Here is a 137,882-nt window from a genome sequence, read left to right as displayed (position 1 = left end):
TGGTTATTGCGTTTGGTACCAGTACGTCTGATATTCGAATGTACTCGCCAGCCGAGGACAGGATTGTTGGAACGCTTTCGGGCGGACATGAGAAGGGCATTAGAGATTTCAAGTTCACGGTGAACACTCCCGCGGCTGAGGGGTGGAGTATTGGTGGTGATGGGAAGCTTGTACAGTGGGATCTAAAAGCTGGCCGAAGTATACGGTAGGCTTGCTTAATTCCTCCTCCTCTTCTTCTTTTTTTCCCCTCCCTCCCACTCTACTTGATCAAATTTTGTTTCGTTTGTCTGACGACATCTTATTTTCTCCAGGGTTATTTCTCTACCATCAGCTTCTGTCTCCGCTCTCGCGCGGCCCGTTCCGTCGAATCCTCCCATTCTTTGCGCCTCTCAAACGCCCTATCTAATAGGCCTTGAGCAGGAAGGCATTGACGGCGTGGTTTCATTTAGTGCTATGAAAAATTCCATACATACACTAATTCCCTCTTCCACAGACATGGGAAATCTCTCAGAGCAATTTCTTGCTTCTGATTCCGACCGTTATATCAACATTTTTGATTTGCAAAAACGGAAAATCTCAAATACGCTAGTCGCTGGGAGCGAAATTGAATGCTTGGCGTTTTATCCGGCCTCTCAGCAGGGTGGTCACGCGGAAAATAATAAGAATTCTACAAGGTCGAATCAGTTGCAAAAACAGCTTCTTGCCGCAATCACGCATAGTGGTGTTATTGAACTTTTTCCTAAACCCTTTCACCAAGTCGAGTCCCTCGGTTCCGCGCACAGTCTGAAACCGCGGGGGAAAGCAATGACACGCCGTGCGGAAGCTGTGATTAAGATCGTCAGACCGGATAAGTCTCGAACAGCGGTGCCTGCCGTTTCGGCTAGCTTCCAGGGCCCGGATCTAGTCGTTGCGTGGGTCGAAGGCGGTGTCAACTTGGTATTTGAAAGAATACGTTGGCAAGACGAGGATACAGAAGAACTGATGTTTCAGGGGGAAAAGGAAATCGTGCGTGGCAAGTCGATATCTATGCTCGGATCCACAATGATGAACGGAGTCAAGCATGTTGGCAGGACACAAGTAGATGAGTCGCATACAGTTGTGGAACAAGGCGGGGCTGCAGAAAACATTCCCCTGGAGGACGAGAGTGAGAAACAGAAAGACAACAACATATCGAACCCCAGTGATGATGACGAAGAAGACTCCAATGAAGAGGATGTAGAAGACGAAATGGAAGCGGAAAAGGAAGAAGCAGAAACGCCCAAAAAGGCATCAGCGTCAATAACATCCCATACACAACAGGAAGACGTCAACATGATGGATGCCGACGCAGAAGAAGGCGGCGAGCCCTCCTTCGGCGAACTCGTCCGCGCCCATGCTGCTGAACCCATCGACGTCGAAGCGGAGCTGGACGACGCAGACGCAGACGCAGACGCAGACACCCACACCCGCGCCCTATCCTCAACAGCCAATAAGCCCAACACCACCCTCCAGCTCCCCGCCGGCATCTCCCTCACCACCGTCCTCTCCCAAGCCCTCAAAACAAGCGACAACACCCTCCTCGAATCCTGCTTCCACACCACAGACATGAACATCGTGCGCGCCACGATCCAGCGCATGGACTCGTCTCTCGCCGCCACCTTGCTCCAGAAGCTTGCTGAGCGTCTCTCCACCCGCCCTGGACGTTACGGCCACCTTCTCGTCTGGGTGCAGTGGACCTGCATCGCCCATGGCGGCTCGATCGCGGGGAGGCCGGAGGTGCTGCGCAAAATGACTGCGCTGTTCAAGGTTATGGACCAGCGGTCGGCGAGCTTGTCGTCGCTCCTGTTGCTGAAAGGGAAGCTCGATATGCTTGATGCGCAGCTGGGGCTTAGGCGGAACCTGCAGCGGACTGCTGGTGCTGGTAGTCGTGGCCGTGGGAGTCATGGTACGGGCGTGCCGGGTTCTGAGGAAGATGACGATGAGGACGTCATTTATGTTGAAGGTGAGGAAGACTTGGTTGATAGCGGGGACGAAGAAAGCGGTGATGTCCGGCGCGTTAAAGGCTCCGCTGCCGCTATTGGTGTGGCTGCAACTGCCGCGAAACGAGGCGTTCTCGGTGCGGATTTCAGTGATGGAGCAGAGGATGAGGAAGATGAGGACATGCCTCTAGCTCTTACCGGGGTGGCATCTGGCGATGATGAGGAGGAGGACGAGGATAAGGATGGCGAAGAGGAAGGGAGTGAAGATGAGGAGGTGGAGCTGTTTGATGACGAGGCGGATGAATCTGAGGATGGAAAAGGGGCTGATGAGGAAGAGGACGACGAAGAAGAGGATGAGGATGAAGATGAAGGAAGTAGTATGGCGGACTTTATAGCGGGTTCTGAGGAAGATGAATCTGTCGACGACGACGAGCCCGCCCCTGTGCCGTCGCTGTCATCGTCGTCGAAAAGGGTCAAGTCAAAATTGGGAAAATCGCGGAGATAGATGTATAGAGCCATTTTTTCCCTCTTGAAATTTCTACATTTTGTTTTTTTTTGCCTTCCGCGCTTTATTTTTTGCAAATCTTTTTTTTTTTTTGGGGGGGTTTTCTCAGCAGCGGTATATTAAAATTTGGCTTCTTGATGTATGCCAGCAGTGACTCTCTCGCATTTGCATGTATGTATGTATGTCCCGGTCTCTTGGTTCGTTTAGTATTTATTCTCTAATCTCCGGATATGAGATTTCAGCTTAAAGATATTTTCGATATAAATCCTAGTATAAATCTGAATCTACACATCTGTTTTCAATTCTCCTGCCCCGGGAAAATAAGTACAGTATATCAATTGTTCACCCCCGCCGGTTGGCAAATACTAGATAAAATGAGGAAAATAAGGAAACCGTCCTGAAAACCAATAAAGATAACATTGATTCCATATCACTAGCTATAGCTTAGGTTCAAAGAAACGAAACTAATAATGTCGAAAAAAATAGGCCACGAGAGAACGCTGAAGCTTAGAACAGGCTAGGCTTGCCAAACAGAGCCGACCTAAGAAATGTTCAAATCCTAGGTCTGTAAGTAAGAAAAAGTGAGAGAATTGATAGGGCTTAGACACGACCCAAAATGTATTGGGAAATTATCTAATAACCTCGCTCCCTTCCCGTTCAATCCCTTCCAAACTTTCCAAGATAGCACTCCCACCCAACTGGCCAGTGGCTCCAGCCGTACTCTTCCGCGGCCCACTCCACACCTCATGGAATTTGACGCATTCATCGCTAGAGGCGACTATGATGCATCCTTCCTCCGCAGTACGGGACCACCATGTACCCCCTTCCCGATACGCGACCCGGGGTTTTGTAGTACTATTTATGGATGACTCGGGGGAAATAGATCGATTGGAATTAGTTCCCATTGCGGGGTTTGGCGGTGCCGCTACAACTGTAGAGATGGACGATGATGTTGATGGCACACGCTCCTCCCCACCTGTGTGTGCTATATCATTGGGACCTCCGGGGTAGCTGATCGCCCACAAGGCACGGCCGCAATCGAATGAATTGTCAGAGTCGGTACTCCCGGGTCCACTATCAGAAATTGGGTTCCAGGGGATAGCTACAACTTCCTGGCAACTGGGCCATGCAAAAACAGCCACACGGAACGGATGTTCCGGTTGCGCATATCCAAACGTTGCTGCAATCTCACGCCGTGTCTTACTCCAAATGAGACTTGTCACCTGAGCATGGACGTTGATCGTAGCCAGACAAGCGCCTGAGCCTGTATGGAAGAAATGGATGCATCGATCATTTGAGCCACCCCCAGTGGCTAAAAGCGATGGCTGCCAAGGCGCAAAAGCGATTGCCTTCACCGCAGCAGAGTGCTGAAATTTGTGCCTCTGTCGGTTGGCTGGTATAAAAATAGTCTGATGCTGCCTAGATCCTAAATTTCCTGTTTGCCTTGAGGCAGGATCCTGCGCAAATCCAGATGAAGACTCACTGCTCAGTGTTTGAGATATGGCAACCTGATTAATCCGACCCCAGTCGAAAATCCGATTCAAATTAGGATGGTATGGGAAACGAGAAAGGCCACCACGGTCTTGGGGCAATGTTGGTGGATTTGTCGTCTGCTCTGAGGAGTTAAGTTGTCCACTCGTATCATCCTTGCCAAGAATATCCTGGATGTCAAACAAGAGGCACGCGTTATCATTGCCTCCCGTAGCGAGGTATTTACCATCGGGCGACCAAACCAGGCCGCATATTTGCTGGGTATGTGCAGAAATCTTTGCGATCAACGTTGTCGCCCCATTCCACCCATGTCGTTCTCTTGATTTCGGATCCGGCCATTCTACAGAATAATAAAACACGTTTCCCGCATCGTCTCCAACAACCAAATCCTCAGTATCAACAATCGATCCTTGAAATCGGACTGAACGCCTTTTGGTGGTGGCTTGTTTAAAAGAGACGCAGGAAACCGAATTAGGTTGGTACAACTCAAAGCGAACATCGGTCTCGAAAGTACTCCAAAGGGAAACTTGACCGCCATGTCGACCAACAGCTAAAATGCTATTACCCCCTTGGGGTGAAGAAAAGGAAAGAGAAGTCACATAGTTTGAAGCAAGGTGGGGCGCTAAAGGAGGATATTGCACACCGAGGAGCTCTGACCACAGGTACACGCGGCTATTCAGCCCAACGGCCAACATGCGAGCAGTATAAGAATACGCAAGCGTAGAACAGTAGAAATCATCACGCAGAAGAGGTGCATCGAGAACTCGGAAAGGCGTCGATGGAACTGCGGATCGGGCTGGCTTAGTTGCGCTTTTCACTTGTACTATTGGTTTAGTTGAGTCAGCTAGGATACATCTCTTTGGATAGAAGATTTAGGTCTTTCGAATAATGGAGAGTGAAGCGTAGAGGACGAAGAAGAAGACGAAGGGAGAGCGCCAGAAATACCGGCAGGGTACTGTGGAAATGGATACACCTAATACTCACAAGTACTGCTATCGGTTCTCACCCAACTGCTTTGTCTCCAAACATATGGAGAATACTTCCCGCGTTGGGAAACTTCTGTGATATTTCTCGGATCCGCAAACAACGAAGCACGGCCAAAATTCAGTACTTTAGTTGCCTGATCGATATCCAAAGCGGTTGCAAGACGAGATTCATGACATTTGAGATGTTGGGCATGCGTATCCCTGTTCAGAAAGTTGGCAATATACATTGGCGCATTTGTTCCAGTTGAAATGAGTCCCCCGTGGCCATCGTGAACACCTATGGGCGCACTCCCCGTTGCGGCAGAAGCTCCTCCCACGTTCCAAACGGCGCCCGCGCTGATCTGTCGATGGCTTCCGCGACTAGCTGGCCTGTTATTCCTCGCGTAAACTGAGGTATCACTAACATGTCGTGGTAGATGATGAGGAGTGTCTCTACGGTCCGGTGATCGGCCTGACCTAGAGAGACCCAAGCGACTCCTTGCCTGGTATGGTGCAAAGGGGTCTGTCCTAGGGTCTCGTCGCCGGAGCAGTTTTTCCCCGGGAGAAAGCAGGCATGGATTTTTACTTAGGCGGAATGCAGGCACATCTGTAGCATACGGCTCACGAACTGGGATAAATCGATCTGAAGTCAAGAGTCTCTTACAGGAGACTGGTGACGGACTTCTGATCAAGCTCCGCCTTGTATTAGGTGCATTGAGTAGGCTAGAAGGTATCGGGCCGTGATCTACCGCGACAGCAGCCGGTTTCCTCCCTTGAATAAAGAAGTTATCGCTTGAGGGGCTGGTGGTATTGCGGCTGGATCCGGGACTGGTAATTGAGTTTAGAGTGGAGGAAGGAGAAAAGTCCGAATCGAACTGAGAGGAAGCGGGAGTAGCCGAATCCGAAGATCGGGCTTCTGGGGACACTGCGAAGTCAGGTCCAGAGATTGATTGTTCAACAGAAGAGTCATGGAAGTGAATTAAGGAGAGACTATAACCATTCCTGCTCTGTCTTAACTCTTCAAGCGACTGGGACCTTGAGAGCATTGCTGCCGCCCTGGCAGGGGGGAAACGAGGGATCCACCATCAAGTGCTAAAATTGAAAATGCAACGAGAGGTGGTTGAGTACAAAGGTAATAAAAACGACAAAGAGAGGAATCAGGTATAGCATTAAAGATAATGCGATGTATTGCTGTAGCTGGATGCTGTGTCTTATAGAAAGGTGTCACTGAGTGCAGATTGAGGTTGATTGAGCTGCCACCCAGGCAATGCCATTTCAACGGTCTCGTCTCCAGGACTGGCATCTCCCGCCTCGCCCTCCATTGTAGCTGCTTGTTTCCCGCTTGTTAGGTTCCTGGAGTTTTTCGTGTTTTTGTTTGTTTTGAGGTTGAGGTGGAAGCTGGAAGTCGTTACCTATGGAGCCGCTGTCACGTGCTGATAACAGGTTACAATTAGCTGATAAGATTGCCTTTTGCTTTCCCGCAATTCGCTATTACATGGATCCAGACCTTACGCCTTCTCTGTCCTCGACTGCAGGTATAGTTATATATACAATATACCGAATACTAATTAAATATTTCCTATGGCAAGCGTAGGTTTGCCTAATTTCGTCATACCGAATGTGCCAGCTAACGCCCATATGTATTTTGACTAGCACGGAGTTCCACGATATGACGCTTCCATGCAAAGGACGGAGGCGGCATGGCAGAAAGAATCCCAGAAAATACAGACATATAATGAACTTGTCAGCATCGTGAATTCGCAGGTAAATGCTCACTCTTTTGTAGAGACTGCAGACTACATGTACATGTACTTGACAAACTAAACTTGCCGAGAACGGCAACTAGAGAGCAGAACACGATTTCAGCACGGAAGCATTGAACAAAACTTCAGAACTGCTCACTAAGAATCCAGAGTATTATACAATATGGAATACGCGGCGCCTAATATTACAGCACCAATTCTCCAAAGCTACGTCTTCTGGAGAGGGAGGTGGCGATGGTCAAATTAAAAACATCATCAAAGCCGATCTCCAATTTCTGTTCCCCCTTCTCCGGGGATATCCCAAGTGCTATTGGATATGGAATCACCGCCTCTGGGATCTAGAGCAAACTACTCTTCTACTTCCGACTTCTATCTCCCGAAGTTTCTGGCAGGAGGAGCTTGCGCTTGTGGGCAAATTGCTCAGCCTGGATAGCAGGAACTTCCACGGCTGGGGTTACCGTCGACAAGTTGTATCGGCACTCGAAGAGTTAGCTTCCAAGGATGACGAAAAAGAAGCTCATAGCGAGGACGCATGGACACCTGCAAGCATGGCGAAGGCTGAGCTTGACTACACAACCAAGATGATTGGTACCAATCTATCCAACTTCTCTGCTTGGCATAATCGAACGCAACTTATTTTGCGGCTGTTAGACGAACAGTCTGCTAGTGATGAGGAAAGGAAGAAGATGCTCGACAGTGGTAAGTCCGTCTGCTGGTTGATAAACCGAGTTTGTCCACTAGACTGGATCAATTGTTAATTGCTAACGAGAGAACATCCTTCATTCCTGAGGGGTATTTAGAGCTGAAATTGATCCATCGGGCTTTAATCGACCCATATGACCAGTCGTTGTGGTTCTATCACCAGAATTTGATGTGCACTTTTGACCCTGCGCTGGCTTCGGGGACAATGGCGCCGAATCTTACGGATATTGAACGGTTAGAATACCTGGAGAACGAGGTTGAGGCTATTACTGAGATGTTGGACGGAGAGGAAGACTGCAAGTGGATTTATCAGGCTCTAATCAGCTGTGGGGTGGTTATTTGTCGCGTCAAAGGGGTTATGTCAACGGAAATGAAGCAACGGATCTCTGGATGGGTATGTGAGTTGAAAAGGCTTGATCCACTGAGGCAAGGGAGGTGGCTAGATTTGGAGGCCTCACTGAACCTGTAAGGGCGGCGATGTTTCACGATATTCCAAAGCACGTAGACAACTAGATTTCCACAGCATGAAATACACGGCGGCATTGGAATTTGGATTGTTGTAAACCAGCAGTACATGGCTTGGATTAAAAAGACGACCTCTATGTGCGAGGAATTGGTAGATACCAGGTCGCCAAATCGTATGGAAACCAATAAACGGCTCTGGAGCACCTAGATTGTTACACATCCTTGTTTTTCTCTTAAACTGGAGAATTGTTCGACCTTACGGACAAAGAGAACGGCAACAAAGCCAAAAACAAATGCATTTGATGTCCAACTGTTGGCAAGTAATCACACACGCATGAAGAGGCGGTTAGCGATTTGGCCACTGAGGAGGGGGACTTCAGACATGTCAGTGACTTCAAGTTGTTATGATATGACAATAACAAAACCAACATCTAAGAGATCTTCGCGGTTGAGGTTTCGAGGACGAAGCTGATGTATAATCCCCGAATTGGTAAATTGCAGCATGCAGGTCGGATTAATATACAACCACTACAATCCCCCCCGCAAGAGCCATTGGTTATATACTAGGAGAATTTGCCAAACTCAGGGCGCCGTAACTAACGCAGACGCAGAGAATCAGCATATGTATTTCCATAGTTAGGCAGCCTGCAGGTTGCTGTTTCAAACTCCCAGCCTCTAAAGCATGATGGGACTCAAAAACGGTGGCGGATAAGACACTAGACCTCTTAGCTCGTCTTTAATTGCAGATGTTTCAAGATCCCTTCCTGGTCGTCACTCTCCCGCCGTCAGTCATGACAATGGATGGTTTCGCCGGTCTGTAGCAAGTCGAGGCGAGTCAACTCGAGGGTTCTTTTCTTTTTCTCCAAACACACCGCCGTCGTCGTCCACCAACAACCAACATCAACGCCTCGCCACAGAGTCTAACCGTGTCAATCCAAGGCCCTGTCTGTCCCTGGCGATCTTCGTCCTTTTCTTTTCTTCTTCTTCTTTCTGGTTTTCGCTTCAGTCTTGACTGATTGACCGATCGATTTGGTTGTTGAAACGCCATGCCTTGAAAAATAGCCTCCAGTGCAAATTTAGTAAATAAATAGTAGCTGAAGGCTAATATTTTTCGCGGCCAGGCCTGAACGTATATCGTTCGCCTTTTCCACCCTTACTCTATCGTCCATTGGACTTAGTCTAGTCAATCTTACTATCCGAAGTGCTAAGGATTTATCCAATCTGGCCAAATTGTCTATGGACGCTACCTCCTCTCCTCCAAAGCCCACATAGTTACCACGCTCAGCAAGGGATATTGTGAACGACGAACTTTACTACATGCACACGACCAGCCATGGTATCCAGCAGCGCGGAGAATACGGACTATGAAGCTGTGGGTTACAACCCCCCTCAGTTGCTTAGAAATAATGCTGCTAGATAAGAAGCTAAAAGTGAAATGAAATAAAATTAAAATAAAATGGATTGCTTATTGTATTCTTCTCCTAGGATGCCTTCGAAGACGCACAGGATACTGCACCACGTCCTGAATCCCCACTTCCCCAAAGCGCTACCCGTTCTCTAACCGACCGTCGACCTTCGAACGGATCTCTGACCACCCCCCGAGCCACAGTCCATCCTCCCTTGCCCATACCTGAACGGAAGCAGAGTGGCCATGATGATACGTTGTCACCAGTATCTCCCGTGGGAGATGATACCCCGAAGAAAAACAAACCCTCAAAATCGCCCCTATTAGCTGCTCACCGTCTCTCCACAACATCTCTTGATGAAATCAACTTGGCTGCTCCGAAGGAAGGGAATGGGGATGAGAAATCGCAGCAGACATCCCCCGACTCGTCAAGTGGCCCTCCTCCCCTTCCCTCAAGAGAATCCGCCAAACAAACTGGGCGCCTCCAGGGCTTCTCCGCTTCCCTTCCCTCTGTACCGTGGGGACCCCCTCCAGCAACCAAACATCAATCACCAACAACCCAATTAGCGAATCCCCCACAAACCTCGCGGAAACTTACTAGTCCGTTTGCCTGGCTTTCGCGGGCTAGCTCTGGCGGCAAAGATATAAAACCTTCCTCTGGATCGGGGAATAGCCGGAGAAATACCGCGGCCTCGATATCGACAGTGGGCAGCAATCCTGAATTGCTGGCCAGGTTACAAGAAGGTAGTGATGGGGATTCCGCCAGCTTCGATTCAAGGAGACGGAACAGCTTGAGAGACCAGTTCAAATTGCTGAGAATGCGGAACGAAGGTGTTGCCGATGAGGCAGCCAGTATTACCTCTGCCCATGATGAGGGCCGTGCTAGCACCATTGGAAGCCCAAAAAGCGAATCTGAGAAGAGCGAAACTGGACTTGCTGTTCCACCTGCACCATCTCCTGTGGCAACATCACCAGGTCTGCCTCCAACTGTCAATCCAAACCTAGCGCCCGGCACTGTCTCTGGTATATCATCCTCCGCAACTGATGCCTCAGCTCCTGTCGATTGGGAACTGTGGCAACATGTTGTCAACGTTGGACCGGAGGCTCTTAAGGGATCCAATGCGGAGGAGTTGAATGCTGCTATCAAGAGAGGTATTCCACAAACGATCCGTGGGGTTATTTGGCAAGTTCTTGCAGACAGTAGAAATCCGGAATTGGAGGATGTATACCGAGAATTGTTAGCGAGGGGCACGGAGAAGGATCGTGATCGCTACTGGAGCATCAGTTCTGCCATAACTCTCAACGGCCAAAGTAACGGAGTTCCGAAGGATAAAGAGAAGGAATCGTTGTCCTCTTCCCGGTCCTCAGTAGATTCTGATCGCTCGAGTCCCACAGTTAACTCAAGCAATGGTGTTGTCTCTCCCCCTTTGGTACCAGAAAAAGACCCAGATCCCGTAATAAAAGCACAAGCAAGTCTGGAGGCAGCTCGAAAGAAAAAAGCAAAGGAGGACGCCATCGCTCTTCAGAAACTGGAGAAAGCTATCAGGCGGGACCTGGGATCAAGGACCAGTTATTCAAAATATTTTTTGTCGCAGCGCAACCAGGATGGGTTATTTGGACTCTGCAAAGCCTACGCGTTGTATGATGAAGGCGTGGGCTATGCCCAGGGGATGAACTTTATTGTTATGCCTCTGTTATTCAATGTAAGTTTTCACTTCACTGCCTTTCACTTGAACGATGCACAATTTTACTATCGTACAATCAACCTAACTTGGATAAAAATAAAATTAGATGGATGAAGGGGAAGCATTTACCCTTCTGGTTAAGTTAATGAACAAATACCGCCTACGAGACATGTTCATCCAAGATATGCCTGGACTTCACATGCGCCTGTACCAGTTCGAGCGCTTGCTGGAGGATCTTGAGCCTGCCTTGGCTTGTCATCTGCGTCGACGTGGAGTTACACCCCAACTCTATGCAACGCAGTGGTTTCTCACCTTGTTTGCATACCGATTCCCGCTTCAACTTGTCCTCCGCATTTACGATTTGATATTCGAGGAAGGGCTAGAGCCGACAATCCTCAGGTTCGCTGTCGCAATCATGCAGCGCAATACCGAAGCATTGCTAGGGATGAACGATATGGCGTCGTTAACTAATTTCCTCAAAGAAAAGTTATTTGATGTCTATATCGACCAACAGCCATCTGCAAGCTCGATTCTCGAGTCTGGCTTCTTCGGCAGCTCTGGTTCCTCTGACAAAGAAGTCTATCGTGCTGATCTCATGGTCCAAGATGCGTGCCTTGTCAAGCTTTCGGATGACATGATCAAAACGTATACTGCAGAATGGGAAGAGAAAGTCCGCGTGGAACAGGAACAGGCAGCAGAGTTGGAAGGGTTAAGGCACACTGTCGCAACGCAAGCCGCTCGCATCCGCTTGCTTGAGGAGCGCGCGGAGAAGTCAGACACGGAGCATGTGCAGCTTGCGTCAGAACTAGTCCGCCTCAAAGTGGAGAATGAGGAGCTACGAGATGCAAATGAAAGTTACAAGGTTGAAGTCGAGGAGCTGAAGATTGTTATTGACCGACAACCTGCCGAGCTAGAAGACAAGTTGCGGACGGAAATGGAGCGGATCATGAAGCGAAACATCGAGGTGCAGAACGAGAATAGGTCGATGGAGGAGCAAATGGCCGAGATGGAGAAAGATCTTGTTGATACAAAGTTGAAGTGGGCCGAGGTAAGAAATACATCTCTACCACTACCTTCCTAAAATTTATTCTTCCTTGTGTGTTCGTTCCTACTAATCAGCCATCCACTTTGATCATTGTAGATGTCCGAAGAGCATGAGAGCCTTAAGCAGAAATGGGTCGATCTACGAAAGGCCCTTGGTTAATATATGTAGTACGGGAACGAAATTCGATCATCTCATCCTTTCCCGCCCCTTCCATGCATAACGCATACACCACTTGCATTATACTCAGCTTCTCGTTTTACCCTCTTTGCACATCCACAGAACATCATTTTGCATCCATTCACATCAATTTAAATATATACGTTCATAGATACGTGACCAATACCTGACTCCATCGCAACGTCGCCGCCACAAGAATTAGCAACGCATGAAGCCAACTGGCATATACAAAGTACGAATTTTGTTTCAACGTAAAACTCTTTTCTTCGTCATCTCTTTTGAACAACCAATTGTGCTTTTTGCGGTTGTCGTCTTGTCCTCCTCCTTCTATTTTCTTGTAATATTCCTTTTCATCCCTCCCCTCCAACGATTGTGAGTTCTTCTTTGGTTTTATGCAAGACCAAGTTTCTCTTATTCTTTCTTTTCCGCCACATAGAATTGCGGAAGTGGGTATGCCGGATATGTTCCCAAACTGAATATCCCGACCCAATCGTTACTTAGCTGATCAAGTTTCTTTTTCTTTCCTCTCAGTAGTTTGTATGTCATCATATGCTCTCCTCCTTCATTCCCTCCGTCTTACTTCTTCGGTAATGATATAAATTTTTTGCTTTTATTATTTGCTTTTCTTATGTTTTCAAATTCGAACCCTTGGCTGTCGTTAAATGTGACACCATGCTTGTATTTCCCTACTTTCTGTCCTATGATATGAATAATATGCCATTTTCATAAACAAACCTTTCCAAAACTGTATTATTGTATGCTTCTTTTTGCTTTTTTTCTTCTGCTTTTGTATTTCTGCTTCCCTGCGCTCTTCAGCAGTGGCCACGTTTAATTAAGCATTCAAGTACCCTGCATAAGAATGCGGAGAAAGGTGTTGCACTCAACGGCAAAGCTAGAATCCAAGTGGGGAAAACATTATAAATGAGATGCGAAGAGGGGAGTGGTGCTAGGAAGGAGAAAATCCTGTCTCTAGATTAGCCGCTTTTCTATTCTATTCTATTATTCTCTTTCTTCTCATCTCTTCTCTCTACTCCTCTTTTCTTCTTTTCACTTTTCCTTTTTGTCTTTTTCTTTTTCTTGCTTTCTTTCTCTCTTTTGTTTTTGTTTTCGTTTTTATTAGTAGCAATAAACTACTATTGTTCCTTCCTATTCCCTACCTGGTAGTTCCATCTCACACCATAGCCAGATGTCTCCCAACCCAAAAAGGAAACAAAGCGGAGGTGCAAATATAACCATATTGACTCAAAGATTTCCCCGCGCTGCCTGCTCCCTCTCAAACGCCTCAAACAAACTTTTGAAATTCCCCGCGCCAAACCCATCGAAGTTATTCCGCTGAATCACCTCGAAAAACACCGTCGGCCGGTCCAGCACATGTTTCGTGAATATCTGGAGCAGGTACCCTTGCTCGTCGAAATCTATCAAGATGTTCAGCGCCTGCAATGTGTCTATGCTTTCGTTGATGACTAGGTTTCCTTTTTTATCGCCATGGACCCCTGTGTTACCGGCATTCATGGCAGCGAGACGGGCGCGTATAACGTCATAGTACGCCGCGGGCACAGAAAGGAACTCGACGCCCCTTTTGCGGAGATTGGTTATGGCGGTGATGATGTCGTTCGTGCGGAAGGCGATATGTTGCACTCCTGAGCCGTTGTAGTAGTCGACGAATCTGCGTGATGACGTATATTAATATACATACATACATATATATATATATATATATATGGTCCGCGGGAGAACGGATATTGGGTCCTCTTTCTTACTCTTCGATTTGGGACTTCTTCTTGCCCACTGCTGGCTCGTTTAGGGGCATTTTTATGACCTCATTGGGCGACGCGACAACAATGGAGCGCATGGAGGAATATCCGGAGCACAGGGACTTGTCATCGACACTCCAGTAACGGTGGAAATTAAGACAGTCTTCGTAGCTATGTTTATGGCCATGTTAATTGGTGTCTGCCCTTTGCTCATTCTATGGAAATCTCATCGAATAGGGGTAGCATCCATGATCAAAGTTGGGGTTTTCATACAATTTCACTGCCATGTCCAGGCCGTTCCACGGCTGGTTCCCGACACAGTGGTCGATTTCGATGAAGTCAATCGGAGGCAGAAGCTCGTTGATCGAGTCCCCTTGTTCCACTCGCACGTATCCAGGCAAGAAGCATCCCTTATAATGGTCCCTGTTGATGAGGGTATGTGTCGTGTCTCCAAACGACTTGATTGTGGCCATCTCTATTTGCCCGCTCCCAGGCTCGTCGCCGCCGATTATGGTAGGGTTCACCACAGAAACGGCGCCATTAGCCACAGCTCTCTCCCACTTAGCTTTAACGTCTGCATTTACCCGAAAAGCAACATCCTTTACCCCATCCCCGTGTTTTTCCAAATGGTTGTGAATTTCATCCAGCAGGGCTTGCTCCCTGACGGATATCTGAAATTTACTTATTTCATCCGTGGCCAATTTCCCACAAACCGGAGAGGTCATAACGAAAGTGGCACCGCTGTTTGCGATGACATACGAGACCAAGGCGCGAGATCCTGTCTCTGGGCCGCGATATGCCACTGGGTTAAAGCCCAGGCGCGTGATGAGATATGACGCTGCCTGTTTCGCATTCCCCACGTACCAAGTGATATGGTCGAAGCCGTAGTACTCCGGACCCAACACGGAGGGCATAATTTCGCCATTCTCGGACGTCGCGGCTGTGCTATCGAAACACAAGGAGGATCCCATATTTGAAGGGGTGGCCAAGGGGCAAGTTTGATAGCGATATTGCAGCACGGTTGAGATGAAAATGGCAAATGGCAGAGTAAGTATAGAACTTCAGCGGGAAGAAGCCAGCCTTATTTATACGCGGTTTCAAACGGCGGCCGTTTTCGATGGTCTGATGGCGGAATGAAATCAATAGAACCGGAGAGAATACGATATGCGTTGAGAATTCATATGATTCGGGAGGAATAAACGCACATGCCCGATGCAGGCAAGCAACGCGTTCATGGACTGAATAATGGGTTCCTGTGGATATATCGGGAGTCTCAGGCCGGCAAAGCCGCTGCGCGACGGTGTTTTGAAGATTCTGAAAGAGAAATTGTCCTGGGATTGTGCGTGGTCATACATGCTCCGGGTTTGATGGCCGAGTTACCACGAAAAGTCAAACTTTGCGCTTAAGAACAAAAATAGTTAGAAGTGGCGTTTCTTCTGGCCATGCAGCAGACTTGGAGTGCTTTTTGTCGGTGGCTCATTTTTCGGATGTCTTTGCCATTCGATATACGGCCAACAGAGACCTTTTCCTTTGGTAAGAAAGAGCGGTGAGAATGAATGATCAGTTCCCATTCTAGGCTTGCATTAACTTGGTTGTGGAGATTGATTGTTATCCCTAGAGTGGATTAGGAATAGGGAATCTGAAAGGAACAATATATATCATGGAGATAGGGATAGATAGGTGGAATATACATAACATACAAACATTTTGGAAAGGTCGCCATTAAGTAACTTGATCATCGTAGTAGTTAATCGTAATTATCGCCAATCCACGACTAAACCAACCTATTTATTACAATACGCCCCCAACTCACACATCCGAAGAAACTGGCTCGGGCCGTGAGGAGAATATAATCTTGTATCTGATAATATCGACAATCTCCAATTCATCACAGCTGTCACATTCCTCATCCTCCGTCCCCTCGTCCTCCAACATCTCCTCCGCCCGTACTTTTGCTTTCTGTTTCAGCTTCTTCATCCCTCCCGCACCGTTCTCGGGATCCATCTCATCAACGCGTTGAATAGCCGCCAAAGGCCTTGGAAGTTTTTTTACCTCGCCCGTTAGCCGTTGGTGCCGGCCGACGTATAGATAGACACGCTTCATCCAGGAGTGATCGCTTGGATCATTATCTGTAGAGTCATTGTAATCCGGGAATATCAGGCGGCCAATGGGTGTCTGATACTGTGTCCGTGAAGTGGCGAGTCCGCTGGACTCAAGATCCGCGTCAAGGGTATGCGAGTCTTTGACTGTAGGTGGGTCTGGCAGGTTTATCGTACCTTGCAGTTCTAGCATTGCGAGTCCGGAGGGAGTTTGGAGGAGTTGCGGAAGGGGGTTTTCTTCTTCTGACGACGCGCCACGTTCGCATGGCGGATGAAGGCGGACTGTTGGCATGGCGCGCAATTGATTAAGTATGGAGACCTCGGTTTTAGAAAGAGGGAAGTGGGTTAGCTTAATATGCCTGCCGCTGGTATCCCGCGAATTCCTCTGTTGTTCGTCGGCAGTTTTTCGGGGCGTTTTTGCACGCAGCCGTTGGTCTATGACGTCGATTTTTACGGCTCCACTGTTTGAGAACCAACTTAGCTTTTTGTAACACCCCAGCTACAACTTGTAAAGAACACCTATACACACGTTAAAGCACTACAGTTGGAGGTGATACCGGTGAGAACGAAAAAAAGGATTGAAAAATAGCTTTAGTAATTAGATTATCTAAGATTGTGTGGATTTCTATTTGTATTAGCAGATATGGTATGCGTATTTGAATCCCATTTAAGGTTTGTGAGAGTAATGTTTCAGCTACCTTCACAAATATTACCCCAAAAAAATAAAATAATAAAACAACTACAAAATATAGGGGAAGGGACAGGTGCATTACATTGGATATACAATACAATTACATCAATGGTTTGGTGGAGCCCTGACATACCCACCGTATAAAAATAGAAACGTATAAAAAGAACAGATAATGATATTTGCCTACCCTCACATTTCCTTCTGCTCAGAGAGCAGTGCAGTATATTCCAGCTGCCATATGAAATGCACATGCTTCATAGGAAAAGACAACAGGTAAACGTACCTTGGTCTGAACGGGTTTAAATCTGTAAGACTTCATGCTTCAAAATTTGAGTTTACTCTGAGAATCCATATCAACTCTTACTCATTTAATAGAGGGTTTCAAGTCAATAGTTCAACAGCCCTTGTTCAGCGCTTCTTTCTTTCTTTATACTATATTTGTTGGAAATTGGAGTGGATTATTTGCTTTTTCTTACAGGTAGCAGCAGGCCAGAAAAGAGAATGTTAAGACGCAAACTTGCTGTGTGAACTGTAAGAAGTATTCCAAGACAGCAGAAGCTGGCTGACCAGAAGAAGGGCAAACAGATCCTGAAATATATGTTTAACAGCTACCCTGCGAGACTTCTAAGGCTAGACTCATTCAATGAATTCGATTTTTGAAGTGTCTTGAACGTTCTCCTATCACCGGGAGAGATGTGGGCGTTGGGCGTTCATTCATCGAACTGGCAAAGAACATTCAACCAGGAGGCTGAAATCTTCGGATTGGTGATCCAGGGTTTCTATAAAGCTGATAAAATCCCCCTCCTCCACGCTAACTTTCAATCTCTGAGCCACGGCTCTTGTGTGTCCTGGAACAGGCCAGCTTCAAGGTAAAAGGGAGCACGCCACAAAGGCATTATAACTGTGTTGCGGAAGCTAATTAATGAAAATGGAAAGGTAGTTCCCATATCCCAGGAATAAATCTGGGAAGCGTTCAAACCAAAACCCCATTGATACCAGCCCTCCTTCCTATCAATAGAAATCTCCCCCACATTATCGCCGGATCGCAGACGACGGACGACAACGACGACCATGAGCCATACGGCGTCTCACACATGGTTGTCAAACGAAACACGAGAATTTGAAGCTTGGGCGAGGGTCCGAGATATGATGGTGTACGTTGCCCCGAAATCCCCCTTCACGCCAAGAACCTTCGGGGCATGGATCTCCCATAGACTCGCATGGATGGAAGAGGAACGTGGACGTATTTTCCGCCAAGCTATGGCAAGACAAGCGATCGAAAAAGGATGGCGCGAGCAGGTCCAGGTGGGACCAGTACTTGGAGGAAAGAAGCTACCAGATGGGCTGGCTTTAGTTCTCGCCAGGGAGACTATTTGGGCACCTCGAAGAGGCTACCCCAGCGTTCATAGTTTTGCCCCTTGGCCCAGCTACGAGGAGCTCAAGCACGAGGGCGATGACCGGAACAAATCCGGCTACTCTAGATTTCCTCCACTGCCCCGCGGTCGTGGGAATGAGACGGTGAACTGGAAACAACGAGCACCTATAAAGCAGTATCGATTCGACGAAGTCGGCCGCCCAGTGTTGGAGACAACGAGTGTTCGTATTCAGGATCTTGAAGGTGAGATCCTGAGGCTTGTTGGTGGCGCTCTGCTAGCCGAGCTAGGGTGGCTGACTGCCATATCGTTGCATCGAGAAGATTGATGATGGAAGAGTCGAATATCCGTAGATAAAGACGACAAGATGGAGAGCTTCTAGGACGTCAGAATATCTTCGACCTGACAAATGTCTCTCACCACCACACAAATTCTTTGCTATCGGAGTAAAGGGAGCTTCCTCGAACAGAATGGGAAAAGCCGCAAAACATGTATCGGTGAAGTTTTTCGTTTAGATGGGTGTGGCAAGGCTTTGGGCATCCCAGGAGTCTTTGGATGATTAACGAGTAGGACTAAGAAGTTTCGATGATTTCATTTTTCATTTTCTCAGCAGGGAGTTCCAGGCGTTTTGTAATTTTTAGCATTGACCTGTCAGGTTGCTTGCTAGAGTTTAATTGTCGCTTGTAACTATATTCCGTGCTACCCATGGCCTTTTTAGTACGGTGTACTTTCAAATATATTAGAGCCCGACCCAATCCCATCATCTTGAAAGTCGTGAAAAGTGCCATGTTTGGGAGGTGGTTGCACTCGTTAGCCATGGCTGAACATCGGATTGATGCCATCCTAGATTCCCTTAGAGGATGACCGGTAGCATTCCTAATGGGAAACGGGTAGCCCATGTTTTGCAAAGGCCCAGTGAGTAGCTTGTACCAATATATTCGCGGCCGAGAGGGTTTCTTTTGAGGGATCCAAACGAACAAGTTAAACGGGGGTAAAAGTTGATCAAGTCCTACCAGAGGGGCTGCAGGCATTTTCAAGCTCTTTCAAACCCGCGATCGCATCTTCAACAGCGTTGGTGGCAACGCCAGCAGGCTTGTTGAATTTTCCATATCGCAGATCGCTTAATTCCCCTACGGTAGATGCAAGGTCCGCAAAAATACGTGCAGCTTCGGCATCTGCGGCTTCAATTTCCCGTTCCATCGAGGAGCAAGCATTTCCCATCTCTGGTAGAAGGGAAGCCAAGGTGTGCATATCCCCGGGGGAAATGGTAGGCTCTCCTGGGCCGAAAAGCTGGATGTCCATCTCTGTTTCTAGTTTATCGTGTTTGTCCATTCCACTTACCCCAGTGGCTCTTTTTGCATTTCGGAGCGCTTCTCTTTGTCTCTCACCTCTCCATATCTCTTTGTCAATATTCTCCCTGACAAGATCAAGGTCCTGAGAACGAATGTGTTGCAATTCTCGATATAGGACCCTTACTTGTGGGTGGGACCGGAGGCGTTTGGGGAATAACTCCGTGAACTTTTCCAAAGAGATGATAGTAGGCAGCGGAGATGGGGAGAGAAGGAAATTTGCCAATATTGACACTTCGGAAGGGGCCATGATGGATGACTGGCGACAACAATGAAAAAAAGAACTGGGATTCAACCAGCCAGATTTTGCTTCCAACTTGAAGCAGTCACAGCAATACAACTCAGTACAAAAAGTGCCCAGGTGCACTTGAAACCGGCAATAGAACACCACAAACCCGTACAAATTTAAAGCCCAGAAATGCGGAGGTTGCAACAAGTATTCAGATCTCACAGAGGGAATAAGCCGAGAATTGCCTTTGAATTTTCGTGTTTGTTGTCTCCATCTTCGCGCCGAAGTAGAGCTGAGGTTGATTTTGGCTCTGCAGCTGACATAAGCTCAGAGTCATCAACGCGTTTTAAGCGCAAAGTTACAGGATGGTAACGCCTGATACAGGGTAATACCGGCGCGTGATTGTGAAAAGATTCAAGGGGCCAGCAAGGCGCAGGATCTGTCCTCGTCGGTGACTTCCATACATCACAGCACACCTCGTCTGCTGTTCCTTCGATTCCTCTCTGCACGGCAATCGTTATACCACCCATACGAACATTTGGAATTTTCTTTTTAGGAGGACCTAGTGCTGCGTGGTGCTCGTCATCGAGTGCTTGACATCCTGTACGGGATTTCTTCCACCCTGTTTCGATAAAAGCATCAGTTTTGCTAGCTGAGCTTCTTTCGTACGTTGCAGTAATATCTGTTGCTTTTGCTTGTGCTTTGTGGCAGTAGTTTCTCTTGCTTTCGCGAGTGTCTTCGGATCTTCAAACTTGCTGCTTGCACCAGTTCGCTCTCCCCTAGTCGGGCTGAAGGTACCAACAGAGCAGAGAGGTTCTTAACGCTGCAAAACCAGTGAATAAGACTGGACATACTTTCCCCTGCTGTCCTGCTGTCATGCCGCCAGCAAATCACCCCATTTATCATAAGGATGAGAAAGTCTTCTGCTTTCACCATGAGATTCTGTACGAGGCGAAGATCCTTGAGGTCAGATTGACCGATCCAGACGACAGAAAGAGCCCCTACGAGTATCGGGTTCATTACAAAGGCTGGAAAAATACGTATGTACATTTGCCTATCTTAGTTTTCGAGATGACGTGGTCTCTTTGGCTGGATTTTCCTTTCTTTCTGGACGCAAAGCTGACGGATATGTTACAGGTGGGATGACTGGGTTCTACAAGATCGCCTACGCAAAGCGACTGAAGAGAACAGAGAACTTGCCGCTACGCTCCGTCGTGATGTGGAAGCTTCTCTTCGTCAACGATCTAACAAGTCATCGGCGAAAAAACGTCGTAGTTCTGACATGAGCTCCAATCGAAACAGCGAAGAGAGGCATTCATCCGCTCCTGCCAAAGGCACGAAGCGATCAAGAGATGCTGAAATTGAAAAGGTATGTAACCAAGTTTATTTTTGATGCTACCTAGTACATATTGTGTTCCGATTTCTCTGAAAATCACGTATCATAATCATTTTTGTATTGGTTGTTTTTGTTTTTGACTTGAATCGCCATATCGCCTTGTATGACGTGTTGACTTGTGATTTGCCACAGGAGGAGCATTTCAACGCACGCCCATCCGTAAGGATAGTGATGCCTGATAACCTCAAAGCACTCCTCGTAGATGACTGGGAAAACATCACAAAGAACATGCAATTGGTACCACTTCCCGCAAAAGTCTCTGTCAACAAAATCCTCGATACATACTTTGAGGAGGAGAAAACCAAAAGAACTTCCCAGGCTCAAGTGGACGTGCTGGAAGAAGTTTTGTCTGGCATTAGAGAGTATTTTGATAAATGCCTTGGCCGGCTGCTATTATACAGTTTTGAAAGAGAGCAATATCACATCCTACAACGGAAATGGGAATCCGGGGCCGAAGGGTTCGTCGACAAGGGACCATGCGATATATATGGCGCTGAACACCTAGCTAGATTATTTGGTGAGATTTATCCAAAAGGGGCTAAGCTAGCCCTACGTCCCCTACTTGTATTCTGCTCTAGCTATTCTACCTATTATGCAAACCAGCGCTGACAACATCCCCCTTTCGTTCACAGCCTCGTTGCCAGAACTTCTCGCGCAGACGAATCTTGGCCAAGAATCTACCAACCGTCTGCGTGAGGAACTGTCTAAGCTTGCAATCTGGCTGAGTAGGAACTCTGAAAAACTTTTTGCAAGCAAATATAAGATCCCCGGCAACGAATATGTCGACAAGGCAAAGGGAGTTTCAAACCCGGATGCCCCCGGAACCGCAACATCCCGCCTATTTTAGAATCGACAGGTTTCGATGGCCCTCTGACAATGAGGGAATGGACACACAAATATCTTGTGTTGAAACTGGTGATACGGTAGCATCTTTTATACGCGTTTTGCAAAGATGAAATGATATAGGACAACTTAAAGATGTACACTTTGAATATTCTGCAAAATTGTGTCGAGGGAGGAAAGCAAGGGCTACGCAGCCTCCATCGTTGTTCACCCAGGCAGGCCTTTCATACATTTCTGAAATATACTCCTTTCTTTCCTATGAAGTCACGGCATGGATGGGATGATATTGGGTGGTTATCTTTTACATTTGTTTCCCGAGATTTCCGCCACTCTTTTCCACACCTGACGCATACGATCATTTTCGGGCGGTATAAGCACGCTTTTTACACTTTCTCTTGACCCGATTCTTCGTTTGTATTGTCTCTTGCTATGCACCTTAACGGTTTGTAATCTTTTCTCTTTTTTTTAATCTTTTTTTTTTTTTTTTTTTTCCTTTTGCCTCTACTTTTTATCGGCGCTCTTAGGTTTATACGTTATATATATATATATATATAGCTGCTAGATCGAGTTATGGAAAATTTCAGGACGTTCCATTTCTTTGACAACTAATAGAGGAGACATGTATATATTTTCTTCTCCACTCTCGAATTCCTATTTTGTGAGAATGGATAATGTTTTTCCATGGCGATAATCTAAAAGGGCGATGAGTATAGATCTATATAGGTATGACGGGGCCTAGGCCAGTTTAAAACTACCCCCGAAAAGAAAGAAAGAAAGAAAAATAGAAATTTCCTATCCCATCGAACCCAGGCAAAATAAAACCCATGGGATGAGATGGGGAGCGTGCGGGTGGGATGTACAGCGCAACAACTTGACTATGTAGCCGGCTACACAACAACGCTAAATTAATATCATAATGTCAAGAGAAGAGCAAAAATCTTTAAATCCTAAAACGTTAAATACGAAAAGAAAGGACACCGCGCCACACATGTGCGCACGAACGAACCATTAAAACCCTACCGGAATACAACAGGGAACCCCGAGAAGGTCCCCTAGTTCCTCCTTACTCCTTCACTAACTTATCACCACCACCACCTCCTCCCCCTCCTCCTCCTCCTCCGCTCGTATCGACAAGAACCGGCACCCGCTCTGCCTTCGATACAATCACCAACCTAGCATCATCGACTGCGCAGCGCGCGATCCGCTTTAACTTCACCTTCCAATCCGCCTCCCTCCACTTCGCCCAAAGGTTAAGCCCTTCCTGAGACCGGATGCTCAGAGTCTCATACCCTTGCTTGATGATCTGGTGAACTTCGCGCGGGCTGAGGTTTTTCTTCCTGCCAATGGCTAGGATTTCAGCGGCTGGCGTTGGGGTGGTGGAAGCTGCTGTTGGTGTTGTATTCTTGGATTTATCTGCGAGAAAGAGGAGGGAATGGAAATGCGAGGCGACACTGATGAGGGTGTCTATGGAGTGCGTGGCAGAGTCAGTAGCAGCGGTGGCCGGGGCAGCGGTTATGACTTGTGCGTTTGCGGGTTTGTTGGACGTTGACGGTATTGTTGGTGCGGAGGAGAAGGAGCGTTCGTAAATATCCTTAAAGCGGGTGAGTATGGGTCCTGTCTCAACGACTTTGTAGAACAGATCATCGTACGACGCTGGGTCTGGGAGGAACGTGTCGCCAGCGGATATGCAGAAGGCGATTAGGTCGATGAGGGAGGTAGCGAGGCTGTGGATTTGAGGGTTTGAGGTGAGACTCGTGGAGTAGGTTGTTAGGAAACGGGTGAGAGTGAGTAGGGTCCGCCAGAGCTCGGACCAGTGGTATGCAAGGCGTGTTTGGGTTGAGGAGACGTAGGTGAGGAGGCGGAGGAGGATGGAGATTGTATGACTGTTCAATTTAGTCCGTTAGTGTATGTCTGTGTCACCTGTGGCATAATAATCGAGGTACGCACCAATACAAGTCGACGTCAAGTTCCCTGCGGAGGTTGTGGTTGATAGCATCAATCATGATATCGAAGACAACAGTCGCAAGGATTCTGTCTTCCTGTATCAAAGGGAGATACGGTGCTCGCTGGCGACAAAGTCGTACAGGGCGCTTCATCTCCTCGCTACAGATCTGTTTACATAGCAGGGACTCTTCCACGAGTATGCGAAGTGAGAACAGATTGGTCTCTGCATAGAGTGTGACCCTGGTCGATCGATATGCATGTTGTAGTAAATATGATGTAAATGAGAGGAAACTTGAAAAGGGGGATTCTTCAGAGCGCTTCTCTGGCATGTATGAGACAAAACTGAAGCCAAACAGCTTATTCGCGTTGATGAAATCGTAAATGGCAAGTAATATGGTCGCTTCGGGAGAGGGACTTTGGTTTTGTCAGAAACCACTGTTCTCCGCTGCACATATTGAAGGGGGGACAAAGAAGGAATCCACCTACAGAGCTCCAAATCGTGCTTTAGCCTCTTCTGGAGTCAATGGTGTCTTAGCTCTGCGACCAGGAGCTAACGCCCCAAGGCCAAAGAAGGCTAAAGTTGAGCTCAAATTCCAGCCCTCAGGAAGATCATCCTGAACGGCAACATATCCGTTGCGCAATGCAGTGCATGTTACGCCAGTTCCACCGACAATTTTCTGAATCGTAGATTCGTTTACAAAGTCATCAAGTCGTAGCTGGTAAGGGTTCTGGAATTCGAATTTGTTGTAGTTTGATAGAAGCCCCAGGAGTACAAACGGCTCAAAGATTTGAGTGCGGATGTTTGAATCATGGATAAACTATAATTTGATCTGCAATCAGTATAAATTGGTTTTTGGTTTCGTGAATGTAGGAGAAGATATCGTCCAACCTTCATCAGGGCAGGGAAAATATCCCGATGCATGAAATAAGATATAAGACTTGTTTTGTAGCCTCCGCTAGTCATTGATATTGCAGCCTCAACAGCTTTGAGACGTATTTCAACTATTTTGATAAGAGCTAATTAGCTACTATAATAATAAAGAAAGCATATTCCTTTAAAACATTTCGTATAGAGTACCATACAGCTGGTTCCGTTTCGTATGATCCCGTCCAGGGCCGCGACAAAGTTTGCGATAACATGGTCGACTTCGTCAATGCCAGCAAGGACGGTGATGATATCAGAACTCGGGTTGGTGTACTTCTTAGTTAAGACGCCACCTAAGAAAGTTGTCAAGGTCTGTTTTCAAAGCTCTCAGTAAGTCTTTTTGGGCGGGAAATTGAGAATGCAGTCGTGCTAACCTCTAGCGCATAAATATTTGATGGGGATTCCCCAGCAGCAGCCTCTTTTATGGCCTTGGAGAACAGCTGTTGAGTGTGAAACTACAGATCATATTAGTCAGATTCTAGACAACTACCTAACTATGCATGCGAATAGACAAACAGGCACATACATGAATTTGCAAGATGTCATCAGGACTGATAACGTCCAGTATCTGACTCAATCGAACCCTCTGCGGAGGGAGAAGAAAGAATTCTCTCCAGAATCCTTCCGACGGCTCTGCATCCTCAGCGTTCTAAATCATTTATTAGAAGAAGGCCGGTGGATATATATTGGCTATAGCGGTTTGAAATAGTTGCAACATACAAGGAATAGGGTCTCGTAAAGCTTGACGATCTTGGGCTGGAAGGTGTCTGGTCTGGATTGTTGGGTTAGCGGGGAGGATTCCATGATTATGGGGAAGACGACGCCCGACGGTCGCGCAGTTTCAAGGTCTATTAGCAGTGGGTGTGTCAGTAAGACATAGACATTCAAGGGTATTCATTGTCCCGCGACCAGAATACAATAAGCATGATTGATAGGGCATTTTTACACATGGATCGCGTTCAGCCGCTTGTGGCTTTTACCTCCCCAACATACCGCTTAGTCAGTGTTAGCCGCGCGGTTACTAGTGCGCCCAACTGTTTGCCCCGTGGATCAGTATCTTAGACCTCGGCACGCAGAGAAATCAACTGCGTCTGTGCTTTAATCCAAATAAAAGAGATTATTTATATTCAAGCGACCACTGCTGGCTACTGCTGCATAGGGAAACCATAGTATGAAACAGCCACACGAGATCCTGAGAAGTTATCGGCGGTAGCCCTCTATACCGTACTGATAGGATACTCACGAACGCAGGACAATGCGTTGAAACCCGAGGCAGCTGATTGGCGGAAATTGGTGTTACTGTGATTAGTCACCCACCCCCGGACCGCATTCAACCGACTGCTGCCATGGTTTTTGTCATCCCAAAACCCTTCGTCCCTGGATGATTCCTATCATTGACCATCTTCCCTTGCTCTTTCAACGCACCACCCTCCTTGGGTTGTGTATGCCATATATATAGACTATTGTCGATTTATCTTCTCTTGACCATGTCGTTCTGTTCTGCTCTTCACCCAACGGTGACATCATCTGGTCTCCTCCGATCAGTGACCACCAAGCTGCCTCGACGAGCGGCATGTCCTCTTAGCCTCCGATCATTCTCATCATACGGCTCATCCAACCATTCCTCGAAGCGCAAATTACAGACCGCAACCGCCTATCAACCTTACTCTCTTCTAGAGTCTCTCCCGCCCCCCGCTCGTAATTCAGACAGCGTATCCGAAGCCTCAATCGTTGTCGATAAAAATTCAATGCTCGGCAAATGGCAATCGGGATCAACTAATCGCCCACATCCACAACCACAGCAACCTGAGAGCGTTGAATCCATCAACAAGTCAAACGCTACCAGTTACCCAGAAGTTGAGGCTCAGGTTTCTAAGCTGATAGCTCCCTCCTCTCCCTCCCCTTCCGTCTCCGCAACCCCCTCCGCAACCGCAACCACCACCCCCCCAACATCCGCACAATCCCTAACACCCAAAAAAACACGACGGGTTAGCAAACTGAAAGCCCGGAAAGACGGCAATGCACATCACTCCTGAAGCTATTTTACATCTTTCGCCACTAACCGACCAGCCCGATCCTAAGTTGGGTTCGCGTTGGCGGTGAAGAATAGGGGATGCTCAGGGTTATCTTACCATCTAGAATACGTGGATAAACCCGCGCCATTTGATGAGGTGGTGGAGCAAGACGGAGTCAAGATCTTGATTGACAGCAAGGCCTTGTTCAGCATAATTGGCACTGAAATGGACTGGCAAGAGGACAGCCTAGCCAGCCGGTTTGTATTCAAAAATCCAAATATAAGTAAGTGACTTAGGTCTCTTTTCGTCCCAAAATTTCGACACGAATATATATATATAGCTTGCTGACTATGGCTGTGGTGGCAGAGGACCAATGCGGCTGCGGCGAATCGTTCATGGTGTAAAGATTTATCTACAATGAAAGAAATTGGTTGGACTTTGTTTTTATAGGTACATACACAAACGTTATATCTCCGGGGTGGATTGATCATCCGGAGTTTGGGATGAGATTTCTTCTTGGCTGTTTTCAATTTTCTAATAACCTCTGAAATTTTTCTTATATTAAGTATTGTCATTTTTATGGATATACCCGTCTCCACTATCTATGTCACATTTTATTCTAGAGGAGCTCTTCTCCCCCGGCCTCCTCTCTTTTCTTTCTTTGCTAATTGGAAAGATAGCCTAAGCGAAGTGTATACAGCCAACATGTACAATTCTTTATTCTAACACTACCTGAAAACAATATGACGAGAAGACTTCCTTCTGACAATCTATAGATGCGCTACTAGTAAGTGAGACAACTAGGATATCATTCTGGTATCAACATTGTCAACAACATTGACTCGCCACTTGGAGTTGAAGCCCCACGGTACTAAGAATCACGTGCTTCATTTTGCGGGCTCCAACCAACATCCATGGATAGAAAATGCATCACAAAATCCAATCTACACAAGTAAATGAAGAACATCTCCAGCAAAGCAACTATGACAGAACACCTCCCCCCCGACCTCACCCTCCTCCTCACGATCCGTTTTTCTGCCTCAATCCCAGATGTCCTCCTCGAAATCCCTGACCCAACCCTCCTGACAGCCGCGGGCCTCAAACAACTCATCCGCCAACATCTCCCACAGGACCTCTCCACACACCGTCTCCGCCTCATATATGCTGGCAAGGCCCTCAATGATACCTCTCCTCTCGCCTCCAGTCTAAAAATCGCCTCTACCATACCTGGGATCGGACATAATAACCATAAGACCTCATCCCCGTTGCCGGATTACTCCTATTTGGTCGGTGCTGGGAATAGGAATGTGAAAGACAAAGGCAAAGCACCCGTGCGTGATCCGCCCACACCACAGCTACGGACGTACATTCACTGCTCGATCGGAGATATCATCCTCTCCGCAGCAGAGTTAGAGGTGGAGGCGCGGCTTGCACGTGCGGCGGAAGAAGATGATACAGAGGGCTGGGAAGGGACCAAGCGGCCAGTGGTGGATAGCAAGTCCTCCTCTCTGCTTATCCCTTCTTCTTCTTCTTCTCTCAACAACCCACCACAATCCTCCTCCTCGTCATCGTCCTTAGATGCTTTTGCTACCGCACCGCGTGGTACCATTTCCACTTCCACTTCTACACACCATGGCCACGGCCAGCAGCACGCCCAATCAGCATCCACCTCCACCCGTCCATCACCTACCCCCACTGGTCCCAGAGGCTTCGACCGCTTGTTAGAAGCAGGCTTCACATCTGCCGAAGTGTCTGCACTGCGCTCGCAGTTCCTCGCCCTCCAGTCCCTCTCGTATACGCCGGATACAATGCCGTCCGGCGCGGAGCTGCGACGCCTTGAAGATATATGGATGGACGAGGGGGCTTCTGCGGGCTCGATGGAGATGGGCGGCAGCGGCATGGGGACAGGTGGGGCCAGTGGCAGTGGTGATGCGGGGATTGCGAATTATGGGGTCGGGACAACGTCGGGGGCAGCAGGACCGCTGGATGACATGCTGTGGGGTTCGGTGATGGGGTTCTTTTGGCCGGTGGGGTGTGGGCTGTGGTTGCTAAGGGAGCAGGGGGTTTGGAGTTGGAGGAAGGGGTTGGCGGTTTTTGTGGGGATTGTGGTTAATTTTGGGTTTGGGGTCGTGAGGTTTTTGAACTGAGGGGTTGGGAACAGGGGAGAACCGCGGGAGGAACTGACGAATGTATTATATTTGTAAATATTTTTTCATTTTGTTTTATGGGCCTTTTCTTATCCCTTCTTTTTGGCCTGAGGCATGAATTGATCTGTAATGATAGATGATACAGCATAGATACCCAGAGTTCTGGAAGAGTTTTAGTTTATAATGAAATCGCTATATTATTGTATTCGTTCAGCCGATTGTCTCCATCGGACCCGCTCCTTAGACGGTACGTAAACCGGAGATTGTAGTAGCAATAAAGAATAGTCGTATGGTACAAAATCAATATCACAAACAAACACCAATAGAAAAAACGAAAGGTGGGCGGACAATATAAATAAAAAGGAGACGGTTCGCCTAAAACACCAAAACTAAATTAAGACGCAATAATATACCCAAAAAGAGAACGCTCAGTGAAACTTGCTGTATATAACAGCAACGATAAGAAGGACCAATACGGTTATGATGGCGAGAGTAATCATCCGATTCGTAGCCATCCTATTCACATGAATCAGTTACGTCACGCCCGACAGCTATTTAATGGTGTTTAAAATTTAGGATACAATACCTACGAGCCATCCCCCTCAGCGTCTTTACGCTGCGATCCACGTAGCCTTCACTTTCCAGTAAGCCAGCTCGGGTGTGCTCGATGGTCTGGCGTTGGATGTATAGATCAGCTAATGTGTGCCGTCCAATATCCTCGGTCTCCTGCGCTACTCTCTGGCTATCCCTTAGACGGGCGGAACTCCGCTCTAGACGTTCAGTTCCGGATAGCAGCTGCTGTCTCTGCTCCAGATGGTGGTCGTTTACGCCGTTGGGCTCATCTGTGTATCGGTCGCCAAAGAGCGCTCTGCGGTCATCGGAGAGGGCTTTAAGCTGACGCTTGACGTCGTCGATGTCTGTTACGAAATTGCGGAAACGGGCATTCACTTTCGAACGGGCTGCGGAGGGGATGTTCTCTTTCTCTATCCGCATTTGATCTATCTATGTGTTTTTGAGCGGGACATGTGTAAGTCAGCTTGTTCGTCCTATGCGCCAAATAGCCAGATAGCGACCAACGACAGGTCAAGAAGCCACAGGAGAGAGACTGAATAGGTAGGTAGGAAATACACTTACTAGTTCGGTGGCCTCCTCTAATGACTTCTCTGCTTGTTTTATGGCTGACTTCCTTTCCTCTCCCTGGTATTCTGCGATTTGGTCGAGTTTCTGGTTCAGGTCTGCCTGGACTAACTTAAGCTCAGCTTCATAGCTGCTGAACAGCTCTGAGCCGGCACCTGCATCGAGAGGGCTCGCCATTTCTGATATATCTTAGATGCAAAACGGAATATCGTGTCGGAAGCGTGGTCAAGAGGCGGATAAAGCGGGCTTTGTTTGTTCGTTCGATGTGGGGGCTTTATGAGAAGATCCAGGTTATGCAACTTATTGGGATCGATATCCTTCGCAATCACCAAAACAAATAGAGTTTTGGCTGGTTTCTGGTCTTATTGATGGTATGCGACTTGGGAGTTGTGATGATGCCACGACGGGAAACCACCTGGGCAGTGGCAGTCCCAGCCATGCCAAGAAGGGCAATGAAGAGGTTAAATAGGTACATAAAGATACTTCTGTTTACAACTAATCACACATATTATTTTTTGTATTTAAAAGTACTCATTTGGTTTATCTCCACGTGATCTGATCCATTTGAGGATCCATATCTACGGCTGAGGAATGCACGTTCAACTGTGACCTGCAAGTATACACAAACTGACCCCAGTGGGAACGGCTGTTCACTCCCCTGATATTGGAAGAAACGCTAACGTCATATACTCGAAAAAACTAGAGTGAGAAATCAGGGATGCTCCCGTTCATCCGTCCTCCTGACTAGTCTGGCATTCTACTGTCGTCAATAATAATATATCAACATTTCTTCCTATTCGTGCAAAGCTATCTCCATTTAGGTCTGGCGATACCACTACGCGAGTACCTCTGAGGCCATCCGTTTGATATAGATTCTGTTTGCGCGGAGAACATCAGGCTTTGATTTCATTCGGCGGAATCTTATCTATCGGCATCTAGTTAGCCATGTTTTATTTCTAGGGGCTCTGCTAATCGTATTTTTGGGTGTACCCTTCGTTCACTCGCAGTATCCACCCAGATCTCACAATGGCTCCCAAAAGAGTTGCCATTGTTGGCGGAGGTTCTTCCGGCCTAGCTGCATTCTGGGCCCTGAAAGACACTGGGCACGAAGTCCATCTTTTCGAGGCCGCGAGCAGATTGGGAGGTCGTACACATTTATTTCAGTATGAGAAAAGAGGAAAGCAAATTGGGGTTGATACAGGACTTGTATATTTCAAGCCTTCCACTTCACGTCAGTTTGCTTCCGTACCTTGAGCTTTGTCTCAGGAGCTTACTCGGGGAAGCAGCAAATCTACACGCATTTCTGCAGGAGCTTCAGATACCTTGCCGCGACACCAAATTCTCAGTGTCCTCGTTTCAGATCCGGGATTCATTTGAATGGAGAACCACGTCGCTATCCGCTATTCTCTCCCGCAACCTATTCCGGATAGATATGTGGAGGATGTTGATTGATGTTGCGAGATTCAATCATTTTGCTCTCGATCTATTGAGGAGTGGGCAAATCACCAAAAGACAACGATCTAGAAGGCGGAAGAACTCCAAGCAGCCCCAAAATCATGAACAGTCTGAGCAGAGCATCGGCGCATACCTGGCCAACGAGGGCTATTCGAATTCTTTCCGCGACCACTACATAATTCCACTTATTTCCGTTTTGTGGAACGTCAACAACGCAAAGGATGCATTGGAACTTCCCATAGTTCTTCTTCTACGCTTCATGGCGGACTGCGATCTCCTCCGGAGCTCTTTGTTTTGGTCAAAATGGATGTGTCTAACGGGTGGTATTAATGAATTCGAGGCCGCAATTGCAAATATCGCACCCGCTGGAAGAATTCATTGCAATACGACCATCAATTCAATTAAAAACAGTGACAGGCCTGGATGGTTAGCAGTGCAATGGGATGAAGGCCATATAGAATATTTTAATCACGTCATCATCGCGACGTCGGCGTATGACGCTTTAAACTTGATATCAGCCGGGGCGACTGATGTGGAGGTAAGGGCACTGGACGGGTTTAAAACAGCTAGGACTGTCGCTATCCTGCATTCCGATACGACGGTGAGTTCTAAATTTACCCTTTCCCAACTCATGCTCGGACTTGGAATTTGTGGCAATCAACCATTTTCTTTGAAAGACTTTATTTTCTATACATTAATTTAACAACAATATTCGCCATCGATAGCTGATGCCGAAGCGAAAACGCGTCTGGGCGACTTTTAACCACATAACGAAATCCTCGCAACCCAATTATCTGGACACTAGCCAATTCTGCACCTCCTATTCTATGAATAGCCTACAAGGCCTCTCAGAAGAAACATTCGGTCCCGTCATTATAACCCACAATCCAGTATCTCCTCCCCACCCACTCCGGGTGCAGGGAATATGGGAATACCCACGCTTCATGTTCAACAATCGTGCACTGAAATCACACGAAATTCTCCAACAGATCCAAAACACGCGCGGGATTAGTTACTGCGGCCCGTGGACCGGATACGGGCTGTACGAGGATTCGGTTCAGAGTGCGTTTCAGGTAGCAGTGGATCATTTAGGAGCCGAATTGCCGTTCAGGGTCATGGGCAGCAATGCACTTGTTTCTTCATCAGATGCCGTGAAACGATTGCAAGTTGAAATCTTGACCAAAAGAGAGAGACTGGCTAGGTTGCTTGTAAGGATTGTGTTGGTGATCTACTGCTTTCTGGGGATTGTGAGACGGGTTGTGCTCTACTTCCACAGGACATGGGAGAGGAGGATGGGGAGGATGAAGGACAAGAGAGGAAGGGAATAATAAGGCGTGGGGGTGTGTTGTGAAGATATACCGCCGTATATCTCAATCAAGGCAGAGTGCAGAAATGATTTTTAGGGGTAATATTCTCTCGATACGCTTTGATCCCTCACGTGTAAAAATTTATTTTATTTTATTTTAACGAACCAGAGTCCCATTTCCACCGCCATCGCCTAATCATAAAATAACAGATGTCAAAAGGAGAGCCGAACATAAAGCCAGAGCGGACCGCACAACGAGCAAATTAGGATAAATCGAACCTGTTGTTACAACGTTGGGGGAAAGAAAAGACATGGCATGACATCACATTAAGATAAAAAGATAAATTAAAAAGAAAAAAAATTCAAGAAATAAACCCATTCCCATCCCCACTCGACACAACCCCAGCGCTCCTCTTCGCATCGATAAACAAATCCTCACACTCCGCAATATCCGCCTCTTCAATCCCGCCAGCTCGCCCATTTACCCGTGCTAGGATGCTCGCCGGCGTCAGTAGCTGCAACGCATAGCGCAAACTCACTTTACTTCCATGCTCCGCGACTTTCTCCAGCGCCGGCTCGCTAATGGTTAAGCCCTCTATCTTCGCACGCAGCCGCACGATAGTTTTTATCTCTTCGGGGTTATAAGCGTGAGTAGGGATTATTAGAAGGCGTGCTAGGAGGTCGGGGGGAATGCCATGAGCGGCTACTATGTCTCCTGTGCCCCGTACGACGGTGTTGCCACGGTTTGAAGCGAGTATTACGATGGGGGATATTGAAGACTCAAGGGCGCGGTTTAGGTAGGTGAAGCATTCTATATCGAGCATGTGGACCTGGGTTGGGGAATTAGTCTACGGTATCTTGTTTCCTTATTGGGTATTTCGCAGGTGAAAAACGTACTTCATCAATGAACAAAACGCCAGGAACCAACTCGGCTACGCCTTGGTCAATGTATCGGTTTACAACCTTGTTGATCTCCTGACGCAGTTTGTCTGTGATTTCGGTCTTCTTGGGTTTCATAAGCTGGCCCATCATGCTCATGACATCCTGTCCTCCTTGTGGTCTGGCGTTCGCAATATCCAAGTCATGTAGCGTGACGTCTTGTACGATTTCCTTCTTCTTGTGAACGTCGCCCTTGGGGACAGGTACGTATTCTTCCGCTTCCAAATCAAACTCAGTGGCATACGCGTCAGATCGTCCGACGCGCTTGCACGCACCAGTGTTGGCTTCGATATATATTACGTCGCCGACAGTTACTCTTTCCTTCTGAATCGCTTCGTAGATGCTAGGGTCCAGTCGCAGCTTTTTCGTCCCTCTGTAGGATTTGAGCCCGATGATTAGATGGCTTATGGTCCTTCCGTAGCCTCCCAATGGGTTCTCTGCTTCCTCCGGAGTGAGCTCCGTCACTTCACCTTCGTATACTTCCTTCGTCTCGCGCACTCGTAGTCCTAAAGAGCGAAATTAACACCAAAAAGCGAAAAATAAATCTATATAATGGCACTAGATGAAATCTATTACCAATTGCCCTTCGAAAGTTTTCCATGAGCGCCTCCGTTTTCTTGACCTCCGCCGAGAAAACCTCACTACCCACGATGGGACAAAAAGGTACTTTGGTGCCCAATTCTTGCGACACAGCCAGCGCCAAAGCCGTCTTCCCCGTTCCCGGTCCACCCGCAAGTAGGACTGCTCGGCCCGCCATTTTTTTCGCTTTTATCATATCGACCACCACACCGCAGGCCTGAGAGGAAATACCCAGAGTTAGTCCTTGCAGAACAGGGAATAGAGATACAAATGACAAAGGGAGGGATCTGAACAAACCTCTCTCGCTGCTGCCTGTCCAACAAAGCCAGCGCTTGTGGGTTCAGCCGTGCCATCAGGCCGTAATCCCAAGCCCTTGATATGGGTGTGTGCCGCAGTTCTATTCTCTCGCGAATTTCCTTTGACCTCACTGATCTGAACCATAGCGGGAGAGGTCTCTGCGTAGCGCAGATGAGCTAACAGTTAAAACCAATCAAAAATGGAGAAGGACTAATTCTGGAGATGGACAATCAAAAGGGTATGTGTTGTATAGAAGGATGGTGGTTTTTGAAGCTTCCTCATAGTGTGCTTGCGGCTCTACAGCCAGTTCCGTAGGAAGAGTGGTGCTAGTCTAAACTAAGCCTAGTGTAATAAAGTCTCAAGCACTTATTCAAAGCTTTAATCAATCGGGTTTGCGCACAGTAATAACATCTACTAACGACCTTTTACTTCTTAACCCTTATACGGTTCATATGAGAGGAACCAAGTCTCCAGTTAATTCTCCTCCTACCATGCTTGGGCTCTAGCAAAAGATAGTCGCCACAATGTCTCTCCGCTTGACCAACCCGTTCGCACTCTCCCGCCCTTCCTCCTTCCTCCAAGCATTCCGCACCCTCTCCTTGGCCCCAACTCGATCTCTCTATATTTCTGCAGACCCTACCAAAGGGCCGCCAGAATATCCTTATGGGCCCGCCCGATTCTTCAAACAATCAAACACAGGCCTCTACGGCGGGTCTACCATCCAATTCGGAAACAAAATCTCCAAGGGCCGAAATAAGGGAAAGACAAGACGGACATGGAAACCTAATATCCGTCACGAGGAACTGTACAGCGAGGCCCTAGGGAAGACATTACAGCTCAAAGTCCAACATCGGGTATTGAGGACGATTAAGAAAGTGGGCGGCTTGGACCAGTACCTCTTGGGCGATAAGCCGGCCAGGATAAAGGAATTGGGCATTTTCGGATGGAATCTGCGGTGGAAAGTGATGCAGTCAAAGGCGATGCAGAAGAAGTTCAAGGACGAGCAAAAGGAATTGGAATTGAAGGCCGCGGCGGAATTAGAGTCGAATGATCAGGAGAAAGTAACTGCGCCCCAGAACACAGAGTGATCGAGATTTTTTTCGATTTTGCAATTGGGACGGATGCATACATTCGTTTGATTAATACATCGAGGCTAAGAGAGGGTGTCTTGAGCCCAATGTTCACCCAGCTTTGAACTATTTTAAATCCTCAGCCAACCTAGGTAGGATGGATGGCTGACGGATATCTCCAACAAATTGCTCACGCAGGTACTGCTACCAACAATGAAATGTATATTAGACAATGTATTTTTTGGATATTCGGCAATCAATTTCTTTCCTTCCTTTTTTCCAGAATGGGGACATTTAATCTCCATAACCACCACATGTGTCGCCTTGACGGCCACACAAAATTTCATATTATGTGCTACTTGACAAATTTCATTGCATTCAATGAAAAATAACCTAGCCTTTTGTATCTGTGTATAACTGTCCTTATTTTCAAAACTGGATCTGGGAACACTGTTGGAAACATTTGAGTATAAGTCCAGAATACTCTTTCCATTGAGTTGAATGACTCACATATACCTGTCCCTCACACACAAACGCCATGAGACCGCCTGACCTATCAGTTGTCCACAGTCAGGCAAAGTAAATCAAAATACTAGTTAGTTAGTATAAAATAGCCTAGATACGCCAGATCAATCATATCAAATATAATCGCTCTGTTCTGAAGCTGCGGAGAATCTTGTTGTTCCGCGCCGATGTCTTAACTAGCCTGAAATTCGCCAACATGTAACATGGAAGATTGATTGCAAACGCAAAGCTCCTAATATGGAAAAAAAAGACCCCTGGAGGGAAACAAAACAAGGCCACATGTCAAGGTCATCCAAGGGGAGGGTTTGATTTTTGTTGTCTCCCAGCATCCCGCAGCTGGGGGAAAACGTTTGGATTTTCGGAATTTTAATTATACAAAAGATGCAGTTCGCCCTGCCCCCGCGCAAGCCCTCGCATCATGTCCCATATACGCGGCTCTCTCACTCCTCAATAGCCCGTCGCCGCAAGTTGAAAGCAGGTGCCATATTGGCTTTCATTGCATTCTCGTTCCTTTTCTTGTTTTCTCGACTCTTCTCGCCGTCTTCGTTGCCTGTATCTTCAGGAGAGGTCGTACCGGCTGGGGTGACCAATATAGTCATTGTCACCGTCTTGGATGAGGACAGTCTCAGCGACAAATATATTCAGCGCATTAAGCAGAATAGAGAAGATTATGCCAAGCGCCATGGTAAAATAAATGCAAAACACCTTTTGGCAGTCAATGGCAGCCTGCTAATTAGGGATAAAATAAAAAAAAAAACAGGCTACACGAACTTTTTCGCAAGCACCAAAGAATACCTTCCCTACCTAAACGGCGCACCTCGCAGCTGGACTCTAATCCCAGCTCTCCGCCATGCCTACACCCTGTATCCGAAGGCGTCTCACTTCTTCCATCTCTCCCCGCATGCTGTCATCATGAACCCTTCCCTCTCTCTGACCTCCCACATCCTCGATAACAATCGACTTGAATCTCTTATGATCAAGGAGAAATCGGTAGTGCCGCCGGATAGCGTGATCAAGACATTCGCCCACTTAAAAGCAAAAGACGTGGACTTGATAATCAGCCAGGATGCGGAGAATCTATGCCCTGGCAGCTTTATCTTGCGACGAACGGATTGGACTCGGTACTTCCTGGACGTGTGGTTCGACCCCTTATATCGGAGCTATAATTTCGCAAAAGCGGAAATCCATGCTCTGGTAAGGTTCCATATTGCTATATATATATCTATATGATATTTGGCACTCAACTATTTTGAAACCATAGTTACTCTTTACTGATTCCCTTTTTTTTTTGTTTCGCAGGATCATATCATCCTATGGCATCCGACACTCCTTGCAAAATTAGCCCTCATCCCGCAACGTATTTTCAACTCGTATACGACGGAATCCCCTTCATTAGTGCCAGACAGCCTGTTCAATGACGGAGACTTTATTATTCGATTCTTGGGTTGCGATTTGCCCAAAGCCAAAAAAACCTGCGAGGAGCAGATGGAGATTTACTGGACGAAATGGGCCCGGGAAACAAATAACGCGAATCTATGAACGTAATTATTTTTATGATTATTTTCTCTTTGTCTTTCTCCCTCTTTGTTGAGAAGAATTAGTATCGATGGGAATGCGAACTTTACCTGTCCTCTGAACGATGTTCTAAATCGTTGAGCGCCTTTTCTTTTCCTTTCTCCTTTTGTTCGTTTCCTTAACTTCTGAATTTCGGTTTTTGTAATTGGATTATCATTTAAAATAATATGTGAAGATGAAGCAAACAGGTGGGAAGGGAAACTATTATCAACCCTATGGGTGCTAAATGGCTCTATTGTTGTTGTCGTGTATTTCTAAGCTCTTTTTTTTTGGTTCATTTCAACTACCCTGTTTTAAGTACCACCATATACAACGTTGAGATTCTTTTTATCTCCCCTTCTAACGATGCTACCATCAAGTTTTGCCCATCTATTCAAGGCGAGATGACGCTTCAGTTACAGCACTTGACCTTTTTTCTACTCAGCCCTTGGCCTCGACAAAGTATTTGTGTAAATGCTACAGGTCATCTTTTGTAGTAGCAATCATCCCATCCATACATAGATGGCAATTAACGATTTGCAATAATTTCTCCTAATATGCGAAATCGGATACGCCTGTTCTACAAACAAGGACGAAAATAAGAAAAGAATAGAATAAGAACAGAAACAATTTCGGTCCGCCTGCATTACTTCCACCAATTGTTTCTCTGCAATTAATAAAACGAGGTTGTCTACAATGCAAAAATAGCCCTCTAAAAATACAGAAGAACTTTTATAGAATGAGGAAGGAGGAGACAAAAGACATTACCCGAAAACAAAAAAAGAAAAAGAAAAGAAAAAAAAAGGCCTCCTGCTGATCAATGACCCTCGGGCCTGTATTAAAATTAAGTACGGGCAGCTCGTTCTGTCCCACCACACACGTCGTCCAACCCCCTTTGCTGTCCTTAGACCCTGGCCTCCTGATTTGATCCCGCGTCTATGTAGCCAGGCCGCAGCGCAGTGCTACCACCCACAACCGGCGAACACGGGCCTCAGACAATGCCCGGCAGCATAACGAACCGTTTCTTTTTATACTTATCGCCAAACTCTGAACGATACGCGCGTTCCTTCTGCTTTCCCCAGATAACCATCGGCGTGCATGCAACGACGATAAATAGCACCATGCTCCAATTCAGCCCGCTCACTAGATAAACACCGATCCAAGCGATCACCTCGAACAGGTAATTTGGGCACGTCACGAGGCTAAACCCGAAGCCGGACGGGATGCCTCGCTCGCTCGTGCCCGGTCGTCGGAGATTCCGTAGCACCACATGCGAGTTTAGATTTGCAAGTTGACCAAAAATGAATAGCGCGAGGCCTGTGTAGAGCAGTAGTGGGTTTGCAGATTTAATGGTGGTGGATGCGGCTTTGGAGGTAGGCGCATAGACCCAGTAGGCGACGTTGCAGCCTGAGAGAAGCCAGTAGTACCCGCTGTTGCGGATGACGAAGAGAGCGGGCATGGTTGCGCGGCCGAAGCGGTGGAGGAAAGCCGATTCCAGTTCGCGTTTCACAAAGTGGAGGACGACGAGGGTACAGAAGAGGACTTGATAATCGGTGACTGGGGGGGGATTGGGGATGCGATAGATTCTGGCGCGCATGGACGGGAGGAGGAACATTGGGTGGATGAAGATTGGGCCGAAATACTCGATGAGGTAGACGGTTCGCCAGCTGAGTTGGCTTCCTGTATGTATTTCAGGTCAGAGAAATGTTGTCTTAACCGGCAGCTATGTATTATGCGTTAAGCGTTTGAAAACGCAAAGCGACAATGAGGAAGGGAAAAAGGGAAAAAGGAAGTTGTAGGGCTGCGGACCTAAATCTTTTACGTAGATGGTACTTTGGTTTCGGAGGCCTGTGGAGTGTATGGTGGCATTGTTGCTGTTGTGGATTGCGGTGCCATCGCTGGCTTTGGTGATCCTGATGCGGTGTATGCTGAGCCCGCACTTTACAGCAATGGCGTTGTATAGCTCCGGTCCGGTTGCATTGGGATTAATTGATAGTTCCTGGGGAAGCTTGGAGATTGGCTTGCCTGGTGAGTTCGGGATTAATTTGTTAGATTTGAATATACAAACTTCTACCATATCTAGTATCCAGGCACGGGAGCTTTGAGCTCTGGACTTACCTCGAGACTTGACGTTAAGGGTGATGTTGTTCGAAGCCATTGGAACACGGTCGCATGTAGCAAATCCGGGAATTGATGAGAGATTGTGCGCCCTTCGAAGATTGTCCTGACAATGGAGGATTCGCACATGCACATCGAGTGGTTGAGTATCTCCCGAGGTCAGCCAGCTTGGCCTCTCCTGGTGACACGATTTCGGATTAGTGCAGTCTCGAGGGCGTAGACGTTCTGCCAAGTCCTACATGTGAAGGTTACGGAGTAAAAAATATGAATACTGATATCTGAAGGCCCATGTGGGGTAGTTATATTTATCTCTGACGCGTGTTTTTTGATATATTATTAGGATGCTTGGTGGTTCTATCTGAATGTGATGAATTCCTAGCAAATTGTAGCCATTTTCAAAAATGAATGAGCTCTTTTGAGATGATACGGCATATCTGAAATTTAGAGACGTAGAAATTGAAATCAACTCTATCAAGAGATAACACGGTATATCTATCACTACAGAATTGTACAGAATTGTTGAACGGCTGAAGTTGATTGTTGAGATTCATTATTCAAAGGGTTCAAGCTCGAATTGTTGCTTCAACAAACAAAACCCTTTTTAGCTTAGGCGGAGTTCATTCGGCCAACACGTGACTAGGCCCCAACAAGGACGACAGGGACAACAACTTGGAATAGTTATGATATTATTAGGCCCTCAGACGGGCTTTAACACCAAACAAGTGGAAGCAATACTTCCGCGAGAAGATCCAGGTTCTCCAGGATACCCTCAGAGTTGCCGGCTGGCGGCAGCAGATATGGCATCCATAGATTAGAGCGGATACTTAAGATCATTTGACAGGGTTGAGCAGGATATGCATATCTGGGGCGACGCAGTGGCTGCAGGCAAGGGCCAGCTGCCGAACCGCGCACCAGCCTGGTCAGCGGCGTTGGCAACAGGAACGGGGTACTTGACCTGCATCTAACCTTGGCATTTTGCTTTCTCGAAAAAAAGTCCAAGCGGAGCATTATTGATAGAAATGCGGCGGCAGCCTGCAAAGTGACGGCACGGCATAAATGTGTACCCACAAGCACATTCAAGTCCTACTCGATGGCACAACTGACCAGCTTACTCATGATTATCCAATGTAGCTCCCAGGATGTCTCTCGCTGATGCTGACAGAGTACTCTCAAGGTTGAACAGCTCGTCCAGCATATGCGGAGCGCCAGGTATCGCTTAATTTCAAGGACTTCAATACCCGAAGCAGCAGGGAACGGCTGTACCAAGGTAACGGCTGAGGCCAGGAATCACAACGTCGCTTTGCATTAATTGCTTTTTCTTTTTTGTTTTCATTTCGTTTCTTTTCTCATCTCTATTTTATGTTAATATGTTTTCAGCCTCCCTCATCAGCTCGGTGGGCAGGCGAGACGGACTTCACCGACCTGGATACCGGTTACATAGTACTCGAACCGACACCTACCGGCGCAAGCTGATTGGCAACCAGTACATACTTGGACACATCCAAGAATAGTGCAAGTGGGAATGCACATTAAAATTCTGGGCGAAATGTACTGTACCTTTGCCTGCGGCAGCTCCAATCGGCAAAGCGTGATTCGTGCCTATCAGTTCAAGAGGTGTGCATCCCTCAGGCCTGCATGTTCCATACTCTCCTTTCAAGGCTGAATTCCATCCTCCCAATCGTTGTGCAAAGCTGGCAACGACGCTGGGGATCATCCCGGGACTATTTTAGATTCGGCGTCTCGTTCGAGCTGCGAATACTCCTGAGGGAGCAGCGGAACTCTGCTCAGCCTCAGCATCAGGGAATCGGAGCCGACTTGTTCTGGAAAGATGATGCCATTCCTCTATGTATAAAGCGTCAACGAGTTCTGTGTCGTTGATCTGTGTTTTCGATTCCTTTCTTTGAATACAGGTGTACCGACGTTTCCTTGTTGACTGATACCAGTGATCTTCTGTGTTGCTTTCTAACATCGGAACGTGTCTTATTTTGCTTGCCTGATTTGGTGGTTGCCCACATTTCGGTAAGTCAAGTCATGCAATGATGTCTTACCTCTGCTTTTATTTTTTCACGTCCTTAGTTGGACAACATATCCTCTCCTCTTTCTTGTTGTCCCCCATAGACTGTGGTTCATGTTGTCCAAAACACCTCATGGGCCATTTGTGTGGGTGTGTTGGAGAGAGGAGGGGGGGAGGGGTTGCATTTTAAAACCATGTCTCATTGCCCTAATAAAACCTTTATCTCATGCTCCAACCTTGGAAGTGCTCAGGGTGAACATGTGACACATATCGCCCAAGAGGAGAATTTAAATTTTTGAAGCCCTGATACACCTTCTTGGTTTGACATTTCGATAACACTCATCACCACCATCGCCATGACTATAGGATTGAAGAAGTGGGCAGTTAGTCTCTGCGTCAGAGCTCTACTTTTCCCTATCGTCGCAGCTGTGAAGATAACATCGAGAATGACTGGATCCTGTGGGAAAAAGGCTCTCCGCGAAGAGATCGAGGATGGCGTTTTAAAACTGAGCCGACTCATTCACTCGTCGCTGCGACCGCTGCCTACCCAAACTGGGGATGGGACTTATGTCGACGAAACACCGCCTGAACCAAGTTTAATCGATGACCTAAATCAAGTGGACATCAAGGACCTAGAGACGCTGGCTGATGTCATTCGAAATGCTGCCACAGGAGCGCCTGTCAATGATAAAGATTATATCATGGAGAGAGTCATCCGGGTAAGTTACAATCGCCAAACCGATATTTATAGCTCGATGTTGATTCCAAATATTTAGCTCGCTTCTTCGTTACCCTCCAGGTCGCCAAATGCGGATAGGCTGAGCAACGCTCTTCTCTCCCTTCTCTGGAACGATCTAAAACATCCCCCGTTGTCGTGCGTATTTTATTCCAACTCCATTAGGGGATTTTATTGACGGATTAAATGTAGATATCTCGGTGAACAGTATGTTTACCGACAGGCAGATGGTTCCCACAATGTAATTTGGTATCAATTACCCAAATCATTCAGTATTTGAAGCTAAATCAGATATAGAACATCCTTTGGCCACAAATTGGCATTGCAGGTTCTTCATATGCAAGGACTGTACCATCGAAGTCGGTCCAACCAGCAGTGCTCCCAGATCCGGGGACCCTTTTCGATAGTTTGTTGGTCAGAAAACGGTTCAGACCTCATCCTAATAAAATATCTAGCATGTTATTTTATCTGGCCTCCATCATTATTCATGGTAGGCCCATGCCATCTCCAAAAATCATTTTTACAATACTCACATAGCGATAGATTTATTCCGCACTGACCGCGATGATTATACACGCTCCCTTACTTCCTCGTACCTTGATCTTGCCCCGCTTTATGGCAGTAACCAGGAAGAACAGAATACAGTGCGAACCTTCAAAGATGGGAAGTTGAAGCCAGACTGCTTTTCCGAGAAGAGGATCTTAGGGTTCCCACCCGGTGTTGGCGTGCTCCTCATCATGTTCAACCGTTTCCATAATTATGTGGTTGAAAATCTTGCCCTGATCAACCAAGATAATCGTTTTCCGAAGCCAGCTGAGGCTAGTGGGAAAGCATATGCTAAATATGATAACGACCTTTTCCAAACTGGCCGACTTATCACCTGTGGCTTGTACATAAACATCATTTTGAAAGATTATGTGCGGACCATTCTCAATATCAATCGGACGGATAGTGATTGGAGTCTCGACCCTCGTTCTGAATCCATGAGAGGTCTTTTTGGTACGGCGATCGACGAAGCAGGTGGCAATCAAGTTTCCGCGGAATTCAATTTGGTATATCGGTGGCATTCCTGCGTTTCGGAGCGCGATGACAAATGGACTCAAAATGCCTATAGGGAGCTATTCGGTGACGGCATGGACCCAAACAAAATATCCCTATCCGATTTTCTGCGGGTTCTCGGTAAATGGGAAGCTGGACTTTCCAAGGATCCTCTAAAGCGACCATTTGCCAAACTTGCCCGTGGATCAAACGGCTTATTTAACGATGACGACTTAGCCAACATTCTCACAGAAAGCATTGAAGATTGTGCCGGCCCATTTGGAACTTCACAAATCCCTGCTGTCTTCAGAGCCGTGGAAATTCTTGGCATCAACCAAGCACGCTCATGGAGACTTTCGAGCCTCAACGAGTTCCGAAAACATTTCAATCTCAAACCTCATGAAACTTTTGAAGACATCAACCCTGATCCATATATTGCTGACCAACTGAAGCACTTGTACGACCATCCAGACAATGTCGAACTCTATCCTGGGCTCATTGTCGAAGAAGCTAAAGAATCCTTGGTGCCGGGAAGTGGGCTGTGTGCTAATTTTACCATATCTCGGGCAATCCTTTCGGATGCTGTTGCCTTGGTGCGAGGTGACCGCTTCTATACTGTGGATCAAACTCCGAAGAATTTAACAAACTGGGGTTTTAATGAAGCCAGCTACGATAATACAGTTGACAAAGGTCACGTATTCTACAAATTGTTCCTCCGGGCATTTCCCAGCCACTTCAAGCCGAATTCAATCTATGCCCATTTCCCTTTGGTGGTCCCCGACGAAAACCGAGAAATTCTTACACAGTTGAATTTCGCCAGGAAATACTCGTGGGACAAGCCGGCGAGGATTCCCCATCCAACCATGATCGAATCGTATGCTGCATGCGACGCGATTATCAAGAACCAAAAAGATTTTAAAGTTACATGGGGGGAGGCCATTGAATTTTTGATGCATAAGGAATGTAATTCGTTTGGCAGAGATTTCATGCTTTCTGGTGATGAGCCACCCAATGCGGCATCCAGGCAGATGATGGGAAGAGCATTGTATCACGGTGAATGGGAGGCGGAGGTTAAAAAGTTCTATGAGCAGATTACGCTCAAACTGCTACACGAAAAATCATACAAAATTGCCGGAGTCAACCAAGTGGATATTGTGCGAGATGTCGCAAACATTGCCCAGGTACATTTTGCAGTGGCCGTTTTTTCGCTTCCACTTAAGACTGGCGATAACCCACGCGGCATATACACCGAATCTGAGCTCTATATGATCATGGCGCTAGTCTTCACTTGCATCTTTTTTGATGCCGACCCTGCCAAAAGTTTCCCTCTACGCCAGGCAGCTCGGAAGGTGACGCAACAGCTTGGAGATATTGTCCTGCTAAATGTGCAGCTGATCAAGCAAACTGGGTTCCTCAGCAACATGGTTGAACGATTGTATGGAAACAATATGCTGACGGAGTATGGGGTCCATATGATTCGCCGTTTACTGGATTCGGGACTGCCCCCTGAGCAGATTGTCTGGACACACATGCTTCCGACAGCCGGCGGCATGGTAGCGAATCAAGCACAATTATTTTCTCAATGTCTCGATTACTATTTATCAGAGGAAGGATCTATCCATTTACCCGAGATTCATCGATTGTCGAAGTTGGGAACTGCCGAAGCTGATGAGCTCCTTTTGAAATAGTAAGACACTCTCTCATCGAGCCCGTTGAGTTTGACTACGTCCGTCCGGATACTGACCAGACTCTATAGTTTTCTAGAGGGATCCAGGCTTCGAGCAACGGTGGGCGTGTACAGGGAAGTTGTCACCCAGTCAACAATCAAAGACGGTGTAAAAACACTGAAGTTAAAACCAGGAGACCGTGTTGCTTGTAACCTCGTAAGTCACAACCAACGCGAAATTGTCTGGAAACGCGATTCTGACCGTTTTTATTTAGGTCAAAGCGTCTATGGACCCGAAGAAGTTCCCTGAACCCGATAAAGTTGACTTGACGCGGGATCTTGATTCATACATCCATTTCGGACAGGGCCCTCACAAATGTTTGGGCTTTGGGATTTGCAACGCAGCACTATCGACAATGCTCAAAACGGTGGGAAAGCTGGAAAATCTGCGACGAGCACCGGGTCCTCAAGGCGAGCTCAGGAGGATCCCTGGCCCTGGTGGCATTAGCAAGTATTTGGTTGCGGACTATACTAGCTACTTTCCATTCCCAACAACGATGAAGGTGCAGTGGGATGGGGAGCTACCTCCATGTGCAGATTAATCAATGTGTAGTTTGAGAACATCGGCTAGACTATCACGTTTTCATACTTTGTAGTTTAAAACTCTGGTGATGATTTGCTCGGCTGTATTATTTTCTTTCCTCACATTTCCTGGTCTCTTTCTGTATTTTGCATATTGAGATCGAAGCGAATGAATAATTTAGCGAGTAGAAAACATATATTTGTTTATGTTTGTTAATTCGACGACCAGCGAGAAGTGTGCAATCGAATATGTATATATTGAATAGAGTTCAGAGGCAAGGTCGAACGGGCGAGGATTTCGTGATGCTATCCCGCCTGATATCAGATTGGGATGCAAGTCATCCCACCTGATTGAATGGGTGATTGGGTGTTGAGTCGAGCTGAAGTCCGCAATCCCTTGTCAGACAGTGGGCAAAGCGGGCAGAGCTCTCATCAAACCTGGATTCGTAGCCGTGGTGCGCGGCAGTAGCAGTACAGTACATTACCCCGTCTCTGTGTGTATATTTAAATACATCCGTAATTTTACGCGGTGACAAACAAACAAGGCAAAATATTTCACCAACATCCAACTCTCCAACGACGACTGACAAATATCTTTCTCTCCCTCTCTCCATCATCACCATCCCCTCCGCCCTCCGTTATCAAGCTTAGGCTCAAATCCAGAGGCTCATCAATTCGGATCAATTATACAAGCTGCTGGGAATACGACCTGCACTCGTTCTCCCTTTGCTTACAATCTGATAGCGTTTACCAGCCATCCTGAACCTCATCGATCTCTCACCTTGCTCGCTAACCCAGAGTATATCGCTTTGAGCTGTCTGACACACCGGCTTGCTTGCTTCTTAGGTCAGTATTCCATTCGGAGGCTACTAACCGTAGGTCTGGAAATCAAGGAAAAAAGTCCTAAATATCTCACCCCTCCACCAATTTTGTGGCGAAGAAACGTCCTTCAAGCTACACTCGGGGAGCTACCCGATCTTATCGACCAGGTTCCTTCCTGGTAGCCGCACGACCTCCCATGGTGGACTACAAGGCTATATTCTAATATGGGGAGAATAAAGAAGGTGGCGGGCCTCAAACATGGGGCTACAATCGTAAGTTGCGCTCACCTTGCCGTTTTTATATTACTACTTGTGTTTTCCTCAGCTTCCCCGCCAAAATCATGTTGATACCGGCTGGGGTGAGAACGCCGACAACGTTGGGTGATTTTTGCGCTCACATCTTCCTTTTTGTTCCACAGTCTCCTGCCTTAGCTACCTTCGTTCAACAAGCTACCACCGTTGACATCCCAGAACTTCCCTCCCATCTCTCATTGTTCCCGCGCCGATGGCCCTTCCCAAGAGGCGATCTATATCATTGGATTGTGGTGCTGAACCGGTTTGATACGATCCTTCAACAAGTGATAGAGAAGTATGATCTCCATTTAGGGCCGCAGACAAAGCCATTTGGCCGTTTGGTCCTTCATGACACATGTGTCTCCAGCGGTATTGCATCGACGGCCGAGGCATGCGAAGCACATCTCGACAAACTTGGCTTTGGGCCTGAGGGAGATCGAGAGCTGGTCGAAGCGCTCTTATCATTTTCAAGGCTCCTGCTGGAGAAATGTGGCAATCGGAGCCTATACAGTAGCAGCGATCGCTTGAATGACCTTTTGAATACGACGTCACTTCCCCTTCTGCAGAACGTTCTCCGCCTTGGTGTCAGCTTAGCCCAACGGTACTTTTCCAGACAACGCCAATCTAATAGTACCCATTTTCACCAGAGTTTACTGGCAACACACTACAATATTGAATTGGAGCGCGTCCAAAAGCTTGCTGCGCCGTTTCCCAAACCTGCCCCTGCCAAGGTAACTGATACCTCGTCCGCTAGCGTTAAGGGAAAAGAAAAGGCTATTCAGGCCCAGACTGACCGTCGTGGTTCCGTCACCAAATGTAATGCGAACGATCTAATTGCCCTTACTAAAGGCCTCTCTGATACAGAACCCAATGGGTTCGCAGCTCATGATTGGGAGGAATGGGCTAACATTAACATGTCGTATTACTCACCTTCTCCGGATGCTGCCGAGGATGCCGCTCCAGCAGGAGCCGGCGCCATCCCGCATCCTCCAGCGACCCCAACCCCCTTACGTAGATCTTCTACTCACCCCAGCTCAAGATTGAGTAGAAGTTCCGTAACGGATGATTCACCAACGGCGCCGCCCACCAGCTCGCCCACCAGTAAATACGACGAAACAAATAGAGGAGTTAAAATTCTGCATATCCCAAGCTCTACGATTGTATCCATGAGCATAGAGGCGGTTTTGCAAGCGCACTTAGAGGAGCTTCCAAACGATGCTTCGAAGTATGAATTGCTGCAACGACTTCGTGTTGCTTATGCTGTTGCAACATCCCCTGAGAGCAGGCGTCAAATTCTTGGTGTTAGAGTCCTTGCGATCACGAACTTGGCATATATTTATCCAGAAACTCTCTTCCAGCAAAAGGTGCTTAACCATGATTCCGATATACCGAAACACCTGCAGCTTGCCTACCAGCTTGCCGAATTTGTGCATCTTGGTGTCGCCGGTGACATTACAGCCTCAACACTGAACCAGACTTTCGCACTCAACTGTCTTGACGCACTGGCAAAACATAAATCCCGATCTGCGGATGTTTGTGCGGCTCTTAGCGTGAACGTTAACCACGGAATCCTTATGTTCCTCACTCGGAAGGCTGTTGCGGACTTGGCCGTCGAAGAGAAGCCGGATGACCCACCGGAAGGCGATGACTGGAGAGAGGCTCTATTTGCACTTCTTCGAACCCTTCCGAATGCTGGTACGAGAACGCCAGAGACTCTTGTGGCAGCTGGATTGATTCCTTTGTTTGTCGATATCTTGAACCTCAGGACGGAGAAAGCAAGAAAAATTTATCCTCGGGTCATGGAATTCTTGGATACATTTGTTCACTCTGTTCGGGATGCATTGGCAACATTGGCTGGAGCCAAAGGTTTCCATGCCATTTCAGATCTGATCTCTTTCGAGACGAAGACGTCATTTGATGCTGTGACGAAGGACCAGGGAATTCCAGCGCCGTTTAGGACTGCCGCCATCGATTACCAGATTCCGTATTTCCAACAGCAATCCTTGAGGTGGCTGTTCAAGTTCGTCAACCATGTAATGCAACACAACAGCGGCGGATTTGAGCGCCTTCTTCGAAATCTTATCGATTCGCCTCCACTTCTCACTGCCCTTCGCTTGGTCCTGGAAAACTCGCGTGTCTACGGTTCTCATGTGTGGAGTGGTGCAGTAAACATTTTGAGCCATTTCATCCATAATGAACCTACTAGTTATGCCGTTATTGCTGAAGCCGGGTTAAGCAAAAGCCTTCTCGAAGCAGTGATTGGCCGGCCCATGCCAGGTGATACAACAGATGCCATTACTGCCAATACTGATGATGACCATCATGCTCCAACCGAATCGCAACCTTTGTTTATTCCAGCGTGTGCGGAGGCCAGCGACCGCGAGACTCTCAGGTCCAAGATTATTAGGCCATCTGGTCCTAAACTGGCTGAAGGAATCTTACCTTCGACAGAAGCAATTGTGTGTATCCCGCAAGCGTTTGGGGCCATCTGTTTGAACCAAGGAGGCCTAGAGTTATTCCGAAAGTCGGATGCTCTCGAAAGTTTTTTCGAGATATTCGAAAGTCCAGAGCATGTGAAATGCATGAAGAATGATTCGAATCTTGTCCGCGTCCTGGGTAACTCTTTTGACGAGCTCGTTCGACATCACCCTCCTTTAAAGACTGCGGTCATGAGTTCCGTTTTGGTCATGGTGGCCCGTGTAGTCCAATATTGCAAATCAAAAGCATGGGAATGTGGACTTGGAGCTAAGCTTTGGACCGAAGGAGAAGATAAAAAGCTTTCCATTGCCGGAGGCGACTCTTCCTCGCTCGCAGACATTGGCTTTGCGTTCACTTATCCCATCGATAACCAGCAATCCCATTCAAGAGTAGAGTCGACCGATACTGAGATGAAGAGTGCCCCGACAACTTCTCAGGATGGAAACCCTTTGACATCGAAGATGGAGAACTTTGATTTGAAGGACCTTGATAGCCACGGTCTATCTGTTGCCAGCTACATGTTCCCGGCTGTGAGGTTCCTGCATGCCTTTTTCGAGAACCACACTATCTGCGCAAGTTTTATCGAGGCTGGTGGGGTTGAGTATGTACTCGATTTTGCCACCCTCCAAAGCCTGCCATTTGACTTCCATAATACGGAGGCGAGCCAACAGCTGGCACAAGTGATCCATTTAATGGTCGAGGTCAAACCACACCTTGTGCTTCCTTCCCTTATGAAACGAACTCAGGATGCCGTTGATTGTTTAGCTCCCTTTTGGCGACAATCTAGTGCCACTGGGTTTTTCGCTCCTTTGACAAACCCGCCGAAGAAGGCGGAAAATACTGCTGAGACCCCAGAGTCCGAAGATGTGAAGGTCAAGGGAACCTATTTCGTAAAACATCTCGTCGCTGTCCATACTCTTACGGATATCCTCCGCGAAGCGTATACGCCGCCAATCTACCCGACCCGGCCTAGTCAGCAGACATCTCCGTTTGTCCAGGTAAACTTAGCCGATAAATATGTTGCTCTTGTCAAAAAACTTGGGTCCTTGCATTCAGCTTGCGTCTGGGAAGAAATATTGCTACAGAAGGATATGCCAGAATCTTGGAATGAAGCGACTAGAGTCCCTGGATATGGGTTTGGTGCAGAGGAAGGAAGTGAACCACCGAGTACTATGCCTACAGATGATGTATCTGAGCCTGGTGATGTGGCTGCTGAAGTTGCAACCGGGTCAACTGCGTCTGGAGCGGGTCCTTCCCGTGAACTTGCCGATAATGAGACGAGATCGCGAACCGCGGTTACCCAAACCTCTGTTGGTTTAGAGAAGGGCGCGGCATTCAAAAACGTAAAAACTCTCCGTTACTTGCTCAGTTCTCTGCCCTCCTCTATAACCGGCTTCTTCCATCTATTGGGACATGGACTTATCAGCAAACGACGAATGGATACTTATCAACGACAAAAGGCTGGCACCGTTGCAGATGCGATTGCATCGATGATCCTAGAAAAACTGAATCTTGATGCACCTAAGAAAACCTCTTGTGTAAAAGACCGGTTTTCGTATCTCATAGTCATATTGTCCTCGTTTTCTCAGCTGTTATTTGATAGTAAGTTTTGTTCCTTATCCGATAACCTTAAAATCCGACTAACTTTGGTTGTAGCTACCGCTGAGCGCCCTCATTCCCATTGCCTCACAATGATTCTATCGGCTTTCAAGAAGTTGAATGGGATCCAAGCAATGAAAGACTTGTGTGGTTTATTCTTGAATGAGATCAGAACCCTTGATCCCCAAGCGCAGGAGAATAGGACTAAAGACGTTCCTGCACGCCTTGCTTCTGCTTACGGGGGGATTAAAATTATTCTTAATTTCTTTTCTGAAATGACATCCGCCCAATATATTATCGACTCGGCGCAAACACAGGCAATGGCCAGTGCCAGCGGGGACAGAGATCGTCCTGACTATTTCCTTCCAGCCCAGTTCTTGGTCGAACTCCGAATGGAAGTCATACCAATGGCGCAAGAAATGTGGAGTTCAGGGTTCGTCGCAGAGGCGTCTAGTTCTATCCTAAAATCTCTGATTGATATTCTCCGATCTGTCCTTGAAGGGGAATATGAAACGGGAGCCTTCCGTCGCGGTGAAAGCCTTCCTGCTGTTTCTGCACTTACTCCCAAAACCTTTACTTGCCATAGGGAGCGTCTGTCTACGCTCAAAGAGAATGGCCATGACGAAAACCTCGCCCGAGAAGCTCTCTACCGCTGTAATAACTCAGCGTCCGCTTCTGAAGAATACTGTATCAGCCAACGGGCTCTCCGCCCACCACCTAGGAGCCCAGTTCCTTCACATGACCTAGAGCAGGTTACAAGCAGTAGTAGTCCTTCGCTCCGCTCCAGCATCTTTGGAAATCTTGGTAGCTCGCAACCGCAGTCTGACAGCGGCCAGGTTTTGGCTTCTACTCCGGCCGATATCGCGTCATTGCTCGGTCACCTCGCCCAACCAAATCTGGGCGTAGAGGAAAGCGGCACAAACCAAGCAGAGAGTCGGCCGCCTCCCAGTCAAGGTGCGCAGGGCGGCGATCAATCAAGTACTAGCGGCCTTCTCGCAATGAGCATCGATAATATCCTTAATGACCAGGAAGAGTCCCCAACTGAAGAGAGGATCGCACCTGCTCAGCGTACGGAGAGTGGTGCTCGACCTCCATCGACTGCTCAACCAGCTCCTCCAAAGCGGCAAGAAGTGGTTACCGTTGAAGACTTGGACAGTGAGCGTGATAAGGTCCGGAGCAACCTCATTGAACGATGTTTAGATGTGTTAAATGTCCATCATGACGTAACTTTTGAGCTCGCTGATCTTATTGGGTCTGCCACCACCAAGCTCCCTGATCCTGTCAATTTCCGTCGGGAGGTTGGTGAAACGTTGATGCATTTCTTGATTTCTCTCCAGATGGAAGAGAATTTCCAGTCAGCCGGAAAGAAAATAGCGGCATACGCTGGCTTGTTAGCTTTGGTCCTGCAAGATAAGGATGTGTACGAAGCTACTCTTGAAGAGTTAAAGGAAAATTTTTCGAATCTGTTTGGCTTTATTAAAATCCCTCCTGCCTCCTCCGAGAAACCTACCGAGGAATCGTGCCCCTGGATTCCGCAAGTCTTGCTCATTCTTGAAAGAGTCCTTTCGGATGACGTAACACCGCCATTAATTCGGTGGAACCCCCCAAGTTCTGATGGGTCTGTCGGACCAGAGGAGCCGGCAGAACTAGAGGAACCTGTTATCCCATTTTCTGACAAGATGGAGCTGTTTGAGACAATGGTCGATATTCTCCCTCGGATTGGGAAGGACGAAACGCTGGCGCTGTCTGTTTCCCGCATCCTCGTCATTTTGACCCGTGAAAGGGAAATTGCTGTTCGACTAGGAGAAAAGCGCAATCTCCAACGCCTGTTTGTCATGATCAAGCAATTGGCAAGCGGTTCGGACGACAGACTTCAGAATACGTTCATGCTCATTTTGAGACATATCATTGAAGATAATGACACCATTCGACAAATAATGAGAAGCGAAATTGTTGCTGGTTTCGAAAGTCGATCCCCACGGCAGACGGACACCACGGGCTATGTACGCCAATTCGCGCACCTTATTCTGAGAAACCCGACACTGTTTGTGGAAGTTACGAATGAAAAATTAAAGTTGCAGCGATACGACACACACCAACGACCTCAACTCTTGGTTCTCAAGTCGGAAACAAACGATACGGTTTCACGGCAAGATCAAAACTCTTCTAGCCAAGAGGACAATCAGACTGCGGATAAGCCAGAAGCTATCGAACCTCATACCGAACCTCAAGATGGACAGCAAGCTGAGAGCAAGGACGGCAAGGAGGACAGAGATGCCAAGGATAAGTGCAAATCAACAGAGCTCAAGGCTCCTGTTGTTGAAAATCCTGATGGCGTGATTCATTATTTGCTCTCTGAATTACTTTCTTATCGCGATGTGGACGACAAGGAGCCAACCGTGGAGTCCTCGGAGAAGTCAACGAGTCGCATAGAGTCTCAAAGCGATGTTGAAATGGCAAGCGGACCGGCGTCGCCTACTTCATCCATTTCGGGAACTCAGACTACAAAGCCCCCCAAGAAGGCCGAGAAACCTCAATTTAAGGCAGACGAACACCCGATCTACGTTTACCGCTGTTTCCTATTGCAGTGCTTAACAGAGCTATTGTCCTCGTATAACCGCACCAAAGTGGAGTTCATCAACTTTTCGCGCAAAGCCGATCCTTTCGCCACGACGCCTTCGAAGCCGCGTTCTGGCATTTTGAACTATTTGCTGAACTCGCTCGTTCCCATCGGGACGTTGGAGCATGGGGAATCTATCGCTTTCAAAAAGCGGGTCAACACTTCTAACTGGGCGATGCGGGTGATTGTAGCCCTCTGCACCAAGACAGGGGAATTTGGTGTTCCATCCAGGCGCCGCACCATTCCGAATGATGACAACGAACCTGAACTCCTTTTTGTCCGCAAGTTTGTTCTCGAACATGCCTTGAAATCATACAAAGATGCTAATGCGTCGAATGAACCTCTTGATGCAAAATACGCACGACTTCTTAGTTTAGCCGACCTATTTGATAAGATGCTCTCCGGAGGCACAAGTGGAGATGGCACCACACATTTCCCTTCGTCTACTCGCCAGGTTGCGAAAACTATGTTTGAAAAGAATTTTATTTCAGCCTTCACAGCTTCTATATCCGATATAGATTTGAATTTCCCGCCAGCAAAGAGAGCTGTGAAATATATTCTTCGACCGCTGAACAAGCTTACGCAAACTGCAGTCTTGTTGAGTGAAACCTCGAGCATTCAAACCACACCAGGGCAAACTGATGAAGATGATATATCTTCGGCAACCTCCGTATCTGATATGGAAGATGATCGAGAAGAAACCCCCGACCTTTTCCGACATTCTACGCTTGGCATGTTTGAGCCGAATCATGAAGAGGGAACAACTAGCGAAGAAGACTCGGAGGAAGACGAAGAGATGTATGATGATGAATATGATGAAGAAATGGATTATGAAGAGGATATGCCGGAGAATGACGGAGAAGTTGTTAGTGATGAAGATGAGGAAGACATGGATGGGCGAGGGCCCATTGAAGGTTTGCCTGGTGATTCTGGTATGGATATTGAAGTCCTCATCGAAGGGGATGACGATGATGATGATGAAGACGATGACGACGATGATGAGGATGACGATGATGAGGACGATGATGAGGACGATGACGATGACGATGACGATGACGATGATGAAGAAGGCTCCTTGGCCATGGACGACGAATTGATAGCAGGCGAAATCACTGGGGACAATGACAATGATAGCCTCCGAGATGGAGACGAAGGTGAATGGGAAAGCGAAGATATCTCGGACAATGAGGAAGAGGAAGACGGTATGAACCAACTAGAGAACGAATTGGGTGATTTTGCTCAAGGTGACCACGGGTCTAACCTGCAAAATGTATTACGGATTCTAGGGGAGCAAAATAGAAACCGCCTTGATATTCATCAGCTTGAATTGGATATAGGAATGGGAGAAGAACTTCACGACGACCTGATGGATGACGAAATGCAGGATGATCAAGGTAAGATTCTCATGGTTCTACTCCCTGTGAGCGATTTTTCCTCTTACGATTTTTTTAGATGAAGATGAGGAAGTAGATGAGCTGGAAGGTTTGGACGAAATTGATGAGGACGAAGACCTAATTCAGACCTTTGGTACGATTTCATTATTCCAAGTGATTTCCTTTTCTTTTTTTAATTTGAGTTGATGACTGATAGAAATTGAAACAGATTTTGACCACCCACATCGATTCATGCTGCACGACACCGACCCTGCAATGGATCATAACCGCCACCAGCATGGCCGATTCCGTGGAATACCTCCCCCCCCATGGAGCATGTTTTCTGGAGGCCTTAGTAATCGTCACGGTATTATACCCATCCCTGGTTATAGAACTCATCGGACTCAAATCCCCTCGCGTGGAAATGACGATGGGAGTAACCCGCTGCTACGTCGAAACGACCGCACTACAGATGTTACACGTGGATCCAGAGGTCCTCCCGAAGCTTTGAGTGACTGGGTCCACGCAATCGACCCCAGCCATCAGGGTCGACTCCTCTCGATGGATAGCCCGGTTACATTCATGAATGCAATTATGCAAGCTCTGGGTCAAGGTGGCGGTAGCTTTGGTGTCGTTAGTCGTCCAGATGGAGTCCATGTTCGTCTTGACCAAGGCCACGTCTTCACCAATCGTATACAAGATTTGTTTGGCCTTAGTCGACCTCCAGCGACCACCACACGTCCTCGTGACGATCCTTATCAAGCAGTCACGTTTGTTCTATCCACAACTTCCACTCGTTGGCAAGAAGAAGCACGCCTTTTGTTTAACAATACTTACTTGGAGAAAGCCCAACGAGTTGTAAATTCACTTCTCAAAGTACTTGTTCCCCCGGCTATTGAAGAAGAAAAAGTTAGACAGAGGCAATTGGAGGAAGAGCTTAAGCGACGAGAGGAGGAGAGGGTCGAACGTGAGCGTCAAGAGCAAGTCGCGAAGGAAGAAGCCGAGCGCGAGAGAAAACGCAAGGAGGAGGAAGAAGAAGCGCTACGCCGACAACAAGAAGCTGAGAGAGCTGAGAGAGCAGCTGAAGAAAGTGCGCAGCAAGTCACTGGACACCCCGAAGGCGAGCCGATGGACGACGTGCAGCCTACCGAGTCGACACAAGAGCAAGTTGCTGTTCCAGCTGAAACAGATCCTGCGGTGGCCGGCCCTTCAGAACCTGCACCCCGCATCCACACCACAATCCGTGGTCGACAACTTGACATTACCGGGATGGACATTGATCCAGAGTATTTAGAAGCACTTCCCGAAGATATCCGTGAGGAAGTCATCATGCAGCAACTCACCGAACAGAGATCGCAGGCTGCAGCATCCGGCGAAGAACCAAGTGAGATAAACCCAGAGTTTCTGGAAGCGTTACCTCCTGATATCCGTGAAGAACTTCTGCAACAGGAGGTCGCTGATCGTCGACGTCGTGAGCGGGAGGCGGCACGTCGAAATGCCGCTGCAAATGGTGGCCCAGCTGCTCCTGATGACATGGACCCTGCCAGCTTCATTGCCACATTGGATCCTTCTCTAAGACAAACAGTGCTCGCCGATCAGCCCGAAGAAATTCTCGCGTCTCTTGGTCCTGAATTTGTTTCGGAAGCCCGCGCGCTTACAGGCCGAAGGCTTGCTCAGTTTGGGGATGTAAGCAGACTAGATCAGAGCTCGCGACCTGATACCACTCAACGTGATCAAGGAGCCAAAAAAACACAACGCCGGCAAATTGTCCAGATGCTCGACAAGGCTGGTGTAGCTACCCTCCTCCGTCTCATGTTCATGCCCCTTCAGGGAAATGCACGGCATCATATAAATGACATCCTTCATAATGTCTGCCAAAATCGCCAAAATCGGTCGGAAGTGCTTAGTCTTTTACTTTTGATTCTCCAGGATGGAAGTGCGGACGTATCTGCTGTGGAACGCAGTTTTGCTCATCTATCACTGCGAGCTAGGACCCCAACAGCGTCGCAGCGAACCCCGCAGCTGAAGCGGACATTGTCATTGCCGGTTCCTGGTACCAATAACGACGTCACCCCGTTGGTTGTGATCCAGCAATGCTTGGGAGCTTTGTCGTTCCTCACTCAATACAACCCCCATATCGCATGGTTTTTCCTGACCGAACACGACACAGCAGCCGCTCTTAAAATGAAAGCACTGAGGAAAGGAAAGGCCAAGGAAAGTAGAGCCTCTAAGTTTGCTATAAACTCTCTCCTGTCCTTGCTTGATCGCAAGTCAATCATGGATAGCCCAAGTTGCATGGAACAACTCTCTAGTCTCCTCAGCAGCATTACTCAACCATTAACTCTCCTCCTACGAAAAGACAAAGAGAAAGATACGCGAGGCGCTGAGGTCGCTGCTGAAAGCGCGCAACCTGTGCAACCTGTGGAGGCCTCGTCCCAGGAAACAGAGGGTTCTCGTACTGCCGATGAGCCAGCCCCGCGTTCCGATACGATGATGCCTGATGCTGCTTCCGCAGAGCAAGAGCAAGATCGTCAGGAGGCCCAGGTGGTGGGATCGCCTGCCGAAGAAAAGGTAGAATCTTCAAAACCGGCTGAGGAGGAGAAACAAAAAAAGCCTCGTATTCCTGAGCCCCCTGTGGTACCAGAGCACAATCTTCAGTTAGTTGTTCGCATTCTTGCTGCTCGAGAATGCAATGGCAAAACATTCCGAGAAACACTTTCGACCATCAACAACCTCTCTGCTATCCCTGGAGCCAAAGAAGTCTTCGGTCAAGAGTTGATTGCCCAGACACAGAGCCTCAGCAATTCAATCCTGGTTGATCTCGAAGAACTTCTTCCCCACATTAACCAGGCGGAGACGGGCATCGAAGTGCAGGGTATGGCACTTGCCAAATTTTCTCCTGCTAGCTCTGATCAAGCCAAACTACTCAGAGCTCTGACTGCCCTTGATTATCTATTTGACCCAAATAGGCTTGACAAGGAGAGGTACAGCGAGCCCGAGTCGTCTAATAACGATGAAGTTTTGAAGACACTTTATGAAGGTGCCACATTCGGACCACTCTGGGCAAAGCTGAGCGAATGCTTACATGCCATTCGACTGAAAGAGAACATGCTCAATGTTGCCACAATACTTTTACCACTCATAGAATCACTTATGGTTGTATGCAAGAACACCACTTTGAAAGACTCTCTGCTACCAAGACATGGACGGGAATATTCTGTTTCTAGTCCGCCGCCCGACTCTGGGATGGAAGCCCTATTCTTCAACTTCACAGAAGATCACCGCAAGATTCTCAATGAGCTTGTCCGCCAGAATCCTAAGCTCATGAGTGGCACGTTCTCCCTTTTAGTCAAGAACCCGAAGGTATTGGAGTTTGACAATAAACGCAATTACTTCACCCGTCGGATCCATTCACGCGGTAGCGAGATCAGACATCCACATCCCCCATTACAACTCTCCGTTCGCCGAGACCAAGTTTTCTTGGATTCCTTTAAATCGCTCTACTTCAAGACTGCCAACGAAATGAAGTACGGCAAATTGAACATTAGGTTCCATGGCGAGGAAGGTGTTGATGCAGGCGGTGTCACTCGTGAATGGTTTCAAGTCCTGGCACGCGGCATGTTTAACCCCAACTATGCCCTATTTATCCCTGTCGCATCTGATCGTACTACGTTCCACCCAAATCGCCTTAGTGGAGTCAATCAAGAGCATTTGATGTTCTTTAAGTTCATCGGACGAATTATTGGTAAAGCTCTATACGAAGGTCGTGTTCTTGATTGCCATTTCAGCAGAGCCGTCTACAAGCGTATCCTTGGCAAATCTGTGTCTATCAAAGATATGGAGACGCTTGATCTTGATTATTACAAGTCTTTGCTCTGGATGTTGGAGAACGATATTACTGATATTCTCACTGAAAATTTCTCCGTCGAGTCTGACGATTTTGGCGAGAAGCAGACAATTGATTTGGTAGAAAATGGTCGGAATATCCCTGTGACTCAGGAGAACAAGGAAGAATATGTACAACGTGTGGTCGAATATCGCCTAGTTGGTTCCGTCAAAGATCAGTTGGACAATTTCCTGAAAGGTGAGACATTTCCACATCACAGGCACCTTTTTTATATGTGGAACAGATAATAACATTTCTTTTCGTACAGGATTCCATGATATCATCCCAGCCGATCTTATTGCTATATTTAACGAACAAGAGCTAGAGCTCTTGATTTCTGGACTTCCTGAAATTGATGTGGATGACTGGAAGAATAATTCTGAATACCATAATTACTCGGCGTCATCACCACAGATCCAATGGTTCTGGCGCGCGGTACGATCGTTTGACAAGGAAGAACGGGCCAAACTCCTCCAATTCGTTTCTGGTACTAGTAAAGTTCCCCTCAATGGCTTCAAAGAGCTTGAGGGCATGAATGGCTTCAGCAAATTCAACATTCATCGAGACTATGGGAATAAGGACAGACTGCCTAGTTCCCATACGTGTTTTAACCGTAAGTGCAATTCTGTCATTGATCACATGTTTAACACGAAGATCCATTGGCTAACTTTCGATACAATAGAGCTCGACTTGCCTGAATATGACAGCTATGAAACCCTTCGACAGCGCCTTTACACAGCTATGACTGCGGGCAGTGAATATTTCGGTTTCGCGTAAAGGCAATGAAATTGTGTATTTGCTTCTGAACTCCTTTTCTCTTTTTTGTTTCCCCTTCTTGCGCTGTTCTTTTTGTGATTTCCCTCCTGATTCGTTTCTGCACTTGTTTTTTTTTTAAAATCCCCTAAATCACAAATTCCTTCCTCTTTTCCATCTCCATGACCTATACCTTTGTTTAGTCAAAGCATCTGGCGGCGCCCTCACCTTGATATTGCGTTTTATTCGGCTTTTTTCTGTTATTTTGCCTGATTCCAAACTGTACACTCGGAACTGCACGGGTATTCGATTTGTTGTATCGAAGGGAAAGAACGGGATAGGGGAAGCTGTACTTTCAGTTTTTCTTTTCTTTGTACCTCAGATGACGGGGACCGTATCTCAATTTCCTTTCTCTTGATATTTGTGCGCTTGGATTGCAGCAACAGTGGCGAGAGAAGGTGACAAGCTGGAGTGCAGGCCAGCCGTCGTGCCCACCTTTCATTGTTGCTGGTAGCCCCTGAGCTCAATATACACCCTTTGCTACCCATGTATCTAGCTAGCTTAGCACTCCTAGAATTAAAAGTAGAGGTCTCTTCCATGTTTGCCTGTCGTCAGTTTGTCCTGTAGTTACCAAATCAAGCAATCCGGTGGTGCGTGCCAAGACCTGTCAGCAAGGAAATAAAGTTTGGCAAAAATACAACATCAAATGTTCGTTCTCTTTTCCACCGTGTCTCGATCTCTAAGTCGGCGGACAAAACATTGATATCAAGTATATATATATATGCGCCCTGTTTGCCCAGGAGCTTTCCCCTCTACTTCATTGACACCTCTGGTGCTGAGAACGCACAGGGAAGAACGTTGTGCCATCTCCCTCCGGATCTGCGAAGTTGAAGCCCTCTCATTATGGCGACCAACTCCATCAAGCTCCTGACTGGTAATAGTCATCCTGAGCTTGCCCAGCTCGTTGCGGATAGGTATGTTCGTCCCCTTTTGTTATCCATACAACTGTAGTCTTTTGTTTTTTTGTTTAAAAGGCATGTTTTGGTGAGGTTGGGAGAATACTCGCCTTGCCCCGTTTCGTGCTATTTTTGAATATGTGGCGTTTCTCTCTATATCCACTTTGACCTTGGGATGCTCATACTCTTTTGAATGATTGGCCAATTTCAACATCCCCTCACTGAGCCAGGAGAACTCGATGGCATTCTGTTTTATATGAAACGAGATGTTATGTTACTTTGCTCTTTGTTCCCCGCACAGCGCAAATGCCTTGAGGATAGCCGTCACTCAATCTCCCTTTTGCTGTTTGACTCTGTGCAACGGTGTAGATTTGTTTTAGGACCTTGGCTAGATGGAATATCTTTTACTGACTGCTTTCACGATGCGGTTCTGTGAGGGCTGTTACCCTCCAAGCCGCTACTTTCGTGCATACCCGCAGACTTGGTATTGAATTGACCAGGGTTATGGTGCTACAGTATTCGAATCAGGAAACTAGCGTGACGATTGGGGAGAGCGTGAGAGATGAAGATGGTATTTACCCCTTTGCCTGCCTTCAGGGGTTGCATTTACAACTCCGTTGGATTTTTTTTCTGCAGACGATAGTGTCCTTGATGAGCGGGAATACCTCTTCCCTTCCTTGTGAATTACTTGCAATATCGTTGAGAGTGAACTTGCGCCGAAGTTGTGCATACTGACAAAAGTGATAGTATTCATTCTACAGTCCACCCGCCCAAATGATATTAACGACGGACTCATGGAACTCCTCATCATGATTAATGCCTGCAAGACTGCTTCCGCGAGACGCATCACTGCCGTAATACCAAATTTCCCCTATGCCCGTCAAGATAAAAAGGACAAAAGCCGCGCACCAATCACCGCAAAGCTCATGGCAAACATGCTTCAGACAGCAGGCTGTAACCACGTCATTACCATGGACCTTCATGCAAGTCAGATTCAAGGCTTCTTCAATGTGCCCGTAGACAACCTCTACGCCGAGCCAAGTATGCTGCGATGGATTCGACAAAATCTGGACGTTGCCAACTGCGTAATCGTATCCCCTGATGCCGGAGGCGCAAAGCGTGCCACAGCCATGGCCGACCGCCTCGATCTCCAATTCGCGCTCATCCACAAGGAACGTGCAAGGCCCAACGAGGTCTCACGCATGGTCCTAGTCGGCAATGTCAAGGATAAAATTGCCATAATCGTCGATGACATGGCTGATACGTGCGGCACGCTCGTGAAAGCAGCCAGCACGATCATGGATCATGGAGCCAAAGAGGTTGTTGCCATAGTCACACATGGTATCCTAAGTGGAAAAGCCATCGAGACGCTCAATAACAGCATACTTTCGCGTATTGTGGTCACGAACACTGTCCCGCATCAGGAGAAGAAGGAACAGTGTGATCGATTGGAGACCATCGATATCAGCCCGACACTTGCAGAGGCCTGTCGGAGAACGCACAACGGGGAATCGGTTAGCTTTCTGTTTTCGCATGTGTCGTAGCATTTTTTCTTTTACGTAATTTTCGGTTGGATGGTTGGCAGTTATCATTTTTGGGGTCTCTATGTTTTCGTCATCTTGGTGTTCTCTCTCGTTTCTTCTGTTTCCGGCTCGATAATTTCTCCACTTTGTTAGATCTATTTATGCTAAAGATCAGCACTCACAAATCGATATATGAATAGGCGTTTTTAATGTGATTCAAGACGTCTTCCTGTTTCGTCATTTTTCCGCTCCTTTCAGTTCTATCTTCCTCCTAATTCCATGCCTTTTCCATCGTCTCTTCCCACCTAAGAATCGCCATCACTTACACATACATAACCTGAAAGACAGAACGTAGGCTTTCCCTTCGTAACTTGGTGAGTGCTGGCTCGCGCTGGTGAAAGGGATATTGTAAAAAAGAACCTTTTGTGCTGGTTAGATGTGATCAATCGTACCGCAGCATGAGAATTCGGTTCCCCATTCTTTGGAATAAGTGATAATGAAATTCAGAGCCATCATTGCTATTGGGAAAGGTCCTGTCTACAACAATCCGATAGCGAGATAGGGATTCACCCTAGACGTTAATGCGTGGACCGTAGGATCTAGTTGATGGTAGAAAGAACTCGGGAAAAACCTGAAATCAAATTTTGGATTTGAATGTCTCTCTCGCACCGATGGGTAAGAGAGGCAAGGATTTCTGAAAAGGCGAGGGAAAAAAATACTATAACATGCTTTCCTTAGGCGAAAAAGAAAAAGAAAAAAAAAAACAGAATAATTCCCATTTGTGTATTTGATTGATTGCCCAATCCCGCCACGCCATCTCATCGTGAAGCATCATCCCTCGAATACTTGGTATTCGTCTATCGAGTTCAAACACATGGAAAAAAGACTCCCACCCCAACTTCAACCTCAACTCTCTCCCCTCGGAATACCCGTCAAGACACCTTCCTCCTTGGGCCCCGCATTACCACTACTTCCGCATCGACGACGCTCTTCGCTTTCGGAGCTCCACACGCTTGGCCTTCTCCTCGTGCACACGCGCAGCCAACAGCTTGGCATAGTCGTTACTACATTACCAACGAAAAAGAAAACCATCAGTATAATTTCACCCATGAGTTCATTGCCACCACTGTGATCTAGCAGCGGTGGGCTTGAAAGCAATGTCAAAGATTTAAGGGTCCAGCTTACGCTTGTTCCTTGGCAGCCTCGGCGCGGCGGCGCTTGAGGGCGATCCGCTGGCGCTTGCGTTGGAGGCGCTGGGGGGTGACAAGACGTTGAATCTTGGGGGCCTTGGTATATTCCTTTCCATTCTTGCCAGTGACGGTGCGCCGGATAACGAATTTTCTCACATCATCCTTCTTGTCGAGACTGAAAAATTTGCGGATCTTGGTGGCACGCTTGGGGCCGAGTCGCTTGGGGTTGACGACATCTGTAAGGCCGGGGAGTTCGCCTTCGCCCTGCTTGACGATGCTGAGGGCCAGGACGCTGAGGTCGAAGTTGGTAATAGCTGAAAATCGATTATTTTAACGCGTTAGACAACGGTTCGTACTTTTCTAATTCTCTTGCTCTCATATAACGCAGGGAATAAGAGAGTACATACCTCCACGAACACTCTTGCGCTTTCTCTCTCCCGTTCGGCGGGCGCGGTAACAACTTTTTATTCAAGTTAGCACAGAAGCCCCCTACAATTTGCAATATAAAGCGAATTGAGTATTACCTGTGTCCATCGCTGAGGAGCAGTCTAACACGTGTTGGGACCAAGACTGCGGCAAAAAATAAGTTTTTAGTTTCCTTATTTTATCCTCACTTCCAGCTATCCTTTCCTTGGTCGAATTATAACATACCACCCTGCTTCATAGGGAAACCTGTTCGTTTCAATACAAGAGTCAGCAAATCATTTCCCACGCATCTGACACTTCCAAAACAGTCTTCCTCCAAAGGTTCTTGCTTATCCGCCCGTACCCTGCTTGTCATTTCCACCAGTGATCCTGAACAGATATCCTTTGAATTCATCTCCTAGAGAATCGCCGGGAATCTATAAACACCACAGCAAAGGAATCAGCACGAGGGTCCACTCCAAAGACAATCATTTCCAACCAGCAGCTAGACCATAGGGACGCAATTCTTGCCCCAGGGATACCGCAGGGGAGGGAAGATGTGGGGGTAGAGGGAATTGCTGACTTCGGATCCCATGCGCTTCTCCATAAACGGCCGGAGTTTGCGTTCATCTTCAATCTCGATCAGTTTCTGAGACCCATTGGCCGGGTAGGATATGTTGAGCTTCATCTTGACGAAGGTTCCGCGGTCAAGACGGGAGGCGCAAAGTTGTCGGTCAGGAGGGAGGTCGGTCGGTTGAGGTCGTCGTCGTCAAGCGTTCGTGGTATCGAATCTTTTGTTGGTGGGTTTTGCTGGCGTAGCGAATTTGCAGACTGTGGGCTGTTGACTAAGCGACGCCTAACCTCAACAGGATGGTCATATTATATAAGCAGCCCTATACGCCAAGACGCACTATTTTTCGATGTTTTTTTTGGGCCATGACGCACGTGATCTTGATTCCGGCTCGACTCTCCTTGATATCACAGCTTTGAGATGAGATAAAGATCCAAATACGTGACTTTTGTATTTCTGCTATGAGATATGTTTAGCGCATTATCTCTATATTAAATATTTAGAAGGTATCTCCGAAAACCACAAAAGATGTACTTTTTTTTCGAGGTATCTAGCAGGTTGTGCAGGTGCAATACTAGTATCTATATCTCCCCCTCTCATATTACGACACTCCACGGCGTCTAGGAATAGAAAGCGTTAGGTATAGATATCCCTAAATCACACAAACACTGGTGAGTCCTATGCCTTGGGCATCACATTCTGTTATCAACATTTGTGTGCATTAATTGACCTGCGCGGTCTCAGCGGACTGCAATATATGGAATTAAAAGGGGAAATAAAACACAGAAGGGTCTGTTCTACTGCAGTTTCTCAGTTATGAAACTGAGAGGTTGATAGGAGGAGCTTTGGAAGTTTTGAGTTAAGTAAGATTTAACAACAAATATTTAGGGGCTGAACCCATCTGGTTAAAACATTGTCGTGCCAGGGTAACATCTCTCCAGACTTGATATCATGGATAGAAGGTAGATTGTTCTGTTCGATGAAAAAAGTGCATGTTTTGTTCTGTAGTAATTCAATGTCGAAGGCTCGCTGGGGGATCTCAAATCAATCATCTGAACTTTTGTACTGACGACGTTCGTAGGCATCTGTTTAACCCTCACTCCATCGCCAGCTCAATGCCAACAACCCAGATCAGAGCAAGTATTGGAATATCAAAGCTGCAGAGTTATTTCGGAGCCTTCCCTCTGCTAGAGTAAGCGCGCTCTGTCTTTGCCTGAGCAAGTGACAATACCCCACTAGCATGACATAGATGCTCTGTCCAGCAACTTCGATCAGAAATCTGCACATAATAATACTATGATGGGAGACGGTTTCGTTTATACGGCCGTAATACTCGCTGAGCGTATCAATATGAGCAAACACTCTCCGCTCGTGCTGGCAAATTATACACTATCCTGCCAGACGCAATACGTGATTGTGATGGGCTCTCCCTAAGGTATGTCCACAGTCCAGATTGCATGGAAAAGGCGTATAAGGTGGTCTGGCATAAGCCGGGCGACTTTTCCTTTGATTATCTTCACCTTGGCCGAGGAGCTTTTGGAGGCATCGTTTTGCAGGCTTGCCAGCGCATCTCACGTTGCGTTTTTTGCAAGGTAATGTTAATCCATCACCTCTCTCCCACCCTCTAGGGGTTTATTTGTCTGAGATTAATTCTTTTGACTTATTGCTGTTCGCGAGTCTGCAAACAAACTCTCCTGCGTCCTCCATTTATTGCTGGGCCAAACTAAAATCCCCAACGGCTGCCGGAAGCCGCTTCAAACCCCCTTCCCACGCAGGTATGGACGATGTGCTGGTTGGGAGATAGCTCCAGTGTCTTTTTTTATATGTCAATCTCCGAAATTCCCTTTAGACATGCATTTATTTTACGGCCATGGGCCATCGTTTTCAAATGCCAGCTCCTCCCCGCGTGAGATTTCCAATTCGAGCCGATCCGGTTACTTCTTGGCTAGTTTTGGTGATTCGAGTGGCAGTAACATTCCAAAGATACGTCAGGTTTTCTCCAGGGAGGAGTGTGGACCGAATGGCTTTGTTTTGAGGTACGGATCCAGCTTTTTGCTCGTTGCAAATCATTATTTATATTGCTCTTCCGGATTCATCAGCCATAGTGCACAGGCTAAAATTAGCGTACTTTTCTTGACGAAAATATGGCAGAGTCATCCCATGTGGGCCGCTGTAGTTGACATTGACGAAGCTCAAAGGGTTTCAAACATTAAATGGGCTCGATTGCCGGTTGCAGACCTGAAGACCCAACCCACTGTTAAATGCTGTTGGATGATCAAAGAAATTACATGGACATTAACAGACCAAGATGTTTCATCGAAGTTCACTATCCTCACCGCATCGTTTACGCTCTGGGATATTTCGCGATCATTCGAACAAACTATGCAAGCTGCGAAGGGGTCTGTTCTAAGCCTTCTATCCATATCCACGAACCCTAAGCGGGAAATATGGATCGCAAATTACATGGAGTTAATCGTTATATAGTGGTTAGATAGGCCGTTTCTTCCAATCTTCAATGATGATAACGAAGCTCCAAAAATAGGTTCTCTGGGTTCTTACAAAATCGAGCCGTGCGCTGGAGCCGAATTCGAGGGAGAATAGCTTGTCTCCAATTCTTTCATCCTTAATCGGATACGCCAGAGACAACAAACGGTTACTAGATTAACGAAGATGCAATATTATGGTTAAAGGACCAGGATTCAGGTTGACTTAGCCATGCTTGTGCAGTTGGTCGCAGAAAAGAAGATTTTGGGAACAGGATATGCTTTGCTCGATTCCCGAAGAATTCCTGTTTTGGCAACTGTGAGCCATGGTGGCCATTTGATGCTAGCAAGCCGAGGCTATTCGAAGTGTTGGCGGATTTACTTTGCATGATGTGCATCTTGATCCAACAGCCCACAAAATGATAGGTCAGGAATATTTGATGATGTTATTACACTGTGGCTCGACTAGACGGGCCACTCAACTTCATGAGCGCTTGTCCCAACAGCGCCTACGATAACTCTGGTCTTTGAGTCAGTCACCGACCGCTTATGGAACCCGGCGCTCAAGCCGCAAACGACACAAAGGCGGGGCTATCCCATTTGATAGCCGCAGCCCTGACCAGCGTTGGGAATCACACAGGATTATTCGCTGCATGTCTTATTACGCGACATGGCCGCGTCCAGTTTGGGACAATTGGATAATCGTTTTTGGCTTCGATTAGCCTTTCTTAATTTTGTTGTCGCTGGAGCTGGCATTGTGAGATTCTTGGAGGACGAAACGAGATGTGATGAACCAGCAAAGACGATTTTATAGATGCTCTCCGCTTACCGCCTCTGTGTTTTCAATGGCTTCCGGCGCTCCATGCTCTTTGTTTATAAAAGCGACGGAAAATGACGCGCATTTTCTATCATTATTTGTACTACTCTCTTCTGATATTATTGTCGCTTCCTGTTGTCCCGCACTCTCCGCCATGCCAATGCGGTCTATCCAATGGCCGTTTGTAATTTCCCTCTGTTGGAATCAGCAATTCTTCATCACGTTGTTGCAGCGCCAGCCGGATTGGATGTCTCACCTCAAAGGACCTGTGCAGTTTTCCGCTTTCATCGTGGACAAAGGAACCAATACAATAGTTTAAGTTTTGTGGACAGGACACTACAACAACACAGGCTGCAGCCCAGCCCACGACCGCGATTGTTTGCAACTGTTGGGTTGCGCAAACCAGAAACAAAGAAGAGCGACTAAAATAAACCAAACGTGGGTTTTTCTAACAACAAAGGATTTTGACGCCCGTGAAGCGACCCTATTCGCCACGTTCAAGCTTAATATCTTACAGAAGCCAATTTGTCCATTCAGAATGCAAGAATTCGAGTTAGGAGTTTCCATTCTTCCTCACTCGTTCGTGTCTTCTATGTCCTGCTTCGATATCTTGATATCTATCTTTTCTTCTTCCTTCGCTATCTTTTTCTTTTTACTCTTTCCTTTCCTTTTCTTTCCTTTCTTTCTTCGTTTTCATTTCTCTCGTTTCCTTTCCCTTTCTCGAACACCCATTCATGTCTTGGGATCGAGTTCTCCCAAAACCTCCCGCTCTGCATTATGATCCCACCGGCCGTGATTTGCCCACCAGGACCAGCACCCCAGTGGATCATCGAATTATGACAGACAGGTTCTCCAAGATTGCGGCTGAAGACAATAGTCACCACTCTGTCGGTTTAGATGGCAGAGTCCTGGCAGCTTCTCTATCAAGAACCACAATCCCAAGCCCCGAAAACCCCATATTAGCTGATATCCAGCCTCTCATCTCACCAATTGCCAGAAAGAGAACTTGTTTATTGATCACATCCGAAGCTGAAAGACAGGAGCGATCCGCATCCTCAAGTTCTTCAAAGTCCACATCGTCGAAAGAATCATCTGGCCTGCAATTTTGTCTCTGTCAGCCCGATCCCAAAATCCCTCGCCCAAGAAATGGTCCGTTGGTCTAATTCCTTTGTCGCAACTTGTTTTTACCTCCGAATGAAAGAAGGGCGGAACATATGTTCCACCGTGTCTATCCCTTTCGTTCTATGTTTTTGTTGCGTTGCTTCTTAGCCTCACAGTGAACAGTATGTTAATTTTGTTTATCCTCCGTTTATTAGCTTTCATTCTTTTCCGCCAGCATTTCCAAGCATCAGTCGTTGCCCAAAATCCTGGCCTTGCAAATCCCGAAATATCAAAGATCATAGGTGAAAAGTGGAGGACTCTTCCATTGGAATCGAAGCAAGATTGGAAGAATCTGGCTGAGGTGAGAAATTCGTATTTCTTTTGCAACGTTAACATTTCCCCCAATTATAAATAGAATGGAAAAGCAAAGTATAGGGTTTTGATGGTGGACTAGGAGGAAAAAGCTCGACACCAGCAGCAGTACCCTGATTATCGATACCAGCCTCGCCGTTATGGCAGAACTGGTGGCAACAGCGCAGCGACTAGCTCAGGCATCAGCAACAATCCGACAGGTGCTTCTGTATGCAACAGATGCGGTGGGCGGGTCATGAATCCTCCGTCTATGCCAAGTACACCATTCACCTCTTCTGGCTCAAGTCCGGTAACTTCCACCTCGTCCTCCTTTCAGTCAATTCAGCCTGTGCAACGAGATTTTCAGGTGAGACGGTCTGAGGATAGCAGTAAGCTGCCAAGTCCTATCCAAGTAACAGGGAGTATGGATCGTCGAGTAGCAGTCCGTAACCAACTTCGTGAAGAGGCTACGCCTTTGGCACCTGATGTCAAGCGACGGCGTTTCAACGGGAGCGGCATATATGTTCCTAGCCGTGATTTGAGTCCCGAATACCCATACTCACCCCGAAGCACATCCCTTCCGCGGCCGGATAGTCTTTACCTCAGAACTCCTTATTCATCAGGGGCTACTCCGCCTGGTCGTGCTTACCGGCATGGAGCGACCCAGCATATACCTCTTGATCCCAGTTTGACCCTTCCACCACTTCAGACAATGTCTCTCTCACAACAAAACCAATTTAACGTTGAGGCAAAAGTGATGAGCATATCGTTTCTCAGCAAGATCAAGGTTCTCGCGCGAATTTCTCCTCCAGTAATGGCATGCCCCTCCAAGGGACACTCTATCAGACGAGGAGCTTTGGTGGCAGTTGAAGGGCAAAGGCGAGAGTCTGTCAAGTACATGATCCAACACCTGCAAGCCGCTCTATCAAAGGATGGCAAAAACATTGTCCGAGTATTTGAAAGCTCAGAAGCAAAACTGCAGCCATGCGACAGTGAAACGACAGAAGATTCCCGTGATCCAACCGTCCAATATCTTAAAACAATATCTGCCTGGCACACGATATCCAATGAAATCGTGTCTTTTATCAAAGGGGGACCAGAGTCACCCACACAGTCAGCTGCACCGGAGGGGTGTGCCACCAGCATATCCCCTCGGTCTATCATCCCCAAAACAGCCCAACTTCGCATCAGCTCTCCAGATGTCCTTTCCCCCCTGACTGCACCTACGCTAGCGCCTACACCCACATCCGCGTCCGCGCCGGCAACTGCATCGATGCCCGCAGAATCCGAATCAACGTTCCGATTTGCTCTTGTACCACGTTACCAGCTAACGACTGCCGACACCCACGCATGTGCCATCCCCATCAACGACTCTTACACGCCCACCGACCACTGGCAATGGATGGCCTCGCTCTGGCGCGGGTGCGCTGGCCCTGATGTCACAGTATTGATACGAGACTGCGAAAAGGAAGAGCTGGACAAATTTGGCGGCAATCCGGTCGAAATACGGCTAGAGGAGGCTCGAACTCTAGTTGTGCGGCAGGTAGGCAATTCGGCACAGGGGATTGAAGAGAAGGCGTTGAGAAGGGTGGGGTTTGAGGTTGAGGAATTCTTGAGGAAATAGAGGTATTTTTATTTTTATTTTTTTAGTTTACTTCTTTTTATTCTATCGATTACCAGGCTTCATAAACTTATTAATTGCGTGGGGGAACTGATATCCAATTGTCTCTTCTCCATCTCCATCGCTTCGATTGCTTTCCTTCCATTTTATAAGTGCTCTCAAAAAAACGAAAAAAATTATCACCAGACCTGGCTTTTGCATACAAAATGGACGTCATTTTCAATTTTTGCCATGTATCATTTGCCCTTTCTTCGTCCGTGTTTCTATGCTTCCTTAGTTTTCTGTCACTCCCCTTTTTATCGTCTGCGAGAGTGACATTATCAGCAAAAAGACATCACCTTGATATGCATGGGTTCAGGATCTGCCACACAGATGTACCGTGTGTTTTAATCTTCTACTATATTTCTTTCTATTGCTTTTCTCATTTTACCTTTTGCATCATGACCCTTGATGGCCAGTCTATTAGATTTACTGTTCCGCTTTACCTACTTATTCTTCCCGTTCTATTGGCCCTTACCTGAACGGGGGAGCCGTCTGTTATGATTAGCGTTACTTGATTACCATTAGTTATTTATAATAGAAATAGCTTAGAGTTCTTGCAAGCTCCACATCCGTGGATAGTTTCGAGACTTTTTCCAAATGTGAAGATTTTTTGAGCCGTGCTAATCGACTTTATGGAACGCAAGACAAGAGCGCTTGAAGTAAATAATATCCAACACTTAACTAACCCTGCCAGAGCCGCATACAGAGTGGACATCTCTCCAGTATGCGATCAGACCAAGCTTCGGAAACCAGGTCCCTACGCTGATCCCAAATTTATTGCTGGCCAAGTCCTTTTCGTGTGCTGTCCATGGTTGGTAAGTCTAGGTTGAACTGGGTTGCTGGGTCCAAGGCGGGGCGATCAACTCTATCATGTCCACACACTACTAATAATATGCTCTCGCCTGCGCAACACTGGGGACGAAGATGAAGATGTTAGTAGTAGACTTAACGTCAGCCAAGGGGTACGGGCTGAGAAACGTGAAAAAGTGGCCATTATTGAAAGCATAGAGGCGGGGTTGGTGTTATTTGTATGTGTGCGGCCTGATCCAACCGTGAAAGTTTATAGATTCAGTTTTCACTAGCGAGGTTGGTGAGTGAGTTACCTTTCTTTCTCTTTGACTTCACCAGCATCTCGTTAGCTTCGTTGTGTTCTGCCGCCAGACGGTGAGTTCGCCCGCCAATCCGGAGCCCGCAGCGGCATCCTTGCTGTGGGCAAGCTCGACAACAAGTTCTCACCTCACAAGTGACAGAACAACACATTCACCCTCCGTTGGGCGCATCTAAAGGGGAAACGGATATAGCATGTGGAGCGTTCCGGTTTCCTCTCAGCTCTTCCAACCCTCCCGTCGCATTGGCTCCCGAATTCCCCCTCTCGACACTCCTTTAGAAACCGCTGATGAACCCATCTTGCTGGAGTTCCTCTGTCGGATAGCTCCTCCTGACTGGAAATGAGCATCTCTAACATTGACCCGGCGTTGCCAACGAATGGCTTGCAGCAGGTATGCGTCATACGAGATCACTTCTTCTGCGCTTTGAACTCACGCTGATGTCTTATCCAACGAACAAGGATGTTCCGCTTGTAGAACAGCTCCGTGCTGCGATTGAAAACATCTTACCTGATGGGCAAGCCGTTCCATCATCATCTTCATCTGCTCAGTCGGAGTCCACGTCCCCTTCTGCACCCTCCGTGGCATCAACAGTTGCATCGTCCCCACCTTCACCCGATCTGATCCTTGAAAAGAAAATATTATTAAGTGAATTGAGCCATTTTATTCCCGTGGGGATTCTGCAAAGATGCGATGGCCTGGCCAGTAGCCAGGATCCAAATGCTCTAGTCCGGAAATCGACATCTTCCTACCCAAAAGCCGAGCTCTCGCGGCTAGAACAAAACAATTGGATTCGAACGTCTATCTGCCAAAACGACAAGTTTCCTGGGTGGAGCGCTGTCCGCATCTACGCTCTTCCTGATGACGTTGGGAGGAAACATGTCCAGCGATCAAACGGCACGTTAAGGGGGTTTCTTAAACTAGTGATGTCAAAATTGGACACATCGACAGAGGCATGGGAAGGCAACTTCGACCCCTATGCACAGCCAGATGTGGGAGCGGTGGAGGATGAGTCCTTATTCTACATTTTTAATACCCTTGACTCGCCCAGTCCTGATATTGAAAAGGTTTCTGATCCCCACGCCAGGGCTGCGATGGACGAGGTTCTTTGGAAAGTGCACGACTACGTCGGAGGACCTGATGAAAATATAGGCGTTATTGGTCTGAAAACTCCTCTGTATGCCTACCAACGCCGTTCTGCAGCTTATATGATTCAGAGAGAGTCGGAGCCTGCACAGACATTGGATCCTCGTCTACAAACCCTCCATGGACCGACGGGAAAACTGTATTATTACGATAAGGAAGAAGGTTATATTTTTCGTGAGAAACGACTGTACTCTGAGGCTTGTGGCGGTAAGACTCTTGCGTCGTTGAATTTTTTTACTTTTATTTCTTGTGTGCGTGCGTGTATGTGTAAGGGACGTACTCATAGGAAACACAGGCATCTTGGCGGAAACTATGGGCTACGGCAAAACCCTGATATGTTTGGCCGTTATACTTGCAACTAGGGGTCATTTCCCTCGTATTCCACCCTCCCATACGGAAGGTCTTCGTCGTGTCCGTAACAAGACAGGGTCATTACTTGAAATGGCTGCAGCAACTGCAGGCCGTTTCTCTCTCCCGTGGAAGTCGTATTTTGAGAGATTAAACGCTTCGGGGATGTATTTTGACAATTGCATATCGGCGTGTGAATCAAATCGTGGAAGCTATGAGATATCTAGGCCACCTCAGAGGTATAGAAGCCGGGAAACGACACCCAAAGTGGCAGCTACTAAATTGCAGCTATGTTCCGGCACCCTTATCATCGTGCCGTCAAATTTGGTTGACCACTGGTTAAGTGAAATTGACAAGCATACTCAGGGTCTGAAGGTACTTGTTCTCCGTGACAGTCGTTGTGCAACTCCCCAACCAGAGCAATTGCTCGAATATGATATTCTATTATTTTCAAAGCCACGTTTCGAGTGGGAAGCTGGTGGGCGGCGTTCCTCGGGTTTGTCGATGGAACCGACGGAAGAATCTCCACTAAAAAAGCTACACTGGCTTCGCGTCATAGTCGATGAAGGCCATAATTTCGCCGCTAAAGGTGGGCGAAGTACGGCTGCTCATACTCTTGGTCAACTTCACATTGAGCGACGTTGGGTTGTCTCAGGTACCCCTTCGCGTGGACTATATGGCATTGAAGTGGCGCTAGCCTCTCAGGAGACTGCCGAGGGAGGACCCGACAAGCAAGAAAGAGATGCATTCTCCATTTTACAAGCTCGAAAAAAGTCTGCCAATTTTTTGGAGGAAGAGCTAAAAAACATTGATAGACTCCGATCCATCGTTGTTGACTTCCTTGGCCTGAAGCCTTGGTCAAACTCAAGGGCAGACGACCCAGCCAGCTGGACCAAATATATCAAACCCGTTGGCCTGGATGGGAATCGCAGAGCTTCGCCGTCTCTCCGATCTACACTCCAATCCCTGGTGGTACGGCATCGAGCGGAGGATGTAAATAGAGATCTAACCTTGCCTAAGCTGCACAACAAGGTGGCCTACTTGGAACCTTCATTCTACGACAAATTGTCTCTCAACCTTTACATATTCACTCTTACAGTCAATGCTATCACTTCTGAGCGGACGGGTGAAGATTACATGTTCCATCCGAAGAATCGCAAGCATTTAAGTGTCCTCATTAACAATCTGCGACATGCTGGTTTCTGGGCTGGGTTTGAAAAAATGGAGGTACAGAAGTCAATAGATGTAGCTCAGGAATATCTCGAAAAAAATTGCGACAAGATTGACCCTGTTGACAAAAGGAGGCTGTGCGAGGCCATTACCGTCGCCCAAAGGGCAGTAAACTGCAGTTCTTGGAACGCTCTTAGTAAATTTACCGAGCTGGGTGTTTTCCTGGACAACTTTCCAGATCACGCACGAGGTGCATGGGCAATCGATGCCTGCGACGAAAATTCTCAACCCTTGCTCCTTGGGATCTCCCAAGCCAGACAAGCACAAAAATTTGTCACTTCAAATCTTTGTTCTTTTGACCCAGCCGAAGGTATCGTTGGTGCCGGAATCCGGACGCGAAGTCAAATGCGTGGGCGAGGGAGCTCACAGGATAAAAAGCCCAATGATAACCTCGTTCACCAGCCAAAACCTGAAGGAATCGAAAGTTCGCCGTCGAAGAAATCATACTCTCTCGGGCGCTTCAGGACCCTTCCATCTGAATCATCTTTAAATCAAACTAAGCTTGTTGCCACTGCTTCAGCAAAACTCACATATTTACTAGATAAGGTGATTGAATTTCAGGAGAAAGAGAAAATCATTATTTTCTACGAGGGAAATAACACGGGCTTCTACATTGCAGAAGGGCTTGAGCTTCTTGGTGTTGAATTCCGAATTTATGCAAATACTTTGAAAACGAAGACTCGGTCGGAATATCTCTCGCTGTTTAACGAAACGGAAACTGTTCGGGTCTTACTTATGGACCTTCGTCAAGCCGCTCATGGTCTTCATATCGCGTGTGCCTCGCGAGTTTTTATCGTGAATCCGATTTGGGATCCCAACTTTGAAAGCCAAGCAATCAAACGAGCTCACCGTATCTCGCAGAACAAACCTGTTTACGTAGAAACCCTTGTTCTTAAAGATACACTGGAAGACAGGATGCTGAGGCGAAGGAAACAAATGTCGAATGCAGAATTGCGACACGCGGAGAAGGATCCGTTAGACGACCGCACGATGAGCGACATCATCCAGACCGAAGAGGTAATCCCTATCCCCGAAAGCGATGCCTCTGAGAGACCAGCATACTTAAAAATGCCTGTCGGCTTTTTCGATCGCCACAGATTACCAATTCCTGACAATCACCTGGATGAAGATGTCCGTTCTGTGCCGCCGCTATCTCTGCCATCAGCACCACCAGTGTCTCTTGACCTAGTGGCGACCCCTAATAAGAAACGAAAACTCCTCGGAGAGTTCCCTTGGATAGAATCAGATATCGAAACATCATCGGAGTCTAGTCCAAACAGACGGAAACGTAAACCGAGACAATCGAACGGAAATTTGGAGACTATCAATGGCATCGTGATGGAAGCTCGCCGAACGAGAACACCACCCTCTCGGCGTGTTGCGGCCTCCCAAGCTGGATTTTAGACTTAACGAAGGCGGCTCTTCGACTAATACCAACCGCGCCTTCCCCGCGTCATATGATGGTCCAAATGATACAACTGAAAAGAAGTCTACATGACGAAAATTCTCATTCACTCCCCTTGAGCACTCACTTACCGCCATTAGGTACAAGTAGGGGCTTCTTTGGTACTGGGAATTTTTGCTCGACCCAGTATGTCGCCTCAGTTATTCCCTTTCTTTCCTTCCTTCTTTTTTCTCAATTATGTCGGGATCCAATACGGCGCATGTACCGGTTGTTCTGGGCGGACGGGTGGTACGGATGTGGGTATTAATATGCGGGATACAGGAACCGGAATTGTGTCTACGAAGTCGACGGCGGACCACAGACATGTTTGGGGAGCTGACATGTACCATATCTACTTACTAGCATATATTTGCATGTTGTATGTGCATGTACTATTGATTTAAACTATGTATGTAGCGATTGCTATGTAAATACCTATTTTACATGACGTAGATACAGCGAAGCTTTGGCAGTTAAGCTTGCTTTAAAAGCGTATGGAAACGCATACATCTAACCAGGAATACAACGCAGTGTATACTGTCCTTATTGCTCCCTACCTACATATCAAATTAGAAAGAACAATGGATATATCATGGTCCTCGGACTCATTGTTGATATATTCCCATGTTCTATTGCTTTACCCCGAAACCTTGTATCGAAGCTACCCCGCCAGCAGGCCCCGCCAACAACAAACATCAAACACACGCCATGTCCTCCTCAAGGCTCACTGAAAATAATGCGGCGCATTCCCAACCAGCGAGCCGAAAAACAATCGTGGTAGGGATATCTGGACCATCGTCGAGCGGCAAAACGACCCTTGCCCGCCTCCTGCGGACTGTGTTTACCCCAGAATCCAATGGAGCTAGGATTGCAGACTCGGGCGCAATTGAGAAAGAGAGGGCAGACGGAGCTGGCAAGGGTGGAGCTGGGAACAGGGAAGCTGTGAAGGTGTTTATCATTCATGAAGATGACTTTTATAAACCGGATGATCAGTATGTGTTGATGTCTCAATCCCAGCCGGCCCCGGACGTAAATTTTAACCCTTTCATATGGCAGAATGGAGGTACAATACATCCACTTTTTCATATACAATGGGCTGACAATAGCTGAATTTACTCTATGTTTCCGCACATAGAATTCCAGTGACAACCACCTCGTCGGGGAAACGAGTACAGGACTGGGATACCGTCGAAGCACTTGACATCCGACAACTCGTGTCTGCACTCTCCTACGTACGCTCCCGTGGCGTTTTACCACCCCGCTTAAAGAGTAAAGAGGACCTCAATGAAGTCACAGGTTCGGGCGTTGATGAGGATACGATTCGGCGTATTCGCCATCGTGTTACACGGACGATGGAAGCCATACTACTTTCTACGAAATCGGAGCCCGATTCACTGCCCTTATCACTTGGGTTTCTGGAAGGGTTTCTCCTCTATGCGCCACCCGGAGATGAAAAACACCCCCTCCGCGCAGTGCACGATAGTATACAAGTGCCGTTGTTTCTGCCTGCTACCTACTCTGTGCTGAAGAAGCGGAGGGAGGGCAGAACGGGATATGTGACTATTGGCCCTGCGCCTACGCCAAAGTTGGATGAAGATAAATTTAATGATGACGGAAAGAGATCTGCGGAGCCTAGTATGTATGGGATTGGAGATATTGAAGATGACAACGAGCCCATGCCACACCAGAATTTTTGGACGGATCCGCCTGGGTACGTGGATGATATCGTTTGGCCACGGTATATCGCTGATCACCAGTGGCTCCTGCTTCCTGACCCGGGTGTTCCGCGGGGTGAGGATGAGTTGAAGGAGGCCGTAGGAGAAGGTGAGTATATCAAGGAGGATGCGGGGGTTTTGGTGGCGCCGGGGAAAGGAGGGGCTAATATGACCGAGTTGTTGGAGTGGGGAGTGAGGGAGGTTTTGCGGGTGATTGGGCGGGAGATGGAATAAATAGATGGTGAAAACAACTGGCTTGGATGTTTTGGGAAAAATGCTATGCTATGACATTAACAGACCTCAATGCTCAATTCCATTCCATCTGTTGATTTCCCATAAAAATTTTCTCGGCTGTTCACATTGTATGATCGTCCGAGTTTCCCGAGTCGGGCTATCGATCCCGATGATAGGCCCACCACGACTTTGGGAAGTTTTCGAACAACGCTTCCTTGAGAAAAATGACAACCCATGAGCATTTGCTCAAACCAGAAGCATCGCAATCCTGCTTATTACTCAAATTTCTCAAGGGCATTGATGGTTCCTGAAGTAATGTGGAGGACGAGAAGCACTAGACTGAGCGCTAAACTCAAGCTAACAAGTGTTTAAGAAAAGGGGCAGCGCTGACAAGCACAAGCCGAAAATAATGTCGGAAATCTTCTATCACCTCGTATTGAGAGGATCGGATCTCAAGTGATGACCAACGAGAATGGTCCCTTTCAATTTTTATTTTTTTAAAGGCTTGCTTGATTTTCACAAGGCTTCTATTTCTCTCCATTATGTTTCCTATTATTGTTTCGACTCCGCATGGGGATTTTACATTCCCATGTCCACACCATAATTCGATAAAATGAATACACTGTCAAATATCCCGTTTCAAACTGCATCAACGTTGATCCTGCTACTCTTCAGCAATCGGATCCACGCTCAGAAGGAAGATAGACGCCCTCTATCCTCACCTGATTTAGGATGGCGAATCACGACCGAATCTGGGAGCAAGTCTGCTAGTATGTTGAGCCAAACCTCCTGTTCAACCTTGATATTGAGGCATCTTTTCGAATTGGAAGCAGTTAACATGCGGCGGTAGTCCGAGTGGTTTGTGATTTTGGAGACACCTTCACGAAGTCCGGTAGCCATTACACTTGCTGCCCGGAATCTGCGACGACTCCGTGTTTGCTCCCGACAAGTTGTTCGGGCAACACCCTTCTCTTCGCTGATGACACGACCAAGGATTGGTATGTACTGTACATGTCCATGTTAAAACGACAACCACTCCCTAGAAATAGTATAACAGGGAATTTTTTTTTTTTCGTTGTCTAACTCCGTATTTGTGGCAATAGTAAGAACAATATATGCGCTTCGCTTCTCATATACGAAAGTGCACCATCGCAGAATCCGCTCGGAACGCAGCTGGTCTGTAGGTATGGTGAGCTAGGGGACAGCTCACCATGGACAGTGTACAGGAATTTTCCTGAGACTACTGCATTCGGTATGTAGACGCCAGGTCATATCACTCTTTAAAGCATCAGTCTCTAAATGGATCGTGCGCTGACATTCTCTTGTTCCGTTACGGTGCTCAAGCTACTCAATCCACAACAACGGACCCGTCGCCAGCCTCAACAACCACACTACCGCACATGACTAATTCCGGCAGTGGACTCCCAGAACCTCCACCCAACCATAGCAGCAACAAGGCTTGGATAGCTGGCGGAGTCGTTGGAGCAATAGCTATTGCGGCCCTCGTCGGGTTACTGGGATTCTGCATTGCCCGTCGAAGATTACGACAGAAACCAGCATCATCGAAAGATGAAGACACGGTTCCTGTTAACCAGCCTTCGGTTGATGATAAGGATTTTATGTATAAAGCTCACCAGGCGGTGGAATTGCATAATTACGATCGAGCGGAGCTTCATTTTGACCAGAGCCCTGTGGAGCTGAATCATTACGGGAGCAATATAGTGGAAATGCCGACGCAGCAGGATCGGGTCTTTGTGGCGGAATTGGACGGGGGCCCCGTACGGCGGTGATAACAACTTATCTCCCTCTTTGTCCGCCTTACCTTCTCCTACCTCTATGATATCTATACGAATGGAGTTTTGGGATGTAGATGGATGCAGGGGTAGACTCTGTTGCTAAAAAAGAGCATCCTGGTAGCTAAAAATGACCATGAAACGGACTTAGGTTTATGCCAAGAATTCTGCCCTCGATTATGTAACCTCCCGTAGTTGGCTAACTAGTTAGTTAACTAGTTAACTAAGTTAGTCTGCAAAAAAGAGTAAGCAATGAATGGGAATTCTCCTGGACCGCCAAAATTACCATGGAACCAAAAAGCAAACCAGAAAGGAGAAGCACGGTGTGAGAGCGTGAGAAAGCCGCGTGTTCTGCGCTTCTTCCCTTTCCGCGATCGATGGGCTGCGTCAAACCGGCTGCCTATCGGCGTCTCAACCGTCCTCCGAACTGTATCGTTGACGATGCTCTCTCATAAAGGAACAAGGCTTTTTGGCGTGGTTGCCTTCTTTGCCATTTTTCTTTTAATCCTGTCCAGCACACCCTCGACTCAGCTGCGTGAGGCAAAGGCCAAGGCCGGCTCCTATGTCGAGAACCTCTCACCGAACCTCCCGAATCTAGCGAAATTCCCACAACTTCCAAAGCTGCCAGGCCTACCAGATCTCAATAATCTCCGTTTGACCTTCAGTCCTCCTACCCACAAGCCTCCAGAGCAAACAAATAGCACCAGCGGGGAATCGAAGTGGTACAGTGACTGGAAATGGCTGAATCCATTTTCCTCGAGCATCACGTTGGATGAAAACCGCTCTGTCCTCCCGCCCCTGGCCTTGAGGCGGCCCGTATTCACGTACTACAATTCCATGAGCAAGAAACAAAAAGGAGAATTTGAGGCAGATAGACAGTTGCTTTTGACCTGGCGTCGTGCGTGGTGGGCGAAAGGGTTTCGTCCTATAGTCCTGGGACCGTCGGAGGCGGCGAACAACCGTAGATATCGAGCAGTAAAAACGAAAGAACTGAGTCCCGAACTTGAAGCAGATTTTATGAAATGGCTCGCCTGGGGAAATATTGACAGCGGCCTACTTGTGGATTGGAGGTGTTTTCCCATGGCCGAATACGAGGACAGATTATTGGCCTCTCTTCGAGGAGGATCCGCACCGGAACACATTACGCGGTTAGAGAATTTGGGCACGTGCCTATTTTCAGGCGAACGGGGTCTCGTGAACGATGCCATTGAAGCTGCGTTGCAAAGGAGCAATTTGAAGGATGCTACGGCTATTATTGATGTGGTGCCGGATAAATTCTTCAGGGTCGAAAAATCGACCAGCCTAGCTTATTACGATCCCGACATGGTTGCCAGACAGTACTCACCCATTGCGGAGAAAATCAAGGAGAACCCGTCTGAGGGCAAACTTGCATTGGTTGATCTCATCAACTTACACCTACAAACCACATTTCAAAATACATTTGCCTCAGGGATCGCCGTCACGAAACCGTTTCCCGAAGTGACAACGGTCCTTGTGAACCCGGCTGTCAAACTGGCCGGTTTGCTCGCTCAGTGTCCCCCTTCCATGCTCCAATCGACTTGTCCACCCAATAATCTTGGGTGCACTCCTTGCACTCCGAAAAAAAGGCTTAAAATATTGCAGCCTAGCGGCTACCTTAACAACTCCGCGGTTTATACCCTGGGTGTCCTTCCTCATCCCTATACCTTACTAAGTCTCCAGAGGGGCTCCGATAATATCACTGTCCGTTACATCCGTCGCGAGACTGACCGTGACAGATGGCTTATAGAAGCTACCAAAATACTTCTTGGTGAAAATATTGACAGTTTTACCCGTGCTGTTCCATTTAAAAGCATCGTTGCTGGGCGTTTTGCAATGTCCCGAAGCTTGTGGTTTACCGTGGAGTCATTCCCCGCCAACCCCGAGCAAAGCCAGTTGCCATCTGAAACCATTGACGATCTAGACTGGCACTTTGGCTTCCGAATACCGCGGGAATCATCAGATGGCAATGACAACGCGCAGAAGCCTCTCATGAAGGATTTCCCTGGCAGCGACGAGGCGAAGATCAGGATGGAGTTTGATTTGATTGAGAAAGCAAGGAAGGTACTGAAGAGCGCGAAGAACGAGGATAAGAGGATTAAAGATGCCTCGGAGGCGTGGAACCTGGTAGACACGGAGGTTTGGCGGTTTGTCCGCGCTTTTCGGTATGTATTATATTACCGCCCATTTTTTCTATCCCTGATTTTGTTCTTTATTTTCATGCTTTTAAGCCGTTTCTTTCGTATCGCTAATTCATATAATTTCCGTTGCAGGGCTAGAAGCGTCATCGAGAGGAAAAAGTGGGAGGAGGAAGAAAAGGGGTTTGCAGGATCATAGCCGAAAGAAATGAAATATAGGCGTGTACGACACATTTATGAACAATCCACTACTTACATGTATGTTTGATATCATTTAACTGTATTTATCTTGTATATGTATATGCTTGGCTTTCTGATTCTCCTTCTTCGTTTCTCTTTGTGTGATTTATACGGAACTCATAGAATTCAAGCTGCTGAGTTGAGCCCTAGTTGGCCTTAAATTCTTTATACTATGCTCTTGTTTGGCACCAAACCCAGTTTTGTGTATTTCGCCGTCAACTTGAAAACTTCATAATAAAGTGTATTTTTAGTGATCATCGATTAAAAAATAACGCATATTCAACCTTGTACATTCATATATTTGGTATATATATATTCAGAAATAATGAATACAAATCAACTTCCTTTGACTACCTGGTACCTTCAGCCATTTAAAATCAGAGATTAAGTTTATAATAATAGGGGCATTACCGAACCACGGAATAGATACTAGTTGTATATAATACCCGCCGTCTAGAGCATTTTTTTTATCATCATCTCCTTCTAATTTTTGTTGAGCGTTTCAATCATCTAATTATTATTCTGAAGAAAGAATTGACTCTCTGTACATTCAGCAGGCCTCTCGCCATTATACAGCACTGAATGCTGCTAGGCCACTGGGGCAAAAGAGCTCAATCACCACCAGCGCCATGCCGGTAGTAGAGGGGACGAACCAATCTAAATCCCCAACAAATTCTCATATTTAGAGTGCAGGGGTAAAAGCCAGAGGTTAGGAGAATCAATAGAAAAGTCAGCCGACGTGTAGTCTCGATCTGACCTTTCCAAGCCCAAAATTGGGTCAGTTGAGGTTGACAATTTAGTGAACTTCTACATACTAGTTACTATAACAATACTAGTACCCATCAACTTACTTCTTTATTTCCACATAAATATTTGTTAAAATAATTATGGATAGTTATGTAAATAGTCTTTAGTTAACTAACTAACATTAGTGACGTAAATATTGCATAGTTATCTAAGTACTAGCAGTAGTTAACTACTAACTAGTATTATCCTGGATACTAGTATCGATACCGGCCAGTGGCGATCTAGTTTGCGGGTTTGCCCCTCAAAAGATCTCGATCTGTCTTCCAAACTAGTAAGAACGAGTACTCTACAGAGCTTTCCAAGAGGGAAACGCCAGCTCAAGTTGATACAGTTATGTGCTTCATATCAGTATGCAACTCAATAAATATTATAAATTACAAACAAAGGTAAGTTTGATATGTCACTTTTGTATTGGAAAAGAGTACGCTACAAGACATGTATCATTCTATAACAAGCAGCATGTGTTGCATAGTATTGCACACCGGAGCTGCCCTTCCAAGTTGCCAGGCTGGAAGCTAAGCGCAGGCCAATAAATAAAGACAGCTCCCCCGCCCACCTCGCTGGCAATCATGATGCCCAATATACTAGTATCACTTGTCGGCTGCCAGCACAGTTCATGGCTTACTTACCTGTCTATTGCTCTGATATAACTTAGATATCTGTGATGTTCCCTTCGCTCTATATAGCTTTTGCAACGCTTTCCTACCGCTGATCAAGCTCTAACGTAGCTGATGACGGGTCCCGATGTCCATATCCCACAGCACGGTGCATACAAACATTCGCGCTGCCGGTCTTACTTTATATAGGACAATCTTCTTTGTCAGAATTCAATAAAATTTACCTCACGGGGGACCCTTCAGTCGAGAAGAGAAAAGAAAAAACATGGCTCCATCTGTCCTCCAGCGTCCTGACTCTTCCGTGGTCCTAAAGCAGACCCCTTCGCTAGCATCAGTAACAGAGAACTATTGCAGTTCCCTCCGATTTTACCTCAACGGAACAAGGGTTGAGCTGGAAAATGCCGATCCTGAAGCCACCCTGTTGGAGTACTTGAGGGGTGTTGGACTGACAGGAACCAAGCTGGGATGCGCCGAGGGTGGTTGTGGAGCCTGCACAGTGGTATGTGCAGTAGATGCCAGTGTTCTTCTCTTTTTGTATGAGCATAGGTCAATATTAATGGCTTTTTTGCTTTTCAGGTTATCTCGCACCTTAATCCTACAACGAAGCAAATATACCATGCATCCGTTAACGCATGTCTCGCACCACTTGTCAGCGTGGACGGCAAACATGTCATCACTGTGGAGGGGATTGGAAATGCGAATAGTCCGCATGCCGTTCAGCAAAGAATGGCTGCGGGAAACGGAAGCCAGTGTGGGTTTTGTACGCCGGGTATTGTCATGGTAAGCTTCTTCTGTAGCCCATTTTTAGTTGGAAAAAACCAGCTTCGCATGGCACTGTACTTCGCTCTGCTTTTTGATCTATCGCACTGGCTGAATCAATTCATATCTGGATTGCTAGAGTTTATATGCCCTGCTGCGGAACAATCCTGCTCCGTCAAAACTTGCAATCGAAGAAACATTCGATGGCAACCTTTGTCGCTGCACCGGCTACCGCTCCATCCTAGACGCCGCCCAGTCGTTTTCTTGTGGAAAAGCAAGTGCCAACGGGGGACCGGGTTGCTGCATGGAAAGGAAACAGGGAGGTTGTTGTAAGGATAAGGCATCTACATATTGCGACACCAGCAATAGTGACAACACCACAACCGAAAAATCCTTCAATTCGCCGGATTTCATCTCCTACAACCCTGACACTGAATTGATTTTCCCTCCGTCATTGCGGAAGTATGATTTTAGGCCATTGGCCTTTGGAAATAAGAAAAAACGCTGGTACCGTCCTGTCACTGTGCGGCAGTTATTGGAGATCAAGGACGCATGTCCATCCGCCAAGATTGTGGGGGGAAGCACCGAGACACAGATTGAGGTCAAGTTCAAGGCTATGCAATATGTCGACTCAGTATATGTTGGCGATATTCCGGAGTTAAAACAGTACGTCTTTACGGACGATTACCTGGAATTAGGGGCGAACGTTACCTTGACGGATTTGGAGACTATCTGCGATAAAGCAGTTGAGATATACGGGCCTACTAAGGGCCAACCGTATGCTGCAATCAAGAAACAGATCAGGTACTTTGCTGGAAGACAGATTCGTAACGTTGCGTCCCCAGCAGGAAATATAGCTACCGCGTCGCCGATATCCGATCTAAATCCAGTTTTTGTTGCAACTAACACGGTCCTAGTTGCAAAATCTCTAGAGGGAGATACAGAGATTCCGATGGGAGAGTTTTTTAAAGGATACCGGTCTACAGCTTTGGCAGCCAACGCTATCATCGCATCGTTGCGAATCCCAGTGAGCCAGGAATCTGGCGAATATCTCCGGGCATACAAGCAGTCAAAAAGAAAGGATGATGACATAGCCATCGCCAACGCCGCTCTTCGAGTTTCACTTTCAGATTCAAATGTCGTGACCAGTGCTAATCTGGTATACGGCGGCATGGCTCCTACAACCATCCCTGCGAAATCAGCACAAACCTTCCTTGTAGGGAAGGACTGGACTGATCCAGCCACACTTGAGGGCGTAATGAATTCTTTGGAAATGGATTTTGACCTTCCATCTTCAGTGCCAGGCGGGATGCCAACGTATAGGAAAACTCTTGCCCTTGGGTTCTTCTACCGGTTCTACCATGATGTACTCTCCAGTCTCCGGTGTAACACTACAGCTGCCGACGAAGAAGCGGTCGCTGAAATCGAGAGAGAAATCTCTTCTGGCCGAAAGGATCATGCAGCTGCCCGCTCATATGAAAAGCGGATTCTGGGGAAGGAAGTACCCCATGTCTCCGCGCTGAAGCAAACTACTGGCCAGGCGCAATACACGGACGACATTCCCCCTCAACACAATGAACTCTACGGGTGCCTAGTCCTGTCCACAAAGGCTCGTGCGAAAATACTAAGTGTCGATTTCCGCCCTGCTTTGGATATCCCAGGTGTGGTCGACTATGTCGATCATACCAGTCTTCCGAGCCCAGAAGCAAATTGGTGGGGCCAACCGAGGGCTGATGAAGTATTTTTTGCCGTCAATGAAGTTTTCACGGCTGGTCAGCCCATTGGGATGGTTCTTGGTACTTCCTTAAGATTGGCTGAAGCGGGTTCGCGGGCTGTCAAGATTGAATATGAAGAGTTACCTGCTATCCTAACCATCGAGCAAGCGATTGAAGCGAACTCCTTTTACGACCATCATAAGCCTTTTATCAAAAGTGGTGACGTCGAGGCTGCATTTGCCACAGCGGATCATGTTTTCACTGGCGTCTCAAGAATGGGTGGGCAGGAGCATTTCTATCTAGAAACTCAAGCGTGTGTTGCTATTCCCAAGCCAGAGGATGGGGAGATGGAGATTTGGAGTAGCACGCAGAACCCTAATGAAACGTGAGTTCCCCCCCTTTTTTTGTGCTTTCATCTACGCTTCCAGTCAAATAAAAAGGTTGAATATCTAAAGTAACAGTTTTCATAGACAAGAGTATGTGGCTCAGGTCACCGGAGTTGCATCTAACAAGATCGTATCGAGAGTCAAACGGCTTGGGGGTGGGTTCGGAGGGAAAGAAACTAGATCGGTTCAGCTTGCTGGTATCTGCGCGGTGGCTGCCTCCAAGTCTAGGCGCCCCGTTCGTTGTATGCTGAATCGTGATGAGGATATCCTTACATCGGGTCAACGGCATCCATTTCTCTGCCACTGGAAAGTTGGTGTGTCGAAAGAAGGGAAACTATTGGCGCTGGACGCTGATGTTTATGCTAACGCCGGTCATACCCAGGACCTCTCTGCGGCTGTGGTTGATCGATGTCTATCGCACATTGATGGTGTCTACAACATCCCCAACGTTCATGTTCGTGGGCATGTTTGCCGTACGAATACGGTGTCCAATACTGCATTCCGCGGATTTGGTGGGCCACAAGGCCTATTTTTCGCTGAGACTTACATGTCAGAGATCGCAGATCATCTGAACATCCCTGTGGAAAAGCTTCAGGAGATCAACATGTACAGTCGAAATAACAAGACGCATTTCAATCAGGAACTCGGTGCCGATTGGTATGTGCCCCTCATGTACAAGCAGGTAATGGACGAATCCGATTATGCTTCCCGTCGAGCAGCGGTTACAGAGTACAATCGGACTCACAAATGGTCCAAAAAGGGCCTCGCTATTGTTCCAACAAAATTCGGTATATCTTACACGGCGTTATTCCTTAACCAGGCTGGTGCGTTGGTGCATTTGTATAATGATGGTAGCGTCCTTGTTGCTCACGGCGGCATCGAAATGGGCCAAGGCCTGCACACTAAAATCACCATGATCGCAGCGGAGGCACTTGGTGTTCCTCAGTCCGACATCTTCATATCCGAAACGGCTACTAACACCGTGGCCAATGCATCTCCCACGGCGGCCTCTGCAAGTTCTGACCTCAATGGATATGCAGTCTTCAATGCCTGTGAACAACTCAACCAGCGCCTCCAACCATACAGGGAGAAATTGCCGAACGCATCGATGAAACAACTGGTCAAAGCAGCGTATCTCGACCGGGTTAACCTCACCGCGAACGGTTTCTACAAGACCCCCGATATAGGCTATAAATGGGGTGAGAACAAAGGCCTCATGTTCTACTACTTCACTCAAGGGGTGACCGCAGCCGAAGTCCAGATCGACACGTTAACTGGCGATTGGACACCACTCCGTGCAGATATAAAAATGGACGTGGGACAGAGTATAAACCCTTCCATCGACTACGGACAGATCGAAGGTGCTTTTATCCAGGGCCAAGGACTCTTCACGACTGAAGAGAGCCTCTGGCACCGTGCTTCTGGCCAGATTTTCACCCGTGGGCCGGGCACGTATAAAATCCCTGGCTTCAGAGATATTCCGCAAGTGTTCAATGTGAGCTTGCTTAAAGATGTACAATGGGAGAATCTACGGACGATCCAGCGATCAAGGGGTGTTGGCGAGCCGCCTCTTTTCATGGGCAGCGCTGTCTTCTTCGCCATACGGGATGCACTGAAAGCGGCAAGAAAACAATGGGGGGTTGATGAAGTGTTGACCTTGGTCAGTCCGGCGACGCCTGAAAGGATTCGGATTAGCTGTTGTGATCCGATCGTGGAAAGGAGTCGGGTGAAGGATAAGGGTGACGGATTTTTTGTTGTTATTTAAGGAAACGAACATGACGCCTGCATAGGCTGGAAATTGGATTTTTCACGATTGTTATAGACACCCTTTCTGCTGGGGTTTTTATCTCTGCAATGTGGTGCATCATGTTTGTTTTCTTGATTTTCAAATAACTGCTTCCCAGCCTCCCTCCTAGATGATGATGCTTTCCCTCATTGCCCATGTTGGTTAGTTCAGGACCCGCAAACTTAACCTTACTCTCTTTCAAACCATGGAAACAACCAGCCACAAGCAAGTTGATATGTCGCTAGTGATGACGTCGTGATATTTTATCTGATGTTACATTCCGCCGGCCAATCTCGGTTTTAGGACAAGCTTGTTCAAGTCCCCGCGTTGTTTTACCAGGAGAGCCGATATTTTGCCGCCCTGAAAACCTCTTCCCCGTGACCACTATGTATCCCAACGACAATATCTTGTTTGATTCGTGTTTTGTGTGGATTTACTTCTCCCTTGAACGCGTTCCGCTTCTTCCCGGAAACGGTCGGTTTTTCCCTCACCTTTCTCGGCTTCGAGGCCGTTACATATGAGGCCCAGATTGGGTTCCTCGTGGCTTGACAAGCTGCCGACTAGAAGGGCATGGCGCCAGGAAGACACGTCCAAGCATTGGTGATAATTATAATCTTCCCAGCTATAAGTCTTGTCCTGGTCTCGTTGCGTATTTTCTCTAGGTTTTTGTCGAAGAATTGGGGCTGGGGTGAGCACATAAGCAGCCTTATTTAGCTATCCATCCGCATATTTCTAACAAACATATGATATGCGAATAGATGATGTATTCGTGGTAATTGCAATGGTATGGAAGACACTTTCATCCAGAAAAATCTGTCTTTTGGCATTTCTCATGAAAGGAAACCTAGATTATATCTATAGGGATGTGTGTGACCAGTTGGGGATGTAAGTGATGGGTTTGCAGTTCCTTCACTACTTCGCGCTTCCAAAAGTTTACATGCCCCGAGGTAGGATCTATCATCTCGCTAACTCCTGGTATAGATACAAAGTATGCCTCCCAAGGGTTTCCGCCAACATATTTTCCGCCGGACAGCTTCAGATTGAGTGTCTTGGGCGAACAATACAACCTTGCAAATCAGCTTCTTTATTTTCCCATCCTCACCTTCGTGAGGGCATCTATCATTACGTTCATCCTCCGTCTGCACGGTCTTCGTAAGTTCGTCATACAGTCACTTCGCATTTTGTTCGTCATCAACTTCTGTGTCGGGATCGCTATCTTCTTTGCCGACCTTTTCCAATGCACGCCCCTACAATATGCTTGGGATTCCGAGGAATTGGATCGCAAAGCTCAGGAAGCTGCTGGGGCGGATGAAAATGGGATGAAAAATGGAAAGCTGATCAGAGGGGGGGGATGCATTAAAGGGAAGGCATTTTTTATCTCAATGGCACTGCTGTCAATAGCCCTTGATTGCTGGCTTCTGACCATTCCTTCCGCCATCGTTTGGGGGATAAACATGCCAAGGAGGCAAAAATTTATGGTTGTGGGTGTACTGAGTATAGGAGTTGTGTACGTGCTCTTACCCAACTTCCTTGGAAATCTTTCGTCTTGTCAAGCTTCCATCCCGGGCCCCTGAAAAACCACCTGCGCCTTGCAGTTCCTGAATCAAACCAACTAACATCTACCTCGTCTCCTTTTCTTCCATTAGGGTGACGATTTTTGCAATAATACGGTTAATACTAGTATCTGGCAATTTTGACTTACCCACCCTGGAGCGGGCATACGATATCGAATACACATTTTCGAACATAGAAACAAACTGCGCAATCTGGGCGGCGGCAGTCCCAGCGTTAAAATCACTTATTGCACGGCTATCTCCCCGATTATGGCAAATAGCGACGGCGCCATCATTACCATATCCTGTTTCGTCTAAACTGCCACCGGCTTCAAGTTTCCCGAGTCCGATACCGCCAATCGCAGGCAGCGAGAATGGATATCGCACTCCTTTTGGTACCGATGCCCACTCATATCCACTAGGCTCATTGCCGCCGCTGAGACGTATCAATGATAGCGAAGCGGAGATTCGGCGGTTCGAATACGATTCGAAAGTCTCAAGCTTGTTTCGCTCCGGGCACAATTATATTCCCGACGGTCTTTCGTCGGAAGGTGCAATGTCAGTACATTCTGGATCCTCGAATCGACAGACTCCATCGGACCCGAAACTGGCGCCACGAAGGGAGAATGAAAAGAGGTTTCTTCTATCTCCTTCCGCAACTCCAACAGGTTCAGTGCAGAGTGCGGGGTCATCTCGCGCACACTCCCGGACTGTTGAAGGCAATGAGGGTCCGTTAGAACGCGGTGATTCGGTGGACTGAAGAGTCTACGGTTTTAGAGAGCCAACCATATCGCCTACGAATGAATACTCTATTACTCTATTAGTTCACTTATTCATATTCGTATTTTTTTTTTTTTTAATTTATCTATTTTTTCTTTTTCTTTTCTTTTTCTTCTCTTCCTTTTCAATTATCGTATTCAATGAATAACATAATTTTAATTTTTGTCATTATATTTCCATATTCTATGTGGGCCCTAAGAATAACTTGATACAGAGCAGGCCTGAAAATAAACATAGCAACATCAATGCTGATCATGAGGGGAAGAAAGGATGTTATGTACGAGTAGGAAGAAGAGACGTAATAAAAACAGGCTGAAAAACATTTGGAAGGGCGGGGAGTGAGTAGGTAGCCCCCAGACTCCCGATGTAAATGTACAGTGTACTCCAACAACAGCATTGGTGGAGCTCAAATGATATAAAACCAGTATGGGTGTGCGTGAAAGGAGGAAAGAAAAAGATTTCTCTAGAGAATGCCACCCACCGCTCACAAAATATAAAGAGAGCAGCCAGGAGAAAAACATCGTGGGTATTTTAACCCGGGATGCGGATTGGATGGAGTCAAAGGAAGGAGAATCATTGAGAGTAGAATAATGCCATACAAGGAGAAGGACGCCAATACCGGCAATGCATGGTAACAAACACACTTGAAAAAGAAGTATATTTCAAAATAAAGGGACAGAAAAGAAAAGAAAAACCACAGTGAGAAAAAAAAAGTTAAAATGCAGAGATGACTTATCTCTTAACATCACTCGTATATTCAACCTCTCCATAGCTGCTCTTCCGTGCATGGCCTTCGACGTCCCTTCTCAACTCCCGCTGGCCAGCAAATCCCAGCTTCTGCTCCTGATAATAATCTTCCGCATCATAATCCCCATTGAAGGCTTGTAGGGGAGGTCTTGTGGTGTATACCGGTACCGAAGTGTCTGCCATTCCCGGACTGACATGAGTTGGAGTTGCAAGAGGAATATCACTGAAACCCGCCGCGTCTCTGGATAACGTTTCGGGGTGGGGAAATTCAGAATCACCACTTCCGTCGCCACGGTTCTTGTCAGCACCGTACCAGAGCGTCAGAGCTCGAACGATAGCCATCAGGAGCACGGCAAACCAGATGGAGATGATAACAGCCGAGATGATGGCTTCAGTTCGAATACCAGATTCTACAGAGTCTGTGACACGCTGGACTACTTCGCTGATCTTGTCAGTGGTCTTATCGCCCGGGTTCATGAGAAAGCTGTCTGCATTTGAGTCGTTGTCTTTGGAGAGCTTTTCGAGGGTACGTAGGGAAAATGTGTCGTTGGCCAAGTTTGGGAAGTCCACCTTGGCATGTACAGACACCCAAGTCAGGGCCTTTTGGACCCCTTCGATTTTCAGGCCGATGAGGCAATGTAGGACGTCCTTGATTGGTTCGTAGAGGATCGTGCCACCAAAGGTTCGATTGAGGACGTTGCTGGTTTCGTCGACAAAGACGTTGAGGGTGTTGTTGACTGACCCTGTCGTTTGGTTAACCCAACCAAAGACCTTTTGGTTGATATCATCATTCGTATCGTCGATGACACGGTTGGTGCCGACTGCCCATTGTTCGGAGGCGTTGTTGAGAGCGAAAACGACCTTCTCAGTAAACTGGCCGACCTGTTCTGTGAGACTAGGGACCTCCTTTTTCACAGCTGCCAGGAGCATGGCTTGACAAGCACATGAGAACAGTCCAGCAACACCCAGGGAGAGTAGGAAAAGCGCTGGTGGAGATGTGACGTAGGCAACGACCCATCGCGCAAGCACCTGCCTACGGTGTCCACTGAACCAAGTTGCGGCTTTTAGGCCAGCCGTTGAGGCGAAAGGTCTTGAAACGATGTATACAACATCCATGGGGTCGTGAGCATCTCTTCGAACCAAGGAAGATCGCTCTTTCATACCACGCCAGGCTCGCATTTCACGGTACGCCATTGGGATACAGACCAATATCGCGCTGACAACTAACACGCCAATGAAGATTTTCTTAGCAGTGATTGTAAGCGACGCCAATTTGTTGAAGAAAGAATGGATGCCACCCTCCTCATTGCAAAATTGGAGTTGCTCCTTCGCTGGCACCGGGAATACAGATCGATCAAATTTGTAATCGTCGATTTCATCTCTGATGAGCTTTTTCACAAGTTCGAAGGGCATGCGGAGAGCATTGTTTGTAAAATTGTTGACATCCTCAAAGTTCGGGATTTTTTCTTTCAGCTTATTGAGATCGTCCGTCAAACCGTCCGGTAATGAGAGATTTTCTAGTTCCTTGATTGGACCATCAAGGTTGAGTTTGGGGAGTTTGGTGCCAAACATATTGATAACATCGCCAAAACCGTTAATTGCATGCTCGAAGACGCTGATGCCATCGCCAATGGCATTTCCGAGCTTGCCGGTGATATCATCAAGGAACTCAGTTGCCTTTTTCAGGACGTCAATGGCAGCATTCATCATTCCAGCCACAACCAGCGTGATAAGACAAAGGTATGTCTGGGTCATAACGTTGACGAAAAAAACGAATATCTCTTCAACACCGGTGACAGTAAGTTCGAGCATCGACATAAGCCCATTGATAGCCTTCTCCACCCCTGTCGCGGTCAACTCATTGACTCCCTGAGCCATATAATGAGGCATCGAGGCCATGGTGCTACCCACGGATTCTACACTTGAGCAAGCGGACAAAGCCTCTCTCTTTGCGGAGACCAGGTTTCCATCTAGAGAGCCGATGGCTACAAGTACTCGAGCGAGAATGAGCAGCAGTAGTATGGTCCATCGATTGAACCAAATTTGTGATAAACGAGATCGCAGTCCGAGATAAGGGGTGATAGCGCCTGGGGGCGGTGACGGCCGGTAGCCATTTTCGAATGTGTTAGGATCTTGCTCGCCGTACGCAGGTAGACCTGGGGTCCGTGACCGCGGAATGAATCGAGAGAATTTCATGGTAGACTGGTTTAAAAAGGAGTCAAGGATTGGATACGACCAGCGCTTGGTATATTAATTGAGAAGTAGGCCGTACTGAAGAGAAGCAGTTGGAGGTACTTTGCCGTTTAAGAGATATAAGATTTTAAGGGTATAGCAGAACGAAAATATTAAAATAAAAATTAAGAGAATCAGGATACCAATAATGGGGGGAATAGAAGGGTGATTGATACACAAGAAGTGAAAGGAGAATAGAACGCAATAGAACTATATCCAAAGATTGTTCCCGAAGTTGGTGTTTATTCAAGTCTATTGAATGGGCCAGCCAAAAATAAGAAAACAAAAGAAATCCATTGAGGGGAGAAAAACAGCAAAACCACAAAGACAATGAGAAGGAACAGAAAGGATTGTTAAAAATCTACTGTGAATGCCAGCACAAGGGGGTAGTCAACGAACAATATATTTCGGAAAACAGCCAAACGAGAACTGTTCTGCAGCACAGCGGCAGCACCGTTACATGCCGAAGATCAACGGAACTCCCCGTCGAGCCTCTGTCAAGGGGAAGAAAGCAAGCTCTGTGGTGACAAGCATTCTTTATTTAGCTGTAGGCAACCCGCAAGCAAATCAGCAGCCACCTTATCGTTTTGAAACACATTCCAAGTGTCTGAAGAATTGAGCACTCTCAAGCATGCGCGGACTGCCAGTGGCCAGTTCTGCAAAAATAACCAGGGACCTGTTGGCGCCCATCGAAGGACGGGCGCAAAAGACCCACCAGACAGGCCATAAGCTGGGGATCTGACCTTAGGGCTTCGGTATCCAGGTCATAGCCAGGCGCCAAAGCTGGTGCCCGATTGTATACCCTGAAACCCTCCCAGCGCGTACAGCAGCAACACAATAAGCCGTGGAGGACCTGGGATTTCCCATGGCATAGATCTGGCGTTTCAGGATAATTCTAGGTTCTGGAAGGATACCTGATCCTTTGTCAGTGGCCTGGCGAGTAACCGTTCAATGGCTATTCATATCCACCGATTGTGGATGTGTTGTTGTTGTTGTTGTTGTTTGCTGTTTTTTGAAACGTTTCAGGAAATTCACAGCGTCCAATGAATCAAATGCCAAGGGCGGTTACATAAACACGCGGCTCCGTCAAGAACTTGGTTCTAACTTAACTTAGTTAAACGCATCGGATGATGTCATCATATTTAACCCAGCAAACCATGGCCTACATAGTTACAGAGTCAATGTATAGTATGTGGCAATATAAAAGACATGAGATAATCTGTTCAATCCAATATGGCTAAAAAACTCACAAAGGAATGGGACCAAGGAAGAGAACCGGGGGAAGGTAAGTATCGACCAACAATATAACTACTTTGTTGTATTACATCGGTAATAATGATCAATCGTAAACAAACTGTCATTCCCCATCAACAGTACCACTGCACAACAAGACGAGATAGGGAATAAATGCCAAAAAAAGTGGGGGAATGAAAAAAAAACAAAAAAACAAAAAAACAAAATTCGAAGGATTAAATAACTCCAGTAGCCATAAGAACTTATATTATTAAATCCATATCCGCCAAGTTGAGATATCCGTTGAAAATCCGCATTTTCTTTGTGACACATAGGAAAGCAATGTGATAAGAGGAAACAGCAAAAGCAAAACTCAACAAAGTGGAATTGAAGGAAAAGTAGAGGAAAGGGACAGGAATGTTGACGTTCTAGAACATTAGAACTCGACAGCATGTTCCACGCCTGTTTCGCACATTCGTGGAGGCACTTCTGGTGCCTGATGCTCTAGGGGGTGGGATTAAGGGAATCAAAACGGAGGGTAAAAATGTTTGGACACAGTTTACCCACTTGTAACACCAGGAGCTTGGCTATAAGTTTATGGGACCCCAGGAGGGCCAGGAGGTTCAGACTGGCCGGGTGGAGCTTGTCCCGTCTGTTGCTGCTGTGCCTGCTGTTGCATGGCCGCATACCACCATGCAATATAGTTCTGGTAACCTCCCCATTGAGCATAGGGGTCCTCCTCCGCACCAGGCTGAGGGGGATGTTGCTGAGTGAGGGGCTGTGCGGCTGTTCTGTTCTGATCCTGGTAGTCCTGGTAGTACTGCTGGCCCTGGCGCTGCTGCGGTCTTGCATATCGGTCACCATACGAGTCATCTCGTCGCTGAGGTTGTTGAGAACGAGCTTTGTATTCCTGGGTTGGGAAAGTTAATACCACTGAATAAAATCATGCGATTCGGGATGGGTAAAATTTTCGCTACTCACTGCGCTGTCGATCTTCTCCATGATCATCCTCTTTGCCTCCTCGATCGCACCCCTGCTCCCAACCAAAGTTACTTCCCGATCAGCATCACGGCCTACCGGTGACTGAATGTTGATTCTACAACCAGTAACGGCCTGCATTTCTTTAATTGTATCTCCACCTGCATGTATTTATTAACACTGAACGGAAGCCCCTTAATTGAAGGAGGAATTGAGGTTGTAATTGTACCTTTTCCAATAATCATCCCAACCGCATCTGGTGGAATAAACATCATATCGTTGATTTTCTCCCCGCCAGGTCCACCTCCAGGCTGATCTCCTCCATATGCTGCGCGTGGTTCGCGCTGCGTTGGGTTCGCAAGCTGTCGAGTGTCACTCTCGACAATTTCGAGAATCAGATTTTTTGCTCTCTCCGTAGCATCAGGAGACCCTATCAGATTGACCGGTCGAAGCCCGTTGATGCTTTTATTCTCATTTACGATGTTCACATGACATCCGCTTCGCTCTTGGAGGTCTCTGATAGTCTCGCCTCCACGGCCAATAATAAGCCCGACCGTCCGGTCAGGAACCATAATCCGCACGGCATCTTCATCGTCCTGGGCAGACTGACTGGTAGCTTTGGGTGGCATATGGCCCGGGCGGTCTGTCCGAGTGCCTGATCGGGACGCGCTGCTCTCGCTGATAATGCGCGTAATTTCCGCTTTCACATCTCCTCTCGCAACCCTGCTTCCTGTAATCTTGCAAAGTCTCACTGAACTGCTGGGATCGGCATTATCCAGAAACTGTATCCTCGTTCCAGTATCTGATTCAATTCGTCGCAAACTCTCCCCTTGGCGACCGATGATCAAGCCAACCAAACTAGACTCAACGCTTATGGTTTCAACATTATCGTCCATACTGCCCGGTCTACGACCTTGGGGAGGAGGCCGGTCATCCGTCCCCCAGTACTGTCTCGGTGATGATTGGGGAGAGTATGGTTCCTGTGCCCGCCCAGCTGGACGAGGCGAGAAAGAACGATCCCGCGTATAACCACGCTCATTCGGACCAGCGCGTCTATCAGTACGACGCTCATCGCGATATGGGTTATAATTATCACGGAAAATATCGCGTGTAATTCGTGAAGGACTTCTTTGTGGAGATTGCGAACGATGGTACGATCGTGGGTCTCGTCTTGAATCTATTCCCCGAGGAGACCCTGAGAGGGTCCCCTGATCAGCAAATGTGCAAAACGGCTCCACAAGAACAGGGGAAATGCTAATTATAAAACCAAAGAATATGTATATACGCAATACCATACCTCTATTCTGATCGTGTAATATACCTTTCTCTGCAGCAATTCCTCGCGCCTTGGCAATTGCGTCCGCAATACTCACTGAGCCGGTATTGACAGGCTTGATACCGCTGATATCTAAACTCCCGGTACTGTCGGGAGGAGGCAAAGAGTAATTGGCGATATTTGCAGATGCCGCTGAGGGATGGTAACTTCCGGAGAATGCATTTAGAGGCATGTGCCCTTGTTGAGGCGAGGATGTATGTCCAGCGACGCTCGTAGATTGGTGGGCAGCTGGCACCAGCGGTAAGAAAAGGGTAAGCAAACAGACGAGAATGGGACTGTCACTCCGACGAGGACGGTGCTAGAAATACCTAAGGCTGCCAGAATCTGGGAAATATTATGTTGGTCACCCATGATCTCATGCGTTGATGCAGGGGTGGACGGCGATGAAAAGGAAATACTTCGCAGGTAAGAAGGAGGATCGATTTGGCCCACCAAGTCGCGCATGGAAATAACCAAATCGATATTCGGGACCAGTAGCTCTTCGGTTGATTTCAGTGTAACTGGCCTGTCGTCCGTCGCCTTCATGCTTTTTTCTCCCTCTGAAGTTCTCGAGGATACCAAACTCAAAGGAGCTTAGCGGCCAGCGCGAGCTCCGCTTTTGTTCGTTTTTTGAGGCGTTTTCAAGTAATTCCAGCCAGAGCTCCAAAGGGAAGAAAAACTAACTACAGGGGCCGGGATTTTTGAGTAGAAAATTAAATAATTACACGCAATGTGGTTAGATATGCCCATGAAATTCTATGAAGGGTGACATAGCTCAGAAAAAAACATTCTATAACCTAAAAAAAATCTTTTAGCAACTCGGTAAATACGCAAACCGATGTAGATTAAGTTTTCAAAAAATTAAGGTTTTTATTTAGCCTTCCGATCCCGAAAGTATTTGCATCCGAAAATTATGAACGGACGATGTACTTCTTAAGCCCACGCAAGCGCTCTTTTGCAGTCTCCAGAACGTCATCATTTTTGCACACGGCAAATCGCAGATAATCCTCAGCGATATGGGCATTCGCGTCCGTATAGAACTCTGTCGGCGGGATAGCGGCAACACCGACCTCTTGAATAAGGAACCAGGACAGTTTAAAATCGCGGGGACGGTTTGCAACATGTGGAGGAAAAAGGTAATCTTCCGGAAACTTGACGGTAGCCATGTTTGCAAGGACAAAATATCCCCCCTCTGGATCAGAATACTTTTCGGGGGGAGTATTAGCACCAGGAGAGCTGAAGGTTTTGTATAGCGAGGTGTACCACAACGGAGGAATTCGGAACTCACAGGAATACCGAGCTCATCAAACACTTCGCAGAACTTGTCCATTTTTGCTCTCATTTCTGCTCTGCTCTGGTCCCAGAATCCAACTTCGTCTGCTTTCTCGAAACCAACTGCTGCAGCTGCTTGCAACGGTGCGACGCTGCTGTAACAAATTCTAGTATGTGCTGCTGCAACATACTTTATAAGATGCTCGGGGCCAATAAGGTAACCAACTCTCCAGCCGGTTGCGTAGAAATTCTTTCCCGCTGACCCGACCGTCAGCGTGAGCGCGGCAACCTCGGGAGACAAGGTAGCTATGCGCGTAAATGGGACGTAGTAAAGACGATCATAAACCTCATCAGAGAGTATTATAATGTTGTGCTTAACACAAAGCGCAGCTACTTTTTCAAGCTCCACCCGCGAAAAGACTTTACCGATTGGGTTATGGCTGTACATAATATTAACAACGGTCGTCAAAGAAGAGCCACTGAAATAAATTAACATACGGTGTGTTAAGAACCTAGTTAAAAGAGTCAGGTACGAAACGGATAGAAACGGACAATATCTGGAGATGCAAGGGTCAATATCGTAAACATACAATCATTCTCGTTTTGGAGTTGATGGTTCTCTCAAGCTCGTCGAAATCTATTGTCCATTCCGCAGCCGAAGAAGTCCTCGACGCACCATCTTTGGGGGGATGTAAAGGAACAAATCTTATTGTTCCTCCCGGCATCTCAATATTGCTTATATATCTATCGAAGAGTTAGTTATCGAGAGTGGCAGAGGGAGGGGGAGACGCACTGATCGAAGAACGGCTCAAAAATAATGACTTCATCTCCTTCTTCAATAAATCCCATGAAGGCACTCAACATGCCTACAAAGCCACTTATTAGCTTTCTTTTCCTCTTCCATTATCAGACAGGAATTTGTGGGATCTAACCCTCATTGGCACCTGTAGTGATTGCCACTTCTGTATCAGGGTTGAGTTCTCGACCAAAAAATGGCGAGTACGCGGCAGCAATAGCTTTCCTGAGCCGGGGAGAACCCTGTTTGCCGACTAATTTAGACAATTAAACCACATAAAATTCAGGGCTAGTGAATGGAGTAAAAACCTTTGTGGGCGCATATTGGTTGCACTCGACCCTATCTAGGGCATCCTTTGCTGCATCGATGACAAACTTGGGGGGATTATAACCACTAGAACGTGGGTTTTTGGAGCCTCCATAAGTGTCCAATTCAAATTACAAAAATTCCCAGTGCACCCGCATGCATACGTACAAAAACCCTTGGCCCATATTTACAATGGGTTGAACTGGTGACGCAGCCGCAGCTTCATTGACAATGGACCTGAAATTGCGTGTAAGTAAAATTGATAAATACCAAACAGACAATCCGCGGATCAGCTTAATAATACCAGACATCTTGTCTCTGCCCCGCAACACGCTTTGCTGGACGAAAAGGGTCTCGTCGTGGTTCGCTTGACGACATCCCTCTCATCGCTGTCCTAGCAATTGCAGGGAACTGCGAACGACTTATGCTTGGGAGTGAATGTAAGGTGCGGTATGTGTATGCAGAGAGCATTGCGCGCCAGTGCGTAACACCTTCAGGCTCCTACAAGAACAGGCGGCTACTGGACATAGTAATTCATAAAGTATCATGAACCACGGGAGGATTGAGTCCAATTACCAGTTCACGCCTTTTTAGACAGAAGCTCGCAACTTGGCGGGAAAGATCGGATTTAAAATATTCCTGAGGTTTAGTCATCCATCCTTCACGTCAACGTTCTTATATCGCGAGCTTTCGATGAAGGGCTTTGAAAGTCACAACCATCTGGTCTAACTGCCAATTAGCCCAGCAGGACCGCGAGGAAATACCAATTATGGTCATATGTCCAATTTGCGACAAGTCGGTGAAACAAAACAAGATCAACGCCCACCTGGACTCTGGCTGCCAAAGCTTCGTGGACTTAGACTCAAGCCAAACCGATGGCACCTCCCAAGGGCCTCAGACGCCCATTCATGTATCATCATTTTTCCAGAACTCCGCTAGAAAGGCTGCTCCTCCTGAGACTGTATCGAAAATAGACAGCCCGGTAACATCTTCCATACCAACCCAAAGTCTCAAAGGGAAACGATCGTTCACGGACCATTGGGCCCCCGAACAAGCTCTGAACGGGCTCGGAAATGCTAAGCCGAATTTTTCGGAGGAGGACAGCAGCCTCGTGGTGAAGCGGAGCCGGACATCTAATGCCCTCGAAAATGCGGCTCCGTTGGCAGAGCGTATGCGCCCACGATCATTAGACGACGTCTACGGACAAGAGCTTGTCGGACCGTCAGGAGTACTTCGCGGGCTTATTGAACAGGACCGGGTACCAAGCATGATACTCTGGGGTGGTGCTGGAACAGGAAAGACGACTATTGCGCGCGTCATTGCAAAGATGGTCGGTAGTAGATTTGTGGAAATTAACAGCACCAACTCCGGAGTCGCGGAATGTAAAAAGCTATTTTCTGAGGCGAAAAATGAGCTAAGTTTGTCTGGGAGGAAAACAATCATTTTTTGTGATGAGATCCACCGATTTTCTAAATCACAGCAGGATGTGTTCCTCGGCCCCGTTGAGAGCGGCCAAATAACTTTGATTGGTGCTACCACTGAGAATCCTTCCTTCAAGGTCCAAAACGCTCTCTTGTCACGATGCCGGACGTTTACTCTCGCGAAGCTCACAGACGAGGATATCGTTTCGATACTTAATCGCGCACTGAAAGTTGAAGGCCCAAATTATTCTCCCTCGCCTCTAGTGGACGACGAGTTGATCAAGTATCTTGCTGCGTTCGCTGATGGGGATGCTCGGACATCCCTCAACTTATTAGAACTTGCAATGGACCTATCGCGACGTGAAGGAATGACTCGGGAGGATCTTAAAAAGTCATTAACCAGGACCCTCGTCTACGATCGCGCCGGTGACCAACATTATGACACTATATCCGCGTTTCATAAGTCCATTCGGGGCAACGACCCTGATGCCTCTCTCTATTATCTTGCACGGATGATTCAATCTGGCGAAGATCCACTGTACATCGCTCGACGCCTAATCGTGGTTGCATCCGAGGATATTGGACTAGCGGACAATTCAATGCTGTCACTTGCTACCTCTGCGTATATCGCCGTAGAAAAAATCGGCATGCCTGAAGCTCGTATCAATCTTGCTCATGCTACCGTTGCTTTGGCCTTATCTAAGAAAAGCACAAGAACATATCGAGGCCTTAGCAACGCGTTAGCAGTTTTAGAGGAACCCGGAATGGCTGGTCTGCCCATCCCCATACATTTACGCAATGCTCCGACAAGGTTAATGAAAGATATGGGTTATGGGAAGGAATACAAGTATAATCCGAACTATGTTGATGGAAAAGTCGCCCAGGTCTATCTTCCTGAAAAGCTACTTGGCAAAAAATTTTTAGAAGATCGCGATCTTGGGCTTCAGGTAGATGCAGACCTTTCTGATAGCGTTGAATACAGTGGCGGTTGAACTTCGAGAAACTCCGGATATTTTGTTTGCGAACTTTGTTTATGTCCTTAGGACTGACATTTCGCAGCCCGTATCCGGCCGGACATCTCTACGCAATTCCCCATACTCTTATTAATCTGCAATCTGATCTTGCCAGTTGTGGCTGAGGTAACCTCTTGCAGGGTTCTACGGCTGTCAAGTCCTCACTAGGACGCGGCCACTGGAACACAGTTCACATCTCCTACTCTACCCCATTTGTCTCCGCTCATTGACCAACAATCGCTGGGCGAGCCACAAACGTATTCATCAAGCTTGACTTGGGTGGGTTTGCGCGAGGGCAAACGTCTTACCCGCCTACGTTCGTCGCGTGTCAAAAGCCGCTGCAAGCAGCCATTCCTTCTCTCGGGAGATATATTCGCCGCATGTTAGGGTGTCTATTACGCTCTATTGTTCCGGCCATATTCATGTTTCAAATATTATTAACTCCTGATTCCTCAGTGCCTTGAGAACTGATAAACGTAGAGTGTTTGAGTTTTATTTTTACTTTGTTGATGTTATAAAAATGTTATATCATGGAGCGCAATATGAGCAGATTCAACGGTTTTCATCCTTCGCCCTACTCCCACGCCATTTTGTCCCCCAACTTCCCTCGTGCCCTGACACCCCGTATCATACACTCCTCCCATAGCGGAGTGAGTAAATCTGGGGCCATTGTACCTATTATATTATATTATATCTCTTTTAAACTTTGTTCCCAATAGTTTGGCGACCCGTGATCTATGTCCGCAAAAGTCCCAATCACGATGACCTACTACTGCCCAACGGTACCTAGATTGCGAGTTCGCATTCACATCCTCCTGAAGTGGACATATATAGGTCATATCATCCCCCATTGGTACAACGCAGCATCTTCTTGGATACACCCACTCGGGTAAAAATCGCGACATAACATGCCCAGGTGGCCGCCAGAAATACATCCGGGTACAATTGTAATGGTTCCTAACTACCGCTGCGGGTCTCCTGGTGAGATTCCACCTAACATTCATTCTAACTGGAAATACCATACTAACTATCAACTATAGGACACCAAACAGGCCCGAGTCTTCAATCTTCATCGCAGGATGTTCGTTTGTTCTTTGTAACCGTCAATCCCTCGACGAAAGCATCAATGGCTCTGTTACTTATCAAAGGCCCCGAGACAGGAAGAAGACAGACGACGCAAACACATGGTAAAAGAGGAAAGGGATAAAAATACTCTCTCACAACTTTTCACGTACCATGGATCATCCGACTACCGCAAAGGAGCGCTTTCTAACGAAGCCTCCTCGTGAGCCCTTCGTACCCTGGTTAAAGGATACCATGTTCTCCCTCCTTCAGCAAACCAGCTAAGCGAATTGTCCCTACTGTCGCACAGAGAGCTGCCAGTCATCATTCCGGTGATAAGGGTCATGATTCGCTTTCGTGTGTCCGAGTCGAACATACGGATAAATAATAGCTCAGACTTTGCACTAGAGCTCTTGGTCGATGTATATTTTAAATCAAACGAGTTTACTCGCGAACTTGAGGCTGGTATTTGTGGGTCCAACGACCCCTAGCATCTGGTTCTATAGCTTCGACCGTATCAATCCCCCCCTTTAAACCACCAAATGTGTACACGACCTCACTTGATTAAAGACAGCAAGATAAGTATGAAATACGCTGACCTTCGGTTGAGCTCATGCCCTTTGGTTACCTATCCATTCACCAGTCCCGGCTGTGCCCGCAGCCATGCCGACATTCGTCTAATAGATAGTACTAGTATGCATACCTACCCCATTTGCCGATCCATTTCCCACTTACTTCTAATGAGTTGTCTTTCTTTCTCTTCGACTAGTATATTGGTTTTATTATTTCCCACTTACAGACCCTGCGTCTCCGCCAGGTTCTACACTACATTGCCTCCATTTCCATTAATCGTACCACCCTTACCCATTTTCCATTCCATGCTGCACGGTTTAACGCTTGACCACAAAAGTTTGTGTACTATGGCAAATATCGGTAATTTGGTATATTCAGGTAGGAGCACGAGTACCTGGATGTCATTTCCTCGGTTTACTGAGTGGTGTTTCCTCATGTCTTAAATGCATAACATTCAAGTTCCTTTGCATACTCGTATCAATTGTGTTCAGGGAGCGGCCGAAAGAAGTCGCACAGAAAATAGATGGGCAGTATTCAGGACCGGAGGAAATGCCCTGATTTTAATGCATTACTTATACTTTATTTAATTATTACTTTACCAACTGGAAATAGATAGCACTCAAGCCTTCGTGATATCTCCGACGACGTCTTGATCGCCACGTCACGTGCACTCGCGTTTCCCCCGGCTTGCAGCTTGAGATGCGCAAAACCAAAAGTTCAAGTTATCTTCTAGAATTCCAAAACCACGTCAACAAACCTACATCAATCAATATATCTGCAGAAGTTCCCCAAACACTCCCATTTTTCATGGTGTCTGTTCAGTCTTCAACCACCTTAAATCCTCACCGCCATCTACCAAAGGAGTAAATACCAATTAGCTCTAGATGGCCTCGTCTTCCGCACATCCTTCGTTCCCGCCGCGCTCATCCTACGTTGGTGGGAAACTACCCGACAGATCTGCTCTGAACAATAACCACCTCGCATTTGGCGCTTCAGTTCTCTCACGACGGGATCGGGGAGACTTTGCAGGAGGGGATGGCGGGCTGGCGAAATCAGCGCCTGCCCCGCCAGCACATGCACAACAAAACCCGCACCAGCATCAACAACCCCATAACAACCCGCTCAACGACTTGACGGAAGAACAACGGGAAGAAATCAACGAAGCTGTAAGCAACGAAAACTCCTACAAACTATATATACATATAAATCTCCTTCTTGCCCGCGAAAAACCACCCATCTCCACTCCAACCCACTAACCAGCCACACAGTTCACCCTCTTCGACCTAGACCGCGACCGCCATCTAGATTACCATGAGCTCCGCGTCGCACTCCGCGCACTGGGCTTCACCCTCTCCAAACCTGACCTCATCTCTCTCTTAACAACCTACGGTGTCCCTCGCAATGCGCCACAATCATCGCAAGTACCGCCGTCGCAACAACAGCAGCGGGCGGCGGCGGCGGCGGGGCAGCGTGGAGCCAACCAGCCAGAACAGCCCCCGCATCCATCCAGCCTCCTCATGCCCCTTTCTGCTTTCCAGACACTCACTGCGCGCAAGATCCTGGAGCGTGACCCGCGCGAGGAGATTCTCAGAGCCTTCGAGCTGTTTGATGAAGGGGGAAAGGGGTTTATTGATCTGGAGGACTTGAGGCGCGTGGCGAGGGAGCTAGGGGAGACGGGCTTGGAGGAAGAGGAGCTGAGGGCTATGATTGAGGAGTTTGATTTGGAAGGAGTCGGAGGGGTGACGAGGGAGGGGTTTGTGGGGATTTGTTTGCAGTGAACATATTTGTTTTTCCTTTCTTTTGTTGGGTTCTTCGTTCATTCTACTCTTCGCCTTTTCTTTGCGTCTTGCTATGTATGTATGGTTTTGGATGAGGAGTTTATGTCTTGTCTTGTCTTGTCTTGGTCTTCTTTTTATTCAATTTTTATCGTATCTGTTTTGGCCTGTCCGCACCTAGCGTTTACTTACCTGCCCTTCCTCCCACGTCTTTCCTCTGATACGTTGGTTTGCTTGTGTGTTGTTTATATATCGCCCCGGCCCTACCTATCTCATACCGGAACCCCCCCCTTCTCTCTATGTTATAATTATACATCCATCGCAAAGCTTCTTCATCTCTATCGCAGTAAATAGGAGCCGGGCAGTATCTGGCGCATTGGCAGGTACTAATTATGGTTATGATTATACCACAGGCGTAGTTTAGAAAAATGGATACACATCCATTTGTTGGCGCCGGCAATACACGCGGCTGCGAATAAAAGAACTACTCGAATGAGGATCCAAGAAACAGGAGAATGTTAGAAAAGGATAGATAGATGGTTGAAGACGCACGAAGAGGCAAAGAAGAAGAAGAAGAAGAAGAAGAAGGCAAGGAAAGAGAAAACCGATTGGCACCCAATAAATACCAAAGAGCTAGAAGAGTACCGTGTTGGAAGTTTCAATTTTATTGTTTCACGCTATACCACTGTGAATTGTAGATTGGACACACAATATACCAGAGAAAATAAATGAATCAATGAATGAATGAACAGATGAATAGCAATCTACATTCCTTCCAAAACGACCCCGGAGACTGGCATGGGTATATGTATATATTGTTGGCATTGCCGCTATCAAGCCTGTGGGACTATATTCATGAGATAGCTGGTGCACTCCACAACTCCTCTCAACTACTAACATTGACAAAATCAACACATACATCTATATATATGACCACCTTAACGGCGCATTTCTCTTTCTCGAATCCAACCACGTCCATCCAAATGGGTACTTCCAAAACAAACAAACAAACAAACAAAAAGTATGAACGAACCGAACGCAGAACAACAGCAGAAATGAGCATCTTGAATAGAAAAAGATAATAAAAACAAAAACAAAGACGAAAAAGAAAAAACTATGGATTTTTCAAAATGCACGTGCTACGATGCTTGTTACATATATGTGATGTGAAAACGGGTATTCATATCATGCGCCCGTGGGAACATAAAACGGGTTCGTGGTGAAAAAAACAAAAAGAAAAAACAGACGGAAAAACGGTGTTGATGATATCCAAACCGGGTATGCATATATATATGAGTCGGGATCCCTTAAAGACAAAAAAAAGGATTAAAACAAAAATCTTACAACTGTCATGCATATCGAACTGACGGCATTCTTCCCCGGGCTGCTGCAGTACTTCCGTATGCTGGCGGAGGGAAGGGCGGGTCGATAGGACCCCCTGGGCCGTAGCCTTGCTGCGGTGGGTATGAAATGAAAGGGTCTGCCGGTCGTTGTCCTCTCCATCCCGAAAGCCCAGGTGGTGGCGGGGAAAAAACTGCTCCTTGCGTCATTGGGGCCATCGACTTGGGGGGTCGACGTGTTCGACATCGTTTTACTATACAGCTTAGGATTGAAAGGAGGAGCAGACCGCCAATACCGGCTGCAAGACCAATAACGAGGCTTCTATTGTTGTCGATCCAGGACTTGACTTCTTTTCCAAACGACGAGCCTTCGCAGACGCCCTAGCAAAGAAAGAACCTGGTTAGTACGTATGCAGAAGTGGAGGAGCGAGGTCCCAGATGATAGCACTTACGTTTTTACACCGCCCACCAGCAGTACAGGGGGTTCCATCAAGGAAGTTCTGGTTGAGTGACGAGCAGGTGTTAGGGGGGAGGGATGGTGACGAACACGTCAAGGTGCACGTCCGGTCATCGCAAGAGTACGTGTCGTTGCCGCCGAGCAGACTACCCATCAACGTTTGGCATTGGCGGTCTCTGCTCGTGCATTGTCCACTGGCACAGGCGAGACCGTTCCCACATGACTCTCCATCCGGTTTGTTTTTGTCCGGAGGGCAATTAGGGGACTTGCCAGTACACTTTTCCTCAGGATCACAAGGGCCAGTGCTAGCCCTGCAAACACTGTCGCTGGATTTATACTGGCAATTTTCGCAGCATTCCTCGTTTGAATCGTCGCAGACTGCATTATCTTTAAACTTGCATGTTTGGGCATCGCAGCAAGGGTTGCCTCTGCATGAAGCTTCTCCCCCGCAATCGCAGTCCTCGCCTTCCTCCACGATCCCGTTCCCACACTGGCTTCCGGTGATGGTCACCACGCCGCGGTTATTCACGAGACAGTCCGACCGCACGCTATTACGTCCCATGCCCGAACAAATGTTGCCGACGGTACAGGGTGAGAATTGCGTGATTCCGCGGCCGGAGGTGGGGTTCATGATGAATCTTCCATTTGCATTGCAAGAGCCTCTGGAGAAAGGACAGCACTGAGACGTAGCTGCTGCTTGCTGATTGCAAAGGCTGGCGTCACAATCATGGACAGCTCCAAAAGTGTGCCCAACTTCATGGCTTTAGTACAGAAAGTAGTTAGTGATACGCCCACGATTGTAACGCTAAATGAATGTGGGGGAGCACTCACGCAAATACTTGCCACTCGTTCGGAGTGCGAGCGACCACATTAGCACCTGTTACGGCTTGCGACGAGCTGTTATTCGGATTTGGATTACCACGGACGTCACGGTTGCACAACTGCCCGAGCCAAGCAAGCCCAACTTCGGCGCCAGTCCTACAGTTGCTCATGAGAGTCCAAAAGGCATTGTCGTCCTTTTGCTTCCCACGCCATGCCGAGAACAAGTTGAGTCGTTGACCAAGAGTAAGGGCATCCCCAGCCCCACCGCAGCCGACATTCCATGGAGCTGAAGCTACAGGCGATGCAGGACAGGCTGCAGGGGAAACGATCAAATTTCGCAGGCCAAGTGAGACGTTAAAGGTTTCTTCGTAAACCTGGGACGCACTGTTGACGACACTTATGACATTTTCTCTGGTGAGCTGCGGCTGTGAATCGAAGGTCTGAGCGTAACTGCAGTCAGTTGCCACCCCGATTAAAGCGACTTTCCTCCTGGATGGGCAGCCCGCAGTGCTTCCGATGGTCGTGGCCAAATTCACCCCGCCAGCATTCCCACCTCCTGGCATGTCCAATTGTCGTCGGCTCAAGCCGAAGACGGATTCCAACGACATGGAACCCCAACGAGTAGTGTCCCGCTCTGCCGTTCGGCGAAAGACGGGATGGTCGGGATCCGAGTTAAAACAGCAGATTATCAGCTCCGCAAGAATGGGTCTCTGGAGAGGACCGTTTAGTCACATCATCATCTTCGATCAACTCCATATCAGAATCCCGAAAAACTATCATGTACTCCCCGGTGGTGTCCTCCACATCCTTGTCGAGTTCATGCTTTGACTTGGCATAACTTGATCTTAGCAGAACGTGATGGTGGTCATGGTTTACGGTAAAGGTTCCTTCGAAAAGAGGGTTGAGCCAATCTTTCTTGACAACCACACGGGCCCAACCGGCCCGTTCCCAGTTTCCTTCAGCAACTTGAATCCAGGACCAACCCTTGAATACCTTGTGATCTTGTCGCTTTATGAATTCTGATTTCTGGATATTTCCAGCCTGGTCCAGGAAGTGCACCTGGGCATCGTCGGGAAGGATATCATGATTAGGCTCTAAGCTAAGTTTTAGCCGCTGCCGTCTCTTATGGAGTTCGAACGTAATATCGAAATGTGACAGTGCATTTACTCGATGGGATGGAGTATGGATAGTAGGTTGTTCGACGAGGGAAAGATAGCCGATGTTACTCCGTCTTTCGGAATGTGCTGGCCAGGGGATGTATCGTCAGCATCGTAACTTTATTCCCAAAACACAAAATCCTGCGGGAACAAAGGGGACTTACCATCAACGTTAGAAGTAAAAATTGAGAGAGCACTGGTTATCAATGGAACCAAGCCACGGAAAAATCGCATAGCGAGAGAAGTTGGGCGCTACGACTCAAGGGCCGTGCGGAGAGATGGTCAGAAAGCCGCTCTCTCAGCAACCCTGGATCGAGGACAAAACCCAGAAAAAAGAAAGAAAAAAGTATACGAAATAACCAAAAAAATATGACAGTCGACAAAAACAACAGATATGAAAACCCTGAAAACGTGGAATGAAACTGATGCTGATGTGTGATGGATCGTTGTTCCAAGCGGCTGAAAAAGTTCGATGTCAAAGGGAGATGGGATGGGATGATAAGCGGCTCAAGAGCCAACAACAGGCGCAGCACAGTAGGGCGGGGCAACCACAAAAGGAAGTGTAACTAACGCTTACTGCGTAGGCTGCTGGAGGAGGTGAGTGAGGCGAAACCCAGACAGTCAGCATCCGGGAGGCACCCAGCAACTGCGTATGGATTAATTTATCTTCAATTATCAATTTATTATTATTCGACCTGATCCCCCCGACAAAAAGGAAAAGGGAATAATAAAACTACCAGCCAACCTGCGCCAGGTTAGGAGTGTGATTCTGCCCCAAACCAGGTGTCGCAACTCCTTGCAGAACCGAACTGAGCAAAGTAGTTATTGGTCGAATTGGGACTAGAGTGATGATGGAAACGGCAGCCCAGAATCAATTTGAGTGGCTTGTACAGGCTACGCTAGAGTTATTTAAGTCCTCCAAGCGTGGCGCAGTCAGGGAATCTCGGACAGCGAAGATCAAGATCTTGGTCGGATCAAGTGGAGCCAGAGACAGGTGAGTGCGACGCAATTTGGAATCAGTACTAGTAAGTACGATCTGCCGGTGGAGGTAGAAAGGCAGCGATAGATGGCTCTTGAAATTCAATGAGAAAGGGTGGAAACGAAGTGCCAGGGACTCATTGTCCAGGAAGATTGAATATTTATTGGGAAGTGGAAGATGGAGGAGGAAAAAAAAGAACGGAGATGGAGTCGGTTTTTGCCCAAAGCATTGGCGGGAGAGCCGCTGAGGCTGAAACACGCAAGGTTGGAAGCTGGGCCCCAACAGCCCTGGGCACGGTCAGCCAAGTCCCTGGATATGCAAAATCTTGCCCACTTACTACTACATAGTATCACTGCACACTGCAGTATCCGGTGCTGCTTCTCGGCTACTACTGGGTTTATCTCTGGAGATGGAATAATAACCTCCATATTAGCGCCAGAAGATACTAACAACCATGTTCAGCCTCTCTTACAAACTGTGCCTAGTTCCCTTGTGTCAGATAAGGTTCATCCGAGGCCCGAAGAAGAACCAGACAACGTCATTGGGGGTCTGGGAGATGGTACATGGTAGCGGCTGCGCGAGTTAATCGGGCCTGAGTTTAACTCTCTTGTCTGCCAATCTCGATCGGAGACTGCGATGACGTCTCCCAAGCCTGCACGCAGGACGCTCAAACAGGCCAAGTTCGCCGTTATGTTGGGTCCTGTTTCGGATTCGTCAGTGTGACAGCTCGGAACCCAAGGATTGATGCGGTAGTACTGTGTATGCTGTATATACTCATATACATAACTATGAGTGTAATAATAATAAATCTAAAATGTCTAGCCACTAACTCTATTAATGGGCTGCTTTCCAGAATTTTTTGTCACTACTACTAGGTATCATCAATATATATCATCGATAGATAACACTAGCAGACGCCATTGCTAGATATCATCGATATATATCACCAGTGAATATCATTCATTCAAGCAGGTCAGTAGATAGATAGGCAGGCAAGCAGGCAGGTAGCCAGCTAGTAAGCTACTATTGGTAGGTAGGTGGGTAGCTAGATGGTGATGTTTATCCTCATAGAGATCGATTGGATATTGAGTAGGCAGGTTAGTTGGTAGGTAGGGAGGTAGATAGCTAGCTATCTACTTAACATTCTATATCCCCCTCCCCCCCCCTCCCCAAGCTTCGTATGATTCTTAGAGACTTACTTTATCCCGCTCAGCCGTTTGCCTTCAATATATGCACCACATATAACATACGCCCAACCTTTCTTCAGTTACGCTTCCTTGCCCACCTAGGAGAGTTAAATCATCGATAAGATCAGATGTGTTTAGCGAGCCATTGCGTGCATTGCTGAACTCGCGGGCTATTTCCGCAAAGCCGCGGCTTTTCTTGGTAGAGGGGCAGCGTTGAACCTAGGTATAACTCCAAGCTGGGGCTCGTTGGGGATTAGTTTAACCAAGATCTTAAAACAATGGCAAATAGATCCATAATATTAGAGATATTCGAAGCTTAATTAAATTCGGGTAATTGTGCCATGCCTTCAGGAACAAAAGAAACAAAACTTGACGCTGATGGTGTTATTCAACGTCGCTCCCGATCTCATCTCTGAGACTCCGTAGCGGACAGGGAACAAAAAACAAAGAAATGTGGGCGTTAAACGGCCTTGGGGTCGAAAACAAGGCACCTAGTCAATAACCTGCCCATTTTCTCCTTATCGTTAAATAAATGAAATAAAGTTTCAAGTGGAAATAAATTCAAGGACAAACAGAATGGTACACTTCGTGAGCTCGGAGGGCAAAATGAGCTATCTGCGCACCGCACGTTACACATTCAGTCATCATCATGATATCGCTGTTGTTAGTGCCTAGTATATCATCTTCCTCTTCTTCGCTATCCCACGCCGCATTGCCATCATCACAACCGTCGCCAATCATAGCAGTAGAACCAACCATTTCCTCTCCTTGTGGCTCAGCATCATCCCCTGCACCCTCTCTGGCCTCCTTCCAACCCTCAACCCTCCACTCCCTCGACGCTCTCCCCTGACTTCGAAACATCCTCCCAATATCCCTCCCTGCACCCCCCTTATCCACCCCCGCAACCAGAACCATGTTTGTCACCGCAACGTTCATCACGCAGATCTTTCCCGCGCCCGATTTTTCCGGATGCAGTCTGCGAAAGAGCGGGAGGATGGTTTCGTTAACGAGGCGGCTGGCTAGAGGGTCTATTGATTCCCATGTTCCTCCTCCTCCTCCTCCTCCTCCTCCTCCCCTGCTATAGCTCCTGCCATCAACGGCTTTGTTGTCATTGCCATAGCCATCACCACCGCTCTTATCATGGCTCTGATGATTCCGAGGACCATGGCTAATATTGCCAATGTTAAGCAGCGAAGCGAACACATACGCCGGTAGAGGACAGGACCTCGACACCCGCCCCGCGCTGAAATCGCGCGTCCCGTCAGTGAGCGGGGGAAGGCGTGAGCGTGTCGACAGCCGAAGTGTGCGCGGGTGCGCAAGCCATCGTCTCTTCGTCGGTTTTGTTCTTTCAGCAACATCCTCCTCCTCCGCTTTTTCTGCTTCTGCCTCCTCTTCTCCTTGTGCTTCCTCCTCTTCAACCTCCTCAGTCAAGTCCACAAGCATGCGCCTAAGAAGACTCCGAACCAGCGCCACCAGCTCTAATCGCACCACATTTAACCCCTCCAACCTCCCAACGCCATACGAATCCTCAATGCTGATCTGCGTGGGGACAGCTCTAGCCTCTGCCACGAGGCTCGGGTCGATCCCATGAAGTAATCCCCAGACCTTCATTCCGATATCCCTAGGCCATGTTCCGCCGGCCCCGGCCCTGCCGCTGACACTTCCACTGCTGATGCCGCCGGAAGACGGCGATAGTAGTATCTCATTCAGCATCCGCGGACACATGCCCGGATATAGCCGGACATCTCTGACGGTGACGTGGTCCTCTTTCGAGAGCTGTTCGTACATGCCCGATGTAGGCTGGCGGCCGAGAATGTGCGCGCGGATCTTCTGGGCGATTTTGAAACCGATGCCCGGGATTGCGCTGATGTCATGGGCGTCGAGGAAACGGGTGATGGTGCCCTGTTGGGCATGGGCGTGTTCTTTGTCAGCATTGTCATTGTCATTGTCATTTTCGATGTCGATGTCGATGTCGTTGTGGTTGTCGTCGTCGTCGTCAGCACAAGCGCCACACTCATCGGTGGAATCATACGGAGGCAGAAGAGTCGTCTGGTTCCGCGGCTTGTGGACGTTTCCCGCAAGCTTTGCTAGAAGCTTGGAGGTGGAGATGCCCACTGTGGCTGTGTAACCTTTGTGTTCCTCGAGTTGGGTGCGGATGTAGCCCGCTAGATGCGAACCAAGGATCAGGCGTTGGCATAGTGCGTTGCTATTTGCATTGTCTTTGCTACTGGGTGAGAACGGATGTGTCTGAGAGTCTGATGTGGCATATGGGGCTGAGCCATCATCGGATTGGTGAGATGGGGGATAAGAAGGCCCCGATACTGTGCGGGCATCGTATGCAAAGCCCTGAGTGGGGTCTGTCTTGTCAAGATGGAAGAAGGAGCTGGATAGGTCATTGTAGTTGAGAAGCTCGATGTTGTAGTCCACCAAAGAGGTGACGTCCAAGAATACCTATTTTATTTTCGACGGATGATAAAAATTAAATAATGCTAATCGATCGACAATGAAGGATATATATTCAATGGGATAATTGACGGCAGAAGCATTTTAAAAAACAAAAGCAAATAAAGTAACATAAAATAAATAATAAGTGAATCAAAAGAGAGCACCCACCTCATCAAACCCCAACCTCTCAACCCTCCCGCCCCAGCCCGACACATACCCCTTCAGGAACGTATAGATCTCCTTGCTCGCATCGCGGAACCTGGTCAAATCCTCGCCCGGCACGATCACCACGTCCGGACACACCTTCTTCGCCTCCTTGATCAGTTGCAACTTGCGCAAGCCGCGCCGGCGCGCTTCATAGTTACACGTGACGACGATCTGCTTCTGCTGGACGGCCAGTGGCACTGCTTTCAGCGCGGGGTTTTCCACTTCGAATACGGAGGCGTAGAAGGAGTCATAGTCCTATTGTTTATTGTTATTATTATGGTTGTTTTGTTGGTAGGAAAATGTTTATTTTTTATTTATTTATGTATTTTTTTTTTTAAAAAAAAATAAAAATAAAAATTGTTTGGGTGTCCTTTTTGGGTCGACTTTCAATTGATACACAGCCGAATGTCGGGGGGGAGGGAAGAAAAGGGAGCACGCGACGTGGTACGCCAATGCGCGCTGGATTAGGCATGGGATAGTACAAATTTTCGACTGATTTATATTCGACTTCTTGAAAAGGCTAACAGAGCAGTGGCGAACTGTTGGGGAGGAGGGAAAGGGGCATCCCAACCGGAACTGCACGTAAAGGGAAAAAAGGAAAGAGTAGAAATTAGAAGAAAATTTCAAGGGTCCACTAACAAAGTGCAAGATAACCCTGCCATCGTCTCTGTGCAGGAAACCCCTGTTATTTTTCATGGTTGCCATGACAGGTTTTCCTCTTGACGTTTCCCATCAAGAATCAGTCAGTCCCCAGTTCCTTTCTCCCACTCCCTTCCTCCCTTCCTTCCTCCCTACCTAGCTACGGCGCGGGCAGGCAGGCAGCTCGTGTCCATACACCTATGAATAAATCGCCGAAGAAATGCCGCCAAAGGGGAGGAGTTGTTTGTAAGAAGGAACGTGGGGTGGCGATAGAGCTAGTACTAGTGAGCAAGAAGAGGAGGCAAAATTACAACAAAAAGAGTCCTAGCGAACACTGATGGGATGGTATGGATGTCAGATGCTGCAATGACGTTTTCCAAGATGATGCCCGCGATGCGCTGCAGCAGGAGAGGTCAGGAAGAGCCAGGGAGCAAGGAGGCAGAAGAGGTTATTTCACGCTAAAAATAGCGCGGGCGTTTATGAAGATAACATACCCTGTATTCCAGTAAGGAGCCAGAGCAAAGCAAGGGAGAGCGGAACGGACGCGCAATGGAGGAGGGGTTCCTCGAGCAGGGAATCCAAGTTTTACTCTGGGCCTGGGAACTGAGGGTAAAGGAGGTTCATCGTGCCGACAGTCGGGGTGATCGCAAGCAGGGGATGCGTGTAAAAGAACTAAATTTTCATCATGGTCTACCTGGAACAAACAGCCATCAGCGGTGGAGAGGCAGCAGCTGGTTGGTTGCAACAGGGATACAATTCATTCTTCCCCTCTCAACGCTGCAGAACTGGATTGCCTTGAGTGCTCTCGCACATGTCTCCCGATTGGGGATGGGCTGAGCGCCATAGTGTGGCTGGGTGACCCAATACTAGTGATTGTTGAATCGTTCAAGCCCTGTTGGCAGTTCCAATGTCCCGTCTGTACGGAGTACTAACTAATACTTTCTAGAAAGTACTAGTATTTTGGGAACACTCGAGGAAGTTCTGGATGTGGGTATGACGCATGTCAACGCCCTTTTAACCCAAAGAACGGTCAGGTTCATGATAATGCTATTAGAGGAGAAGGTGCTTTAGTGTGATGGAACAACCTTCCACCAGATTGCATGATTCACATATAAAATTGAACTTTTGCCAATAGGTTAAAAGGAAAATTTCCCTAATGACCATATTCTCGAGTTCACAACTTATGCCTTGAAGTTTCACATCTGGTAGCTCGTCGGGGCCTCCCGTTCCCGTGAATCGTGGTTTGACCTTATGGTCCCTGTTGGTGCCAATGGCCACCCTTAAACCGAACGACGACAGAAGATAGCAACCACTAACTAGCAGCTTGGTTGTTGGAGACAAGAAAGAGCCTATATAGGATAATTCTAGCATTTCATCACTCCATTTGCAATTGATTGGTTGGTTGTTAGCTATCGTTGATCATGGGATATCAAAAATCCTCTCTCCTACCCTGCAACTTCGTTGAACTTGGTTCATTTGACCGGAAATGAATTGTAGTCGTGCCAACCTTCTTTCTCCTTTCGTCTTTTAATTTTCCCTGTGGGCTTTCTGGCCCGTGGGTAGTTATGTCGTCTTCCATTTTTTTACGAGACATCTCGTTGAAACGGGCGTATAATGAAGCCGATAAGGCATACGATTACGCGCTCGTTCTCCTTACTTTCGAAAGAAGACCCCCCCCCCCCAAATACCTCCTCTGGGCCCTCTTCTACCACAATAAGAACCCATCGATGAGGAGATATGCCCAAGCTACAATCCCAAAAAATTCTACCCAGCAAAAGCCTGGAGAGGTGCTCGCCAATCGCCATCAAATCCTTGTAAAGGTTGGCTGAGGGGTCTCCTCCACCGTATGGTTTGCTCGTGATATGCGAGGGTATTTTTTTGCGTTTACTACGTTTCTAAGTAGGGCCCATTGCTAAGAGCTTATCCAGATATCACTGGGAACCAAAAAACATTGTAGCACTGAAGATAACCAGTACCAACCCGCCATCAGCTGATGATGAATGTGAAATTGAGGACCACATTGCCAAGACAGACTCGTCCTACCGTGGATATCATCGGAATGCTTCGACGTCACTGGCCCAGAAGAACAACATCTATGCCTAGTATATGAGCCTATGAGAGAGCCAATCTGGCTTTGTCAGAAGTGTTTCAATGGCGGGGTGATTCCCCTTCCACTCATCAAAACATACATTGTTTTCCTTCTTACAACCGTAGACTATCTTCACACGGGATGCGGGGTTGTCCATACTGGTGTTCATTCCTCCCCAAAAAATTGGTTCATTCGGGCTGTGTCAGGCTTACAACTAATCCTGTAGATTTGAAGCTTGGGAATATTATGGTCACATTCGAAGACCCGGCTGTACTTGACGATTCCATGAATTCTCAGCCGGAGCAGCAGGTGGAATACAAATTTGACTCCACCGTCCGAGCAGTTTATCACTCTCACAGTGATTCCAGGCCACTGAGGAAAGTGAGAAATATACCCCAAGGTTGTTGACTTTGGACAGTCCGCAAGACTTGATGACCAGGACGATTGGGGAATCTACCCTATTCGGCCCGATCACTATCGCGCGCCAGAGGTCGTCCTTGGTTGTGACTGGAAAATGAGCACGGACATATGGAATCTGGGTATTCTGATATGCTCTATATTTCTCGGTTCGGATTTAACCCATAACCAACACCATGCCCGCTCTGGGATATTATCCAAGGCAAAGAACTGTTCCGCCAGGTTTACGATGCACAAGGCCATTATGATGCTAAAGCGCATCTGGCAGAAATGACAGCCTTACTGGGTCCACCCCACCCAGAGCTGGTGGCAAGATCCCACTCGATGCTGAGGTATTACATGGCTGAAACTATAAAAAGGGAGGATGGCAAAGTGTGCGAAAACGCGGAGCAATATTTCGACGGCCCATTTTTTGATAGATAGTAGGTAGTTCGAAAGGTTCCCGCATAAATTGCAGTGGAACTCTGGCCTAGCTCGTTGGTCAAATGAAATAAAAACTAAATTACTCAATTGAACAGGCAAATTTTTTGCATAACGAACTGGCAGATTCGCTCCGGCGCCTGAAAAAGCACGAGTGCAACACCTTGGTATACCAGAAACCAATACCAAGACTCTTTTCGGACATTACATCCCTTGGAGCGTGTAAAGTGCCCTCCCCGACTCCTTCCCACTTCGCTTATTGGTAAATTCCGCAAGATTATTCCATAATACAATATAATTAAAAAGTTTCCAGATATTTCCAATTCTTTTGATATGATTAGATACTTTCATTTGCCCCCGATATTCTGGTTGAATTCTTCTTATTATTAGTATCTGATATATATTTTTAGTTGGCTATTTATTATATTCTTAAACATTAACCGATTTTATATCTACATGTGTATGTCAAGGTCTGGCAACACCGATTGGACGGACGCACAGTACCAGCCACCGAAGCCAAAGGGACGACCTGGGCACAAGAATCTGGTCGCTTAGGGAACCGACCTTCCCCAAGGTCAGTGTCCAACCAGCGATGCTCTCGTCAAGTCGGTCCTTTGATGCCGAGAGAAAAGCTGTTTTCTCGTTCACCTTTTCTGTCCTTTACTCCGCTTCTCCTCTCCCCCCCCTGCTCCTCCTTTTTTTTATTTATTATTTATTTTATTATTTTTGTAAACAATTTGTTTTTCTTCATAAACTCCTTTTTTCGATTTACACATACTCGGTCACTTCTCGCATCCACATTCCCGCTGGAGGTGTTTATCTATACAAGGACCTGGGAAGGTTAATCTTGAAGCTCGCTACCGATCTTGAGTCTACCGCGTATATCTATCACATGCGGGAGTGTCCGCCGAGGACAAGCACTAAAACCTTAACGAGCGTAAATGGTGAAAGAAGGAAGTTGCCGAATCCAATTGATTCAGTGTCCAAAAACCGCGAGCTATCCGTTTTGATACTGGTACTATCTTGCTTGGAGGCGACCGCGGAGAAGAGCTGTGAATCTGAGAGCTAGTGCGAAAAAAAAACCTTTTTTTTGTTTCTTATTTTCTTTTGAACGTGGCTTGCAGGGCGGAGTTTGCTCGGACTGGTTGAGTCGTTGTCGGCTCGTACAGGATTGCCGCAGCAAGTCCAGTAGTAGAGCACAGAGTCCAGAGTCCAGAGTTCCATTGTCCAATGTCCGGTCGCTCCAGCATCCCTCAACGGTCGCTAGCTATTAGCAGTAGTCGTAGTGCTGATAGCGCGAAGGGCCGGATCGTCGCTGCCAAGAGGCCGAGGTTTGTATTTTTAGGTGCAGGAGAGCCACAGCAAAAAATCCATTTCATGATCTATTTGCGATTCGTTAGTTTCTCATCTGTAGTTGCGAAGAGGATGAGATGATGAGATAGGTGATGACGATGCCTGGAAGGGGCAAATAGAGGCAATGGCCAAAACCTTCCAGCAGAAACCGGCCCAAACAGATACTAGTTAGTATACTGTATACGCAAGAATATTACGTAGCAAAGAAAAAAATAAGGACACACTTAATGTATTTTTTGAAATGCGATTGGCTTGGTCCTTGGATATGATGGGCATTATTTGTGAAAATAACCCGGATTATATTTAGAGCAGGAGATCTGCGAGAACTCCACTCCGTACGCCGTAGTACGCCGTAGAGACGAAGAGAGTTCCCAGAATCCCAGCTTCCAGGGCCTCCACCTGGTGCGCTAACTCGGCCAGCCAGGGATGGATGATGCCCGCCGAGGCTGCGACGACTGGACGCTCTGCTGCCACTGCCCATGCCCAGTGCCCAATGTCCAATGTCCATGCAGCTGGCCATGGAACTTGGTTGTGTTTCGGGCCGCGGGGATGTATGATTGATTGCCTGGACCTTATCCCCACGGTATTATGGCATGATTGCAGAGCCAGGGACTGACTGACGGGGGGGCCAGCAATCCATCAACGAACCTGGTTGATGACAGATGTTTCAAGGAAGGGATCAGGTAGCTAGCTCGGCCAGTCACGCTGCCATACTGTCATGGCTGTCTCTGTCTGTCTCTGTCTGCCCTGTCTGTGCTGCCCATGCTGCCCGTGCTGTCCTTGCTGACTGTCGACACGGCAAGTCTCTTGTGCTGCAGCGTCCCTTCGCCCGTCACACCCGATCACGCAGCGAAAGCCACCCAGATACGGCCAACGGGGTGGGGGAGAGGGAGCACGGCGTCGGTCTTTTATCGCTGCCAGAACCCCTCCTCGACTCCTCGACTCGGTGATCATTTTTCCGTTTTCTTTGCTTCTTCTGCTCTTCTTCTTCTTCTTCTTCTTCTGCTTCTTCTGCTTCTTTTCTTGCTGGCTGGCTTTCGCTTCTCTGCTCTTGTCGCTCAGTCCATCTGTCTCCCCATCTGTTCGTATCTCTCCGTGAAGCCCCCTTTCGGCTAAGCCCCCCAGCAGATTTTATCTCCACCCGCCGCCGTTCTCGGGGCTTGGGATAAGAATAGGCCTCCACCGCAGCGCACCGTTGACGCTGTTCCAGGATTCGACTGCTCTGCTCTGAGTGCTCGACGTTGACGTTGACGTCGTCGCGGCCTTCCCACAGAAATCACCACAGAAATCACCATAGGAAGGGAATAAATTCGAATCTCCTCCACGCTCTCCAGCGCCACGCCGAAATCCGACTTTTTTGATTTCGTGCACTAGTTTTATTCGTCTGTCTCTGCTATTTTTGTCCTCGCTCCTTTTGATTATTAGTATTGATTATTATTATTACTTTCTCTCCTCGTGCCTGACTGATCCGCGCTCCGCTCATTATCTGCCCCCCGCCAGCTTACGAGAGATCTAGAGGGCAAATAAAGGGGCATATTGACCTGAAACATTAAAATTTATATCTATCTATATATATATATACGCATACATACGTATACAAAATAGCGGAAGAAGAGAAAGAGAACCAAAGAAGCTCTATGGAACCCCTGCCTTAATATACAGCTCGACCCCAACCCACCCCAACGGCCATCATGGCGCAATAAACCAGCTCCCCTTCTCAACACAAGACGCCATGTTTACCCCCCAGCCTAGCTGCTGTCTCTCTCCTTGTACACTTCCTTGATGCCTCTCTCCGTCTGGGCAGCTTCTCTTGAGCTTGAACAGGGTGTCCTCGCCTCGCTCTCCCACTGGATCTCATCCTTCTTCAAAATGCTCGCCGTTTCCCTGAATCCAAAGCCCCCTCATATCCATCCTCCGGACGCCGATTCTCCGCCAGACGCTGTTTCAAACGCAGCAGAGTCTTTAAGCTCTTTCGCTCCTCCTTCTGTTGTTCCTGCTGCTCCTCCCGCTCCCCCTCTCCCTCTCCCTCCGCTTCCCCCAACGGCGGCTGCGTCTGTCTCATCTACTCCCCTACCACCACGCCAGGAATCGCAAACCCCTCCCGATATGTTTTTGAAACCTGCAGTCCCCCATCCCATATGCGGCGGCCAAAGCCATGCATCTCCCAACAGCAACAAACGACCAAAACTCTCGCTTCAGACTTCGTCGGTCCCAATGACCTTTGGCAAATCGACAACCGCGCTTTCTCTCACCCTTTCAGCAGGCTGTTCACCGTCCCCCACAGTACGGAATACATTTAGCAATGCCTACGACGGATTTAGGTGCACCGCATCCTTATCCCCAGTTGGCGCCTCGTCTCCAAAATCTGCTTCCCGACCCGGAAAACGGAGCTCGTCTTACCTTTGCAACTACCAAGGAGTGGACGACGAAATCCCGTACAAGCTTCCACTAGGACTACGGAGTATTCTGCGTAACTCTCCACTTCAGACATCCTCATTACGACGGCCGTCGCTCGCTGCGCCAAGCGGTAATGGCTCTAGCAATGGGCACAACCAGCGCAGAGTGCTGTTCCCTGCGAAAAGACAGGTCAAATACCGTTTCCCGCTCGATGAAGAAATCAAGACCGTCCGCTATATCGCGAAACACTCAGATCTCTTATCCCTGGATTCCCCATCTGGGCCATTGGATATCAACACGTCATCAGACGAGAGTGAGGAATCGGACTCCTCTTTGTCACAGCCAGGCTCCAACCTATCAGATGATGACGATCCCATAGCGTCATCTAAGGAAGATAGGAGGAAAAACAATCTTGCCAACGCCAATACCCGCAACACTAGTGACGACACTTCTGTTAAAAATAGCAACTCAGCCTCGCCAGTCGTGCAGCGGCCACGAATTGCTAAAAGAAAACATTCCGCAAGCGAGCGACAAATCAGAGCCGTCGCGCTTCGAGAAGAATTATCCGGTTCCGGTGGCGCACATGGCTACCGCGATGACACTCCCGGAGTATCATACCTCCACCAACGACGGAAGCGGCCTTGCAAATGGAGGTGGACCCTAGGCCCGGTTGAAAACGGCCACGCGCAGCCAATTGATGATAGGATCCACTGCGGCAGTCCAAACCCTGATGCGTCACTGGCGGTGGCGGCTCCTCACCAGCAGGCAACCGCACCACCGACAGCAATGGACGTTCCTACGTTGAGCTGTCCGGCGCCGAGACATCGGCTGAGCCCGCTGGTAAACACGACTGCTCCACCACGCATGGACATTCCGACACAGCCACAGGAATCCTGTCCTCCCCAGGATTCAATGTGACATTCTGCGCGAAGCCTCCTCCATGCCTCTAGCAGAGTCTACGATCGAGCGTCCCCCGTGCTTGATCGAACGAAGCAAGGAGGAAAAAAATTCCTTATTTCACTTCCCAAATCATAGTATTATTGACTTACTTGCATGCGATATTCTCGCATATCTCACGTACCCATCCACATTATCCATTTGAAATTTCCCATATATACCCGCTATATATCTACATGACTCATTACAAAGGCGCCCTGCATTGCATTTGCATTTGCATTTACATTACCGATGATAGCGTTTTATATACCCACATAATACAAACATTTCCAAGATAGCCAACAGTCATGTTATGAATTTTCCCCGAGGCCCTTTTTGGTGTTGATTTTTATTTTATTTATTATTTAATGAAACATTCGATTTATATGTATTATATATAATTTGGCGGGTGGGTGTGGTCGTCTTGACCGAGTCGAGAAAACGAGCGAGTCGAACGGGCAGAAGGAAACTCAATCCGCATTCTATCAAGGACAAATTGCGGATATCGTCGATTGATGCTGGTCAGGGAACTAAACAAACGGTCGCGAGTCGGGCTGTGGGGGCCCGTGGAAGGGAGGGAGAGAGGGAATGGTGAGGTTTGAAGGGAGGACACACCCTAGTATCCCCATAACATCACCTCATCGCCATTCCGGTCATCTACTTCTTGCAGCGTTGGTTCGAAAATTGAAGAAGTAAGACAAGTCGGTCTGGTTGAAAATAACCCACCCTTGAAACAACCCACCACCTCACTAAGCCAGCCTATCCCATCTCATCTCACCACCTTGGATAATCCCCGATGTTGTATCTTCTGTTATGACGATTCTTTCTCTCCAACACGAGACGCGCGCAATTTCTATAAAAAGAAATCAGTCCAGCACTTTTCCTACGCCGGACTCTGGTGGGGGATCATGTTCCTTTTTGCTATATATATCTAGATCTATATATTTAATTTTAAACCTCTCTTTCCTTCCCCAACTTTCCCAGGCCCCTGGCTTTGCTGGCTTCTCTTAGAGACTCATCTCACTACTTTTTACGTGCCGCTTAACCCTCTTGTCTTCCTTCTTATTCTTTACATTTGGTTTCATTTTATTTTGGATTTCATGGGTTACAAATTTACACGCATCTATAATAGAAACCTTTTTTTTTTTAAGCATTTTTTGATCTAATTTAAATATATGCTTCTCATTGCTTTTCCGGGTTTGTCGCGAGACATGCGCAAGTAGCAAGTAGCAAGTATGTATGTATGTATGTATGTATGTATGTATAAATTTAACGTCCCAGGGGGGACCGGGCAGCGCCCGCGCCCCGGGGGCCTCCCGAAGGGCATGGGGACGTGCTAAGCTGGAGAAATCTCTATATACAGTGAGTAGCAAGTAGCATGACGGAAGAAGGGATTATTGATTAGGTATTGATTAGATATCAGTTAGTTATACTAGTATGTAATAAGCTCCGTGCAGAGAGATATGCCTATATCCAGCTGCCTTGTTTGGGTTTGGGCTAAGGAGACCATGAGCGATTTTGATCTGACTGACTGTCAGTCTATCAGTCTACCAGTCTATCAGTAACTAACTACTGACACCCGGGGGATTAATAATGGATGCATTTGTTCGTTATCGGGGCTTTTATATATATATATATAATTATTATTATTATTAGACGCTAGTTAGCGGCTATGCATACGCTGTACATACATTATGGTGCATGCTCCTACCGACCATGTGGACAGCAACTCAGCTCTAACATCATGATAGCACGCAGTAACTAGCATTCGATAGTTCGAAGGATGATTCGGGAGTTTTTGCGCTCGCTTATAAAATAGAATAAAGAAATTTCCGGGAATGTAGCCGGGATAGATAGGTCGTGGTCGTGGTCGGGGGTTTGGGAGCTTATAAAAGGTACTTGGATGCTGATATATCCGCTCCCCCCCCAGCGCGCTGGGTCCTAACTAGTGGGTTAACTACCGCGTAGTCGGGTACTATTTTTATTCTTTGATAGTCACCTGTTTCTTCGTTTCTTTTTTGTTTCTTTTTCTTTTCTTTTCCTTGCCTTTCCTTGCCTTTCCTTTCCATTTCTTTTTGACGGGAGCGGGCGGGGAGGGGGGGAAAGGGGGACAAACAAAAAGCCAGACAACTCCTTTTGATTTCTTAAATTACCCGCCGCTATGCCAGCTAGCTCGATCATTGAATACAATGGATATATCTCCTCCATTCACCAGTTAGAATTAGGTCGCTAGACTAGACGTGAGTTGCCCTCGGGGAGGAGAGGGGAAAGGCGTGGGGAAAGTTGGAAAGATAGATTAGACCGGGGACTCCCTCCCTAAGCGACTTTTCAAAGCTGATAAATAGAAAAGGGTTCCTCATGATGACGGACATGGGACAAGGATGGATGGTTAGGGATATTGGTTATTTTTACTTCTATTTCTATTTTCCTTGATAGCATCACCTTCTTCATTTGGATTTTTGTGATTTGACCTTTTCTTTTTCTTGTTTTGGATGTTCTTACTTACTTAGCTTGCGTACTTCCATTAACTACGCAGTCGCTTGCCGTTGCTGGAGATGACGCTCATTCATTGGCGGTATCACAGATACTAGTAGTTATCTCTATATACTCTCATCAGTGAAATGGTGCTGATCAAACTGGGCTCAGTTATTTAGTCAAATTGATGTAGAATCGATCAAAAAAGGAATTCGCAACGGAAAAAAAGATTGAAAATAAATTGCCCCCAAATAAATTTTAAAGGAAAAGGCCAACGAGAGAGACCAAGTCCAAAGAAAGAGGAGAGACATTGTCAGAGGCAAACTGCATGTAAACTCCCATTCAGCCGCTGACCTCTGTTTCGATGTCAGGTTCTCTCCCCGATAGCCCACCCGCAAACCTATTCTTAACTTTCTTAATGGCGAATGATGCCTCATCCTTTGCAAACACCGCATTACGTGCTGGCTTCCACTGCATGATTCCCCTCTGCTTGCGGTGCTCTGTTCGTTTATTTGCCTTGTTGCCGATGCGTTGTGCGCGCTCCTGATTCGTCTCCGATGACCGTCGGTTGGTGTCTGTCGTCGTAAACGAATCGGCTTCTTTCGCGTTAGTATCAGTATCGGATTCTGATTCTGATTCTGATTCGGAATGGCAGCGGTACTCACCGTCGTTGTCAGCGGCATTCTCAAGATCGCATGTGTGATGTTCGTTGTCTGCAGAACCTGAATCTCGTCCCAGGTGTGCCGAATGAGAACTCTCTCCGCTCTTCCGTTCCTTACTTTGCAAAGACGACACTGAACACCGCACGTGGTCCTCGACGCCCAGGTCAATGAGGTTACGTCGTTGGTGGTCCGCAATCTCATTCGGGTCGGTGCCAAATGCCTCTCTCCAATCGATTCCGTCCACATCGATCCAGCGTCTCCTCTCCTCAGAACTAGCTCGTCGGAGGATATCCCGCTCCTGAATGAGAGATTTGTCATGCAGCTCTTGGACGAAGTTCGGCAATTCCCTTGAAATGGTTCGATCCCTCACACCTTCTGATATGCATGCTTCCCACGCCTCAAACGTTTCACGGGAGTTATTGTCCTGAACCAAGTGGCGGTGACCCTCGTCGATGCCGGAGGAGAATTTGGCTTTGAACTGAAGGCGTCCTATCATGGTAAGGTCTTCCAAGCCTGGAACTCGTTTCTGCTGCCAGTTTTCTTCGGTGATGTAGTTCTGCGTCAGTCGCGCTTCGTTCCTTGTGTTCCAGATCGGGATGTCGATGTCCGCGTCTTCATTGTCGGTGCATTGATGAAGCCAGAAGACGGCACATCCCGGCTTATCTCCCTTGCGAAGCTTAAAAATGATTGCAGATCTATGTCTGTATTTAACTTGCACGCGGATCCGGTCTTTCAACTCCTTCGAGCTCGTGTCGAAGTACATGCCTTTGCCACCCTCAAGCGTACTGCACACTCCTCGGGGCAGCGAACCAATACTCCCGCTCGTTCGCACCTTAAGCTTGGCATGGTGATGGTAATCCAGCGCAGTTATGCGGTCTGATGTAATCTGGAAAGATCCGACGTTCCAACCAAGAAGAGGCGGCGGGAGCCTTGTTTCGACGCTTCTAAACAAAAGGGAGATTCGAGCACGTCCAAAACCAATGCCCCCATCCAATGGATACCAACGCGTTACCTGGGAACTAGTTTGCAAAATATCGGACAGCTTAAGGGGAACAACCCCCAGAATCGGGTCATGTTCCCGATGTCTCCGGTCCCGGACAGTAACGGTAACGATCGCGGATCTCCAATCGCGCACAAATTTTTCGGTTCCTGCGTTGAATATGGGTTTGCTGCTTACGGCCTTTGCTCGAGTGCGGTAAATCTATGGCGAAAGCGGTTAGAATTAACGAGATCAGTGCATCCAAAAGAGGAAAAGAGAGGGCATACAAGTTCGTCGTTCAAAAGGATAGTGCAGTAGCTAGTCGGAAGGTGCTTTCCTTCTTCATCTGTAATTTCACCATATGGCTTAGCGGGCTCGTACTCGCTATTGCTGTGTCGGCCGTTCACAAAGCTCCCCTTAATGTTTGCCAGCTCCAAATTCACGATTTGGTGAATGATCACACTGCAAATGCCACTTGGCCAAAGTGGATCGGGAGGTGTATGAGCAACAGCATAAGCTTCATCAGTATCCAGAGTTCCCTTCTCATCTTGCAGTGCTGGGTTATCCTTCATTGTCAGCGGCAGATTGGGATCTTTCCCATCTGTCCGAAGAGCAGATCGGAATCGCGGCTTTCCGAAGTACCCAACCTCCCAATAAAGTTCCCCCGGCATCTCAGAACCAACATCCATCCCTTGAAGCTTGGAGGTTAGCTGGTACATTTTTCCAGGATGGCTCAGCATCTTCTGTATGGAAATTTCGACTTTCCCAACGATATCATCCGCAGTATTGCGGTCAGAATCCCACAGTTCAACACTAAGTTGCTCATCGGCCTTTATGAGCTCTGGTGTGACCAGGAGCGCAGCTGATTCTTCCCATACTGGATTGAGATCATCGGTAATGACCCTAGTACAATACATCGGCTTTCCGTATTTCGAAAAGGACAGATTGATATAAGGATCGCTGCCTCCGCCTTCGCTGCCTCGTCTATCCTGTTTGCTAAGCCCTGTGGCTCGGTGTATCCTGATCCACATAATCCCCAGTGCTTGAGTATCCTTTTGGACTGTATCTCCCTGTAGGAGCATGTGCAGATCAATACACATCGACTTTGGCGCGACATACAAACTCGCAGCAGTTTTGATAGCGTAGTTAACAAAATTGGAAATCAGTGGCAAATTGAGGATATTTACTCCTCTTTTGACCATCGGAACGCAGCCCGCCCGGACATGAGGTACTCCCATCAAACTGAACGTCAACGTTTTAGCGAAGGGTGGGTCGGGGGTCATCTGTAGTCGGAGCCTGACAGTGCCAACGAGCTGAATCAATTCGGCGAAAACCGGCAACGGAACACCAAAAAGCCCTTTGATACCAAGGTAAAATACCAGGAGCATATGCATGTTGGCAGCTTTTGAAGAAGAACTTGCACCGCTTGGTTTGGAGTGATAGGCAAACGAGCATTCAAGGTTATAATGGGAGCCTCCTTCCTCATCCGCAGCAGCTTCTTCGGCAGATTTTGTTTCCTTGTTGTATTCATGTTCCGCGTTTTTCAGGTCCATCGCTTGACTATCTGGCAGTGCTCGCAAGCTGAGTATCCGAAATGGATTCGAACCTTGGTCGATCTCAGCCACACGGACATTCTCAATTATTCCGGGTACGGAAACTTGCATAACATCCTCAATGGTATCTGCAACGCTTGCGAACATTTCTGGATTTAGAAGCCCCCAGACTATTGACAGAAACGTATTCATCCATTCGACTGATTCTGGCAGTAAATTAACGGTAGCCTTGGATAGAGTCAGCAATTGGCCAAACGATAATCCGACCAGGAGTACGTACTATTTCACCGCGACGTTGTTCGCTGCTCCATTCCATATCTCGTCCTTTACGGATGAGGTCTTGCATCCACAGCCATACACTGGAGGTAATACATATAGCAATAGGGATGAGCCCTTTGAGAGAGCCACCGATCAATTTCCCCGGAATGACGATACCGCAAAATATACATAGAGAAAGCACCGTCGCACGTCCTTCTAATGCCTTGTACATTGGTTCATAGCTGATAGATGGAGTGGGGTGAAACAAAATGTTAGTTTTCTCTCCATGTATTGGCACATCAGATGTAGTGCCTTCGGCAATGGGATCTGGTGGTGAGACAAGATCTTGAACACGTTTGTACTCTCGCAAATCTTGAGTGGGTTCTGTTTTCATGGGCTACATTGTATCATAAGCATTGAACCGGGCAGCAATAATTTTGGTGCCGGACATACCGTCGGTTTCTCGAGATTTGCATTGGGTACAGAGAGCTTGAAATTCGTTAACTGTGCGCTTGGCTAAATTGCATGGCGGACAAATACCCGGGGCTCTTTAACTGTGCCCATAAACTCATCTCCAACATCGTCGATCTCTACCTCTCTGCCTGTTGTCGGGTCCGTTACTTTGCGCCCACGTTTCCTTGGCTGCAAGGGGACATGGGATGTCACTTCCGTGTCTTCATCCTGTTCGCCCCTTTGAATCTGCCTATTCCGCTCATCTTCTTGTTTGAGCTTGGTTGCTTTATCAATTTGCCTATCCCTTTCTTCCTTTTCTCGGTCCAAGTTACGTAGGAACTTTTGGACTGTGGGAATCGGATTGTTGGCACCCCAGTGCCCACCAGGGTAGCTTTGAGTTTGACTCGTCATGTTGAATGGCAGAGTTCATTGACAAATATAATGAAGAATGGAACGGCAGCATCTGCTGATCTACCAGAGAGAGGAGAAGGGATTACCAGCACTTGCCCTCGCGGGTCGAATAACAGAACTGATATCGTATAACAAGGAGGTTAGTCATATATAAAGACCTTGATGAACATAAAAGATCATGGCGATATTGAATTGGCACTATTACAGCTCTCCCAGTAGGAAAGACGTCATAGTGGCGATTCCGGACGGATAATGTTAGCTTCAAGGTTTCCTACCACCATCTCGAGTTCGGTTTGGTTACGATCTTTTATTGGCTAGGGGGAACTTCACGTTCATTTCTCCCAAAACCAGGACTCCGGGTGATGTTATTCATGAGGATGATGGTTTCCAGCTTAAGTTGGACCCCTGTTAGCCCACGTGACAAACGTTTTGCTTCAATGGAGGCACTTATGGATCCTGGCTTTTGAACGGCTCTCTGGGGACGAGTTTATATCAGTGGATATAAGACTACAAGTTGTGCCATGTATAGGAAATGAGCAACCTCTAGAGAGGCCGAATGTTCCAATTCTTCCATCCTGGTGCGTAATCAGAGCCGGTTCCGGCTAAAAGCCCACACGGGATGCATCTCTCACTTAGTTGGTTGCCATGCGGGACATTACGTGATGATCACGTCATTCGCTGTAGTTATCAAACATTGGGATAACTATTCACAAGAGATTTGTTAGAAATTGGTCATATTGCCCTGAAAATACTGTAATCAATAGAAAGGGGTGCCGGGTCGACCCGCTTTCTTGCTGAGGGGCAATGAGAGGGCAACATGACGTTTCAAAACAAGGAGACCTGGTAAGACATTCCATGCCCTAGCATTTGCAACAGCAGCTGCAATTATACTCCTATGGGTGTAGCACTGAAAGTTGGGAATGATGAAACTGAGCTTGAGGAGCAGAGGGCTTGGTTGCCGTCTAAATTTATCATGTGACATCACTAGCCCAGCCATGCCAAGCCTCAAGCCCGAGCCTCAATGTTGTCCTCGACAGCAAAACGAGAGCCGACTTAAATAATATCCCGCTATATACTCTATTTATCTGACCACAATGTCAGCGGCAGAGGAATCACCAGCCCAGCGAGCGGCTCGCCTTCGCCGTGAGCGCCGCGAAGCTAAGATTAAAGCAGATGGCTCCGCGAGGCTTGACAAGATCACCAGCCTCAGTGGACGGACACCTGCAAGCAGTAAGATATCGCCTTCGTCTGCGACTGTCAGGTTGTGGGTTTATCTTTTTCTAACTATCATTCTATAGCATTGAGAGAGGATTCTCCCCCTTCGCTTTCCGATTCATCTCCAACTCCCGGACACCGCCCACAAACACTATCGAAACCATCATCTCCTTTACCTCCACCGCCCAATGTTGAAGATCAGGCCCCCGAAAATCTCAAAGCGCAGGAAGAGTATCTGCGAGCTTTTTTACGCTCACAACAGCCATTGGACCAACCGGCTCCTGCGCAAGATCCGGCAAACTTACTAGGCAGCTTATTCGGGGGAGGATCAGGCGACAACAACACATTCTCCGGAGATGGACCAGCGTTTAATCTAGCCGATATTGCCTCTGCCTTTGGTGTTCCCCCATCCATATCCACGTTCTTCTTTAATGGGGATTCACAGCCTGCTTCGCCGGGGGAGCAGCGGATTGCGTCTATTTGGAAACTTGTGCATGTGGTGTTCTCTCTAGCAATAGGCATATATTTGCTCAGCCTGTTCCGGTCCTCAGTTTCGACGTACGGAACGAATCCGCCGCCTCCCGCAACTGCGCGAAATCCCTTTATACTTTTTTTGACAGGGGAGGTTGTGCTGAGTGGGACTCGAGCTCTGACTAGTGCTAGAGAAGGCCAACTCAGGAATGCACGAGCTTGGATACAAATACTGGGAAAGCTGGTGCGGGATGGGAGAATTGCAGTATTTGTCCTTGGTGCTGGAATGTGGTTGCTTGGCGAGGAGGAATTTGCAGTTAAGTCATGATATATGATATTTATACGATTGTAATGCGAAATGTCAAAAAAATAATTGTTTACGAAGACCCAAATGCTAGACTCCGTCATACTGAAGCAAGAATATGGATATCAATATTCCAATGCTGCTTAATATTTTTTTATCTAATTTCCAACCAGAGCCATTTTGTTCCAATCACGGGTCTAATTCTAGCACTTCAGTTCAATTTTACCCTTTTTTAAGATCCAGTAAGGGCTAATTCTCGGCAACTTCGGATATGCATCGGCCCGCAGAAAGTATTCCAAGGTCAGACACAGAAACCCCGAAAACCCCTGAACTTTCTCTCTTAGTCGTCTATCATCCCTAGTTCTGGGCCAACTCAGTGCCTGTATCTGTACTAAGTTGTAACAGGAGCAAGAATAACTTTCAGGGGTCTGTTCCCGATCCACATCAGTTTAATGGACTTACTATCCGAAGTCCAATTTGGAATGGTTCAGTAATTATATGCCGAGCTACCCATCCATGTATCATTTACTAAATTGGAATTTAATTAGTTATTACCCGTGTCTTCTAATTTCGAGAACTTTTTTGGACAGTGGATGGATGGCGTTGATGGCACTTTTTGATTCCAAGAGAGTGGCTAAAGGACCCAAGGATCCCAATTCCAATGTGTCCTCTGAAACTACACCATGGTGCTTCCATCGGACAGTTGCCTGGCGGAGATCGGACCAATGAGCTTCTTATACCAACAGGATATGCCAAGGCATGCATGGCATTTACAGCTCTACCTATAAGGCAGTTTATACGCCCTTGATGAATGAGGGTCAGCGAATATCTAGAGCTCGCTGATTCATATAAAAATTACCAGAACGAGACAGAATATCTGATAGGCTACCCTCCCTACTCACCCTCAGTGTAGGACACTCTTTAGAGGCTGCAGGCTCCGATCTGCAAATATACCTTATTATCCCGGAGGCTAGGTCGACTTGACTTGATACATGGTATATCGAAACATCTGTCTTGTGATAGCCCAAAGGCATGTTGTTAAGAGGATGGAAAGGAGATTTGTGCCAACATAAGGCGTTAACAAAGGGAGTTCTTGATATAAGGGCTATATTTTTATTCATGGATATTATTTATTAACATCATCTCCTTGTCCTATGGCCTCCCATTGTAAATCACGATGTTGCGCCTGCTGCCTTGGTGCTGAACGGGTAGCGAGTTTTCCAAAGCCAATTCGAAAACAATGAGGGGTCTTTTTTAAGAGTTGTCAGATGTCAATTTTTGCAAGTTCTTCGTATTGAATTTACAACCCACATTGCTAACGACCGCATGAACTCCCATCCGATCTACCTTGACTAGCTCCTGTCAGAATATGTTCTTCCCTAAATCTTCCGCCACTATGGGCTCTGGACAGTTGTGCACTGGGCACGAATTACAAGAACGCCTTTACATCGGTTGATAAGTAAAGACAGAGTCTACGGTATCAACACGGCCCAACAGATGCCACGATTCGATGATTGTGTGGATCCAAAAAAAACCAGATTGCGGGAAGTGGGATGTGGAGACTCGTTTGCATTCCATGAGAAACGTCATCTTGGCGTACACGGAGCCACGAGAACCTCTTTCTGCCCGCAGCCCAATTGCCAACCACAATACTCCTGTTTCCCAAATAAGACCATGCCAACCCTGAGGCTATATGGAGTCCTTTGGTGACTAAACAAGAAGTCGTACCGGCTTGATTTGGTGTATCAAGTTTCATCCCGCACCGCTTGGGAGTCTTGGCGCGCCTCGTGAAGTGGGTAGCATAAATCCGGCAGCATAGCTTGTCACAGCCAGTGCTCAGAATAGGTCCCCAGCCAAACCAATGCTTGCAAGGAACAGAGGGAAGACATCTATTTCTTGCACCGGGAGATATTTCATACCCAATCCTGCGCCCTTTCAAGTCTGCGACTGAAATCGTCCAGCCGAACGTATTTAATATGTATTCTTATCAAAATTCCACAGACTGTCTCCCAAGAACCACACGCTACTTTGCTAGTTTGGTATCATCCATCCGTCCGCAGAGGGAATATGAACTGGCCAAACCAGACAGCCACTGCACCCGACTGATTGGTCATGATCGAACGCGGGCAGGTCGTATTGACTCCAATTTCATGAAAAAAGTTTGGCGTCTGTTCGATACCTCCAACCGGTGGTATGAGATCGAGCCTAAAAGAGGTCATTCCGGTTTAAGGATGTGAATCCGCTGGGATTTCCTAGGTTGAAATTAAATATCGATAGCCGCGTACATTCCTTCTGCTATCTTCCTTGCATGCGCTATGTTTCGACATACATGACTAGGCCATGAGGATTGGCAATCCCCAACATAATCATGGTGCCTTTTGGTGGCAGAGAAGTAGTGGGCGGTTGCCAATACTTACCTCCTAGTACAGCACCTAGGTCTCCTCCTGCCGCTAAACATACTCCAAGGATAATTCACATGTAAGGTTCATGGGCCTTCCCTTGTCTGGGCACCGGCAAGGCCGCCACCCTTCTCGAGCTGATGCCAAATCGCGCCAAGAATGCTATCGCGGAGGAGAAGCCTTTTGGAATATCGAAGCCAAGAATATCATCCAAGCGGAGTTTTGAATAGCTGTTATTTATTGCGTAACTTTGCCCATTAGTTTTTGGAATGTTGGAGATTACCGATTCGACTTCGAGGATTCTACTGAGTATCCTGCATCAGATATATATAAAAATGTGATGGAGGATGTGGTTCACTAGCTCAATGGATACACGAGTTCGCGGGCATTCACCCATTGCTAAGATTCTCAGCTTCAGGGATAGTCATCTGCGGCTCGCGATTTCATCAAACGACCACCCCACCCCCGCATTCTTTTGGTTCTGATGTGACAGCGTGAGACCAGGGAGGTCCGCTATCAGGCAGTGAGATGGACATGGTTGGACTAGCTCGTGTCGTCAAAGTTTTGCCTTACCCCCGATACAATTCTCACCACCCTAAGCTTCCCAAGACCTTGGCGAAAAATATGATCAGCCCCGCAAGCAACTAGCGCTGCTACTCAGCAACGACTCATATGCTGCCGTCGTATGGCGAGGTCCGGGGCAAGTGGTGCATTCCTTGAGCTCACGAAGCAACACGACCACGGGCTGCACCTGGGGCATATTTACCGTACCGTTTCGACGATTCACAGGTTGGACAAAGAGCTTCTGCGCTACGCGAGTGCGGTTGATCAAACTGGAATCTCATCTCAGCGCCGAGGCTCAGGACTAATCTTGTTCTGCCATTCGCCAAGATCATCGCGCCCTGAGCGCTGATGATGTTTCTCGGGGTGGGGTTTTGAATACGCGGTACCGCATATTTCTCTTGGTCGTTACCGAGCGTTACCGGCATACCCCAGCAAGGAATGATACGCTCGGCAAAACGTGATCTTTTCCAATTTGAAGTTTTATTCCAAATCTGTTTGATAGCGGGGCATTACTTTGGCTTTGGGGAGAGAAATTCTCGTGGGATTGCCTCATCCTTTTTCTTCCCCCCCCCCCCCCCCCCCTCTCCTCACAGTGCCGATGCTGCTGTCCCTCCCTGTCCAACGTACAGCGCACTCCGAAGGACAGGATTGTACAGCAAACCGCAAAAGTACCACTGTACTGCGTATGGGTCTTACGAGAACGTTCAGAGGGGTAATATCTCCCTAATAAGCTTCCCTCATCAGGGGTCCTGAATTTGCTCCCGAGGAGCCGGTAAGGTCTGGGCGAGGCACTTGCGCTTCAGACTACTGAAAAATAACTCGGAGCAGCGGAACAAGGGCCAGAGTCAATGATTATTTATTGATTTGATCGGTCAAGCCTCATTTGATTACACCCTTACGAAGCACAACGCGTATGTCTCTCTCCGCTGCGCTGTAACAATGGTAATTTAAAGATCACGCTGGATTCGTGGAATGTTTGTCACTATTGGAGATATCTTTGGTCCTCTGCTCCATACCCCAGTGTGGATGTGCGTCGGTATCGTTGTGGCCATTGTGGGTGCTGTTGGCGCAAATGGAGTCGGCAATGGCGCCGGCCGTTTCTCGCTTTTTTCATGGAGGAGAGGGTATTCCCAGTGGTGTAAGTTACCGATAGAGCCGGCAATTTTTTTCTGTGGCTTTCCCTTTTGGGAATACGGCAGGCCAGGAATCCCGGGGTAATGTCACGTCATGTATGTAATGTTCCGTACATACACGCTGCCCCGCGCCGACCTGTTGCAAGTTGCCTCCTTTAAATCACCGCCGTCCTCCCTTGTTCCATTCTCCTTTTTCTACGATCTGACCGTTTCCCTTCCGCTTCACTCTCCAAACTCCCACTCTCCACTCTCTTGCGACGAACCTACCTTCGACCCATTTCTTGCATACAAGTTTGCGCAATTTCATACCCCGCATTCCTGAATTCTACCATAGGGTATCCGCCAATATACTTGTATACACCAACTCGGAATTTCGATTGTGTTTGTCAGAGAGATTTGGTGCGATGTCTGACGGTCCAGTCACGCCTCCCAAGGCGCCAGTAGTAAGTGATTCCTCTTGCGTCAATGGCCCGGCCAAATGCTGGTGCTCGGCCAGGGGAAGTTGGGGAAGTCCTAATTGTCCCCTACGCAGGTTGTTGAAGCCCACGAGGTGGACACTTTTCACGTGCCCAAGGCTTTCGTTGAGAAGCATACTACAAGAACCCATATAGCAAACCTGGATGAGTATCAGAAGCTCTATGAAGAATCCATCCGTGATCCCGATACCTTTTGGTCACGGCTGGCCCGTGAACTCATCACATTCGAAAAGGATTTCGACACCACCCGCTACGGGTCTTTTGCTGGAGGAGACGTTGCGTGGTTCCTTGGTGGACGTTTGAACGCATCGTACAACTGCGTCGATCGTCATGCTCTGAAGGATCCAAATAAGGTGGCTGTAATCTACGAGGCTGATGAACCCAATGAAGGCCGCACTATTACATATGGCGAGCTTCTGAAGGAGGTTTCTCGCCTGGCCTGGGTGCTGAAGCAGGCCGGTGTCCGGAAGGGGGATACCGTGGCTATTTACCTGCCAATGATCCCCGAAGCTATAATTGCGTTCCTGGCATGCGTTCGTATTGGTGCAGTCCACTCTGTCGTTTTCGCTGGGTTTTCATCAGATTCCCTCCGCGACCGCGTCTTGGATGCCAAGTCAAGAATCGTCATTACCACGGACGAGGGGAAACGAGGTGGAAAATTAATCGGAACCAAGAAAATTGTTGATGAAGCCCTTAGACAATGCCCTGACGTCACGAATTGCATTGTTTACAAGAGGACAGGCGCTGATGTGCCATGGACAAAGGGCAGAGATTTGTGGTGGCATGAAGAGGTTGAGAAGTATCCCAACTACATTGCTCCTGAGTCAATGGACTCTGAGGATCCTCTCTTCCTACTGTACACATCCGGGTCGACTGGAAAGCCAAAGGGTCTGATGCACACGACAGCCGGTTATTTGGTCGGTGCAGCCGCTACTGGCAAATATGTGTTTGATATTCACGACTCGGACCGCTTCTTCTGTGGCGGTGATGTTGGTTGGATTACCGGACACACCTATGTCGTGTATGCTCCTCTGCTTCTTGGATGTGCAACTGTGGTTTTCGAGAGCACACCGGCCTATCCTAACTTCTCCCGTTACTGGGATGTTATTGATAAACACGAAGTGACCCAGTTCTATGTTGCGCCAACAGCTTTAAGGCTTCTGAAGCGTGCTGGAAATGACTACATCCACCACAAGCTCAAGAGCCTTCGTATTTTGGGATCTGTTGGCGAGCCAATTGCAGCGGAGGTGTGGAAATGGTATTTCGAGATCGTTGGGAAGGAGGAATGCCATCTTGTTGACGTAAGCTTTGACAACCTGCTGTGGAAGAGTATTCCTGGTCTTGATTAGCCAACCTATTCTGACAATATGCAAAACAGACCTACTGGCAAACTGAGACTGGTTCTCACGTTATCACCCCTTTGGGCGGCATTACACCAACAAAGCCCGGCAGTGCTTCGCTTCCCTTCTTCGGCATTGAGCCTGCCATCATTGACCCGGTATCTGGAGAGGAGATCAAAGGCAATGACGTTGAAGGCGTTCTAGCGATTAAACAACCATGGCCAAGCATGGCGCGCACAGTCTGGGGTGCCCACAAGAGATATATGGACACTTATTTCAACATCTACAAAGACTTTTACGTAAGTCATAGAAAAGTGACGACTCTCTGCGGTAATAACAGTCGCTGATGATTCTTTTAGTTTACTGGCGATGGTGCTGGACGTGACCATGACGGATACTACTGGATCCGAGGTCGTGTTGACGACGTTGTCAACGTTTCCGGCCACCGTCTGTCAACTGCAGAAATTGAAGCTGCTCTTATTGAACACTGTAAGCCCCATTTTGGAACTATAGCACGAAGGAATGGTGTTATAGAGCAAGAAACAAGCATACTGACAAAACGATCCCTCCGTAACACAGCTGCTGTGGCTGAAGCCGCTGTCGTTGGTATTGCCGACGAACTCACCGGACAGGCGGTCAATGCGTTTGTCGCCTTGAAGACCACGAGTGACAATATCGAACAACTCCGCAAGGATCTCATCATGCAGGTTCGCAAGTCAATTGGGCCGTTTGCCGCTCCCAAGGCTGTATTCATCGTCGATGACCTGCCCAAGACTCGCAGTGGTAAAATCATGCGAAGAATCTTGAGAAAGATTCTTAGCGGCGAGGAGGATAGCTTGGGTGATATCTCGACTGTAAGTCCGGTTTTCCCGCTCTCTGGTTGTTATTTTATTTTATTTTTTTGTCATCGTGTGACGGATAGAGGTTCTAATCGATGATTGCGGTACATTAAATAGCTCTCTGATCCGAGTGTTGTTGCG

At 47.5% G+C, this 137,882-nt stretch overlaps 31 protein-coding genes across 31 annotated transcripts in view; 20 read left to right on the top strand and 11 right to left on the bottom strand.

The window, feature by feature from the left end:
• The window catches only part of HCBG_03482 (uncharacterized protein), a gene marked incomplete at both ends in the record, with an annotated part of 3,090 nt that extends 382 nt beyond the window's left edge, over positions 1 to 2,708 (top strand). The window contains 3 exons of the mRNA XM_045430531.1: positions 1 to 21; positions 52 to 205; positions 312 to 2,708. The exon at positions 1 to 21 is cut by the window's left edge and continues 382 nt beyond it. Of these exons, the coding sequence (XP_045288674.1) occupies positions 1 to 21; positions 52 to 205; positions 312 to 2,463 (2,327 nt within the window). The remainder of the gene's footprint in view (positions 22 to 51; positions 206 to 311) is intronic.
• A 384-nt stretch (positions 2,709 to 3,092) lies between these two features.
• Positions 3,093 to 6,241, bottom strand: HCBG_03481 (WD domain-containing protein; the record flags this gene model as incomplete). Its single annotated transcript, XM_045430530.1, has 3 exons — positions 3,093 to 4,777; positions 4,939 to 5,835; positions 6,148 to 6,241. 3 exons carry the CDS (start codon positions 6,239 to 6,241, stop codon positions 3,093 to 3,095), a joined length of 2,676 nt encoding a protein of 891 aa, XP_045288673.1.
• Positions 6,242 to 6,599: 358 nt separating this feature from the next.
• On the top strand, positions 6,600 to 7,932 carry HCBG_03480 (RAB-protein geranylgeranyltransferase; the record flags this gene model as incomplete). Its single annotated transcript, XM_045430529.1, has 4 exons — positions 6,600 to 6,683; positions 6,766 to 7,381; positions 7,483 to 7,778; positions 7,811 to 7,932. The coding sequence occupies 4 exons, from the start codon at positions 6,600 to 6,602 to the stop codon at positions 7,895 to 7,897; spliced, it is 1,083 nt and encodes a 360-aa protein (XP_045288672.1).
• Positions 7,933 to 9,182: 1,250 nt separating this feature from the next.
• Positions 9,183 to 12,143, top strand: HCBG_03479 (GTPase activating protein GYP5; the record flags this gene model as incomplete). Its single annotated transcript, XM_045430528.1, has 4 exons — positions 9,183 to 9,221; positions 9,335 to 10,957; positions 11,046 to 11,987; positions 12,081 to 12,143. The coding sequence occupies 4 exons, from the start codon at positions 9,183 to 9,185 to the stop codon at positions 12,141 to 12,143; spliced, it is 2,667 nt and encodes an 888-aa protein (XP_045288671.1).
• A 997-nt stretch (positions 12,144 to 13,140) lies between these two features.
• HCBG_03478 (4-hydroxyphenylpyruvate dioxygenase) lies at positions 13,141 to 15,207 on the bottom strand (the record flags this gene model as incomplete). Its single annotated transcript, XM_045430527.1, has 3 exons — positions 13,141 to 13,827; positions 13,922 to 14,086; positions 14,189 to 15,207. The coding sequence occupies 3 exons, from the start codon at positions 14,884 to 14,886 to the stop codon at positions 13,404 to 13,406; spliced, it is 1,287 nt and encodes a 428-aa protein (XP_045288670.1).
• A 5,325-nt stretch (positions 15,208 to 20,532) lies between these two features.
• Positions 20,533 to 21,899, top strand: HCBG_03477 (histone acetylase complex subunit; the record flags this gene model as incomplete). The annotated part of the gene is made up of 4 exons (XM_045430526.1): positions 20,533 to 20,696; positions 20,794 to 21,025; positions 21,185 to 21,569; positions 21,685 to 21,899. The coding sequence occupies 4 exons, from the start codon at positions 20,533 to 20,535 to the stop codon at positions 21,897 to 21,899; spliced, it is 996 nt and encodes a 331-aa protein (XP_045288669.1).
• Positions 21,900 to 22,958: 1,059 nt separating this feature from the next.
• Positions 22,959 to 25,683, bottom strand: HCBG_03476 (uncharacterized protein; the record flags this gene model as incomplete). Its single annotated transcript, XM_045430525.1, has 8 exons — positions 22,959 to 23,778; positions 23,843 to 24,253; positions 24,326 to 24,657; positions 24,729 to 24,841; positions 24,923 to 25,076; positions 25,139 to 25,219; positions 25,291 to 25,413; positions 25,485 to 25,683. The coding sequence occupies 8 exons, from the start codon at positions 25,566 to 25,568 to the stop codon at positions 22,959 to 22,961; spliced, it is 2,118 nt and encodes a 705-aa protein (XP_045288668.1).
• Positions 25,684 to 26,512: 829 nt separating this feature from the next.
• Positions 26,513 to 28,926, top strand: HCBG_03475 (iron-sulfur assembly protein; the record flags this gene model as incomplete). Its single annotated transcript, XM_045430524.1, has 4 exons — positions 26,513 to 26,609; positions 26,847 to 27,062; positions 27,556 to 27,566; positions 27,742 to 28,926. The coding sequence occupies 4 exons, from the start codon at positions 26,513 to 26,515 to the stop codon at positions 28,924 to 28,926; spliced, it is 1,509 nt and encodes a 502-aa protein (XP_045288667.1).
• Positions 28,927 to 29,103: 177 nt separating this feature from the next.
• Positions 29,104 to 30,240, bottom strand: HCBG_03474 (t-SNARE; the record flags this gene model as incomplete). Its single annotated transcript, XM_045430523.1, has 3 exons — positions 29,104 to 29,442; positions 29,513 to 29,928; positions 30,061 to 30,240. 3 exons carry the CDS (start codon positions 30,238 to 30,240, stop codon positions 29,355 to 29,357), a joined length of 684 nt encoding a protein of 227 aa, XP_045288666.1.
• Positions 30,241 to 30,586: 346 nt separating this feature from the next.
• Positions 30,587 to 32,846, top strand: HCBG_03473 (FAD dependent oxidoreductase; the record flags this gene model as incomplete). The annotated part of the gene is made up of 4 exons (XM_045430522.1): positions 30,587 to 30,675; positions 30,767 to 31,294; positions 31,350 to 32,119; positions 32,244 to 32,846. The coding sequence occupies 3 exons, from the start codon at positions 31,090 to 31,092 to the stop codon at positions 32,844 to 32,846; spliced, it is 1,578 nt and encodes a 525-aa protein (XP_045288665.1).
• A 340-nt stretch (positions 32,847 to 33,186) lies between these two features.
• On the bottom strand, positions 33,187 to 34,783 carry HCBG_03472 (RuvB-like helicase 1; the record flags this gene model as incomplete). The annotated part of the gene is made up of 4 exons (XM_045430521.1): positions 33,187 to 33,654; positions 33,722 to 34,269; positions 34,340 to 34,559; positions 34,640 to 34,783. 4 exons carry the CDS (start codon positions 34,781 to 34,783, stop codon positions 33,187 to 33,189), a joined length of 1,380 nt encoding a protein of 459 aa, XP_045288664.1.
• A 380-nt stretch (positions 34,784 to 35,163) lies between these two features.
• Positions 35,164 to 35,727, top strand: HCBG_03471 (50S ribosomal protein L24; the record flags this gene model as incomplete). Its single annotated transcript, XM_045430520.1, has 1 exon — positions 35,164 to 35,727. One exon carries the CDS (start codon positions 35,164 to 35,166, stop codon positions 35,725 to 35,727), a length of 564 nt encoding a protein of 187 aa, XP_045288663.1.
• A 777-nt stretch (positions 35,728 to 36,504) lies between these two features.
• Positions 36,505 to 38,176, top strand: HCBG_03470 (alpha-1,2-galactosyltransferase; the record flags this gene model as incomplete). The annotated part of the gene is made up of 3 exons (XM_045430519.1): positions 36,505 to 36,919; positions 36,995 to 37,428; positions 37,534 to 38,176. 3 exons carry the CDS (start codon positions 36,616 to 36,618, stop codon positions 37,771 to 37,773), a joined length of 978 nt encoding a protein of 325 aa, XP_045288662.1.
• A 135-nt stretch (positions 38,177 to 38,311) lies between these two features.
• On the bottom strand, positions 38,312 to 39,988 carry HCBG_03469 (steroid alpha reductase; the record flags this gene model as incomplete). The annotated part of the gene is made up of 3 exons (XM_045430518.1): positions 38,312 to 39,468; positions 39,598 to 39,813; positions 39,907 to 39,988. 3 exons carry the CDS (start codon positions 39,944 to 39,946, stop codon positions 38,780 to 38,782), a joined length of 945 nt encoding a protein of 314 aa, XP_045288661.1.
• A 2,288-nt stretch (positions 39,989 to 42,276) lies between these two features.
• Positions 42,277 to 45,962, top strand: HCBG_03468 (fatty acid oxygenase; the record flags this gene model as incomplete). The annotated part of the gene is made up of 7 exons (XM_045430517.1): positions 42,277 to 42,639; positions 42,697 to 42,794; positions 42,849 to 42,897; positions 42,954 to 43,062; positions 43,200 to 45,381; positions 45,451 to 45,577; positions 45,636 to 45,962. 7 exons carry the CDS (start codon positions 42,277 to 42,279, stop codon positions 45,960 to 45,962), a joined length of 3,255 nt encoding a protein of 1,084 aa, XP_045288660.1.
• A 1,026-nt stretch (positions 45,963 to 46,988) lies between these two features.
• Positions 46,989 to 60,064, top strand: HCBG_03467 (HECT domain-containing protein; the record flags this gene model as incomplete). The annotated part of the gene is made up of 6 exons (XM_045430516.1): positions 46,989 to 47,036; positions 47,183 to 51,137; positions 51,192 to 55,148; positions 55,357 to 59,211; positions 59,282 to 59,626; positions 59,696 to 60,064. The coding sequence occupies 6 exons, from the start codon at positions 46,989 to 46,991 to the stop codon at positions 59,788 to 59,790; spliced, it is 12,255 nt and encodes a 4,084-aa protein (XP_045288659.1).
• Positions 60,065 to 60,669: 605 nt separating this feature from the next.
• HCBG_03466 (ribose-phosphate pyrophosphokinase) lies at positions 60,670 to 62,266 on the top strand (the record flags this gene model as incomplete). The annotated part of the gene is made up of 3 exons (XM_045430515.1): positions 60,670 to 60,740; positions 61,160 to 61,277; positions 61,484 to 62,266. 3 exons carry the CDS (start codon positions 60,670 to 60,672, stop codon positions 62,264 to 62,266), a joined length of 972 nt encoding a protein of 323 aa, XP_045288658.1.
• A 600-nt stretch (positions 62,267 to 62,866) lies between these two features.
• HCBG_03465 (40S ribosomal protein S6) lies at positions 62,867 to 64,528 on the bottom strand (the record flags this gene model as incomplete). The annotated part of the gene is made up of 7 exons (XM_045430514.1): positions 62,867 to 63,309; positions 63,431 to 63,749; positions 63,843 to 63,895; positions 63,960 to 64,005; positions 64,087 to 64,107; positions 64,205 to 64,277; positions 64,424 to 64,528. The coding sequence occupies 7 exons, from the start codon at positions 64,526 to 64,528 to the stop codon at positions 63,213 to 63,215; spliced, it is 714 nt and encodes a 237-aa protein (XP_045288657.1).
• Positions 64,529 to 68,547: 4,019 nt separating this feature from the next.
• Positions 68,548 to 70,787, top strand: HCBG_03464 (HMG-box transcription factor; the record flags this gene model as incomplete). Its single annotated transcript, XM_045430513.1, has 3 exons — positions 68,548 to 68,860; positions 69,028 to 69,173; positions 69,267 to 70,787. 3 exons carry the CDS (start codon positions 68,548 to 68,550, stop codon positions 70,785 to 70,787), a joined length of 1,980 nt encoding a protein of 659 aa, XP_045288656.1.
• Positions 70,788 to 71,988: 1,201 nt separating this feature from the next.
• On the top strand, positions 71,989 to 76,060 carry HCBG_03463 (uncharacterized protein; the record flags this gene model as incomplete). The annotated part of the gene is made up of 3 exons (XM_045430512.1): positions 71,989 to 72,325; positions 72,394 to 73,285; positions 73,374 to 76,060. 3 exons carry the CDS (start codon positions 72,275 to 72,277, stop codon positions 76,058 to 76,060), a joined length of 3,630 nt encoding a protein of 1,209 aa, XP_045288655.1.
• Positions 76,061 to 80,094: 4,034 nt separating this feature from the next.
• On the top strand, positions 80,095 to 82,533 carry HCBG_03462 (uncharacterized protein; the record flags this gene model as incomplete). Its single annotated transcript, XM_045430511.1, has 2 exons — positions 80,095 to 82,025; positions 82,134 to 82,533. The coding sequence occupies 2 exons, from the start codon at positions 80,095 to 80,097 to the stop codon at positions 82,195 to 82,197; spliced, it is 1,995 nt and encodes a 664-aa protein (XP_045288654.1).
• Positions 82,534 to 83,697: 1,164 nt separating this feature from the next.
• HCBG_03461 (xanthine dehydrogenase) lies at positions 83,698 to 88,287 on the top strand (the record flags this gene model as incomplete). Its single annotated transcript, XM_045430510.1, has 4 exons — positions 83,698 to 84,161; positions 84,239 to 84,442; positions 84,561 to 86,521; positions 86,607 to 88,287. 4 exons carry the CDS (start codon positions 83,928 to 83,930, stop codon positions 88,285 to 88,287), a joined length of 4,080 nt encoding a protein of 1,359 aa, XP_045288653.1.
• Positions 88,288 to 88,835: 548 nt separating this feature from the next.
• On the top strand, positions 88,836 to 90,666 carry HCBG_03460 (uncharacterized protein; the record flags this gene model as incomplete). The annotated part of the gene is made up of 5 exons (XM_045430509.1): positions 88,836 to 88,996; positions 89,067 to 89,092; positions 89,157 to 89,193; positions 89,290 to 89,815; positions 89,955 to 90,666. 5 exons carry the CDS (start codon positions 88,879 to 88,881, stop codon positions 90,619 to 90,621), a joined length of 1,374 nt encoding a protein of 457 aa, XP_045288652.1.
• A 4,782-nt stretch (positions 90,667 to 95,448) lies between these two features.
• On the bottom strand, positions 95,449 to 97,692 carry HCBG_03459 (KH domain-containing protein; the record flags this gene model as incomplete). Its single annotated transcript, XM_045430508.1, has 4 exons — positions 95,449 to 95,763; positions 95,835 to 95,992; positions 96,061 to 97,026; positions 97,476 to 97,692. The coding sequence occupies 4 exons, from the start codon at positions 97,690 to 97,692 to the stop codon at positions 95,449 to 95,451; spliced, it is 1,656 nt and encodes a 551-aa protein (XP_045288651.1).
• A 157-nt stretch (positions 97,693 to 97,849) lies between these two features.
• Positions 97,850 to 100,063, bottom strand: HCBG_03458 (aminotransferase class I and II; the record flags this gene model as incomplete). Its single annotated transcript, XM_045430507.1, has 9 exons — positions 97,850 to 98,351; positions 98,435 to 98,858; positions 98,917 to 98,930; positions 99,009 to 99,162; positions 99,212 to 99,284; positions 99,351 to 99,456; positions 99,523 to 99,607; positions 99,689 to 99,757; positions 99,825 to 100,063. 9 exons carry the CDS (start codon positions 99,989 to 99,991, stop codon positions 98,058 to 98,060), a joined length of 1,386 nt encoding a protein of 461 aa, XP_045288650.1.
• Positions 100,064 to 100,289: 226 nt separating this feature from the next.
• HCBG_03457 (DNA replication ATPase) lies at positions 100,290 to 101,933 on the top strand (the record flags this gene model as incomplete). Its single annotated transcript, XM_045430506.1, has 1 exon — positions 100,290 to 101,933. One exon carries the CDS (start codon positions 100,290 to 100,292, stop codon positions 101,931 to 101,933), a length of 1,644 nt encoding a protein of 547 aa, XP_045288649.1.
• Positions 101,934 to 106,713: 4,780 nt separating this feature from the next.
• HCBG_03456 (ADAM protease ADM-B) lies at positions 106,714 to 109,374 on the bottom strand (the record flags this gene model as incomplete). Its single annotated transcript, XM_045430505.1, has 5 exons — positions 106,714 to 107,085; positions 107,157 to 107,922; positions 107,993 to 108,693; positions 108,716 to 109,227; positions 109,305 to 109,374. 5 exons carry the CDS (start codon positions 109,372 to 109,374, stop codon positions 106,714 to 106,716), a joined length of 2,421 nt encoding a protein of 806 aa, XP_045288648.1.
• Positions 109,375 to 116,932: 7,558 nt separating this feature from the next.
• Positions 116,933 to 117,377, top strand: HCBG_03455 (protein kinase; the record flags this gene model as incomplete). Its single annotated transcript, XM_045430504.1, has 2 exons — positions 116,933 to 117,067; positions 117,105 to 117,377. The coding sequence occupies 2 exons, from the start codon at positions 116,933 to 116,935 to the stop codon at positions 117,375 to 117,377; spliced, it is 408 nt and encodes a 135-aa protein (XP_045288647.1).
• A 7,649-nt stretch (positions 117,378 to 125,026) lies between these two features.
• HCBG_03454 (C2 domain-containing protein) lies at positions 125,027 to 129,000 on the bottom strand (the record flags this gene model as incomplete). Its single annotated transcript, XM_045430503.1, has 4 exons — positions 125,027 to 126,547; positions 126,613 to 128,106; positions 128,159 to 128,533; positions 128,677 to 129,000. The coding sequence occupies 4 exons, from the start codon at positions 128,998 to 129,000 to the stop codon at positions 125,027 to 125,029; spliced, it is 3,714 nt and encodes a 1,237-aa protein (XP_045288646.1).
• Positions 129,001 to 130,094: 1,094 nt separating this feature from the next.
• Positions 130,095 to 131,160, top strand: HCBG_03453 (uncharacterized protein; the record flags this gene model as incomplete). The annotated part of the gene is made up of 2 exons (XM_045430502.1): positions 130,095 to 130,230; positions 130,299 to 131,160. 2 exons carry the CDS (start codon positions 130,095 to 130,097, stop codon positions 131,012 to 131,014), a joined length of 852 nt encoding a protein of 283 aa, XP_045288645.1.
• Positions 131,161 to 135,490: 4,330 nt separating this feature from the next.
• The window catches only part of HCBG_03452 (acetyl-coenzyme A synthetase), a gene marked incomplete at both ends in the record, with an annotated part of 2,815 nt that continues 423 nt past the window's right edge, over positions 135,491 to 137,882 (top strand). Inside the window, 6 exons of the mRNA XM_045430501.1 lie at positions 135,491 to 135,529; positions 135,619 to 136,863; positions 136,941 to 137,201; positions 137,262 to 137,391; positions 137,482 to 137,756; positions 137,859 to 137,882. The exon at positions 137,859 to 137,882 is cut by the window's right edge and continues 423 nt beyond it. Of these exons, the coding sequence (XP_045288644.1) occupies positions 135,491 to 135,529; positions 135,619 to 136,863; positions 136,941 to 137,201; positions 137,262 to 137,391; positions 137,482 to 137,756; positions 137,859 to 137,882 (1,974 nt within the window). The remainder of the gene's footprint in view (positions 135,530 to 135,618; positions 136,864 to 136,940; positions 137,202 to 137,261; positions 137,392 to 137,481; positions 137,757 to 137,858) is intronic.

Source organism: Histoplasma capsulatum, assembly GCF_000150115.1.
Source record: "Histoplasma capsulatum G186AR genomic scaffold supercont2.4, whole genome shotgun sequence".
NCBI lineage: Eukaryota > Fungi > Ascomycota > Eurotiomycetes > Onygenales > Ajellomycetaceae > Histoplasma > Histoplasma capsulatum.
The sequence above is the reverse complement of the archived record's forward strand: the minus strand, read 5'-3'. Positions and strand labels throughout refer to the sequence as shown.